Source organism: Pongo pygmaeus, chromosome X (assembly GCF_028885625.2).
Source record: "Pongo pygmaeus isolate AG05252 chromosome X, NHGRI_mPonPyg2-v2.0_pri, whole genome shotgun sequence".
Taxonomy (NCBI): Eukaryota; Metazoa; Chordata; class Mammalia; order Primates; family Hominidae; genus Pongo; species Pongo pygmaeus.
Genome location: NC_072396.2, coordinates 15,252,057 through 15,396,235, shown reverse-complemented (window position 1 = coordinate 15,396,235; position 144,179 = coordinate 15,252,057). Strand labels below are relative to the sequence as shown.

The window sequence follows — 144,179 nt, the reverse complement described above, 5'->3', positions numbered from 1 at the left end:
GATTGAACAATGAAGAGGGAGCAAGGAGAACGAGGCCAGAAAGCAGGCAACCGCCAATCATTCAGGACTTTGTAGGACAAGTTAGGAAGTTTAATCATTGTTCAAAAGCCATGAAAGCAACTGGAAGCTTTTAATCAGGGAAGAGGTATGACTGGATGTGCAGTTTCAATAGGCCCGGAATATTCCTGAATCAGTATGGAGAAAGGATTGTAGAAGATGCCCAGAGACCACTTGAGATTGTTGCAGGAGTCCAAGTGACAGAGCTGTTGATTGAAGTGAGGGTGGCAATGAAGAGGGAGAATTGGAAAGGGGTGGGCTCTGTGGTGTCAAGGATAGAGTTCAGTTTCTAGCTGGTTTAAATGGATGGAGGTCCCCTCATTAGATTCTCCCATGACACCACCATGTTTTCTTCATAAAACTCATTACAGCTTGTATTTAAAAATTCGTACAATTTTTATTAATGCCTCACTCCCCATTAGACTATACACTCCATGAAGTATTCACCATCTAGTCCCCAGCACGTAGCATAATACAGTACTTGTCACATGGGTGGAGCCTAGCCTAGCCTACCATCCATTGAGATGAGGATGGAAGACAAGGCTATAGGTTGGTTTTGACATTTTCTGATGGATACCTGGAAATGCTGAGTTGATACTGGGTATGTGTGTCTAGACTTAAAATGGGAAGTCTGGGTTAGAAATATACAAGGGTTAATGGCTTATTGATGGTAATTGCAGCCATGGTCTGGAGGAGTTAACCTAAAGGGGAGCTAGGAAAGAGAGTTCAGTTCTGACTTCAACATCTTAAAGACTTGGCGAAGGAAGATGAGCCAGTAAAGGAAACTGAAGAATATCACTGGGAGAAAAAAGCAGGAGTTTGTTGTCTCACAAAACTTGTGGCTGATATAGTCAAATGCTGCTGCAAGAACTCACTTCAGACTCAAGTCGAAGCGGGTCCATTGGAAGAAGCAACAAGGAGGTCGTTGCTGCGCCATAGCAAGTACACTGTACTGTTTTGCCAGAGTGATGGATGTAAACAATAGACTGGAGTGTGACCACAAGGAGAGGGATGCCAGTGGAAATGACCTGAGGGCCCTTTTTAGAGGTTTGTCTAAGAGGAAGATCAGATTTCAGTTTGGATTTTGGCCCTGACTATGTGAGCGACCTCACTTATATCTTAATTCTTAGAATGAAGAGGGTCTGTTCCACTCCACACATGTAGAATGGTAAATAAAAATGTTTTTCTTTCATTCATTCTCAATTCTCTTGTGCTTCTTAAAGCAAGAGAATCTTGCTGATGTGATTCTAGTTTTAAAGACATAGTACATATATTTATTAGACTACATGACCCCCTCCTCCTGGCAAAATAATAAAAAGTAAACCAAATACTTTACCTGGTGTTAAAAATGAATGTTTAATTCACCAAGATATGAGTTATTATGGCCATTTCTGTTGTGGCACCTTCCTAATGATTTTTTTTTTTTTTTTTTTTTTTTTGAGACGGAGTTTTGCTCTTGTTGCCCAGGCTGGAGTACAAAGGCGCGATCTTGGCTCACGGCAACCTCTGCCTCTTGGGTTCAAGCATTCTCCTCCTCAGCCTCCCGAGTAGCTGGAAATACAGGCATGCGCCACCATGCCCGGCTAATTTTGTATTTTTAGTAGAGACGGGGTTTCTCCATGTTGGTCAGGCTGGTCTCTAACTCCCTACCTCAGGTGATCCACCCACCTCGGCCTCCCAAAGTGCTGGGATTACAGGCATGAGCCACCGAACCCAGCTGACACCTTCCTAATGATTTTTAAAGAACAGTTCTAACTATACTCAATTCCATCCTAAGCACTGACTTTAGAATATAGCTCCTTCGTAAGATGCACTTCCACCTTTAATGACTAAGTTCTTAAGCAGTTTAAGAAATCCCAGAGCAGTAAATACTGGATTTGCAAGGAAGATTTGCTTTTTATGTCAATTTCCTTTCACTTATCCTTTTTAGTAACTTACCAGTTCAGTCACATTTTAAAAAATTAAATTCTGCTGGACTGTGTTATACTATTGTTATTGCTTCTAATAATAGCTTCCTTCCTCTGCACCCCCACTAAAAGGAAGTAGCTGGAGTCACAGAATCTAGAATATTGGAAAAGTACCCAAAACACATTTTTGACATTAGTTTATGACTGAAAACAGTTATTTGGTATTTGATTCAAGTTGTTCAACCATATTGCATGGTAGTGGGTGAAGGCAGTTCAGGGCAAATTTCATAAGTTCTACTGAACGAATCTCTATGATAGTATTAGAGTGAAAACTTGATGCAGAAAAAGATAAATAGGTACTGGATTGAGAAACAGAAATGATTGGCTTCTTGGTTTGTTGTAGTCTCAGATTCAGCAATGAAAGGGTCAGGCATAATATTAGGAGTTTTGGAAATTTCTTGCATTCAGAAACTCATTAAGAATACACACATATGTACATGATTTCCAAAATGAACCAAGAAATCAGTGGGATTTTTAAACACATATACATGTATACATAGCTCCAGAACAACCTGAAAATGTGCAGAGAACTTTCTGGTATAATAGAATTCAAGGCACTAGAATTTAATCCAAAGTAAATTGGACAGTATAAATGTTGGATATCACGATGCAGGTTTCTGTAAGAATTGTTTCCTTTCTTTTTTTTAAATAGCTTTAACCTTCTTATTTACTTACATCCACGGAGAATATTTATGTCTAAGAAAACTAACTCAACTGAAGCAAATGGATTATTCTGAAAGAAAAGGGAAAGTTAAAAAAGCTAATTGCTTTCACTAGAGCTTCATTTATAAAAGAACACAATTACTGGAAGTACCCTTTGTCCTAGCAAATTAACTCATTGTGAGAATCTTTCTTAAGTACTTTTTATGATTGAATAAATGTTTAAAATAGTGGTGACATACTTTCCTCTAACAATTTACTTATAAAAGTTTGAATACTTGTGTGAACTGAAGCTGCGAGACTAGAGAAAGCCAACTAAGATAGAGATATGTTGTCTCAACACCTGCCATTTGGTGCCTGATAAAGAAGTTCTAGTTTATTTCCTTTCAGGTGTGTTGTGGAACATCTGTGAATTCAAAGCTGTCAATCACACTGCTTAAGGTTGAGTTCAGCTTTTCAACCCTCTGTTTCCTGGGGGACTGAATTGGATGAGTTTGCAGGTCCCACCCAACATACACCAAGCATCTCTCCTTGAGTACGGGGGTGGGGTGTTGCTTGTGAATGTGATGGGGTATCACTCCCATGATTAAGAAGGATTTTGCAGGTATAATTAAGGTTCTGAATAAACTACCTTAGAGTTGATCCCAAGGGTTATTGTCCTGGGTGGGCTTGACTTAATCAGGTGAGCCCTTAAAAGGAACTCGGCCCTTTCTGAAGGAAGATTGGAGGTAGCAACAGTCATGCTGTAAACTGCCTATAGGAGTGGGGAGCTGCAAAGACCTGGGAGGGGCCTCTAGGAGCTGAGAGTAGTCCCTTTTGCTAGCAAACTGACAACCTCAGTCCTATAGTCACAAGGAAATGAATTGTGCCAACAACTTGAAGGCACTTGAAAGTGCATCTTTACCTAGTGGAGCCTCCAGGGAGGATGCAGTCAGCTGACATCTTGATTTCAGACTACTGAGCCCCTGAGCAGAGAACCCAGCCATGCTGTACCACTGCAACCCACAGAAACTGTGAGATGGTAATAAATTTGTGCTGTTTTAAGCTGCTAAGCTTGTGGAAATTTTTTATATGGCAATAGAAAACTAACATATGTGCTCTGATTTTATTAAATACAAGACCTGTTCAGGCTACTAGATTATGGCTCCTGAGACAACTGGTGGCAACACACCCTACTATATGCCCTTCTACAGAGAGATGAATAAACCTCCCTGAAGGTTGATGCTGCACATCAAACCACTCCACAAAGCAAACATATGTTAACCTGTATGTTTAAAACCTTTCTGAAAATAAGGTCTGTGATACGGTTTGAATTTGCATCCCCACCCAAATCTCATGCCAAATTGGGGAATGTTGGAGGAGGGGCCTGGTGGGAGGCGACTGGATTGTGGGGGTGGATTTCCCCCTTACTATTCTTGTGATAGTGAGTTCTCATGAGATTTGGTTTTTAAAAAGTGTGTAGCACCTCCCCCTTCTCTCTCTTCCTCCTGCACCAGCCACGTAAGACGTGCCTGCTTCTGCTTTGTCTTCTCCCATGATTGTAAGTTTCCTGAGGCTTCCCCAGCCATGCTTCCTGTGTAGCCTGCAGAGCCGTGAGCCAATCAAGCCTTTCTTTATAAATTACCCAGTCTTAGGTAGTTCTTTATAGCAGTGTGAGAATGGACTAATGCAGTCTGTCTGTAGGTTAGAATACCAAAAAACTTCCAGCCAAGGGTCCTGAGTGGCTATTTTACTTTGTCACCTCTGCTTCTCAAGTATTTTATCTTCATTCTTTTTTCTTCTCATACTGTTGGTGAAAGTAAAGCTCTCAGACCTACCTGTTCAGCATTTTAACCTACTACTCAAATGTGGCAGCTCTGGGCAGTTATGACAGCATTGGACTTGAAAGATTAAACTCTTTGTTCTGACACCAACTAGTCATGTTACTTTGGGAAAAAATTACTTCCTGGACCCTTGGTTTCCTTATCTATAAAAGACAAGATGTTATGATGTATTCCACTTATGACCAAAAAATTATTTGGTATCTGACTCAAGTTGCTCAACCATATTTGCATGTTATGACAAGTATGTTTTGTCTTGAGACTGCTCAAGATAAGCGTGGGAAAACTGCTGGTTTCAAGGACCACTCAAATTTTCCCTCCAGGAAGACTTGAAAATGTGCACAAATCTTGTCCCTATGGGTCAGGGAGCTATTTCTCTGTATTCTTGTCAGTTAAATCAGTCGTCTTCAAATATTTTAACACGTGGAAGAAATTGGTCTCACTCTTCATGGCAGGCAACATGGGCGGGGAATAAGGAAGGTATGAGACTCTTTGGACATTACAGGGAGATAATTTTTATTCAACATAAGGACAAATTAAGATGCAGCTGTGAAAGAACTGATTTGATAATTTTATTGAGGTGCCAAGAATGCAAGAGTAGATAAAAAACAGGAAAAAGTTTAGAGAATTGACAAGGAGGTGGAGGCAACATATTAACAAAGCAAGGCTAGACTCCATGGATGCTTTAAATGCATTATTTCCTCTCATTCTCACACCCAACCTGTGGAGTAGTACTATGATTATCACTTAGGGAAGCAGGCTGAAACTGGCTAACTTTCGCAAGTCACACAGGTAGTCTTACCTCAGAGCCCTCACTCCTAACAACCATTGTTTCAGTTGGAACAGAAGATTTCTAGTGTGTCTCTTTGGGCCAGGGAGAGAGGGGGAGCCCTGTGCTTTTGAGGGCCCATATTGTTCTGATGTCAGGAAACCTAGAGTTGATGGTAAACATTTAAGGGAGAAAGAGCTGAAGACTGTTGTAAAGTAACCAATCCTTTCCTACCTAGCTGGAGATTTTCCTGACAGGAGCTCTAGTCTCCTAGAAAATTGTGCCCTTTAGGGATGGAGACCACCCTGTCACATCCTGGGTCGGTATGGTGTTTGTTGGCAGGTTAACATTCTTTGTGGCTCTATTTTGAATTCATCAGAGGGTTGGGACTCTTTAACCACCTGATTTTGTTATCTTCACATATTTTTCAGTGTAGCAAAGGGACCTGTCCCATTCATGCTATTTTTATGGAGAGGTAGCTGCCATTTGGGAGGTTGTGTATTTCAGTGGTGACAGACCAGACATCAACAACCCTGAGAACCTCTAACATCACCATCCTGGGCTTCCCTGCTGCCCCTCTGCAACACCCCCCAGGTCCCAGGTCCTGAGCAGTCCTGAGCATGTGCCTGATTTCAGAATGATCAGTGCCACACTGCTATCTTCCCTGTGTGTCTGGCAGTCAGGCAGACTTCTTGTTAGCCTGCCTCCTGCTTGCTGCTGTCAGAGAGAACTATGTGTGGATACTAGGATTGGGGAAACTACGTGGCAATTCTGACTCATTGCAGCTCCAGCAACAGGCTCCACAATGAGCTGTAAGCATGACAGTGGGTCCAATGCTATGTCTGGGGAAAACGAAGAACTACACTGAAGAGCAGCTACACCCGACACGGGGACGAGGAGAAACAGGACACACTAAAGGACAGGCTAACCTGACACTGAATTGTATCTTTGGAGGCCTGCAGCACTGTCCTTATAAAAATGCAAAGCAGATCCAAAAGAAATTACTATGATCTTTAAAAGGTCAGAGTGAGGTTGAATATTGATTTTCTTTAAGATGCTTTATCAATTAGAGACCAGAGGTTTTTTCCTGATGATATTTATTTCATAAATGTAATTATTTTTCTAAAACATATTAAAATAGAAAACATGTTCTTTTAATCAATTTATACAAAGAAAATACCAATATAGTAATAAAAATACTGAAAACATATGAAAAGCACCAGAACATTAGAGAAATTACACTGGCAACAATTCTAGGAATATATATTTTTTGTAGTTGTACAATAAAGTGCTATTAAATCCAGTCAAAATTAGTGGCAATATATAAAAACAGTTATGGTAGTATGAAATTTGAGGCCAGGTTTACCAGCAATCGCATTTTTAGGCTACTTGCAGATCAAGGTAATGATATTTCACTAATGCTTTCATGGGAAATCTATTAATTTCCATTCCTAAGTGAAAACAAGTATCTAAATCTAAATGTTGGTTCCTTGGTAATTTGGTCATGAATAGGTAATGACATGATTAAAAATAAAATTACTGATTAGAGTACCAAAAATAATCATGCAATTATGATTAAAGGAAAACAAATGAAGACAGAATAAAATCAAGTGTAAATATAAGATTAATCAAGACAAGTACAAACGTTTGGATGCCTTTGATTTTATAGTTAATTTTCAGTAATCCTGCTTAGTCACACTTAATAGACACACAAACATTAACAAGATATGTTATTAAATTCAACTGACCAGACATTGAGCAAGGATATTTTAGTGGGTCAACATAATTTTTCATATGAAACATTAAAGGGACACCGTTAGGACAATACATTTTCAATCTTGGCTAATTATTTCCTCATTTATTTGCCAAGGAACAGAAAACATACACAACTACTTTGGGATTAGATTATATTAAGGCCAAAAATCTACCATGTAAGGGGAAGCCACTGTGCACACACACAGGGAGATACTGTGCACAGTACTTAGGGTGGACTGCAGTCCGTTTCACAGCTGGAGGTGGCAAACTGAAACAGAAAAGCCCAAATTAAGACAAAGTAGCACACCAGTGTCCTTTTAAGGTTTTATTTCCTAGGCCAATTTTGAAAGAACTGTTATATCATTCTTCATAACTCAATTTTGGAATCAACTTCTTGAAGACGAAAGCCAACAACACTATCCTTCAGAACAGTAATAAAATCTCCAAACATGGCTCAATCGAAACTCAACATTTTACAGGCAGACTGTTTTTTCTTTCATATAAAGTAGATGTACATGTGAACCAACATAGACCCAAACTGGTCATATTAATGAGAAAACAAACTCATTTCATTGCCTCTGCTACTGCAAGGTGTATCTTTTTAGGATTTTAGGAATACCGGGTGGGTACTACCATATCAAAGGCAGAATATCAAGTAAGTCAATTGGTCCTCCTAGTTTGAAGGTTTCACAGATCATCGTGAGTTACATTTTTCGTTCTTTAAATGGAGAGCTGACACCTGGGCATCTATGTTTCTTTTTGTTTTATTTTTTTCTTTTCACCCTTCTAGATACTCTAGTATTTTGTATATTTCCTTGTCATGGGCTGACTTTTACAAGGAACATTTTAAAATCTAAATTTATTATCCTGCTTAGCATCTCAAACAACTAACCTTTCAAAAAAATTTATATCTAACACCTTTCATTTAGAAATGAGGAGGGAGACAGTGCAATTCATGGTCCACAGAGACTCCTCTGCTCTGGAATGGGGGTGAAGATGGGACAATAGAGGGTCAGGCCTTTATAATAAATTAGGCAAAAGGTTCAGTGTCCAGCTATAGTGGACAACATGAAACGCCATAAAAATGACTGGATAGGGGGACTGCTTGAGACTTTTCTTTTGGGCATTACTAACAGAATTCAAAGATATTCCAACCACGCTTAGTTTTCCAAATTCTACTGAAATGAGAGTGTTCATAAAAAAGCCTGAGATTAATAAAAGGCAGGCTGTTAAGGAACACTGAGAAACAAAGGTTAAGGTGGTTTGGCATTAAATCGGTTTACATTCCAAAAGAATACTGACCATCACTGGGAGGAATTCTCAAAATTACAAAGTCATGGTTGCATAAATTCCTCTATATAAGTGTGTTTTCTTTCTCAATATACATGTTCTTCTATATACATAGTATAGAAAAGCTAGTAAGTCAGCTCAGCTATAATAATTCTGTCATAAAAAAGCAGATTACATTTTTTGGCTGCAACAAAGCATGTTACTTATACTTTTCAGTTTAGCTAATGTATTTACACGATAAAACTTAAGCTTTAAAAGTATTCAGATCAAAAGGAAAAAATAAATTATATTTAAACTATTAATTTACACAATGGATATGCCTTTACTTACTTTACTAAATAGCTATAGTCTCTTATAATCAATTTCTCCAGCATTTCTTTATTCTAGCAGTTTATTTTCAAGACATGTATGTGTTCCCCTCCACGTGCTGCATATTTCCTTTTAGGAAGCACAGATGTGCAATGTTTTTAGTAGCTTGGTAGAGTTTTAGGTCTGTTACTTTTTCCAACTAATGGACGAAGGAACCGTGGTTCCTACCCGGCACCACTTCTTTAACTGTACAATAAATAGAAGAAAGAGGTGACAAAAGCAAGCAAGAGCATTGTTAAGGAAAGCAGCAGCTGCTGGAACCAGATACAACGCTGAACTTGGTCTTCAAGCTTCCTATTGCTTTCTAGTAAACGACTGAGCTGAAGAGGGAAGAAGGGATGAAAGATTTATATCAATAAAACAGTCATTAATCATGGGCATGACAAACAGGAATACTAGAAATCCAAACACTGAAAGGATGGGGCCCACTACTCTGTAAGGCTGGTGGAAGGAGGGGGAAGTGCAACAGGGCATTAGATTTGTTTGGTGGACAGATATGTCTATACTTATTCTCATTTTGAGAGGTCTAAATTTCTAGTTGAGACAGGAGCAGAGGAGTCAGTTCCTAGAGGTACAGAAACCCTTAAGCAGCCCTCAGCTACTCAGAGAGCCCCTCTGTCTCTTTCAAATTTAAATGCACTACTTGGTACTTTTTTCTGCAAGACTGAATTATTTGATACTCCCCAAAGCACCTTGTGCTTTGCTAAAAATGGCCAGAGCTTTCAAATGGTTAGTAGATCTCCAAAAATAACTCACTGCTTACACCATTTCTTTTCTTTTTTTACTGAGAAATGGTCTTGTTCTATTACCCAGGCTGGAGTGCAGTGGCATGATCATGGCTCACTGCAGCCTTGACCTCCCAGGCTCAAGCAATCCTCCTGCCTCAGCTGGGACTACAGATGTGTGCCACCACACCTGGCTAATTTTTAATTTCTTTGTACAGACAGGGTCTCGCTATATTGCCCAGACTGGCCTCAAACTCCTGGGCTCAAGTGATCCTCCTGCCTCGGCCTCCCAAAGTGCTGGGATTACAGGCAGCACCACACCTGGCCTGCTTACCATTTCTGATTTGGCATCTCTTCACAAAGAACAGTATTTCTGTCGTGTCTATGCCAAATGTTTTTCCTTATGTCCGTGAGAAAAAAAGGAATTTCTAATGCTGATCAGCATTAACAACTTCGTTTGGGGAGGAAGAAAGTATACTTACTTGTAGACATATATCTTCACTGGTTTTATCTGACATGTTGAAAGCATTGTCTTTTAACGTAAGAGTGTTTGGTTTACTGCTTTCAACAGTATGGCATCTTAACCTATTAAAATCCAAAGAAAACATAACTTCTTAAAAAGTTAATGAATTTTCTTATAAAAGTAAAATATAAAATGAAAACAGTTAAACACAGAAGTCTATGTAACAGAGGTAAAAGTCCTCATTCGTCTTCCCCAGGCTCACCTAAGACAGCTGCTCTGTGTATATGTATCTTCCAGCTTCACTAATTAATGCACGTATAAGGAACACAACATATTGCAGACACCACTCAGTAAAATTCAAATGAAAGTTTTTATATGGTATTCAGTAGAATTCATCCAAATATCTTATGATTTGAAGGAAATCACCCTTTCTAGATAGGAGAAAGGTACTTTCCTTGAGCTTCAGTACCCTACCACCAAGCCTCCCTCCCACTTTCTGCAGGAGAACAGTGATCTCGCAGTTATAGAAAAGCAAGCCATCAGTAATTGGTGAAGCAAAAAACAAAGAAAACAAAGCAACTCGAACATAACAAAACCAAAAATAACCCTTCATTTTGAGGGACTGTTTCATAAGAACTTCAAATTAATCTACAACACCTTTTATACCAGTGTTTCTTACCCTTTCAAAATATCCCCATAACCACGTCTTTGAACAAAAGAAAAACTCTTGATAAAAACAGAAAGTAGGCCCTCCTGTAATACAATTTGAAAATTTAAATATTACATGTAAAAACAAGGCAGGCTGCTGACCTCCATCTGCGTCTCCCTCCTCTGGACTAAGGCTAATCTCCCCTGTTTTGGTCCCCCACACACTTTCAGCCTTCTCAGGAAGTTCACTGTTCATAATCTATTTTCATGATCTATCAGCTAAGCTTTTGATTTTTTGTAGAGAGGAGGTTTCCCTATGTTGCCCAGGCTGGTCTTGGACTCCTGAGCTCAAGCAGTCCTCCCACCTCAGCCTCTGAAAGTATTAGGATTACAGGTGTGAGCCACTGTGCCTGGCCCTGAAGATTTCATTCAACCATAGCCATTATCAGGTTTCCCAGCTTCTCCTCTATAAAGCAGGAAAAACGCCTTCCTCCCTCACAGGGCTGTCTTCATGACGGAATGAATCAATATGTCTAAAGCATCTAGAACAGTGCTGGCATACAGCAAATTCCACTTTAGTGTGAACTTGGTATCACTGCCCACTGTCTAGTTTCTATACAGTACCCAGAATAATCCTTTAAAAAAATAAGCCCGGATCACCTCATGGCTCTGCTTAGTGCCGACTAATAGTTTTTCCTCTCACTCGGAAGTCCTCTCCATAGGGACGATCTGATATCCTACTATCGCTGTCCCCATCTCTCACCATGCTCCTCCCTTACTGGAGTCAAGAGACAGTGACTTCCTTGTTGTTCCTCCCAAAGGCCAAGAACACTCCTTTTGCATTTGTTGTTCTGTCTGGAAAGGTCTCTGTCCAGTTATCTATGTGGCTTGCTCTCTCATTTCCTTCAGGGCCTACTCTAATGTCATTGGAGTGGCCATCCTTAACTACCCTATAAAGCAGGATTTCTTAACCTCGGCACTACGGACATTTGGGGCCAGATCATTTTTGGGGGATGGGGCTGTCCTGTGTACTGCTAGTGGTTTAGCAGCATCCCTATGCTGCCCCCATTAGATGCCCATTGTACCCCATCCCCCAGTTGTGACAACCAAAATTGTCTCCAGACATTGACAAATGTCCCCTGGGGGGAAAAATGGGAGCACTCCAATAAACCATAATTCCAATTTAAAAAAAGCAAAATAAAACTACAATACAGCCTCTTCTATTCTCCTTTTCTACATATCTTTTCAAGAAATTTGTCACAACCTGATACATCTATATATATGCACATACATGTATATATCTATATATGCAAGTTTTTCCCCCTCTTAAATAGGATAATGTCCATAACCAATTTTTCTCACTAGATTTGTTTTCTAAAATATATCACAGATGTCTTTCCACGTCAGAACAAATAGACTGACTGTACCTTTTTGAGTGGTTGCAGCACGCTTTAGTGTGGATATACTCAAATGTATCTCACTATTGCTTTACTGGTTACCATTTAGATTCTTTCTTTCCAGTTTTTCACTATTACAAACAATGCTGCAAAAAACATTCTAGTATGTAAGGTAAGCGTTCCTACAGGGAGAACTGCTGAGACAATCTGTGTTTATGATCTGGACAGATCCAGACTCTTGCACTGGCCTGCAAATGAGTTTCTGCTATCAGTGACCTCCTTGAGCAACACCAGGTCTCTTTCATCTGGGCATCCCCAGAGGCTTGCAGGGCACCCAGCAGATGCAAGAAGAAAGGGAGGCCACCTGGTCCATGGAGGCACTTTTCTCTTTCTGATTCTTCCCACCACATTTGAGAAGAATGTGAGGAAAAAGCTTACCTATGTTCCATCACTTTGTTTCTGGGAACTTCTTTCCAAAACTGAGTTAATTCTGCTGGGCCTGTGCCAGATGACTGTTCCATTTCTGCAGCCATTATCAGAAAACGGTCTTGGGCAGAGACTGTTAAACCTGCATTCCAAAAGGGTAATTCAGCATATAAACAGGAACCTTCAAAGGGGTTGGATATGCATGTGGTTTAAAGCATTATTCTGGAACTCAACATTAAGGAAAAAGAAGAAAATGGAATTATCTTTAAAAAGGAAAAAGTTCTAAAAGTGAGGAATTTCTCCTTTGAAATTCAATTTCAATTGGTGTCAGTTTAAACAATTTTACTTGTTAGAAACAATTACATTTTAATGCTGGAAAGGGCTTTAGAGACCTCTTTGACTATCCCATTTCACATGTGGGAAAACAGATGTCTACAGTGAGGTGAGGTGACTTGTGTTACTCTGCTAATTTCTAGATTCTAGCCCGACATTTCTGCTGACTCAGAGCCAAGGTCCAGGTCCCCTTCCCCCCACCATACCCAACACCTGCTGTGGCTACTAAGTGACAACTCACCCCCATGGGGAGACACAACTATATCCACTGATGCACCCGGGTCACAGCTGCTATTGCTTGGCTTGACTCTGTATTTTTCTGGAGCCGTTGTTCTCACCTATTTATAAACACAGTAGTCACATAACAACCTTTATGCTTTTCTGGGGGGAAATGGCTTAAGAATGACTTTAAAAAAATTTTTTTTATTTTTATTTTTATTATACTTTAAGTTTTAGGGTACATGCGCACAATGTGCAGGTTTGTTACATATGTATACATGTGTCATGTTGGTGTGCTGCACCCATTAACTTGTCATTTAACATTAGGTATATCTCCCTAAAAAAAAAAATTAGCAGTGAATAATTAATGAACAAAGAGTTTACAAAGTAACATTGATGGTTATGCATAGAAGGTATTTTTTCCCCACTAACAGGAAAAAAGCATCTCGACCTATCTAAAAACATATAAGTCAAACTGTCATTCAGACTCCCTCTTAAATAAAACAATCCATCTGTTAAATATTTATCCTGTTAATTACCTGAATTTAATGACATAAATTCACAAAAACAGAATGCACATTAGATTGCATGTTATTAATACAATGGTGTTCAGAAATTAAAAAACAGTAGATAATCAAAGCCCATCAGGAACATCCTGGTAGTTACATCTAAATTAAATAGAAGATTTAAGGCAGGAAAACCTATAATATGGGGTAGTGCCGGACTTAGTCTTGTTACACTTAATGCTCAGTATCAGGTTAATATCCGATATAAACTACACTCCAGAATATACCACACTTGGGGAAAATGCACTATCAATTTTATAGTTTTATGTTTCACTGTTATTATAAATTAAATTATTCACATAGTAAAGAGTAATTTTTCTTGGGTTGTTATTTACAACAAACATTAAACCCTTGTATTAACTTAGACATTAACCTATTACTGCACGTAAAAGATTCAGATACAGACCTCAGGGAAAATTTTTTGATAAAGCTATGCCACTTGGTTAGAAGCAGAAGGTAGTACAACATGCCTAAAAATTGTCATAAATAAAAACACTGTACAAGTTCAAAATTTTCAATCTTTCAATTAGAATATGTCTAAAATCACTTCCCATGTCAAATTCTCAAACCTAATTTATTGTATCTTTGAGATATTTACCTTAAATGCCACTATATTTTTAGTTACATTTGTCAACACTATTAAGGTTTTCTTCTCTCCGGATTCTGTACTTCCAAAGTACAGTTCTTCTGCTGGGCTAGGGAGTGACAAAAACATAAGACATTTGTAATAATCAGAATAAATGATAATCTAATCATTAGGTTGAAGAAAAATATTTAGTTAATATCTTATGCTCATTTGTATAAAGACATTTCACCAAAAAAGACTTACAAAACAATTACCTAATACAATTTTGTATTTTAATCTTACTGATTCAATGCACACTATTTAAAAAGTCCTACGGTTTTCCCCAAGATCAAAAGCAAACCAGGAAGAACAGAAGAGAGAATTATGAAGGCTCTGATTAATCCTATAATCAGCATTATCTTAAGGTGCACTTATTTAAACTATTTGGAAGGTTATAGATAATAAAGCAAAGAAGATATTGCTGCTTCAACTTTACCTAATTACAAATAATTAGAATGAGGCATATTTCTATACACCAACAGAAAAGAGCATAACTTAAAAAGAAAGATGATTAAGAATGTATTTAACAGAATAATTTCTCACTATGTAGCAGCTTTTCTAAGTAATAGGGAAGGAGAAAAGTACACATAAAAGTAAGTTTGGGATGGGAGCTGTAGGAAGAACTAATCAAATAGTAAAATCAGTGAGCTTCAATATTTAAATTTTACTATTACTTTCCATTGTAATGCCTATGACCTAAAAAAAAATTTAAAAGATTCAAGCAGTTTGTGTAGTTTAGTTACATTAGCCAAATTGTATCAGGTGGCTCAAAACAATGGGAAGAATAGTGTTTTTGTTTTATATAAAAAGGTGAATAATTTAACTAAAGTGAATTTTCAGCGAGCCCTTGATTTTGAGATACATCTTTAAATAGGTTAATTTTATATCAGGAATGTCTGTACCTTGGGGGTGTTTTTTAATCTAACTAACACATGTTTTTAAGAATGAGCTCTCCCAAAAGGGCTGTGCCTAGTTTTGGACAAGGTGGTAAATTTGCATGGTTGCTGGCTTTCTTCTAGAGCCCAATCATAAGTAAGTCATAGAAAACCACAAGGTTATGGATCTCATTGTTCTTAGTAACCAGCACAACAACTGTGAGCAGCTCCAGGAAGACAGAGGTTGGTTAGGTCTTTGTGTCTGTGTAGGAGCAGCTCTGGGACTTCATCGGGGGCGGAGGAAGGGAGGAGCAGAGCCCGATGTGCAGCTGAAAAGCTGTCTGGCTTTCTCCCTAGCCTGCTTTTCCTGTCATACCTCTACAATTACAGGCAAGGACCTATGATGTGACAGGTTTACAGTGAAAACAGAATGTGTAACTTCCAAATAAGTAGAGAGAAAAATGGGAACAAGTAAACAAACAAAAAAGATAAACTCCAAAGGGGGAAAATGGGAAAGAAAAACCATGAAAAACAGAAAATGCATGCGCATCTATGTCTCTCTTGCTTGCTGTCTTTCATACATATAGATGGCGGAGATAAATCCAAATATAACAGTAATCAAAATATATGTCAACAAGCTAATATTATCAATTAGAGAATGTCAGATTAGATTTTTTAAAAGTCTGGCTATATTGTTCATAAGAGATATACATAAAACATAGCTATACAGAAAGGTTTCAAGTAAAGGGACAGAAAATGCTACATAAGATCATAAAGTTGGTGTAGCAATTTAACGTAAGGCAAAATACATTTACCAACCAAAAACATCATCAGTGAGAAAAAGGTCTTTATACAATGCTGAAAGAAACAACCTGGAATCTTTTGAATCAAATAACCTAGCAGAAAAATAGAGATGTCCTGAAGTTTGGCTTTAGTCACAAACCTATTTTTCTAGTTCATCTTTGGCTTCTGGAAAGTAAAATCAACAAATCCTTACTTTAGTGTCATTTCTGGCATTCCTGAACTTGGGCAAGTCTAATAGTATCAGTAATGTGAGGAAAATACATGCCATTCAGATTTATTAATATATAAATATTTAGTTTTATTATCTGATGTGTGATGAGAGCCTTTTAAAGACACTCAACATAATAAAAGAAAGCAAGGTAGCTAAAAATATCCACTATGTCTGCAAACCAAGGTAAGTCTTCAGATAACTCTTGGTTTTATATTTCTACAGTTTCAAAAACCAAATAGAAGTTTTCTTAATTTTGTGGCTCCCTCAAGGTGATCAAGATACGTTATAAAATTATAGCTGATAAAATCTTTGATGATTACCTGATGTGTAGTAAGGGGCCTTTAAATACACTCAATGGTTTCTTGAAAGCTCTCATTTTTGAATCAACTTTTTCATTTTCTTCTGCTTTGGAAGTAGATTCGGTTGGGTTAATCTAAAGACAAAAAAAAAGGATAACTATTTAGCATATATTAACATGACCATTAACATCTATTTTAGTGCCTACTATTATACATAACATAGGTTACTCTAGAAAATACAATATGGTCATTCCCTTAAGAGTCTTTAAATTTTTCTAAATTATAACATTGTATTTATCCATCTATCAAGTTCCTGATTACTTGTAAAAAGAGTGACAACTACAAAGTGCTCTTTTAAAAATTAGAGAAAGGAACTAAATCAAAGTAAAGTTTTAAATTAATTACTTTTAGACAAATAAAAAAATTTTAGATAAAACAATTACTTCTAGATGTGTTTTGCTAGTCTTTATACAAAAGCATGGAATCAGCCTTTATTTTATTTTGAGACAAAGTCTCACTCTGTCACCCAGGTCAGAGTGCAGTGGCACAATCACAGCTCACTACAGCCTTGACCTCCTGGGCTCAAGCGATCTTCCCAACTCAGCCTCCAGAGTAGGTGGGATGACAGGTGTGTACTATCACGTCTGGCTAATTTTTTATTTTTTGTAGAGACAGGGCCTCCCTATGTTGCTCGGGCTGGTCTCAAACTCCGGTGCTCAAGCGATCCTTCCACCTCAGCCTCAGAAAGTGCTCGGATTACAGGTATAAGACACAGGCCCTGGCCTGGAATCAGACTTAAATACACTAAAGTGGTGCTTCTGGTCAGCTAATCCCATCCTTCCTCTTTCTTTTTACACACAAAAATGTGGAAGGGTAGCAGGTTAAGTGAATTACCCAAAATCACACAGCTGGCTAGTGGCAGAATTGGGGATAGACCACATCTTGTGATTCAGTTTCATTTTATTTATAAAGCTACCTTTTTAAGAAGAGGTGTTTGTTCTTCATTAGAAATTGTTTCCAATGTTTCTTTGCCATCACTTTCTATGTCTTCTTTACTTGAAGTTTCATCCTCACTGGTAATAGGCCCATTCTCACACAATGGGGTCTGGAAGTCATCATCTACTAGTGGTGGATAGCTATACTTGAAAGGATCCTACAAGAAAATAATTTCACATGAGCCTACTAAATGGTGGGTAGAGAAATAACTCTCTTAGTAGATTTACAATTCATTACTTTGGCCAAGAAAAAACGGACTTAATTAGATCATGAAATTTAAAACAAAGAAAGCATTTCAAACTAGAAAGAAAAAGAGCAATAAGTGGTGTGGGACAATTGGCTAGCCATCTATACAGAATCACCTTAGATCTTTAGCTCGCTCTCTACACCAAAAAGAATTTCAGATGGATAAAAGCTTTAAATGTGTATGTGTGTGTGTGTGTGTGTGTGTGTGTGTGTGTGTGTATTTTTAAAGAACTATATAAGTTCTGTAACAATACAGAAGAGGGATACAGAATACACTGAAAAAGAATGAAAATTGTCTTTTGAATCATAAGAAAGTTTTCAACATCACTTATAATTAAAGAAATGCAAATTAAAATGACAGTGAAATATTTTTTACCTGAGACTGGCAATGATTACAAAAAAGAGAATATGCGATGCTGGCAAGGAGGTGGTTCAAGAATTCTCACACATTGGTAAATGGGCACAATCTCTTTAGAGGAAATTTGGCAACAGCTATCTAAATTAAAAACTACTCACAGATTTTTTTCTAGGAGTTTATTCTGTATGCATTCTCGCTGCACACATATATTAAGAATTATTACAACGATATTCACTGCAGCAAAACTAGTAATGGCAAAAAATTAGAACACAACTATCAGTGCAGCCCTTTAAAAGAGGAGTGATTAAATAAATTATGTTATATCCATCCACACAGTGGAATATTTTGGTTTAAAAATGAGAGAGACCTCTGTGAATCAATATGGTGTAACCTGCAAAATAAAAGATATGAAAAAAGTACAACTGGACAACACATATGGTATGTGACCATTGTGTAAAAAACTGTAATAGATAACTCCAGAGGGATAGAAAACTTGATGGTGACTGCCTTTAGGGAGTGGCAGTGGGCACGGACCTGGGAAGGCAGATGTAGTTTTCATGGTACTGTTATACTTTTCAATCTCTGGTATTGTATTTACTTTATTAAAAAATCATGTATATGTATTACTTTTTGAAAAAAAAACTTAAAAATTAATGTTAAAAAATAGTAGTCCTACTAAAATTTTGACTGTAATTCTGAAGAAACATATCACTAAGGACAGAGAGGGGAAATAAAATAACCTTTTCTATACATAAAATTAACATTATTTAAAATGTTATGAATTATATTAATTATAATTATTTAAGATATAACAATTTTATGAGCAAATTATTAAAAATAAATAAAATCACATTTTAAATCAAGCATAGCACCTGAAATGAAGTGTATTTGGTTTTTCTAGGTGAAAATGTGAAATACAAAGCCTTAGAATAAGAAAGAAGCAGACTTCAAATTAAAAATACCTGTTCAGGTCTTTTCTAATCAAAGACAATAAACAGAAGGACATATCAAAACTATTCCTCTTGCTAGTTCTGATTGAATACAATTTTGCCAGGCAGGCAGTATAAAAAATAGCTTGCAAAAAAATCAAATAAGTGAAATATTATGAAGTTAACCCAAAGCGTACCAAGTCCATAAGTTGTACAGTTTTTCTATAAGTAGTAAAAATCAGCTCAAAAAAAGCTGGATAGTATATGCTTAATAGTATCTTTTTAACTAAAAAGACTGTTGAACAGCAAACAATTGGAAGCACACTAAAGACACATCAAGAGGAAATTCACTAACTTATGTCTAGATAGTAGAATACTATGCAGCCATAAATGAGTATGAGAGCCTGCTACATATTGATTTGGAATAAGACATGCTGTGAAGAGAAAAGCAGGATGCACACTAGCACATAAATACACTAACTTTAGAAGAGATGAGAGGGAGAAAAAATTATATACTATACTTGTTTATATGGGTAATACATATCCCTGCAAATTAATACAAGAAATTCAGCTGGGGAGGGAATATGGTGGTTGGAAATAGAAGTAGGAGGTGATATTTTTACTGAAGACTTATTTCTCATTATTCTTCTGAATACTCTTCAGTTTAGAACCACATAAATATATTACCTATTAAAAAATAAAAAATTAACAACTTTAAAACTTCAAAAATGTGTGTAACACTACTTGCTATTTTGGGGGTATCTGTGATATTTCTTTGCATATTATGATACTACTTTTCTTTTTCCCTTGAGGAAAGTATACAGCCCAATGTGCCATTATCCAGTATTGTTTTATAAACAAGTTTCAAATATTATACTTACCGTTCCACCCATGTGGGGAGGCAGGTATTCTACACTGACATAGTCCTGGACTTCATTTTTGCTTGTAAACTTCAACAAGCTCACTGCTTCTGGACCAAGCCAGGTTTTCACAATTTTGAAAGCAGCTGAAGAAAAACCAGTCACTTCATTAAAATTCTCATCATTCCTATTCTCAATTAATTTACCATAAATGCTAACCCAGGTCTTCTGAAATCAGTTTGGGCTATAATCTGTTAATATTTATCTTTATGTGATGTACTTAATTAACATTCTCTAATTTCTGTAGGCGTTTACATTGTGGCTCTCCCTTATGGGTTTCAAATGTTCCATGAAGATTCAGGAAGATTAAATTACCCTGATGTTCATTAATAAACTTATCAGGGTTTTGGCCTCTGAACAAATCCATCAATGATCCCAACTATTTACATTTCCAGACACTGAATCAAACAGCAATATGATTCAGGAAATAACTGCACAATAGTATGGAAAGAGTCATTTACCTTATGGTTCTGATAAACTCTCTATCTGAAAAACAGCCCTTCTTATTATGAGTGTGAGCTGGATCCAGCCTTCCTTTCTAACCCTACACTTCTCTGCCTCTATCTCAGGCCTTGCAGTTTATATAATTGTGGGAAACTTACAAAATCTCAAAAATAAACTGGTTTTTAAATTTTTTTTGAGACAGAGTCTCATTCTGTCACCCAGGCTGGAGTGCAGTGGCAGGAACTGCACTGTTCTGTTATCAAACACAGCTGTTTGGTAATTACAATCTTGTTCTGTCATGTCATTTCTTATTTATGCTTAATTTTTAAACCTCATTTTCACTGTGACAATCTAAGTACATTTTTAAGAAATTAAAAGAGAAATACTGCATTAAATTTGCAAAACTGTCAATTAAAAAACAGAAAATAAGAACAGTATGATAAACATTAAATGGTTCAGAGAAGTATCTTTTTATTTTAGCTAACTATAAGTTTTTTACATAACATTTAAATTTTCATTAATTTCAATTTAAAATGTGAGTTGACATGTTTGAAACTATGCTACTTTAATTTGATAAATCTGATTTTTCATGACTTTATTGAGATACAATTTACATGCCATAAAATCCCCTCTTTATACCAGTCAATGGTTTTTAGTATATTCGCAGAATTGTGCAACCACCACCACCACCACAATCTAATCCAGAACATTTTCATCACACCAAAAAGAACCTTCATATAGCAATCTCTCTTTATGCTTCCTTCTCCAAGTCCTTAGCAACTACTAATCTATTTTCTGTCTTCACGGATTTGCTTATTTTGGACATTTTATATAAATGAAACCATACAACATGGCTTTTTCTACTGGCTTTGTTCACTTGGCACGTTTTCAAGTTTCATTCATAATGTAGCATGTATCAGTACTTAATTCCCTTTTATGACTGAATAATTGTCCATTTTATAGATATGCAATATTTGTTTATCCATTCAGCAACTGATGAATATTTAGGCTGTTTCCACTTTTTGTTATTATGAATAATGCTGCCATGAACATTTGTGTACAAGTTTTTCTGTAGACATATGTTGTCACTTCTCTTGGACATATACTAAGGAGTGGAATTCTGGGTCATATGGTAATTCTATGTTTAGCTACCAAACTGTTTTCTGATGTGGCCAGACCATCTTAACATTCTCACCAGCAGTGTATGAGGCTTCCAATGTCTCCACATCCTTGCCAATACCTGTTATTATGTCTTTTTGATTCTAGCCACCCTAGTAGGTGTGAAATCACACCTCACTTGGTTTTGACTTGCATTTATCTAATGACTACTGATGCTCAGCATCTCTTTATGTGCTTATTGCCCATTTGTTTATCTTCTTTAGAAAAACATCTATTCAAATATTTCACTCGTTTAATTGGGTTACTTTTTTTTTTTTTTTTTGAGACAGAGTTTTACTCTTGTTGCCCAGGTTGGAGTGCAATGGCACTATCTTGGCTCACTGCAACCTCTGCCTCCCGGGTTCAAGCGATTCTCCTGCCTCAGCTTCCCAAGTAGCTGGGATTACAGGCATGTGCCACCACGCTTGGATAATTTTCTATTTTTAGTAGAGATGGGGTTTTACCATGTTAGCCAGGCTGGTCTCCAACTTCTGACCTCAGGTGATCTGCCCACCTCGGCCTCCCAAAGTGCTAGGATTACAGGCGTGAGTCACCATGCCCAGCCACTTGTCTTTTTAACATTGCATTGTAAGAGTTCTTTATACATTCTAGAATAAGTCCCTTATCAAATGTATGGTTTGTAAATGATTTCTTCCATTCTGAGAATTGTCTTTTCACCTACTTGGTAGTGTCCTTAAAGGCACAAGTTTTCAATTTTAATGCAGTCCAATGTTATCTGTTTATTTTGTTGCTTGTGCTTTTGTTGTCATATCTAAGAAACCATTGCCCAATCCAAGCACAAGGATTTAATCCTGTGTTTCTTCTAAGAGATTTAGCTCTTACATTTAGGTCTCTGATTCATTTTGAGTTAATTTTTATATATGATGTGAGGTGGGGTCCAACTTCATTCCTTTGAATGTGGATACCCAGTTGTCCTAGCACCTTTTATTTAAAAAGCCTTATTTCTCTACTGAATAGTCTTGGCACCATTGTAAAAAAAAAAAATCAACTGACCATAATAAACATTAGGGTTTATATCTGGACCCTCAATTCAATTTCACTGATCTATACGTTTATCCTTATGCCCATACATGCCCAATGTCTTGATTGCTGTAGCTTTGTAGTAAATTTTGAAATCAGGAAGTGTTAAGTCCTCCAACTCTGTGTTTCTATTTCAAGATTTGACTACTTTGGGTTTCTTGCATTTTCATATGAATTTTGGGACAAACATATCCATTTCTGCAAAAAAGGCAGCTGGGCTTTTGATAGGGACTGCACTGAATCAGTAGATCAATTTGGGAAGTGTTGACCTCTTAACAATACAGTCGGCCCTCCATATCCACAGGTTTCACATCCATGGATTTTTGATTGACCAACCACAATTGAAAATATTAAAAAATAAATAAAACCAATACGACAAAAATATAAATAAGAAACAATAGAGTAGAACAACTATATAGCACTCACACTGTGTTACGTATAATAAATAATCTAAAGATGATTTAAAGTATATAGGAGGGGCCAGGTATGATGGCTTATGCCTGTAATCCTAGCACTTTGGGAGGGCGGGGCAGGCAGATCACTTGAGGTTCAAGACTAGACCAGCTTGGCCAATGTGGTGAAACCCTGTGTCTACCAAAAATATAAAAATTAGCCAGGTGTGGTGGTAGGTGCCTGTAGTCCCAGCTACTTGGGAGGCTGAGGCAGGAGAATTGTTTGAACCTGGGAGGCAGGGGATGCAGTGAGCTGAGATTGTGCTAATGTACTCCAGCCTAGGTGACAGAATGAGACTCATCTCAAAAAAAAAAAAAAAGAAGGTATACAGGAAGACGTGTGTCAGTTACACGCAAATACTATACCATTTTATATGAGGGACTTGAGCATCCAAGGATTCTGGAGTCTGTGGTGGTGGTGGGGGAGGGGTTCTGGAACCAGTCTCCCATGGATACTGAAGAAAGACTGTATTAAGTCTTCCAATCCATGAACAACATGTCCTTTTATTTATGTAAGGCTTGAATGTACTAAAATGGTGTTTTGTAATTTTCAGTGTCCTTGTCTTGAACTTCTTTTATTAATAGAAGTGGTAAGAGCAGAGTGTTGTCTTGTTCCTGATCTTAGGGGGAAAGCATCCATTCTTTCCCTGCTAAGTAGATGTTAGCTGTGGGTTTTCATAGATTCAGGTTTTTCATACCTGCCCTTTATAAACAGGTGGAGGAAGTTATTTTCTGTGAAGGATTAGCCTTACCCAAAGAGAGGTCTGCACTTCGCCCTCAGCTTCTGAGAGATAATCTTCTTGCCTGATAGGATTGTCTTTGTTTGTCTGGGGGCTTTGAGTGACAATGGGACAATATGACTTAGGGTAGGAACTGGCCATAGAAGAAAGACCAACAGTGTGATTCAGGGTAGGGGTTTGGGTTGCACAGTATCAGTAGACCTTGGGGGAGACTGAAGACTAAGATCAACCACATGGGCAATCAATCATGCTTACATAATGGAGTTCCAATAAAAACTCTGAACACTGAGGCTTGGGTGAGCTTCCCAGGTTGACATACTCCATGCACATTGCCACACACTGATGCCAGTGAAGTAATATGCTCAACATTTGGTACTTCCCTGGACTCTGCCCTACACCTTACTTTCCGTGGTTGACCTTAATCTAAATTCTTTCCCGGTAATAAACCACACTTGTGAGTATAATAGTTTTCAGTGAGCTCTCAGAGTCCTTCACTAGAATTATCAAATCTAAGGGCAATTTTGAGCACCTCCTGAACTTGCAGTTTGTGTCAGAAATGGGGGTGGTCTTGTGTGGACTACTGTGGTCTAACTTGGCAGTTGTTTCAACTCTTTGCACCTTATGTTGCTAGTTTGAGTACTTTTATCATGAGAGGGTACTAGATTTTGTCAAATGCTTTTTCTGTGTCTTTTGAGATGATCACATCATTTTCCCCTTCATTATATTAATATGGTAGATTACATTAGTTGATTTTCATATGTTGAGCCCACTTGGTCATGGTGTATAATCCTTTTTATACGCTGCTGGATTCAATTTGCTAGTACTTCGTTGAGGGCTGTTGCATCTATTTTCATAAGGAATACCAGTCTGTAGTTTTCTTTTCCTGTGATGTTTGGTATTATGGTTATACTTGCCTCATAAAATAAGTTGGAAAGTATTCCCTCTTCTTCTATTTCTTGGAAGAATTTGTGAAGGATTCATGTTGATTCTTCTTTAAATATTTCACATAATTTACCAGTGAAGCCATCTGGGCCTGGGCTTTTCTTCGTGGGAAGTTTTTTTTGATTACTAATTCAACTTCCTTTTTTATATTTCTATTCTGATTCTTCTTGAATTAGTTTCAGTAGTTTGTGTCTTTCTAAGAATTTGTTCACTTCATGTAGGTTATCTAATTTCTTTGCATATAATTATTCACAGTATCTCCCTATAGTCCTTTTTATTTCTTTAAGGTCAATAGTAATGTCCCTTCTTTCATTACAGATTTTAATACTTTGAGTCTTTCCTTTTCTTCTTTATTAGCTAAAGGTTTGTCAATTGTGTTGCATTTTTCAAAGAACCAAATTTTGGATTTGTTGATTTTCTCTATTGCTTTCTATGTAACAACTGACTTTTGCAAACACAAATGAGAATGTACATTCTGAAAATAACATTCAATTTACAGTAATTTTAAAGTTGGTCAAGACAGTTTATCGATCAATGGCTTTTTCAAAAAAATTTTACCAAAAAATATATCATGACTGTCAAAAGGGTCATGTCACTACAGTGATTTGGGGTGAGTTTCAGACTGATTCCACCTTCTTTCTCAACACCTGAAGCCCATGAGAAAACCTAGACAAGGCCTGTGTTCTGTGACATACCTTATCTGTGCACGACAAATTGAGGCTTCTGACTAGAGTATTTGAGGCTGTTGTTATTTTTTTTTTTTAAGAGATGGGTATCATTATGTTGCCCAGGCTGGCCTCAAACTCATGGGCTCAAGTGATCCTCCTGCCTCAGCCTCCTGAGTAGCTAGGACTATAGCCGTGCAACACCATGCCTGGCAAGGCTGTTTTTAAAGAAGACTAATGGGTGCCCCCAGATCCTGGGTATAAAATTTTAGCCCTGTTTGCTTAGGAATAGCCTTTGAGTGTTCTAGCTCCAGTCTCTTAAGAGTGCGTGCAAAGGACAATATAAACATTATTTTAAACAATTGTAGAAATATGGCTAAATTGGCAAAGTAAAGGAAATTAGACATTTTGTTTTAGGAAAGTATAAATATACTCACCATTCATTAACCAAGGCATATCAAAGATCACTATTTTTGCTGAAAGATGAAAAAAAATTCATTGAATGTGAATCAGTAACTATAATATCACTCATACTGGCCTAGAAAAAACTGGTCATCTAAATTTAAGTAAAAACTGAGCTTGTTGTCTGAGCTCTAATTCAGTGAAGTATATAGTATCATGAATAGTATTCCATGTGGTGCTGGAACTGAACTAGCATGTCACAATGGTGAGGTGCCAGCCCAGCAGGAAGACTTGTGGGAAATCAATAGTGCACTGTCACTGTCCTCTGGTAAACAGCCTATTCTTTTGTCACTCACTGCTTTTGTTGTTTGCAGGGAGGTACAAAAGAAAACAGTTAAGTGGCTAAATGGAGTCTTTGGATGTGGCATGTCAAAGTAGTGCTGAGGCCACTGAACTTTAAAATCATTTCCAGGTCTAATTTATGGTTTCAATTATAATTTTCTAGAGATTCTATTGTTAAACCAGTCTCACAGTTGCCCCCTCCCCTTTTAATACATCACTACATTTTCAGAAACAAAAATTATTTCTACTTTATATCATGAGCTCCAGGAAGCTAATAATTCCAAAGTATACATAAGTATTATTTATACACTGAGCTGAAGATACTAAACAGCCCTATTAACAACTGAGACAATTGTGAGAAAGAACCAGAAACCGCAAAGATTTTTGAGATTCAATTCATTCCTCTATTCCAGAGGAATCAGAATGTAATTTCACTCTTCTCTGAGCAAAGAACCTCTTACAGTTGTTGCATTAATGTAGGACAAGTAAAGTACATATAAGGAAAAAGGCATCTGTAAAGAGGCACCCTGGTGCTTAATACCTCAGTCTTCGTCTGGGATATGCTTAAAATAATGTGGACTCAAGATTTTAAGATATAATAGTTATTCTTCATGACGATTTTGAAGCATAATGAATTAAGATTCCACGAAATTCAATGTCAGCAAAACTATATTATGTAGGTAGAATATATATATATGTGTGTGTGTATATATATATAAAATCTCTAGTTAAGATGAATAGTATTACAATTCACCTTTATATAGATCTATTAACTTTTTAATAGTTCTCTCAAAAGAATCTCAGATGTATTTTACAAAGTAATAATGATATTTATACTATTGATAAGTGGCTCTTCACAAACTCCTTTAGATATTTCAATGATCAAGTGGATATTTTTTCATTTTGTCCATAGAGCAACAAACTAAAACTATGGGGTAGTGATTCCCTACTGACCAATGACTGGCACTGCTCAGGAGGCCTTAAGGAATCAGGGTACATGCCAGATACAGGAAAAATCCATAAGGAACTGAAGGTAGTACAGGTTCCCCAAATTGGACACTATTGATCATTCTTTTTACCTAAAAATATTCATGAATATTCTCTCTGAAAAGATGAGAGTATAGAGCTAGGGGTGGCACTGACTCTTGATATCCATTATGCTTTTTGTCTATTCCTCACTTCACATTAACAATAAAATTAATATGCCAAATTAAGATAATTTAGGGATTTTATGCTAAAGTCACCTGAGTCACGAGTCCCAAAAGACCCAATTTGCTGTTTTCTAGGAGTACGCTCAGGCAGATCTGTAAATTCCCATTTTCTGACGTCCCTGTTGCCTCTCTTCTGTCTTTTCACTTTTAAACCATTGGGGTTAAATATACTTGACTGTTTATGTGAGTTGGCATCTCGGCTTCCCTAGGGGGAACCCATCATACAAATTCAACAAGTAAAAAATGGACTATATAAGGTTTAGGAGTTCTTCATTCAGGTAATTAATGGAATAGTCACAATGAAAAACAAACAAACTCCAAATGCCAGATTCAAATGTAGTACCTTCTAGTCAAGTATTTTCTTAATGACAATTTTTAAATAGCAATTGGTAACAACAGTATACTTTATATATCAATATTGCTTATCATACAGTGCACTTTATCAATACTGCTTATCTCTTCTTGTATGCAAGAAGTTTCATACAATAAATACTATTTGAAATGAATTTCTAAATTGAAATATTAGTAAAAATGAGACAATTCTGAAATAAATGTATGCTTTTATGTACCTATGTGTGTGAGTGGGTGTGTGTGTTATAGGATGCCATATATATGGTTTAGAACTTAAACTCTTAAAATTAACTGTGAAGGACAATGAATACTTATGAAAAACTTTCCTCTGTATGTGTTAGAATAATGTCTATGAACATATTTAAAATTCTTCATCAGAAAACAAAGTTTCAGGTATGAAAGTCTATAATAACATAAGGCTCCACAATTCTCAGACATTGTTTACAGTTTCAATATGTTATATTTTTATAAAGGAGTAAGTTACTTACAGAGGTATTTAGGGTAATAAACCTTAAAGCAGTTGATGATAAAGCGTACAAAGTCCATGTCCTAAAATAAAGATTAAATCTTTAAGACTGTCCACATTAGAGAACTTAAAATTGCACATTTCTAAAGGTGATAAATTATTAAATACAAATGAGACAATTATTAAATTCTTTAAAAAGTAAGCTCATATGTAAATATCTATATTCTCAAGGATTAAGGTTTTAGGTCATTAAGCTATTTATAATAATCAGCCCTAAAACTGACTTGAAGAAACCAGATGCTTAGTGATGTTTTAAAATTATTCACATTACCTCAAACTACTTACATACTTCAGGCTACTAAGGCAACAGGGCATAAAATGGATCTAAAAGCAATCTCCATAGAGAAATTCTAAAAATCTGTTGAATAATTAAAGAATTATTGAAACAAGTATACAGTTTATAATCAGACTACTTGGGATAATAATACACATGTATGTAAATTCTCATATATTTGCTTTTTAATCCTAATTTTTACACCTCATAATAGTGTCAATGAAATATATTTTATCAACCTTTTTTTAACACAATACTTAACCTAATCACATTGGCCTGCTGTATCTACTCCATTTCTGGCTTTTTTCATTTTATTTAGAGACCTAGAATTAGTTTTTTAGTTTACATTCCAGTGTTGTTCACTGATTCTGATTTCTAGGAGACTACAAACATAGCTATCTGGTTGGTTCTACTGCTTTGAGCACAGCAACAGGAAATTAGGTCATTAAGGTTATTATTTCCATGGGTCATTTCACTCCATGGCCACATACTGATTCACTAATTCTGATTGGCCATCTTATAAAGACTGTGGGATGAAAGATACAACCAAGCAAACTGAAATCCATCACAATTACTAGAAAGGTGGGTTTTCCTAGAGATAAGTGTCTATAAATTCATCCCTGGAATGTTAGTTGCAGCATCTTTAATTGCAATACACTAAAAGTAAGCGTCCTTAACTATCTTAAGTATTTGTTATGGGTATATATATAATAATACCTTTGTGTGTGTGTATATATACATATATATATATATATAAAATACCTTTGTGTGTATATATATATATAATATATATTATACATAATAATATATGTATAAGGTATATATATACCTTTGTGTGTATATATATATAATACAAAGGTATATATATATAATAATACCTTTGTAACTAATCATTATAGCCACTGTGCATGGAGTTTTCATAATTGGTAGTTAAGTAACAGTCAAAGAAAATAGCTGAAAAGAACCAGTTATATAAAAATTTGGTTACCTAGTTTATAATTTATGGCCCCCAGAGACTGTCTAAATAGTCTTGGTATAACATTCTTGTTTCTATCATTTATTTAATTGAATATCCTTCTTCGTAAAATCGTGAGTTACTGCTAATTCAAGTGGATATGATAAGATGTCACTGGTGTATTCTATTAATGGGGACTACAAGAAATAGCTCCATCAACCCTATTGCTCAGCATTCTATAAGGATGTTTTCGAGGCTGTTATTCATTATCTTGTAAAACGTCCTTTTGAGGACCCATGAAAGACTTTCTAGTTCAAGTATTAGGAATGGATATACTTCTAAGACACTGGTTGTGAAGGATGGCCGCTGAATAACTTTAAATGATTGCATTTCTTTCAGGCAGGCAGCTGAAAGCTTAGAGCCAAACTGGTGTCCCAACTCTAACAAATGATTTTCTTATTTTTTGCCTTGAAATTTATAAGCTCACCTAAATTCTTTGTGACATCTTTATAAGCTCACTTAAATTCTTTGTGAATCATGAAAGGGTCATTTATGAAAATAAATTATTCAGTAAGATTCAAGTATTTTAAAACAATAATGACTTAAATACTTAGTAGTGCAAATACACCTTATTTACAAATTAAAGATGGTGAGATATAAGTAGCTTGAAAAAATAAAACAGTTCAAGTCAATTCTCTGTCCTTACACTTGGCAACAAAAATATTAACATTTATTCTTCATGATTCTGGGTTAATAATTAGGAAACTATCATATCCAAAGGATAAAAGAATCATGATTTATTTTTATGGAATATTTATTTATCTAGGCAAATTGATTTTGATTTTGGATATAAAATAATTTACTCTCTCTAATTTAAAACCACTGACATGGAAACTAGGTTGGAAAACTCCAGGGCAACGGATCCTTGAAAAACAAAGAGAGAAATAGAAACATGAAAAAAAATTTGTGGTCCTACCACCGCAAGAAAGCTCTTGTTAGCAGTTCTCTCTAGCTTGTTTTGTGTTTGTTATGTCTACAGTTTCCTTTGTTGGGCTACGTATTACCATAGTATAGTATACATACATATTATAGTATGTATAATCATACAGCTTTTTTCATCTCAGAAAAAAATGTTCTCTCCAATATTACCATAAATTCCTTAAAAACACCATTTTACATAGCTATATGTATACTCCATCAACTAGATATACCATAATTTGCCATTTCATCATGTTGAACATTTATACTTTTTTCTAATTTTTCATTACTTTAAATGACACTGAGAAAATATTTTGATGTATGATACTTTTTCTGTACCCAGGATTATTTCTTTAGAATAGATTTCCAGAAGTTGGTTCCAAGGCAAAGAATATAAATACAAACACTTTAAGGTTCTTAACATAATTTGCCAAATGGAATTCCAAAAAGATTTCAACACTGCCCTAAGCACATTTGTGAATACATTACTGCTATCAGAATCAGCCACAGATTAAATATAAGAGACAGTAGTTAGAATAAATGTGCCGAGTGATCTCAATTGCTGCTGAAGGGTTTGTAGGTATCACTAAGGTCACAAGGACCCAAATTAAAGACAGGTAGGTTTTACTTATTCAAGCTTGGCAAAATCACCTGAAGAAAACTGGTTTCCAAAGCTAACCAAATCAAATCAAACAGATAGAAAACAAATCCAAACAAGCAAACAAAAACACTCAATAAAATCACAAAGTGTTATATGTGCAAAACTCGTGAACATCTTGCAACTGTAAAACAAGGTATGAATATAACAAATTCGAGATGGTATATTACCTTACTTGATATTTCCTGAATATATCACTATGTGGCACACACCAGGGCAGGTGCTATAGGATATTAGCTTTGATATCAAAGTTCACAGTTATCACATCGATTCATACCTTGCCAGCCTCGACATGCTATCTCTCCATCCCGTGTCTCAGACAAGGAACATTTCTAGGAAATTGACAGTTTCAACGCCAAATACAGAAACAAATTTAATTCCCTGCAAACCCTATTCCATGTTTGACTACACTCACACTGCAAGGCGAAAAAATAAATCCCTAATATAAGTTAGTTAGCTCAATTTTACAGCAATATGTGGTTGGCAGCAAGGACAGGAGAAAGGGAGGAAGCCATGATAAACACTGATTTGGAATGAATGAAAAATGCTTACAATGCTATTTATTCCAGTTTCTGACAGGTCAAACATCACTGTTACAGGTTTCCCATTTTCCCTCTTAGCATAACGTTCCAACCAGAATGCTATGAGCTTCTTTTTGTCCGATATGGTTTTCTGGTCTTTTACATGATACTTCACCCTGATCCAGACTTTAAGCAGAAGATAAAAATAAGAACAGGACTTATGGCATTATAATATTATTATACATATATATTGCCTTTCCCTTGACATTTTTCATTTACAATTCATTTTATTTCTTAGATCAAAAACATCTCTTTCTTATTTTCAATGAGAAACAGTTGCACTTGGGAGCCTTAAATTGAAGAGTAGCAGAGAGATAGACTGTTTCCCTTAGGAAATAAACAAATTTCACTTGTAAGAGGGAAAAGAAAATACAGGTGAACAAACACTATTTGATAATAATCTAAATGTGCTCTGCATTGTGCTTAACAAAAAAGAAAGTCATTGCTTTTGTTGAGCACTGGAAAAAGTGTTCCATCCAGAGGAAAGATATTGACACAGGGCGATGGAGGCATGAGCCAGTGCCGTGCACGTGTGTGGAGCACGGTAAACTGTTCAGGTGGTGGTAGCTAAGATGAAATGGGATGAGTGGTGAGAGGAGAAGCTAAATAAGAAAGAACTGGACTTGAAGGACTGTGAATGAAACTCTACGGCACTTTGATTTTCCTATTTTAGAACACCTTTCAGGCAATAGCACAGAAGGTAGAGTGGAGGAGGCAGAGAAGGAAACCCACCAGGTTATGACCTGGGAAGGGACTGGGGCAAAGGTGTAGTAGTTAGAAAGTGAATTGAGGAAGTAGTATGGTAAGTATGGAAAAAAAGCCAAATTGAAGCTATATTAGAGGAAGAGCCAATGAGTGGGCCTGAGGTGGGCAATACAGAAAGTGAGCAAGTGGACGGGCATGGATGTTCAGTAGTGTGTTGTGCTAAAGGCTGCTGACAGGTGGGAGCAGTCAGTGGGTAGCTAGGTATGCGCATGTGGCCTGGGGATAGTGTGGGGTCAATACTGTGCCGGGGGAGGTAGCTAAAGTGCCAAGATGCTCGTGATTGATCACCCAAGGAGACTGTATCAGCTGTAAAGTAAAAGAAGCAAGAAAGGAATAAAGCCTAGGAAACACCTTTAAGGGACAGGTGGAAGAAGAAAAATGAGAAAAAAAGGTTGAAAAGGAGGAGGTGGCAGTAAGAGGAAAATGCAAAAAGAGTATTGCTCAAACAGAGACAGACCACATGCTATGGAGGAGTGAAGATGAGTGCAGGACATCTGTTCAGTATGGGGCTTGAACGTGCCTGCCAAGTTGCATCCCTGGTATAAAACCAGGCTGGATTTGGTGCAAGTGGGAGAGAGGTATAACAGGGGAGTCACCGGAACAAAAGAGATGATTGTTACTGTTCCTTTCATTATAATACACAGTTCAGAAAAAGCTAGAGTGAGATTATGGGAGACTCGAAAAGGAAAAGGCCTATTTAGCAACCTTTAGCGACTATCAAAAAAATTCTCCATAAAAATACTAAGATGAGTTTTAATATCACAGTCAGATTAAAAAGAAGATAATGACTCTGAATTAAATAACTTTGTTTATGCTGTAGGATGCAGCATTTATTTTTTGCCTTTATTGCCTACTTTATTATAATGCAAACAATATGCACAGCTACTAAGTATCTAACACTCTGTAAAAATGGTCCTGCCAATCCCTCATTGCAGAAGACTTGAGGAGTGCTACAGATGGAGAAAGTTCTGCCAATTCTTAATTCAGTTGACATAGATATCTCAATCTCAAAATCTTGAAAAGTCAGAACATAAATTAAATTTACTTACACAATTTGTTACCTTCTTTGTCATAACCATGGAGATAAATAACACCAATTTCCAATAACCATCTGGGAATGGAGGATTCATTAAGGTCTAAAAAGTGGTAAGCTTTGATCAGTAGTTGTAATTTAGGGGTTTAAAAATAAAACTCATAATGTAAAGATATAATGTTATGTAGTAGTTCTGATCTTTAAAAATGATATAATGTACCCAAACATTCAAAAAGAAAATCTCTGGCAATATAAAGTGGTGTTTCCTACCAAGCAAACAAACTAAATAATGACACAGGTGACCAAAATGGACAAACTCCATTTCCCTTGACAGGTCATTATTTATATGGATACATTTCCACATTTTGATTGTTTCACATAATGACTTGCAAACAAATATCACTATCAGAGTTTCCAGAGAACATTCTAGTAAATATCCACATTGCAGCCTCAGAATTAGTAGAAAAAAATCACTTCGGTTTCTTTAGTAAAATGGTATTTTTCTATTAGGTTCATGCAAAAGTAACTGTGGTATCTGCAGTTAAACATAATGGCAAACGCTGCAATTACTTTTGCACCAATCTAATACGAAGTTTGTTATCTAGTAGACTTTAATGCATTTAAAAACCTTTAGGAAAGTGGAAAATACGTCAAGAAAAATGGCCAGGCATGGTGACTCATGTAATCCCAGCACTTTGGGAGGCCAACACGGGAGTATCATTTGAGGCCAGGAGTTTGAGACCAGCCTGGGCAACACAGTGAGACAACCTCTCTACAAAGATAAAAATATAAAAATTAGACCGGGTGCGGTGGCTCACGCCTGTAATCCCAGCACTTTGGGAGGCCGAGAAGGGTGGATCACGAGGTCAGGAGATTGAGACCATCCTGGCTAACATGGTGAAACCCTGTCTCTGCTAAAAATACAAAAAATTAGCCAGGCTTGGTGGTGGGCGCCTGTAGTCCCAGCTACTTGGAAGGCTGAGGCAGGAGAATGGCGTGAACTCAGGAGGCAGAGCTTGTAGTGAGCCGAGATCACGCCATGCACTCCAGCCTGAGCGACAGAGCAAGACTCAGTCTCAAAAAAAAAAAAAAAAAAAAAAAAAAAAATCAATAAATAAAAATTAGCCAGGCATGGTGTCACATGCCTGTCGTCCCAGCTACTCAGGAGGCTGAGGTGGGAGGCTCATCTGAGCCCAGACATTGAAGGCTGCAATGAGCTATGATCACAACACTGCATTCCAGCCTAGGTGACAGAGCAAGACCCTGCCTCAAAATAAAATGAAGGAAAGAAAAGAGAAGATAAGAAAAGAAAACAAAAAATGTGAGAACTTGAACTTCAGCAGGAGGAACAAACAGAGTACCTCTCCAGTTTTTGGGGAGGCTAAGGACCAACATAGCAAGGCAGCAAATGCTAATGCTTTTGTTTCATTCACCAGCAGTACCTTAAGACCTTTCAAAGATTTATCTTTCCCCATCCCCTTTTACCATATCTCTGCTATTTTTCACCAGAAAATAGCAATTCTGTGTAAGAAAACAAACATTGTTGAGTTTAAATATTTATTCGGTATTTAAATCGTTTAAAAATATCAGATTTATATTTCTTTCTTTGGTTAATAAATGCTTCACTGCTGAAATTACCTACAGTTGTTAAATTTCCAATCACATTATTTTTTTACTAATCCCCTTTTCAGGGATTCCTTCTGCAAGCATGAAGAGTGAGGAGAGTATCTGCTCTGGATTTATGGTTGACTATTTTGTGTTAAGTCTTCAGATTGAAGTCACTTCAGAGGTTATAATCCTCAAGGACAGAAAATTCTGCTTTATGCCTAACTGAAATCAGAAGTTATGCCAGTTTCTTCTTGTTCAATTTTTTGGAGGAGAGAACTAACAGGTCTTCATATACTTGAAGACCATTATAAAACTCCAAGACTTGAAACTCCCACTTTTGGAAAAAAATTCTATCTAGTAGCAGACTTACAAATTAACAACTTAAGGCTGCATGTACCCCAAAATATGTACATCTACTATGTACCCACAAAAATAAAAACAATATAAAGAGAAGACTGTGATAGGCTTCCTTGGGGATAAGCTTGCATTTTTGGGGTGACTCTCATTCATTTAACAATTCTATATGGTGTACCTATTAACCTATTAGCACAAGGAACTGTGGGGATAGAGAAAGGCATAGGCAACAACTGAGAAAAATGGACAGTATCTCCTTATTTCTAGGCCTAGTAGCAAAGATAGTCTTGCTATTGCTTAATGGTACTGAATTAAACACAGATTAGGAAACTCTGCTGTGAATGAAGAATCTGAGTGTGATTCTGCTCTCTGGTGATCTGATTTCCTTATGAATGATCCCACTTAAAAGACTTATAAGCTGTTCCTTTGAAAGTATTACTGGGTCTTTATAAATAATTATATTCTGGTGTTTATGATGACTGCTAGGAATATGTGCAAATACATGATTAGATAAATGTAAAACAATGCCATTTATACAGGATATATTACAGTCAAGGTTAAATTGAACAGCTTACCGTTGACAGAAATTTCTTTCCTCCACTGAAAACTCTCATCGAGCATCTTCAGTGTTTCATCTACAATATTATGTCTCCAAGATAAGTAACTTTCAACCCAGTTATCATCTTGTTGTAGCCTTTCAACATCACGTGCATCATATTTATCTGACTTATCTAGGGAAAAAACAGTAATAAACATCCAAGTCAGATTAATTCTGCAGTGAAAAATAACCACTAATGGCAAAGGAGAAGAAAGACTTTGAAGACAAAGTTAAGCTATTTGAGGATAGACTCAGGGACGTAGTTCAGATAAAAGTGCCATTTAAAAGACTGATGGTGCTATTGTTTGGATATGGTTTGCTTGGTTCCCCCAAGTCTCTTGTTGAAATCTGATGCCCAGTGTTGGAGGTGGGGCCTGGTGGGAGGTGTTTGGGTCATGGGGAGGACCCCTCAAGAGTGGTTTGGTGTCATTCTCATGACAACGACTGAATTCTTGCTCTTAGTTCCCGCACGAACTGATTGTTGAAAAGAGCCTGGCACCTCCTCCTTTCTTGCCTTTTCTCTCACCATGTGATGCCTGCTTTCCTTCATCTTACGTCATGAGTGGAATCTTCCTGAGGTCCTGACCAGAAGCAGATACTGACACCATACTTCTTGTATAGCCTGCAGAACCATGGGCCAAATAAACCTCTTTTCTTTATAAATCACTCAGCCTCACGTATTCCTTTATAGCAACACAAATGGACTAAGACTGATGGAATTTCCAAGTGTGAGGAGAATACAGTTATCTAAAGACTGCAGGTTTAAGTAAGCCACTACAGATGTTAAAAATTACACCAGAGTAAAATATTTGGTACAGCCCTCTCTAAAACTATATACCAACATCTGGGAAGATAAATTATGTTATCTGAACTTGAAATTCTTAAGTCAATGAAAAATGAAGGAATTTCATATGTAAAGAAATAACTAAGTTGTACTTTAAAAAGACATTTGTTTGGCAAGTGTCATTAAAAAAAAATTAAGTAGGCCAGGCGTGGTGGCTCATGCCTGTAATCCCAGCACTTTGGGAGGCTGAGGCGGGCGGATCACCTGAGGTCAGGAATTTGAACCAGCCTGGGCAACATGGAGAAACCCCGTCTCTACTAAAAATACAAAAATTAGCCCGGCATGGTGGCGCACCCTGTAGTCCCAGCTACCCGGGTGGCTGAGGCAAGAGAATCATTTGAACCCGGGAGGTGGAGGTTGCAGTGAGCTGAGATCGTGCCACTGCACTCCAGCCTGGGTGACAGAGTGAGATTCTGTCTAAAAAAATAAATAAATAAATAAAATTAAATACAAAAATAAAGACAAACAAAGAAAAAACAACAACAATAAAAAACAGTAAAAAAAAATTAACTAAGTACCTATGGAAAACTGATCATGTATGCCATATTACGGTATTTACTATTTTCAGACTCGGGCCAACACATTTTCAATAATTTCTTGGAATAATTATTTCTAATAACAATAATTTCTCATCAGTTGCTCACACACACACTATATTCCCACTAACTTGCATAGCAGACATTCCTCCTTCTTTGCCCTGCTTTATTATTCTGTAACTGAACTTTCCTTGTCTCTGCACATCCAAATGCTACCATTCTGCAAGTCTCCTTTCAAATGCTCCCTTTTCCATAAAATTTTCCCTGAGTCCAGAAGTATTAGGTTGGTGCAAAAGCAATTACTTTTATGGAACTTGAACTAAGCTTTTCTTAAGGTGCTTACCACTTTTACCTTGAAATACAGTTACTAGCACGGAAGACATATTTCCCAAATAGACAGTAGAGACAGATAGTCTATACATCTGAGCATCCTCCAAAGCAGATTACAGTAGTGCCAATGAAAAGGCCTTCCATAAACATCTGTTGATGGAATCTATTCCTTCTCATTTTTTTCTCAGTTAGTCATACCCTCCTAAGGTTCATACAAAAAACAAAACAAAACAAAACAAAGCAAAACAACTTCAGGAAATTCCCTGGCTCCTTTATTTCCTTTTCTTCTGCATCTAGTTAGTTGCAGGTTTTATGGATCCTATCTCTTCTTGATTTGCACTGCCTTATTTCAGGCCCTCAGAGATAATAGCTGAAAGGCCAGGAAAATACAGAATGCATTCAGAGAATTGTCTTCTTTGAGTCTCAATTTCCTTATCTTTAAGCTATTTTATATACTCACAATGCTGTGTGAGGATCGGATGAAAAAGTATATATTTAAAGCACTAATTTTATATATTTAAAGCACTAAATTTAGTGGAAATTTAAAGCACTATAAAATATAAGAAGAGGCCATAAATCATGCATTTGTAAGAGTGCTGCTTTGGATATGGCTTTTAATAGCTGGGTTGTATTTTTCTAATCTATAAAATGAGTGGTTCTGTGGTAGGTAATCTTAGAGATTGTTGTTTAGCTCTGCTATTTGAAAATTCATCAGTATTCAAAGCACATTTTTTACAATTTTTTTCAAGTAAAAAGTGTGGCCTATGAAACAGGTGACTAATTCAGCTGGCAACTCAAACATACTTAGCATGCAGAAGTGTTTTATGCACACTTCCCGATTTTGTCACACAGAACATTGAAAGGACATGTACTCAAGGGTCAAAACTTAATACAATTTACTGTTTTATCAGGGACTTTCTAAAATAAAATTGTCTCTTTTTTTTTAAACTAAGAGTGCTGACAATGAGGACTACAATGACTACCTGCCTTGATTTGGGCGAAGCAGCCAGTACTGATTACACACCATTGTTTCTGTGTAATCAGTGCAAATGTAAAGAAAGTGAAAAAGTCAAATGATATCTTAGCATTATTATGAAAATAGTTTTGACCTCATAGCTTTCTGAGTCTTGGGCATCCCCTAGGGTCCCCAGATATATTCTAAAAACCAATTACTTAGAACAATATATGGCAAGTGGTAAAAACTCAGTAAATAGTAGCCATATTAAGAAGAATAAAACACTATTGTTGTTGTTGTCATTTTTTACCACCACTGCTAGTACCATCACTAGGGAATACCATAAACAAATGAATGCCCATTACTAAGAAATTTAAAGCCCACGGCTCTTTGATAGCTTTCAGCAATGTTGATCTTTGAAATTAGAAATCCCCATTTATATTAAAATGATTTTTATTAATGTTCTTACATATAACATGCTAGTTGTTGACCATTTACCCCTAGACAAATAGAAATGAAATCAGAGTAGGGGAAAGAAAAGAGAAGACAAAGATTTGACAGCTAGGCACATGGGGGTTGGGGGAGAGAGGCAGGAGAAAAGTAGAGGCAGAAGAGGACAGAGGACAATGGGATAGAGGAGAGGGTTGAGGGGGAAGAGAGGGGGAAAGACGAATAGAATGAGACACAGAGAAAAGAAAGGTGAGGGAGGTAAAAATAGAAGAGGCAGAGAAAGAAACAGAATAAACTGAGCATTGAAGGTAAGAAAAACATAGCCTAGAAGCACAAGGCCAAGGGTGATAAATAATTGTGCTTATATCAACACAATTTGCTGCTTTCACACACAGCCCTCAGACAACTGAGCCCTCAAGAGATTGGAAATTTCAGAAAACCAGTCCTTGGGTAAGTTCAGATGTGCTATGGTTTGAAGCAAGCCTCTCCTAAATTCAGGTGTTGCCAATGTGACAGGATTAAGAGTAGGGCCTTTAAGAGGTGATTAGGCCATAAGGGTTCCTCCCTCATGAATGGCATTAAGGCCCTTATAAAAGAGGCTTCATGCGGCAGTGTCCTCCTCTTGCCCTTCCACTTGCTGTCACAGGAGGACACAGCAAGAAGGCCCTTACTAGACACCAAGTACTGGCACCTTGATCGGAGACTTCCCAGCCTCCAAAACTGAGAAAATAAATTTCTGTTCTTTATAAATTACCCTGTTCTGTTCTTTATAAATCACTTAGCCTCAGGTATTCCTTTATAGCAAGACAAACGGACTAAGACTGATGAAATTTCAGGTATTTTGTTACAGCATCACAAAATGGACTAAGACAAGATGTTACAGAAAGATGCTAAAGATGTATACCCAAAAGGTTATCTAAAGATACAAAAACACACATGCATGCACACAAACACACACACACCCCTAGGACATTTTTTTGAAAAACTTTACCTATCAACAATTAAAGTGTAGAGATGAGGGTGAGAAGGTGTATTATTCAGGGTTCTCTAGAGGGACAGAACTAATAGGATAGATATATATATTTACTCGGTTAGTCTGTTTTCATAATGGCTGCTGATAAAGACATACCTGAGACTGGAAAGAAAAAGAGGTTTAATGGACTTACAGTTCCACATGGCTAGGGAGGCCTCACAATCATGGCAGAAGGCAAGGAGGAGCAAGTCATGTCTTACATGGATGGTGGCAAGCAAAGAGAGAGGTTGTGCAGGGAAACTCCCATTTTTAAAACCACCAGATCTCGTGAGACTCATTCACTATCATGAGAACAGCGCAGGAAAGACCTGCCCCCATAATTCAATCACCTCCCACCAGGTTTCTCCCACAACACATGGGAATTGTGGGAGTTATAATTCAAGATGAGATTTGGGTGGGGAGAGAGCCAAACCATATCAGAAGGGTTCAGTTTTATAAAAAGGTGTGTGTGTGTGTGTGTGTGTGTGTGTGTGTGTATTCTCCCAATACTTGTCCTCATACACGGATGATACCTTGTCTCATAATACCAGTGAAAACCACATCAAAAACAACATTAATTCCAAGTGGTAGATTTTTAAGCCTCATCTCTGTATTTCTTTAAAATAGCTAATTTCAGCCAATCCTTCATGAAGAAACCTTCTTAATGAAGTATCAGCACCCTATGGTTCATTGGCCCTTTCTACTATTTATTTGTTCTAATATGAATTTTGCTCTGTAAATTGTTCTTCTATTTATACAAGTGTATTACCACCAAATAAATTGTAAAGTCCATAATTTGGCAGAGAAAGAACTAAAGGTACATGACAATGGTGATATGTCTCTAGGAACATACAGTATTAAATGTTCTAAGGCAAAGACGACCTGTCTCATCTTTTCTCGTCTCTCCATACACATGCATATGTGTGTGTTCTTTCTCACTCACTGTTTCTCTCTCACACACAATTTTTTAAATAAAAAAATAATATTTTTTAAAAATTGTGTTGTAAGATAAAGAAACTATAGTTCTTACTTGTAAAATAGCAAACTTTATTATGAACTTTTCTTTTTTTCTCTTGCATTTGTTGGCCAGTGATGTTACCAACAGGTCAGAAACTGTGTTTTAAGGCTAACAATGTGAGAAAATTTCTGGCCACATTCAGGATATAGAGTAGAATGATGGACTTGGAAGACCCATGCCACTATGTATAGTGAAGCTAAGCAAGTCACTCTAGGCTTTCTATTCTTCTCTGTAAAATGAAAATGAGGTCTGTCTACCTACAGTCTCAGAAAGATCAAGAACACTGAAAAACTTAAACACTGTACAAATGAATTTCCATCAACATACAATAGAATGCTAACTATGAAAAGAAGACTAAATTCAAATTTACCTATTAGTTAACCAGTAAGGAAAATCTTGGAAGTATATTGTTATTACAAATGTGCCTAAATTTCAGATAAAGGTTGAAAAAATATAGAAGTATTCTAATAATGAAAACTAGAGAACAGTTAATGTTCCAAAGCAGCAAACATATAACTCTAGATCATTATAGTAGTTTAAAACATCTTAGGATCTCTTATTTCTCCATGACTCTGAGCATAGATCCACTGAAAGTCCTTCTGGGGCATTAAGAGAGCATTTGTATCGGATGGACTATTTCTATTAGCTGGACCTCGTAAATGTCAGTAATGGGTGTGATCAAGACAAAAGAACAAAATATTCCTTCAAGATTATTCTCTGCTAGTTGGCCACAACCTATTCTGAATCTCCACTTTCTTGTGAAACTGGTGAGACTGAGACAGGTAATCTTTTACAGCAGGATTAAGCCATTGGTCTATAGCAGTGATTCTTCAACTTCAGCACATATCAGAATGATTAGGAAGGCTTATTAAAACCGGGATTACTGGGCCCCACCCCTAGACTGTCTAATTCTGGGTGGGATCTGACAATTGGTATTTGTAACCAGTTCCTACATACTGCTGATGCTGCTGGTCAGGGACCACACTTTGAGAACTGTTGTTCTACTGCAGGAGCTGGCAAACTTATTCTGTATAGGCCCAGATGGCAAATATCTAAGACTCTGAGGGCCATATTATATTATTATTATATTCTCTGTTGCTGATTTTTCTCTCTCTCTCTCGCGTGTGTGTGTGTGCGTGTGTGTGTGTGTGTGTGTGTAACAACCCTTTAAAAGGCTTGGCTCAAGGGTCATACAAAAACAGGACTTTGCTGATCTCTGGTCTATTGTAAAAACGGGAGGTGCTTTCTGCTTCAGTTCTTATCCTTCAAGAGCTGGATTCCTTAGTACACTTGAACAAGCAAAGCTAAACTTTCAAAACTGTTCTCCAGGTCCTCATCAGTCACCAGCCAGTTATCCAGGTTAATTAGATATAATGGACCTTGGTCTATTCCTGTATATTACAGACTCTGCCTCAAGGTCTTGGCATAAGCCCACTATCTATAATCATTCACTTGGCTCATTTTGGTCAAATGGGAGGATGTAAAGCCAATTTCATCAAAACTAATAGGATAATAGTAAGAGTCAGTCATTTTGAGAGGAGCTCCTCAAAAAGGGGATGGCATGAGAGGAGTGGGACTGATGCTGTCTCTTCTACTAAGCTCCATGAGGTCAGGGACTTTGAAAAGTCACACCCTGCTCCCTCCAACTCTGCCCAACACACAGTAAGTACATGCTAAATCTTTGTTACTGAATGATTAGCCATGTACAAGTCTATCCCCTAGTAGATCTTGAGTTCATTGAGGATCCAGAACTTCACTAATAAACTGTTTTATTTCCTTCCCTTTTGAAAAGTTAAAAATTACAGAATAGAAAATAATGTTAACAAATATTTATGTAGCTGTAACCCAAAATTAACAAATATTAAGTTATTCGCTTCAGTTTTTTTTTAATAAAAGGACTAGAATGTCATAGATAAAGCTGAAGTTACCCTTGATCTTCCCATAAAAGCCTTGCATTTCTTTGCTAGATTAGGCAGTTTAGAGGATTTTGTATTGTTATCATAAGCCTATGACAAGATTGGCAAACTTTATACCTCATATTTTCCTGCCACATTCATAACTAAGTTATCCTATATAATGTAGTTATTGAAATAATAGCATAAATCATTGTCTTTTTCCTGACTTTATAGGAATTATTCTAAAGTTCCCCAATTAAACATGACATTTGCTGTAGGTTTTTAGAAGATACACTTAACTTTAAGTACTCTAGAATTTCCATTGTGATGTCCTCTTTAACCCATGGGTTATTTAGCAGAAGAATTACACACATTGCTGAGAAGTTGGTAATCCATGGATTATTTAGAGGTATGTTATTCTAGTTTCCTATCATATGACATGTTTTTAAGTACCTATTATTGTGACTTCTGATGTAGTTGCTTAATAATGTATGGGCATGGTCTGTATGATGTAGCTTCTTTGGAATTTTCTGAGACCCCCTTTATGACTTAGTATGTGGCGAATGTTTGCAAAAACTCTGAAAGTACAAATATATATTCAAAAAGTATATATTCTCTACTAGATGGGCAGGAGAGTCTATATACTCATATACATACACACACACATATATATCTATAATCAAATTTGCTCATTGTAGTGTTAAAATCTTCTAAATCTTAAATATTTCTTGCCTGCTAGTTCTATTTCTGAAAGAGGGTTGTTAAAATCATTCAACACGTTTGTAGATTTCTTGAGTTCCCCTTATGATTCTGGGTGCTTTTTGCTTTGAGTATTTTAAGGTTATATGGTTAGGTAGTTTTTTATGTTGTTAGTTCCTAGGTGTTATACCCTTTTACGGTTCCTTTTATCACAAATAGTATCTCTTTTTATATGTATTAATGTCTTTCACCCTAAGTAACATTTTACCTAAAGTACTGCTGAAACAACATTACTTTCGGTTAATATTTGTTTTGTATATCTTTTTCCATCTATTTTCAACCTTTCTACATTAATTTATTTTAGATTAGTCTCTTTTAGACTGCATGCAGTTAAGATCTTTAAAAATTTAATCTGATATCTAATATGTAGAAATCAGTTTATATTTATAGTAACTATTGATAAAGTTGGGATTATTTCTGCTGCCTTCCTCTGTGTTTTCTGGTAACCATGCTGCTTTTTTTCTCCTTTTCTGCTTCTTCCTGGAGAGGACTTTTCCTCCATTCCCCTTTTCATTCCTCCACTGGTGTGGAAGTCAAACATTTTATTTCTGTCTTTCAATGATTACCCTTATTTTAAGTATTCACATTGAAAACAACAAAATCTGCAGTTAGTATCTCTATCCTCATTCTGAAAGTTCCTTGTAATACTTTACCTCCATTTCTTCTGCTCTTATTATTATTTCTGCTTTTTCTTACTATCCACAGTTAGATTTTTTATTTACTAATTTGCCTGCCCATTTCTTTGCTTTTCTTACTTCTTGCATCCCTCTGCTTCCTTTGGTGTACTATTTACTTACTAGTGAAGTAGATGAGTAGTTTTTTTTTTTTTTTTCAGCAATGGTCAATCTTTGCATGCCTAAAAAGTTTTACCTTCACTTTTGAATAAATGTTCTAAGTGAGCAGTTATTTCCCTCAGCACTTTCAGAAAATTATTTCACTGTTTCCTGGCAATACTGTTACTGATGAGAAATCAAGTATCAGTCTGATTTTTGTTTCTTTGTCGATAATGTGTCATTTCTCTTTGGGTTGTTAGATTTTCTCTGTCCTTGGTGTTTTTTGGTTTCACTAAAATAAGCGTTGAGATTAATTTCTTTTTCTCTATGATGCTCAGATTTTCTTATGGTTCTTTAATCTGAGGATTTGATATCTTTTATAAATTCTGGATAACTGTCAATTATTATTTCTTCTAATAGCACACTTTTTTTCCTTCCGGAAGTTTGATTAAATGTATATTGGGTTTCTCATGCCTTTTACTTTTCCTTACACATTTTTATCTGTTTTCTTCCTCCAATGATCTGGGTATAGAGTAAGTACTTGTAGAAAAACTTTAAAATAGTCTATGAATGTCCTATGTCAGTTGTAAATATATAGCAGTATAATGGGTAAAGTAAAGCTTCTGCAAATCATGGCTCAGCTAGTAAGTACTAGTATCTAATATCAAAGAAAATTCTACACACATATGCCAAATCTTTATAGTCACTACAAGTCCAGCTTAAACTAGTTTTGATTGAAATGTAGCAAATTTTTGTCCTCCTATTCCTTGCAAAATGGCTGCAGGAAGAAAAAATCCTTTAGGAATTTCTGTGAGCACTACTCAATCTCCTAGAGATCTTATCAAACCAAAATTCTTGTTAGAGGGTAAATTTTCAGTAATGAAAAACATTCATATGATAGAGTACTACTATCAAGAGCACACAGTAGATTTGGTAAACAGACCACTCCTCTCATGCAAGCTTTCCAAATGACAATGACTAAAAACAAACTGACATCTTAGAAATGACAGTATTCTAGTAACAGACTCTTTTTTTTTTTTTTTTGTGAGATGGAGTCTCACTCTGTTGCCCAGGCTGGAGTTCAGTGGCACGATCTCGGCTCACTGCAACCTCCGCCTCCCGGGTTCAAGCAATTCTCTGCCTCAGCCTCCCGGGTAGCTGGGATTACAGGCACCCGCCACCACGACTGGCTAATTTTTGTATTTTTAGTAGAGACGGGGTTTCACCATCTTGGCCAGGCTGGTCTTGAACTTCTGACCTTGTGATCCACCCGCCTTGGCCTCCCAAAGTGCTGGGATTCCAGGTGTGAGCCATCACGCCCAGCACCTAGTAACAGACTCTTTCGAGCTGCACATTTCCCTAACCATTCAGAATGAGGATATATGAAGAACAGGTATAAACAACTTAAAGAGATGAGTAAAAAAAAAAAAAGAAAAAAAAAGAATATTCACCAGGCATTGCAAAAAGTCATTACTGAAAAGAAACATTAAAAAATAAATAGGTTTACCAAATTTGGTCTCCAATGTGAAGTTACAATCTGATATTCTCCAAAGCCGTCTTGATATTTTTAGATACGTAATAAGGACAAAAATTGGTAACTTTTTAAAAAATTAATTTAATTGACAAAAATTACATTTATGGTATACAACATGATGTTTATATATTGTGGAATAGCAAAATCAAGCTAACTGACATGCATTACTTCACATACTTATTTTTGTACTGCGAACACTTAAAATTTACACTCAGCAATTTTTTTTTCTTTTATTATTATTATTATTATTATACTTTAGGTTTTATGGTACACGTGCGCAATGTGCAGGTAAGTTACATATGTATACATGTGCCATGCTGGTGTGCTGCACCCACCAACTCGTCATCTAGCATTAGGTATATCTCCCAATGCTATCCCTCCCCCCTCCCCCCACCCCACAACAGTCCCCAGAGTGTGATGTTCCCCTTCCTGTGTCCATGTGTTCTCATTGTTCAATTCCCACCTATGAGTGAGAATATGCGGTGTTTGGTTTTTTGTTCTTGCGATAGTTTACTGAGAATGATGATTTCCAATTTCATCCATGTCCCTACAAAGGACGTGAACTCATCATTTTTTATGGCTGCATAGTATTCCATGGTGTATATGTGCCACATTTTCTTAATCCAGTCTATCATTGTTGGACATTTGGGTTGGTTCCAAGTCTTTGCTATTGTGAATAATGCCGCAATAAACATACGTGTGCATGTGTCTTTATAGCAGCATGATTTATAGTCCTTTGGGTATATACCCAGTAATGGGATGGCTGGGTCGAATGGAATTTCTAGTTCTAGATCCCTGAGGAATCGCCACACTGACTTCCACAAGGGTTGAACTAGTTTACAGTCCCACCAACAGTGTAAAAGTGTTCCTATTTCTCCACATCCTCTCCAGCACCTGTTGTTTCCTGACTTTTTAATGATTGCCATTCTATGCAATACATTGTATTTACTATAGTCTCCATGTTGTACAATGTATCTCTGGAACTTATTCCTCCTGTCTGACTGAAATTTTGTTTCCTTTGATTCATATCTCTTGAATCTCCTGCCTCAACCCTCACCCCTCCAGCCCCTGGTAACTGACATTCTATTCACTACTTGTGTGAGTTCAACGTTAAAAATCTAAAACATTAACATTTATGTGAGATCATGTGGTATTTGTCTTTCTGGGCCTGGTTTATTTCACTTATTTCACTTAACATGTCCTCCAAGTTCACCCAAATTGCTACAAATGATAGGCTTTCCTTCTTTTTAAAAGGCTGAATAGTATTCCACTGTATACATATACCACATTCTTTTCTTTTTTTTTTTTTTTTATTATGCTGCACCCATTAACTCGTCATTTACATTAGGTATATCTCCTAATGCTATCCCTCCCCCCTTCCCCCACCCTGTGTCCAAGTGTTCTCATTGTTCATTTCCCACCTATGAGTGAGAACATGTGGTGTTTGGTTTTCTGTCCTTGCGATAGTTTGCTCAGAATGATGGTTTCCAGCTTCATCCATGTCCCTACAAAGGACATGAACTCATCCTTTTTTATGGTTGCATATATACCACATTTTCTTTATCCATTCATCTGATAACCTCTTAAGATCTTTTCCTCTTATTCTGATGATGACAACTTTAAAAAGGTTGATCTTGAAAATGTTAATGATGGAGCAGAATTTAAGCAAATCCAAGCGTGTCTGTTTATTTATCAATCTTTCAAAGGCTTCCTCACTTGGAAATAATAATAACTCATTACCTATGAGCACTAATCTCTGATTACCTGCCACATGCTAGCCTAAAAGAGCCAGGTATTGCAGATGCAAAGATGAGTGGAGCCTGAGCTGGTCCCTGAGTGGTTCATAGTCTAGACACGTAGGCGAACTCTCCAGTAGTATAGTTACATTTTAAATGTCATTTTCCTTTCAAGAAAGAGTAATCAATAAGGACAATCCCTGTTATATGTTCCCTTTACTCTACAGGAGTTTCTTCCATTTACTGCTTATCTTCCTGTCCTTGAAATTCTCCTTTTTTTGTTATCTACAATAATAAAGTTTCCTGGTTCTCCTACTTCTCTAACCACTTTGTCTCCTTCAGCCTAACAAAATGAAGGCATTCCTCAAAGCTAATTGCTTAATTAAAAAAAAAAGGACAAAATAAAGGTATTTTCAAGACCAAGAAAGTTTACTACCAACAGATCCCACCAGGAGAAATCTAAAGGTTATACTTTAGATGAAACAATAATGACCCACGATACAAGATCTGAAACTCAGGAAGAAAGGGTAAATCAAAATAGTAGTAAATATATGGTAAGTAAACAAACACTGATATATAAAACAACAATAATAAATTGGGGGAGTGGTGAATTTGGGGAATCAGGTTGTGCTAAACAATGAACATATCTTATAGGGAATAGAAAAGAGGAAACACTCACTCTGAAGCTTAGATAATCTTGATGTCAATATTGCACAAGAAAAACACTAGAAAGGAAAATTATAGGCCAATTCAAGAATACAAATGTAAAATTCTTAAACTATTAGTAAACTGAATTTAGCAATTTATTTTAAAAACCTTATCAATATAATCTACCATATTAACACAGTAAAGGAGAAAAACCAAATGAAAATGTCATCAAATACAATAAATGTGTGCAACAGATGAAGAAACTGCATTTGGTAAAACTTAATCATCAATCATGATGGGAACTAAACAAAACAAACAAAAAACCCAAACTAGCAAACCAAAAGTGGAAGAAAATGTCTTCACTTTGATAAAGGGTATATACAAAGATCATACTTAATGGTGACATGTTCAGAGCCATCTTTCTATCATCAGGAATAAGATAAGTAGGCTATTATCACTGGTTCTATTCAACAGTGTTCTAAAAATTCCAGCCAATGTAGTAAAGGAAAAGCATTGAAAGATTTAAGAATTGGAAAGTTAGAAAGAAAACAATACTTCAAGGTGGTTATTATGTACATAAAAAAATCCCAGGTAAATTATCAGAATTTATAAGAGTAAATTCAATATTAATGGAAAAAAGTCATATATATTTCCCATAAACCAGCAACCATCATTCAGAAAATATATATTAAGACATACCATTTAAATAACAACAACAAAAATAAAACACATACAGTATGTGGGAAGAAACACAACAAAAGATTGTGTTAACCACTATAAGGAAAATGATAAATCTTTCAATAAGGAAGACTTTAGCAGATACAAATATATACCAGGTTCTTGGATAAAAAGACTCAACCATGATAATGTCAACTTCCATGAAATTATATTCTGATTTAACATAATACCACTGAAATCCCAACAAAAGTGGTTTTTGTTTTGTTTTGCAGAAACATGATAAGCTGATTCTAAAGTTTACATGGAAGAAATAAGGGCCAAGAAGAGTTGGAAGGAGTAATTTTCACAGAAGCAGAAACCAAAGGTCCCATAAAGGTATGAAAAAAAAAAAAGCTCAATCTCACTGGTATTCAAAGACATTAAAACCACAATGAGATCTCCCAACATACCCATCAGTTGGGCAATTTTTTTTTTTTTTAAGTTACAGTGCCTATTTTTAGGATGTAGAAAAACAAGGATGCCCAAATACTGCTGGTTAAAATGAAAACTAGTACAATCACTTTGGCAAACAGTTCAGCATTACCTACTGAAGTTGAACGTGAAACAATGTGCCTATTCTACCACCTACTCATTTTACTGGTGGAAACAAACCCTAGAGCAGCAGTTCTCAAACGTTTTGGTCTCAGGACACCTTTTACACTCTTAAAAACAATTGCGGATCCCCCAAAAGTTTCTTTGTTGATATGGGTTATATTTATTGCTAGTTACTGTATTAGGTATGAAAATTGAGAAAAAGAATTAGACATGAGAACATAAAGCACACAGTCTATCAGCCATCAGAACAATGTCATCATCACATGCCACCCAGCCTCTGGAAAATGCCACCATATGCTTGTGAGAGGATGAAGGTGAAAAAGGAAAATGGTAGTTTAGTATTATGAAAATAGTTTTAACCTCTCAAACTCCTTGCAACGTCTCAAGGAACCCCAGTTCTTGAACCAACTTTGAGAACCACTGCCCAAGAGAAATTCTTGCATGTGTGCACCAGACATGTATAAGGATGTTCACAGCTATACTGTACATGACACAAAAACCTAGAAACAACCCCAAACCCATTAATTGATATATTTATTCTATGAACTACTACATAGCCATAAAAAGGAATAAATTAGTCATATCTGACAATATAACTGAATTTTGAGCAACAGAAGCAAATCATGAAAAAATATATTCAGCTTTAATATAAAGTTCAAAAAGAGACAAAACCTAATGAAGTATTGGTGAGGAATATGTCATAGGCTGTAAATCTAATGAGAAGTAAGAGAATGAGTAACACCAAAGCAGAAAACTGTTCCCTGAATAGCAGGCATGGGGATATACAGGAGGCTTCTAAGGTACTGGGAGGCTCTAGTTCTTTGGCTGAGTAGTCAGCACATGCGTGTTTATTTTATTCACGTTTTATACATTTTGTACATAAACAGAATTCCAAAACTCAAAATTAAAAAATAGTAAACCGTTGGCACACCAACATGGTGCATGTATACATATGTAACAAACCTGCACGTTGTGCACATGTACCCTAGAACTTAAAGTATAATAAAAAAAGAAGAAAAAAAAATAGTAAACCAAAACAAAACAAAAATTAAAAGACTAGAAAGTCACTTTTAATGGCAAAAACCACAATTACTTTCGCATCAACCTATTAACTTAATAGCCATAGAAGAAACCACAAAGGAATGGGTAATTTTGAATATATTCAAAAACTGAAAAAAAGTAAAAGTGACATAAACAAGAAAAGCCCAGACCAATATTAAAAGTCATACTAATAAAAAAATGTTTAAACTACAAATGGATGTAAATGCATGAAAATAATTTACCCTTATTAGCAATCAAAAGCAAACTAAAACAACCATCAGTTAAGAAATAACAACACTAAATATGAGTAAGGGTGTGGTAAGACTAACACTCTCCTACAAGCCGGCAGGAATGAATATTGGTGCAACTTCCATGGAGGAAGTTTAGCATGTATGAGCAAAGGCCTGAAAAATATGAACACTCTTAAAACCAATAATTCAATTTCTGAACATGAATCTTAAGGAAATAATCTCAACAACTGCACAAAAAACTGTATTAAATGAAACTGGAAAGAATCTAAATGTCCACAAAGGGACTATCTAAGACAAAAGATAAGAAAACTATCTTTTATTTATAGAACCAAATATTAAATGGCAATATACAATGTTGCTTACTTCATAAATACAGAGAAATAAAATCATGTCAATAAAAATGTATTTTACAACACACAAAATTATATACAGAATTTTTTTTTTTTTTGAGATGGAGTCTTGCTCTGTTGCTCAGGCTGGAGTGCAGTGGTGCGATCTCCGCTCACTGCAAGCTCCACCTCCTGGGTTCACACCATTCTCCTGCCTCAGCCTCCCGAGTAGCTGGGACTACAGGCGCCCGCCACCATGCCCGGCTAATTTTTTTTTTATTTTTAGTGGAGACGGGGTTTCACCGTGTTCGCCAGGATGGTCTCAATCTCCTGACCTCATAATCCACCAGCCTTGGCCTCCCAAAGTGCTGGGATTAGAGGCGTGAGCCACCGTGCCTAGCCCAGAATAGTCTTCTAACTTTGTTTTCTTAAGTGTATAGAAAAAAGACTGTAGGCCGGGCGTGGTGGCTCATGCCTGTAATCCCAGCACTTTGGGAGGCCGAGGTAGGCGATCACCTGAGGTCGGGAGTTCGAGACTAGCCTGACCAACATGGAGAAACCCCATCTCTACTAAAAATACAAAATTAGCTGGGCATGGTGGCACATGCCTGTAATCCCAGCTACTCAGGAGGCTGAGGTAGGACAATCGCTTGAACCCGGGAGGCAGAGGTTGCGGTGAGCCAAGATCACGCCATTGCGCTCCAGCCTGGGCAACAAGAGCAAACCTCCGTCTCAAAAAAAAAAAAAAAAAAAGAGAAAAGACTGTAAACAATGTATCCACTGTTATGACACTTATCTCTGAATGGTAAGTTTATGGGGGTTTCTTCAGATATTTTTGGTATGACCCAAATTAATTGAAATGAATTCAGATACTTGTAACGCCAGACAACAAACCTAATTACAAAACACACAAACCTCTCAATGTCTCTCCATATTAACTAAAGTACAAACACATGACTTTGGTGCCCAAGGCTCTCTACACTATATTCCCACTGTATTTAGCCATGTGTGCTTACCCTCCTTAAGGTTATCAAAGTAGACTTCCTATTGCTTCTGAACATGCCCCATACCTTTTGACCTCAGTGCCTCAGTTCAGACTATTCAATCTGCCTGGATCACCTTCTCTACCTGGCTGAGTTCTACCATCTTCCAAAGTTCATGAGAAACACCATCTTTTTAATGAATTTTTTTCTAACTGTGCTAAACTAGTCACCCCAGCCAGATGTTATTTCTCTCTTTGACTTTTACAGAAAATATTTCAGCACCATTACTCTTAATACAATTTGCCTTAATTTTAATAGCGATCTCTGTTTTAATGCCTCTACTAGGTTATAGTAGTTTGAGAAGGGGCTCTACCCTTCCTCCGCTCTTTCTCTAATACTGATACACTGCTTCCCAGAATTAGGCATATAATGAGTACTTAAGGAACTTAATAAATTATTGTCACAAGAGATTAGTCTCTTTCCTTGGGCATGAGAAAGAGGAAGAAAGAATGGGAAACATTTCTCATTTGAGACTCAGCATGGAATTTCTCAGAAACAATAAGGAAAAAAGTACCATAATTAGGGGCTAATATTTCATTCTTTTTGCCAGCTAAAAATCTATCCATAATTGTAACTTAGTTTCTATGGACACAAAAATGTGCTTGGGATTCCTAAGAACCTACCTCCAAAAGCATTTCTGGAATACAGTTTGTGCTTGAAGTGACACACTTGCAGAAAATAAATATTTTCCTTTAGGAAAAACATCAACTTTGCTTAAGTCTGCCTTAAGCCTCTTCTGAAACAAAATATTGTTAATGACAATAGAAAGGGTGAAAGAAAAAGAAGGAAAGTGAATGTTCTAAACACCTGAGTTAATTTCTAAAAGCAAATTCTAAGGGGAAAACACAGGCAAATTAAACAAACAAACAAACAAAACACCCCTTTTATTATCACTTTCCAATTCTACCTTTATCTGTTGTCATATTCCAGGAAACAACTGAAACCTTAAGGTAAGAAGGTCTTCAAAGGCTTCTATTTTCTTTTTCCATGCAAATCTTTAAAATTGGACCAATCTTCTTATGTATATATTTAAGTATTGCTATATTCATTCAGTAAGTATATATTGAGAACTGTGCTGGGCATACAGAGGTAAGTAAGACACACAAGGCCTCTGCTCTCAATGTCTATAGGCTGCTACAGAACCCATGTACATTCTACTGAAGGAAATGAAAAACACACAAACCAATGAACAAGATAATTACAGATTACGATAAGGGCTGTAAAGCAGAGAAAATAAACAAGATGGAGACATTTAATAATCAGTGAAGGCCTCTCAGATACATTTAAACACTGACGAGAAAAAAGGACCAAGCCATGCGCAATACCTGGGTAAAATCTTCCCAGGCAAAGAGAAGTGGAAAAGTCCAAAATGGAAATAGCCTCATTCTGTTTGAGGAACACAAGGCAGTGTGGCTAGTCGTGGTTTTTCAAACCGGGGGTCACATTTTAAATTGTGATGTTAAGTTTGTGGGTAATTGCATTTTTTAAAAGGAAGTCGAATAGAAAAAATATATCCAGAGTCACATGTTTTCAGAAGTATTCTTTAATGAAATTTTGCTTCAGTTATGTGAGTATGCACGTGTTTGTCCTGGGTTGCAACATATAACACGTATCTTACTTTGAACGGTGGTCAAATCTGCACTAAGCAAGCAGAGTAGTAACAGATGAGGATGGGGGGTGGGGGGCTGGCAAGAGCCAGATCACACATGGCCTTGAATTACAGGCCACCATAAAGAAGTGGGATTTTATTCTAAACGCAGTTGGAAAGGCACTGAAGGTTTCAAGCTGGAGAGTGACATGATCTAACTTGACATCATGGTATTGCCAAAAGATTACTGTAGTGAAAATCAGAAGACATGAGCACTAGTCCTGGCCTAGCCAATAACATCAGGGATTTTGAGCAAATCTCTTAATCTCTCTAGACCTCACTTTCTTCATTTTAAAAATGAGGAGGCTGCCCCAAGATGACCTTTAAGATCTTGTTTATTGCCTAATTTCTGCCTGTATTCTGCTTCCTCCCTTGGGCATAAATAAATGACTATTGGGGTGTTACTAGCTCATTAGGTCGAATTCTGAGTTACTTCTTAAAATATAAACCATGTATTAACAGCTATAATAGTTACATTTCTGTAGAAAGCAATTGAAGAAGGATCTCTTTATTGGAACCAGCTATATTATTAGAAATGGGAACTCTGGGTGAAAAGTGAATCAAGTGCTTTTGCAACTCTCTGGAACAAAGTTTGGGGTGTGAAGAAAATTGGCAAGGAGATATGAAAAGATTTACTGACAAGTATTTGGAACCGATTTCCATATTTTTTCTATGTCATCAACTGATGTATAATCTAGGATGGTTTAAAGTTGCAGGGAACCTCTGCTGAGTACTAGTCAAGATGTAGAAGCTTAACTCCTTTCACAGTAACCAAAATGACAACTGAGGCAAAATATTCACTGAGAGTCTACTATGTTAAGACATGCTAGATGGTTTGATATATGTTTTTTAAAAAAATTTAATCCTACTAACTTTATTATTTGCACTTCACAGATATGAAAACGGGCTCAGAATAGACAAGCTATTTAGTGGCAGGGTCAGGATTATAATCAATCTTAAGGTAGGCAACATATAAATCCTTATTTAATTCCATATTTACAATAAGTTATTCCATATGTTTTACAAAATTACTGTACAAGTATTAAATATTCAGTTAAGTATCTGACAACTCAAGTATCTGTGACAGCTGGACACAGAGTGTTCAACCAATAAATCAATTCTGGACTCATAGGTACTTTGCAAGATACAGTTTGGGATAAGTACTTGTTCCAGCATTGGAGGGCCTATTCTGTGGGTAGCACGCTGGGTTGTATGAAAGCCAAATCAAACAAAATATCCAAGGAATTTGTATACTCAATTAAGTACACATCAATAGTACTATGGCAGTTTCCAGGTACATTTTCTTTAGTGTTGCTGGTGAAAGGCCAGCAGTGGAACCGTGGACTGGACAATGTCACCCGTGTTGTGGGCCTAACAAGTATCCCGCAAGTTCCATAAACACGAGGGTATGCTAAAAACTTAACCGATTTCCAACTTACATTAACCCTTTAAAGGGAGCATGGGACACACCACTTGACCATTTGAAGCAGTGCACACGGCTTGTCATGGAGAGGAAAACCTTTGAGACGTGGCCAGCATCATTCCTGTGAGGGTCGAAAGGGTCCCTAACACCTCCCACAAATACACTCACAAACACTCCAGCAAAGTTGGGAATGCTCACTGCACACCTTCCTTAACACCCGGAACAGAGTACCCACCTGTCACATACTCCGCTTCGAACCTCCGCCGGGTCTCAGAGATGAGCTTGGCTTTATTCTGGGCGTGATTCTGGATGGGAGACACGACGGGACCTTAGATACTACTTGCATCAACCCGCTTACCCTCAACCCAGCCCACCTGCACACCGGCGCTCGGTCCCCGGGCCTCAGAGGCGGCTTCCGGGTCCGGGGGGCCAGCGGCAGTGCAATAGGCTCCTCACCTCGGCCATGATCACGGTCGTGGATGTGATTGCGGTTGTCGCCGTCGCCCGTTCTACCGTCGCCAACCGAGTATCTCATCACCCGGCAGTCCCGCCCAGAGGTAGACAGAGAAGGGTGGGAGGGGGAGGCGGTCGCGTGACACCGGAAGGCGGACAGAAGCGCCGCCGCACCGCCCAATCCAATGCGGACGCCTGGGTCTGGAGGCGGGACCAGGCCCTCAGCCTAGGTCCCATTCGATTTTCGTCTGGCCTCGCCCCGCGACATCCCCCGCACTGCGGTCCCGCCCCCGCCAGCCGCGAGATCGCCGGCGCTTCCCCCGCGGAGCTCCGCCCTAGAGAGCTCGCTGGCTCTCTGCTTTCACAACACTCCCCAGGGCCCCGCCTCCTCAGCCTCCCTCGGCAACAGTCTCCTGGCTGACTTCTAGGCTCCGCCTCCTCTGCGTTCGACGCACCCTCCGCCCGGCCTCCCAGGATGCAGCGCGCTGGCGGGAGGTTTGGAGCCGATGGATACTGTATCCGCGTGGGGCCTCCGGTATGTTGCAGCTGCGTTGAGGTTGGATGGGGCTGGCGAGTCTTCCCTTCCCGGTACTTAGCAGAGGGGGCGATGGGGCTGGATTTCCTCCCCTTGTCCCCGCATTGCGGGAGAGAGGGAAGGAAGCGGGCATCCCGAGACCTGGGTCTGTCATTCCTTGGAATGATAATTGGATTTTAAGTGCTACATTCGCTTGAAGCTTTTTTTCATCCCTTCAGTATCCTTCCAGCTTGGAGTGTGAGATGCTTAATGAGCAAAATATTTAATCTCAAATAATCTTTAATCTCAAATAATTATATAAAGTTAAATGATAAAAGCGTGTTTCGGCTTATTAAGGTAGTTGTGTTCAGCCGCGGGGTGGGGGTGTGTGTGTTGGGGGGGCGGTTTTACCACCCAGGGGACCTTTGGCAACCTCTGGAGACATTTTTAGTCGCCACTGCTGGGGGCCGGGGGCAAAAGAGATGCTTACTGGCTACTAGTGGATAGAGATCAGGGACGCTGCCAAACATCCTCCAGTGTACATGAAAATTCACAACACTCATCCAGCGCAAAATGTCAATAGTGTCAAGGTCGAGAAAGATTTTGATTTAAAGGGACTGGAACAAATTTTGTTCGTCAGTTAATAACAATTGAAAGAAAATAGTTGCGCGTACAATATTGCCTTTTTTAAAGTTGAAAGATACTGAAAACTACAAACAAGTTGAAAGAATAGTCCCCCATATTTCCATCAACCGTAGTCATCCATGACAGAATGGCATGTTAGCATCTTTTGTCGTAGGCTTTTAAATATATTTACATTGTTTTATGGGAAAAAATGAACACATTGTTTAAACGTTGTTTGACTACATCCTTAAAAGATATTTCAGATATAACTAAAGTCTTCTTCTACCTCTACTCACCTATCCTGGACACTTCCTTGTCCAGAATCAACAGTCATACAGAATTTGGCATGAAATGTTTACAGTTTTACATTTTTTATTTTGGATCATACTGCCTGGGTTTGAATCCTAGCTCTGTCACTTCTTATCTGCAAGCCTTTGAGAAGATCCTGAAACTCCATGCCTCAGTTTCTCCATCTATAAAATGGGATAGTAACAGTGCCTATGTCATAAAGATGTTGTGAGGAAGAAACGAGTTAATCCAAAGTGCTTAGAGCAGTACCTGGCACTGTTTCTTCAGTAAAAAAAAAAAAAAAAAGTACATGGCACTATTTCTTGAGAAAGCACTCAGGGACTGTAGTCATTGTAGGTAAATAGAACATATATAATGCTGTTTTATTTGTTTTAATTTACATAATATACTGCAGTGTACATTTGTCTGCAACTTAATTTTTAATTCATTTAATTTTTGAAATTTAACCATGATTATATATATATATATACACACATATATATAGATAGATCTAATTCATTCCTTTTAACTCTTGTTTGATAGTCCATCTATACTCATTCCCCTATTGGTGTTCATTGAGGTTTTTACTTTTTTTATATTGCAAATATCAGCACAGTGAGCATTCTAGAGCAATGTATTCATTCATATGTGGGATTATGTCTCTGGGTTTATATCTACAAATGAAACTACTGGGTATATGCATTTCAGTTGACTGCCAAATTACCTTCAGAGTCATCTCTCCCTTTTATTTAAGTACTCATAATTTTCTTCTAATTGTTAGCTCTTTTTCCAGTCTGATGTCACTCACATCTTTAACACTGTCACCAGGATCTTCATAACTCAAAAGTACAGTCCTGTGATTTCTGTTTTTGAAGTCTTTCAGTGGGTTATCATTACTTATATGAGAAATTTATAAGTCCTTAATATGGCATAAAAATCTTCTTTAGCGTAATCTTCCCAAATTCTCTAATTTAGTTGATCATGATTCTCCCACATTTACTCACATTTTGGGTATATTAGATAATGTTGAAAAAGGTGAGATCAATTCTGTATAGGACCCAATAAATAACTTATGTAGGGAGAAAAAAACTTTTAACAGTGGCCCTATTTTGTAGGAAAGTTAATTTACTTTGGTTAACAATGTCATATGTCTTGGAAAAACAACATCTATCATTATTATCTTCATAAAATTATGTTCAGTATTATTAGGTGCCATTTTGGTTGAGCGTCTTAATTCTACTTTTTTCCCAAGGATACTTTCTCTTGGTCACAGTTAATATGATTTCTTAGACTTTTTGGACGTCATCTGCTCTTCTAGGATAATCTGGAACCACACTGATAGTTTATTTAAAGAATTTCCACATTTATAGGGCCAAAATGATTTATGAGCATTTAAAGAGAATGAACATGTTTATTAAGAGGGGGGCAGTAAAGAGTAGATGAGGATGATAATTTTATTGCCAGCCTACTATTTTTATGTTAGCATATGCTTGTATATATTATCATTTCTCTAGTATACACACACATCTGTTTTAATTTTATGTATAAAATAGATACAGTCAACTTTGATGTATGGTAATATAGAACAGGAAAAGCTCAAATTAATTATGTAGTATTTTATAAATAATCTACTTTCTGGTCTTCACGCCCCGCCCGGCCACCCTGACCCTGCACCGCCACCCCTAGTTACTTCTTCTGTATCTTCTGCAGCCACTGTTATAATGTTAATAAGTAAAAAGTCAAATAGCCCATAGGCTAGAATAGTAAACCTGGGGCCCTGATAAGCAGAGTTTAAAATAGTGAGGGGTTGCTTATAATTGGACTAAGAACCTCTAAATTGAACCTTAGTTTGATTTGTTTCCAGATATGTTTCTATTTTTTTTTAAATGCCAGTTATTTCATGGCCTGCAGGTTTTATGAACATATGCCAAGAACTTTAAAAATAGATGTTGCAGCAGCAATACTTAATATCTACTGTTTTAGCAGTTACACCTCAATAAAGCTGGGAAAAAAGTTAAAATTCATTTTAGCAATGAATTAAATTTTAATGATTATTACTTAGATATAATAAATATCAAACATTAAAAACAAACAAGATTGAAAACATGTTGCATCAGTATAAAATATAGTGGATGTGCACATAATATGTAAATTCAATAAGTCTTGCAAAAACTTTTCACTCAATAGTCATAAATAGTGATTTATGTTTTTAGATCAGTTTAAGTTCATGAGAATAAGTTTGCTTTTTGCCTGGAGATCGTATTGAAAGCAGGTTGAATTAGGATTATACAACAGAGTTTTGAATGCCATGCTAAGCTTCATAGCAATGATTTGGAAGCTTTTTTTCTCTACACCATTCATATGTTCAATACACAGTGTTTAGCATCTATTTTTCCAGGTAGTAATTCAAGAATCACAGGTCTATTGAGAAAGGCAAGGGGCATGTAAGCTTTTGGATTAGGGGGTGGACAGTGACAGGATCAAGAGTGTGTTTTAGAACAATTAACTGATGTATTAAATAGCATAAATGAGTTGATATATTGGAGGGAAGAGAGATTAGATTAAGGAAGACTAATTAAGAAGCTTTTACCTCAGCCTGAGAGATCACAGCCTGAACTATAGTAGTGGCAACTGGAACAGAGAGTTGGAAGATAGATGTTTCTAACTTAGGGAACTTGATGATGACATTTAAAGAACAAAATGTAAGGAGCCTAACTTTCATAAATTCTGACCATTTTATAATCAGGTTTTCCTTACTCCTATCACACTTAAGTTATTGGTAAGTGAACCAGAGCATTGTACTGATTAAACATTAGTTGTGATATTTAACGTTAAAATAATACAATTCATACAGAGGTGATTTTTGTTTTTGATATTAAGAAATCTGAAAAACTTTGAATAGGTAGTAAAAGATGATGAATTCTTAGAGCTTTACCTCAGGATGTGTAATTTTCATGCTTTTCCTTTCTAGAAATCTAGGAAACCTGACATGGGACCTTTGGTAAATACATTATTATTCATACATTTTGATGGAATATAACTAATATGTTTATTTTCTCTAAACCATAGTTTCGTAAGTATAAGCCACACCTTTGATTTACCTACCCTATCTTCTTTACTGATGAAGCTGAAACTACTTTGTGATGCCTGTTGTCCCAGATCTTTCTGTTAATTGCCTAACAACAAACCAGTAAGCCAATGACTTCTTTTTTTCTTATTTACCTGTTTTTATTGACACATTGTAATTGTATATATCTAGAGAGTACAGTTTGATGTTTTGATACATATATTGTATAATGGTCAAGTCAGGGTATTTAGTGTATCCTTCCCTCATGAATGTATCCTTTCTTCCTGGTAAGAACATTCAAAAACATCTAGTTATTTTGTAATAAGTAATAAATCACACCTCAGTGTTAACTATCTTTACCCTACTGTGTAATAGGACACTAGAACATATTCCTCCTATCTAATTGTAGCTTTGTACCCTTTGAGCAACCCCTCCCCATCCTCCCATCCTCTCTCCTTTTCCCAGTCTCTGATAACCAGTATTCTGCTCTCTGCTTCTATGATAGCAACTCTTTTAAAAAAATTTTAGATTCCAGATATTAGTGAGATCATGTGGTATTTGTCTTTTTGTGATTGGCTTATTTCACTTAACATGATGTCTTCCAAGTCCATCCATGTTGTTACAAATGACAGGATTTCATTTAATTTTGTGGCTGTACTAATAGTATTCCATGCTATGCACCAAAAATTGGTATCTACATCAGATTTTTTAATCCACTGATTCATTGTTGGACACTTGGTTTGATTCCATATTTTGGCTATTGTAAATACTGCTGAATAAACATGGGGGTGTAGACATCTCTGACATTGATTTCATTCCTTTGGATATAGACCCAGTAGTGGGATTCTGGATCATATGGTAGTACTATTTTTAGTTTTTTGAGGAACTTCCATACTGTTTTCCATAGTGGCTATACTAATTTACATTCCTACCAGCAGTGTGTAAGTGTTCCTTTTTCTCCACGTGCTTGCCAACCTTTGTTATCCTTTGTCTTTTTAATGATAGCCATTCAAACTGGAATTAGGTGGTATCTCATTGTGGTTTTGATTTGTGTCTCCTTGATGATTAGTGATACTGAGCATTTTTTTGGTATACCTTTTGACCATTTGTGTGTCTTCTTTCGAGATATGTCTATTAAGTTATTTTGTCCATTTAAAAAATTGGGATATTGCTGTTCTTTATACATTCTGATATTAATCCCCTGTCAGATGTATAGTTTGCAAATGTTTTCTTACATTTTGTAGGTCGTCTCTTTACTTTTTTTTTTTTTTTTGGCTATGCAAAAGCTTTTCAATTTGATGTAATCTCATTTGTCTCTTTTTGCTTTTGTTGACTGTGCTTTTGAGATCTTATTTAAAAAAATCCTTGCCCAGCCCAATGTCATAAAATGTTTCCCCTATGTTTTGTTCTGGTAGTGTAATAATTTCAGGTTTACATTTAAGCCTTTAATCCATTTTGAGTTGATTTTTTATATGGTGAGAGGTAGGAGTCTGGTCTCTGCATGTGGATATCCAGTTTCCCAGCACCATCATTTATTGAACAGACTGTCCTTTCCCCAATGTGTGGTTCTTGGCACCTTTGTCAAAAATTAGTTGGTTGTTGGTGCATGAATTTATTTACGGCCTCTCCATTGTGTTCCATTTGTCCATGTGTCTGTTTTTATGTCAGTACCATGCTGTTTCAGTTACTATAGCTTTGTGGTATATTTTGAAGTCAGGTAGTATGATGCTTTTAGGTTCATTCTTTTTGCTCAGTATTGCTTTGGCTATTAGGGGTCTTTTGTGGTCCCATATGAATTTCAGGATTGTTTTTTCTATTTCTGTGAAGAATGTCATTGATATTTTGCTAGACATTGCACTAAGTCTATAGATTGCTTTGGGTAGTATGGCCATTTTAACAGTATTAATTCTACCAATCCATGAGCATGGGATCTTTCCATTACTTTATGTCATCTTAATTTTTTTCATCAGTATATTATAGTTTTCATTGTAGAGATCATTGACCTTTTTGGTTAACTTTATTTCTAATTATCTTATTTTTTTTTGTAGCTTTTGTAAATGGAATTGTTTTCTTGATTTCTTTTTCAGATAGTTTGCTTTTTAGCAAGTAGAAATGCTGCTGATTTTTGTATGTTGATTTTGTATCCTGTGACTTTACTGAATTTATTAGTTCTAACAGTTTTTTGGTGGAGTCTTTAGGGTTTTCTCTGTATAAGATTATGGCATCTGCAAACAAGGACAGTTTTGCATTCTCCTTTCCAATTTGGATGTCTTTTATTTCTTTCTCTTGCCTAATTGCTTTGGCTAGGATTTCTTGTATGCAGTATATAGAAGATTGAGTAAAGAGGTATCAACAACTTTTTTTATACATGTGTTCAATATTGAGGATATTCTTTTGTCCTTTATTTTACTAATTCTCTCAAGTTGCCTTTCTTACAATGAGTTTGTTCAGAATAAGGGAATGCATGCCAGGGCAGAGTGGTAGTTAAAAGTGTAGACTCCAGAGTCAGAAGGCCCCTTTTCCAAACTAGCACCATTGCTGATTTCTGTTAACTGTGGATTAGTGTTGTAACCTTGGAAAATTTTCTTATCTTCTTTAAAATAAGGCTTTCTTGCTTAAAAGGTAGAATAATAAGGGTACTTATTTTAAGACAATAGTTATTAGAATTAAATAATGCATGTATTGTACCTGCCATATAATAAGCTTGAATGATTGATATTATTTAATTCTTGTGTTCATTATAATAAATTATGTTAATCCTCTATTTTTTCTAATTTGAATAAGAATAGTGACTTTGTTGGGTCATACAAATGCATACAAAGGCATTGCCTTTGTAAACTAAGATTTATTTTTATTAATCCTATGGAGATTTTTTAAAGCCTTGTTACAGCAGCTCCTATTTTTATTCCTGGGGTTTCTTTTTTGTCTTAGAGCCTGTATAGGCTCCTGTCTCTAGAAAGCAGAAGCCCAATTGCCTGGGCTGTGGGAGAAGTATAATTGAAAATCAACGTATTTGGGGAGAGTGAGTTGCAAGACAAGTAAACCACTAATTGAATTGTCATTCTAAAGGGGCTAAGGCAGAGAGTGGGAAACCACATTAGAGTTGTTAGGTTTGAAACAGAGAAGTATAACCCTTAAGCAATTTTCTGAGCCAGAACAAATATCTGAAGTCACTTTTAATAGAGCATCTAAAGCTTTAAATATATGCCGTTAACACATTTAGTTATCTTTTTTGATATGGTTATTTGTATTCTTAGCAAACTTTTTTAAAGCGTCTACAGAAATAATATTTAGGATTTTTTTTATAAGTATGATATTGTCAAAATAGTATAAAAAGCTTAAAATGTTTACTTAATAAAATGTGTAGTTATCTATGTTGTAGTTCTCTAACAGAAACGTGTTTTCTTTTCAACCCTTCCTACTTCATGGCAGTTTTTCCTCATTTCTTTTTTAGGTTTAGAAACATCAACTGGAATCAATTTGCATTTGAAAATTAGATCAGCACAAAGACTTGATATTGTGGAATGACTAGCAAACAAGCAATGTCATCTAACGAACAAGAAAGGCTCTTGTGTTATAATGGGGAAGTCCTTGTTTTCCAGTTGTCTAAAGGAAATTTTGCAGATAAAGAGCCTACAAAAACACCCATATTACATGTCAGAAGAATGATATTTGACAGAGGAACAAAAGTATTTGTTCAGAAGTCCACTGGATTTTTTACCATAAAGGAAGAAAACTCTCATTTAAAAATCATGTGTTGCAACTGTGTGTCAGATTTCAGAACTGGAATTAATCTCCCTTACATTGTGATAGAAAAAAATAAAAAGAATAATGTTTTTGAATATTTTTTACTAATCCTTCACAGTACCAATAAATTTGAAATGCGTTTGAGTTTTACACTAGGCTATGAGATGAAGGATGGCCTAAGGGTCCTTAATGGCCCTTTAATTTTATGGAGGCATATCAAAGCATTCTTCTTTATCTCTTCTCAAACTGGCAAAGTTGTTAGTGTGTCAGGTAACTTTTCCTCTATTCAGTGGGCAGGGGAGATTGAAAATTTAGGTATGGTTTTATTGGGACTAAAGGAATGTTGTTTATCTGAGGAAGAATGTACTCAAGAGCCTTCAAAATCAGATTATGCAATTTGGAATACCAAATTTTGTGTATATTCTCTTGAAAGTCAAGAAGTATTAAGTGATATATACATTATTCCTCCTGCTTACAGCAGTGTGGTGACTTGTGTACATATTTGTGCAACTGAGATCATCAACAACCAGTTAAGAATATCTCTCATTGCCCTTACTCGAAAGAATCAGCTGATTTCATTTCAGAATGGAACTCCTAAAAGTGTGTGCCAGCTTCCATTTGGAGATCCTTGTGCAGTTCAGCTTATGGATTCAGGTGGAGGAAACCTCTTTTTCGTTGTATCCTTTATATCCAGTAATGCTTGTGCTGTATGGAAAGAGAACTTTCAGGTACAACACTTATTGTGATAATAATTCAGTTGGTGGTCTCAGACCTTTTAAACATTTGTATACTTCATAGAGTTCATTCTGGAGTCTTATTGTCTAAGTCAATTTTCAGTTCTGTACTTGAAATGATATATATTACATTGTTCTTTTTTCTTAAGTTTATCTGAGTACAACCTGATGGTGTTTTTTTTGTCTTGCCATTTTGAGTCATAAAGCCTTTGAGTTGTTTGGAAATGTGTAAATACATATGTAACTATAATTATGTATTTATTTTTCTATTATAACTTTCTAATTTTTATTAATATGCTAGTAGATGTGCATTTTCACTTACAATAAGATTATTAGTGATTTGACTAGATAGATAAGCCTTCCTGGAAAATTCAAATCAGTTTTTCATATTTTTATTTTTTTATATATTTTTTGAGACAGGGTCTTGCTTTGTCACCCAGGTTGGAGTGCAGTGGCGTGATCTCGGCTCACTGCAGCCTCCGCCTCCCAGGTTCAAGCAGTTCTCCTGCCTCAGCCTGCCGAGTAGCTGGGATTACAGGCATGTGCTGCCACACCTGGCTAATTTTTATATTTTTAGTAGAGATGGGGTTTCACCATGTTGGCCAGGCTGGTTTCAAACTCCTGACTTCAAGTGGTCCGCCTGCCTCGGCCTCCCAAAGTGCTGGGATTACAGGCGTGAGTCACCATGCCCGGCCAACTTTTTAAACATTTATAATTATCTATTTAAATTTACTTGTTGTCTCTGATTCATTTCTGAAAGTGAAATATAGAGAAATTCCTTGAAATCTGGAGAGACAAATAATTGTTCTCCATAGACAAGTGGTAAGCATTACTTTTTCTAAAAACTTACTCAGAGATTTTTGTTATGTTATATTTTGAAATGCAGAACTGACCTTTGAAAAAGTATTCACTTTTTTAAGTTTGGAAATTGCTGTAAAATGTTCACTGGTATTGAGTGTTAAGTAACAGGTAAAAAGGCACAGAAAACCAATAGGAAATTAGAGTTTTGTAACTGGATGTCTCCACCAATAATATTTCTCTGACTCTGTATTTTTGGGTAATGTTGCATCCTCCTGCTTTAAAATGTATTCAGTTATGTGATTTGAAGTGTTTATGAATTAAGACAAATCATCATTACTAGTTAGAAATGTCTCTTCCAAAAGTAGTACACTATACAACTTTTAGTTTTTGTGCTACTTAGGAGAAAAAAGCAGATATTGCCTTATTTTGTATGCCCTGTCCATTTAATTAGAAGCTCAATGAAGATTTTTATCATTATATTATCACCTCTATATGGAATATTGTTAAATGTTTTAGAAAGTTTGAAATTCATTTTTAAATGTGAATCATTATTGTTTGTGTGGGGGGAGGAATGTCAAGTTGGAATTGTGAATCAGGCTTTGCCTTACCAAGTACTTTTATATTAATAGGGATTATTTTGAATTTCTGTAATACATGTGTATCCTCTATAATACATAGAGAATGCAAAAGGAAAATAATTTGAAAGCTATCCTATTTTATTTTGAAAGCAATCTTTTAAAAGGACATTATACATTTATTTGAAAGTTATTTGGATTTGTCTTTTTCTATTCTCTTTTCCTTTAAAGAAATGGTAGGGGAAAAACATCTGGTATACCCTATAGCCTTTTACTGTAGTCAAGATAATATAATAGAAAGAACACACTTACCCTGGGTTTGAATCCCAACTGCGACACTTACCAGTGTTACCTTAAGGAATGTAATTCTTGTGAACTCATTTTCCTCCTATATGAAATTTGGGATCATTCTGACTTTGAGAGGGGAGAATTAAGTCAAATGACATTGTAAAGTGTCTTGCACAGAGCTTGACACACAGGAGGAACTCAGTAAGTAGTAGCTATTACTCTGTTATATTACTGTTAGACAAAAGCCAGGGCTGTCATCAGTTACTTGCACCTACTCAAGATCCCCTATTCACCTAGATAAGGAAAAAACAATTCCTTTATATGTCATTAATTGCAATCCTTACTCTCTTGAAGTGGGTCCCCTGCTTGGACCCTGTAACGCTTTGCCACTAACATGTTACCCAAGGCAGGAGACTGCATCATTCCCTGTAGGTGGACCTATAATTGCTGCTTCCCTGACCCGAAGTTGTATTCTAGTGCACTCTTTCTACAACGGACCACTGTCTTTTCCACATGTTACTTACCTAAGTCCCTACTGACTTACCCCGTAAGTTGCTTCTTCAGGAATTCTGTGCTTCTAACCTGCTCTCAAATGCCCTGTTTTAAAAGCTCTGGAATTCACCTTGATATCTACAAGTAAGTGCTTCAAAGTTGCCTCTAACCCTGCCACTTTGGGCATATTCAGGTCCTGCTTCTATCTTGGTGTTACATTTATACTCAACTTCTTAAAAAAAAAAGGGAAATATTAGTTTAGGGTAAAATATTCAGTTACTTTAAAAACAGAAATAAGGCTGGGCATGATGGCTCACGCCTGTAATCCCAGCATTTCAGGCTGCCGAGGCAGGCAGATCACTTGAAGTCAGGAGTTCAAGAGCAGCTTGGCCAACATGGCGCGTGCCTGTAGTCCCAGCTACTCAGGAGGCTGAGGCATGAGAATGGCTTGAACCTGGGAGGTGGAGGTTGCAGTGAGCTGAGATCGCCCCACTGCACTCCAGCCTGGTTGACAGAGCAAGATCTGTCTGCAAAAAAAAAAAAAAAAAAAAATTAATTAATTAAAAAAAACAGAAATAAGAGTTAAGAATCTAGAAATAAAGTGGGAGTAGAAATAATTATGCCAAAAACCCAGGTTAAGAGAAGTAATTACACTTGAACAATTACCTTTAGTTTTAACAGTTAAGGCAAAAAGGTAAATATGGTGGGTTTTACAACTGAAGGGAACATACTACAAGGGAAAAGATTTTTTTCTAACATTAAGTTCTGAAAAGAATTTACCGTTTGTGGTATTTTGTAAAAGGTTTTGAGTAATAAGGCGAATGCCTTATTAAATAATAAGGTGGGTCTTTGATAGCAGTTTTCCCCCAAAATAGAAAGCAATAGAAGCAGTTTTCCTTTGGGTTGGCTATGGATTCATCCATCCATCTATCCTTTTATTACCTCATTCCAAGAAGGAATTAAGCCAGCTTACAAAGATAGGTAAAATACAAACAAGCATAAATTAGAGTAAATAACGAAAATAAGGTTAGTGTTTTCCCAGATCAACACTTCATAAAAGCCCAAGATATGATGTTTAATGTGGTAATAGGACTTGAAACAGAGCTGAATCTAAAGGAATACATGATTAGCTTTTTTCTTCTTAGGCTTTCTCTCTTGAGTAGAAATTGTCTCTGCAAGTTTTGACAAGAATCTATGTGGCAGGCTTTTCAAAATTGAGGTCATTGGCCGAGTGTAGTGGCCCCCATTTGTAATCCCAGTGCTTTCGGAGGCCAAGGTAGGAGAATTGCTTGAGGCCTGGAGTTTGAGACCAGCCTGGGCAACATAATGAGATCCCCCATCTGTACAAAAAATTAAAAAATTAGCTGGGCGTGGTGGCATATGCCTGTAGTCCCAGCTACTTGGGAGACCAAGGTGGGAAGATTGTTAGAGCCCAGGAGTTCAAGGCTGTAGTGAGCTGTAATTGTGCCACTGCACTCCAGCCAGGGCAACAGAATGGGACCCTGTCCCCCAAAAAAAAATCAATCTGTCAATAAAATTGAGGTCATTGTCAAGTATACCCGAAGCATAGCTATTGGTGTGTTGTCGATAGAGGTTAATGTGTTCTGGTGCTGTGCTGTCTAATATGGTAGCCACTATCCAGATGTAGTTATTCAGCTTTTGAAATGTGGCTAGTCTGAATTAAAACATGTTATGAATGTCAACCATCAAATTTCAAAGATGAATAGAAATGGAAACATCTCTCAATTTTTTAATGATTACATTGAATTGAAATGACAATATTTTAGATATATTGTGTTAGATACATTAAAATTTCATCTTTTTACTGCTACCAGAAAATTTAAAATTATATGCCTTATATTTGGGGCTTACTTACCCTTCTATTGGATGGCACTATTCTAGAGCTATAGATTGCAAATATGTGTGTGCACACTTGCATGCATACATAGTTCTGTGCTGTTTGCCTGCCAAACACATTCTTATTACTAATGTCTTTTCCCATAGTCCATTATACTCCATGATACTGGTGGGAGAAAGGGAGGATATGGGTTTACAGATAAGCTGTCTCTCTGCACAAGTGAAGAATCAACTTTGGAAATTAGCCTTATAGGGGAAGATTCATATTTCGGTATGTGGGTTGAAGAGCCTTACTTTCATTCTTGCTCTAATGTGAGCTAGCTTCCTGTATCATCTAGATGATGTATCTGTGCTCCTGGAATTCTGAGAAGGGGTTTTAGATTTTTTGTCTCAGGGAGAAGGGGAATTTGATCCTCATGGTGTTAGTTTACCCTGGGACCAATCTTGAGGCTTTCAGCTATATGTACCTTTAAGAAGTTGTCCTCTATTTTAAACTTGAGGTCTCAGGTTCTGATATAAACTGACCAAATCATTCCGTGAGGCTAGGATGGTTCTGGCTGTCCCACTTTTAGGACCCCTCACCTGTGTACCCAATACTAGCTGTATTCCCCTCCACACCCACATCAGGGTTTAAGGTTTTAAGCTCATCTTGACTCTATTATAGGTTATTTTCCATTAAGAGCTCTTAAGGTGTCTACTAGTACTGTCTGGTTACCTAATGCAACTGAATTCCTTGGGTAATTTGTCTGATCATAAATACATATACACTAAGACTTATGGGAATGAGGGTCATCCTTAAATTAGCTGTGCAAGAGAAAGAATCTTCACTAGAGTTTGACTCATGATAAATGTTAGAATTTCCAAAGGTTAGTGATGAAAAGTGTTAGAACTTATAAATAGATTACAATAAAATTTTGATATAGAAATCAAGAACGTGACAGTCCTGATTGTTCAGGACAAACCTGAATAAAATGTTAAATCTAAGTACCTTGCTATTTATAAAGTTGTTATAACTCTTATATTTCCTCATACCCTAATATCTTTATTTTATTTTAGTTTTTACTATTTTCATTACTCATTTATAAGACCGAGTTTTACAAATTACAACTACATGAAACAAAAGGACTTTATTTATTTCACATTTGATTTTTTCTTGTCTGTTCCTCCTATAATGCTCCCTTTCTTTTAGGTTGCTGCTAAATGGGAAAAACTTAGCTTAGTACTGATAGATGACTTTATTGGAAGTGGAACTGAACAAGTACTCCTGCTTTTTAAGGACTCCTTGAACTCAGATTGCCTGACTTCATTTAAAATAACAGATCTTGGAAAAATAAATTATTCAGTAAGTTCTATTTACTTATTATATGGTATTTTAAGAACCATTTTAGAAAATTTAAGTGCTCAAAAGCTTTGACCTATCATTTAAATATTGGTGGTTTTATACTTAAAATTTTGAACTTTAAAAATATATAGATTGAATCTTTTAAGTATATACATTGCATCTCCTTTCAACAAATGTTGTACAAATTGACCATGCTTTTGATATAAATTTGAATTATAGTACATTTGGTGATCACTTAAGTGACGGCAGTACTATAAATTAACTTTATTCTTGCTTCTGAAAATCACATTTTATACCAATAAATATAATATTGGGTTAAATAAGGAATAAAATGAAGCAAAACTGCTTTAGTAAAGGAAGTAACAGCTCACAATATCTTGAGATATTGGACATAAGGGAAATTATGCCCCTGAAGTTTCAGATCAATACAAAATCTCTCTAAGCCTCAGTTTTTTCATTTGTAAAATTAGCATAGTTTTAATTTTCTCCAGTTATGGGATTTTAGGATTTTTTTAGAAAGCTAATGAGAGCTCAGGAATTCAAGGCTGCAGTGAGTGAGCTATGATTATTATGTTGCACTTCAAGCTGGGTGTCGGAGCAAGACACTGTCTCTTAAATAAATAAATGGAAAAATGTTTACTCTTTAAAGAGAAAGCTAACCAGCTGATACTTGGTAAAGCAGTATATAAAGGTTACGTGGTAGTAGTAGGAATCATAATAACTTTTTTCTAGTTACAAGAAGATGATGGGGAAAATACATAGTTTGCCTTTTTTTTTTGGAGACAGAGTCTCGCTCTGTCATGCCTAGGCTGGAGTGCAGTGGTGCAATGTCGGCTCACTGCAACCTCTGCCCCCGGGGTTCAAACGATCCTCCTGCCTCAGCCTCCCAGGTAGCTGGGATTACAGGTGCGCGCCACTATGCCCGGCTAATTTTTTGTATTTTTAGTAGAGACAGGGTTTCACCATGTTGGTCAGGCTGGTCTTGAACTCCTGACCTCAGGTGATCTGCCCACCTTGGCCTCCCAAAGTGCTGGGATTACAGGCATGAGCCACTGCGTCCGGCCTATAGTTTGCCTTTTATAAAATAGTGTGTAGCATGGGAAACTGTTCTGACTGGATATACTTTAATTGTATTTTGTTAGTTTTATGAATTTTGAATTGTTGCAAAATTTCAGTCTTAGTGTATTTATTTATTTATTTATTTATTTATTTATTTATTTATTTATTTATTAGAGTGAACCATCGTATTGCAATGAAGATGACTTATTTGAAGACAAACAAGAGAATCGTTACCTGGTGGTTCCACCTCTAGAAACAGGACTGAAAGTTAGTGTCTGTTTGCTTCTTTTGCTTTTTGATTAGTGTTATTCTAAATGAAGGAAAGAACATTGAAAGAAAGATTCTTAAAGTATAAGCAACTTGGTGCATGGGGAAAAATGATATTTCAAAGGATCTTTATCTTTTTGGCACCTCTGTACAAATATTGTGATATTACTTATAAATGTATCATCTAAACATGATACCTTTTTTGTAGTAAGACTATATAGATTTAATAAGCCTCATGAGAGAAAATAGAAGCAGCTCACTTTTGAAAACACATTCTTTCTGGGATCAGTATTCCACAGTATCTTTTTAGAGTAGCAGTGAATATGATAGATCATAATACATTCCAGACATGAACAGTTTACTCTCATATTTTCCATAAAAAGCTCCCTAAAAGAGTTTTTTTTCCCCCAAATGTACCAAGGTAATGAACATTCCCTGTAAAATACTAGGCTTTGCAAAGAAATGTAAAAACAAAACAAAATAAAAAAAACCTAATGATTGTCTGTGATTCCACTACTTTGCAATAACCAATTTTAACACTTTGGCATGTATATTCTTGCAGATTTTTAAATGAATATGCGCATTACATAGAAATGTGATTATAAGATGTATGTTCTTTTGTAAGCTGCCTTTTTTGTTTATAGCATTTTCAAATATACAGAAACATTCCAGGAATACAATGATTATCTCTGTATCCCCAATACATTCAACTCTTGTTACTTTAAAAAATCTTATTGGCCTCATGTGTTTGTGTTTGTGTGTGTATGTGTGTATATATTTTTGTAGAACCATTTAAAAGTTGCAAATGTTATATTTCACTCATAGGTATTTCAGCAGGAATCTCCTAAAAATAAGGATATTCTCCTCATGCAACTACAATACCATTATCAAAGTTAGAAAATTATTAATGATCCCTTAATCTTATTTGCTATCTTGTCCATATTCAGATATATTTAGTTATCAAAAAAGTTTTTATAACTGTTGTTTCCAGGATCCAATCAATCAAAGTTTTTACTCGCATTTGATTATATCTCTTATTGGTCTTTTTATCTAGAATAATTCCCCCTTCCGCCTTTTAAAAATTATGCTAAAGAGGAGGCCACACTAGTTATATCCTCTCTTTTGGATTTGTCTCTTTTCTTGCTGTGTTATTGAACTTTTTCTTCTTTGCCTAGGGTTGGAAAACTTTTTCTGGAAAGGGCCAGGTGGTAAATATTTATATTTTGCAGGTTGTTTTAAAATTATTTTGCAACTATTTCATTATTAGAGTGAGTTCACTTTAATAAATGCTTATTGAACGCATATTAGACATGAATTTGAACAACAGATAAATATCATAACAGACAGAACCATGAATGAAGGCATTGATCTATTCAAAATTTTTGTACCCTGAACAAAGTAAAAGTAATAAGACAAATTGTGAAAAAAGAAATTGTAATACATGACAAAATATTAATTTTCTTAATATAAATGTACATTCTTCTATAGTATTTTTGTGAATGTATAGTGGCCCAACCTTCTCAGAGGAAAAGTTATTATGGTTGCTAAAATATGAATTACTTATGTCTTTTTACTCTTGCAGTTTCATCACTTCTAGAAATCTCTTCTAAGGATGGAGATGATTTTACAAGAATGTTTATGTAGTATTTATAAACTACAATATTGGTCCAAATCTAAACATACATCATTAGGAGTATGATAAGTAAATTGTGATGTGCCTGAACTATGGAATACTATGTAGCTGTCAAAAAGAATAATGTATATTTTTATACTGATTTAGAAATGATGCCAAAATTTATGAAAGCATGACTTTATGAAAGGCTTAATTTATGAAGCAGGACCAACTCTCCTGATTAAAACTGAAAATGATAGATGAAGTCTCCTTTAAAAACATTCTTAGAAGCTTCAAAAAGCTGACACTGTAAGAATAAATTGTCAAATCAAACTTTCAAGGCTGGAACCCAGAGAGATAAGTAGAACACTGATGCTACTTTTGCCCTGGGAGCACGTGTATTGAACTTAAATTGGTGGTGCCCCAGGCATCTGACAGAAACAAACAGAAAATTCTGTCTGGAAACACACATTCATCCTAGCCCTCATAAATCTCACAAGTAATTTTTCAAAGAAAATGAGCTGTCCACAGAATAACTAAGCACATAAAGAAAAAAGGCATCATGAGTAATTATTCACAGAAAATAACCAAACAGCATCTCTTTCAAGCAGAAACACACTGAAATAAAAAACTCAATAGATGACTTTAACAGTTAAAGAGATGAAAGAGATACAGAGCAAATTAGTGAACCCGAATATATGAGAAAAATTGTCCAGAATGTAGCACAGAGACAGGGAAAATATGAAAGGCTTTAAACAACATTAAGGGAAGGAAGGGAGGAATGGAGGTGGTGGATAACAGATAGTTGAATATCCATTTTGTTTCAAGTATCCACATGTTACCAGTAGCTTTCAATGTAGATAATAAAGTTCTAAATGCTGGAAGGCCTTTTAGAGATGAACAAGCCTGCCTTTGCACCATTTTGCACATGACATAACAAATAGAGAGCCAGAAAGGTTAAGTGACTTGCAGAGCTAGAACTAGAGTCTATTTCACTGTTCTTTCTCCCCTGAAATTTGTTTTCCAATCAGTTACTGGAAGGGGAGATGGGGAGACCAGGACCTTAGAGAATCTTGTACACATGTACACAGATGTTCATAGCAGCATTGTTTGTAACACTGCACAACTGAGCATAACCCAAATACCCATCAATTGGAGAGTGGAGAAGTAAATTGTGGTAGTCATATGATGGAATACTGTAAAGCAATGGAAGGAATGAACTACAGCTACTAGTGACAACATGGGCAACTCTAAAGCCTGATACATGCAGAACGATTCCATTTATAAAAGGTTCAGAAGCAAAACACACAAAAAACTTAAAATACTCCTCAAGAATTCATACAAAGGTTGTAAAATTTGAAGACAGGCAAGGAAATTATCTTAAAAGGCCAGGGTAATATTGACTCCAGGGGAGAAAGGGCAATTATGATTGTGGAGGGCCCCTGGGCAGCTCCTGGAATGCTACTTTTTGATTTGGGTGGAATTACATGGGTGTCGGCTTCATTATTAGTCTGTAAAATGTTATTTTGTACTGTGCATTCTTCTGCACGTATGATAGAGATCACAATAAAGAACAAAAAAGTAAGGTTCAGTGTCGTCCAGTACGATATGCTCCTGTATTTGGTTTTGGGTGGGTTTTTGTTTGTGCAAAGGAAAAAGCATTCCTTAACATGCACATGGAAAAGTTCTGGGAAGGTACACAGTCTATTGGTTTTGCAAATGGGATTGGGCATCTAGGAAGAGAAGGTGAGGTGTACTTTCACATTGTTTAAATTTCTTACCACGTGTCTAATTTATTTTTGTAGTTTTGTAGCAAAACTTCACAGCCAAGATTATTTAACTACTCTACTCAATCACTATATTGTCCTGGAGTAAGGCCCATGTTAAGGAGGAAGGAAGAGTGAACACTGATAATTTTCGAGGGTGCATTTCAATCTGCCCACATAGTTTTTTCTTCTACTCCCCACCCCTCCAGTAGCTCAGTTGTGGCTACATACCTTTGATGGGTACATCTGCCTCCCCCTGTCACAAATTACTGAGTGATGGAGTGTGAATCATGTGCAGCCCACAGAACTAGGTCAACATAAGAAGTTTTAAAATATTAGCTAGACACTTTACATACCTTATGCAATAATGTAACACATAGGAATAATTCAGTCTTCACTCTCCAGTTTCTATTTGTTGATTAAAAGAAAAAGAATTTACTTGCTTTGAAATGTAATTTAAAAGAAAAGAATCTCAAATAGTGATGCATTTTGTTGTTTAAATCTAGAAAAATATGTTTTATTAAAAGCCAGATGAATACTTAAACAGCCTCAGATATCCACCTGAAATGAAACAACTTCTATCAGTTCAATGACATGACTCTTTAAATTTTCAGTAGCAAAATATATTCTGTGAATGTTTCATCCTTAGTGCTGAAATCTAGTTATCTGGTATCATAAAAGGAATGGATTGCTGTATGCCCAGTTCAGAGCCAAATTGTTATTTTTTTCAGTAGTTTTCAGTATTTTTCAGTGGACTCTAGCACTGAGTTTATTAGCACAAAAATAAACATAGTTTGGGGGCTATTACAATTTTAATTTTATTTAAAAATTTTGCTGTAAAGGTTACATGAACAGAAAATTTCGAGCAGTATGTGATTAAAAGTGATATTTTCTATTCATTATGATGTCTTTGCTTATGTGGATGCCTTGTTTTTGAAGCAGAAACTATTTCAAAAAGAAAAAGTTATTTTGTGTGGGGTGAGTGTATTTGTAGGCCTTGATTTTTATTTACATTGATTCGAAGTTACTTAATAACTCACTAGTGAAACATGCTAATATATTGCCAATCTCTCAATTTGATACATAAGCTCTATGTTGCAGTTATTTTCTATATTTTCCTTTGAAAGAAGATACATTTTTTAAATTTAGAGACTTAAAATCTATAAACAAAACAGTTTTGCTCTGAGAAGTATTTTATTTTCTATAGAAAAATGAATTGATAGGCACATTTGGAGAAAGTATTTCCTGAATTATTGGTATGTCTGGTTTCATTTGAAATCATGTTTCTTGCAACTATTTTTCTTTCTACTTTACAGGTTTGTTTTTCTTCTTTTCGGGAATTAAGGGAGCATCTCTTGCTTAAGGAAAAAATTATTTCAAAATCTTACAAAGCTTTAATAAACCTGGTTCAAGGAAAAGATGATAATACATCAAGTGCAGAGGAGGTAAAAGTAATCATGTGACCATTTTATCATTTTATGAATTGAAAATCTGTAAGCTATTGAAAAGTTACTTAAATTGGAATATTAGAATATATTAGAAAATGCTGCTCAGTGGATCAAGAAGAAAAGTAGCAGAGGTTATAATGGTGGACTTTTATGACATTGAAAAATATTTGATTAAGGAGCCAATATTTTATCGATTTATAGGTAATTCTGTAGCATATTAAAATTTCAGTTATCAGGAACCTTGGGGAACAAGTCCTTTTGTTTACAGATTTAACTGTTAAACTTTTTTATTTGTATTGTTTGGATAGAAATTACTCATAAGTGAATTATGTATTTACTGACTTCTTAAATAGAATATGCTGAGTATTATTTAACTTTGTATTGGTGATGACATAATTTTATTATTAGTATAATGATTGTTCTTTTAGTCTGTTGGATTGTTTGTTTCTAAGGTTATTTTTTCCTCTAGCAAATGTTCCTACACTGCTATGGGTTTTTTTAGTCCTTCTATCTGCTTTTTATAATTTTACTCTCTTTCTCCTTGTGGCTGATCATCATAAGATCCTCCTCAGGGCTGGGCGTGGTGGCTCACGCCTGTAATTCCAGCACTTTGGGAGGCTGAGACGGGTGGATCACGAGGTCAAGAGATTGAGATAATCCTGGCCAACATGGTGAGACCCCGTCTCTACTAAAAATAGAAAAATTAGCTGGGCATGGTGGCGTGTGCCTGTAATCCCAGCTACTTGGGAGGCTGAGGTAGTAGAATAACTTGAACCTGGGAGGCGGAGGTTGCAGTGAGCTGAGATTGCGCCATTGCACTCTAGCCTGAGTGACAAGAGCGAAACTCCGTCTCAAAAAAAAAAGAACCTCCTCAGGTCTCTTATGTGGTAACTTATGTCAGTACATTAATGTAAGAAGTTAGCAAAAACTGCTGAAACTTCATAAAAATAATATTTATGCACATTAATTTCATACAGAGAAAGGCACAGCATAGCAACACTAAGTAAATCAATAAGAGCTGAACTAATATTGCATTTTATTCCCTCAAGTCACTGTAGTGCCTAGCTCTGACTTCCTTCTGGATTGACCATTCTTGTCATGGGCTATGCTTTGTGTTTGTATTTCAGTCTTAGCCATGTAAGGGTTTGGGTCCAAAATATGATCTTGTTAATGTAATAAAACATAACAAAAAAACATTGTGTTGCATTTCTATATTACTGTTCTAATTTCCTGGGAAACCTCATGAAAGTCATTGTTAAAATTGTTTCACCATTTCCTTTCCTCACCTCAATGATTTTGCCAATTTTAGAAAGGGGAAGGTTTGTTTAGAAATTAATATATTGAAACCACTATGTGCAAGGCCCCATTTTTGGCTCTTTACATTGTTAGTTTTAAAAGCAAACCTGGCAGGTAGTAAAAATTTCCCCAGGTTTCAGATGAATAGCCTGTTTCAGAACTCACAGCTACTGGCAGAAGTGTCAGATTCCTGGGAACATATTTAGTCTCCTATTGAGTGAATGCCCCTATCTTTCTTCAGTAATTACCACATAGAGAGGCAGTATAGGGTAATAGTTAAGGAAGAGCATGGGCTCTGGAACCAGTTGGCTTCAGTTCAAATCCCAGCCCTGCTACTTGCTAACTGTGTGACCCTGGGCAAGTTACATAACTTCCCTGTGCCTCATTTTTCTAATCTGTAAAATGTAGATGATAATACCACAGACCTAGGGTACTAGGGTTATTGTGTGGGTTAAATGAATTGATACACAAATGGCATTTGGAACAGTGCCTGGCGTAAAGTAAACACTCAATAGATGTTGTATATTATTATTGTCATTACTATTATTCTTATTACTACTGTTTCGAATGTTATATATCCACATGTGTGTGGAAATGAGTATGGCTTGGACTTTAAGAATAAAATTTTAGCAATAAGCTGTAAGTAGTCTAAAGGTAGTTTAATCAGTTTTATTCATACAGAAGTTTACAGTTATAGGCTTAGTGCAAGTCACTGATAAAATACAGACTGGATTATTTTCAGTATAACTGGGGTATATATTATCAGACTTTTTTTTTTTGAAAATGGACTCCAGGTTTACCTCCCTTTTGGCTCTCTGTTGGATACCCCATCTTGCCATACCCTAGTCATGCCATGCTTCTTGATCTGAATAGATAGGGAATTTTATATATTCTATACATTTCATTTTAGTAAATTGTGTATAATCTATAATATGATATGTTATTTGTTTTTAAATGTTTGGGCCATAAGCCCTAGCCAAAAGCACACTTATCTTTTTTTTTTTTTAGTTTTGCTACACATGGTACATATTTTATAATCAGTTATTTAAACTTTTTTTTTTTTATAAGGAATGTCTTGTTCCTCTTTGTGGTGAAGAAGAAAATTCTGTCCATATCTTAGATGAAAAGTTATCAGACAATTTTCAAGATTCAGAACAGCTAGTAGAGAAGATATGGTACCGTGTAATGGATGATAGCTTGGTTGTTGGAGTGAAAACTACGTCTTCTTTGAAGCTGTAAGTAAATTCCAACATGATAACACTGTCTTGATGCTCCAGAACAGTACTGTCCAATAGAAATTAATGTAAGCCACATGTGCAATTTTAAATGTTCTAGAGGCCATATTTAAAAATGTAAATAGAAGTAAGGGAAATTATTATTACTGTTTTTTTGAGACAGAGTCTCACTCTGTTGCCCAGGATGGAGCGCAGTGGGATGATCTCGGCTCACTGCAACCTCCATCTCCTGGGATCAAGCAATTCTTATGCCTCAGCGTCCCCAGTAGCTGGGATTACAGGCACGCACCATCATGCCCGGCTAGTTTTTGTATTTTTAGTAGAGACGGAGTTTTGCCATGTTGGCCAGGTTGGTCTCAAACTCCTGACCTCAAGTGATCCACCCACCTTGGCCTCCCAAAATGCTGGGACTACAGGCATGAGCTACCATGCCTGGCCATTTTAATGATATGTTTTATTTAACCCAATATATCCAAAACATTATTTTAACATGTAATTAGTATAAAAATTATTAATAAGATATTTTGCATTTATTTTTTCATACAAAGTTTTAAAAATTTGGTGTGTATTTTACATGTATAACACATCACAATTCCAACTAGCCACATTTCTAGTGCTTAATAGCCACATGTATCTAGTAGCTACTCTCTTGACCAGCACAGCTCTAGAAGTATCTCTTTTACACAAATGCATTGAGTTAATAATATGAAGAGGATGAGGTTTATGAAATTAAGATGCTATAGTCTCACGGTGAAGATAATCAAACAGCATACAGAACTTTCTAATCAAAATATTTACAGGTATTAGGGATACTTAGAGACTATTGACCAAAGTGAATAGGTAAAAATTTAGTTAAATAACAAAATATCTCTCCCTCTGATAACAGACGATATTCTCTTTTGGGATGTTGAAATCATGGATAGAGAAGTATTGTGCATGCCATCTATATCTGCAGTCTAACAAAGAGCTTTTTAGCCAAAACAGGCTAAATACAGGCATTACAGTAACTACATTGAATTTGAACCACAGGTACGCAGAGAAACCAGGTAGTGCCTTGTAATAGGTGATGGCAGTATATTTGAGCAGCTTAACACAGTAAGGGAGCCAGACTACTTATCTAGTGGGTTTGAGATATGGATTTATTGTTTTGTTTCAGTGAATTTCTAAGCTGTTTTGGGCTGGTTGATCATCTGGGTTTTTCTTCTCTCTTCTTTAATGTGCTACTCTATATTAATCAATTTTGTATTATAAAATCAGTCTTGCATTCTTGTGATAAACAGTTTGTCACTGGATTTGGTTTGCTAACCTTTGGTCAAGAATATTTGCATCTAAATTCATGAGTGAAATTGGCTTGAAATTTTCTTGAATGATACTTGCCTGATTTTAGTATCAAGGCTATACTAGTTTATAAATGAATTGAGGAATATTTCCTTTTTTGCTGTTCTCTGGAGCAGTTTGTGTAAATTTGGAATTACCTATTGCGGGATCTGGCCAGCAGCCCGCAATGCAACGGGGCTCTCTCTTTGTTCCTAGGCGGATTGGCAGGTTGAGAAATAATAGACACACACAAGATAGTGAAAGCTGGGTCCGGGGGGTCACTGCCTTCTGCCAACAATGCACTGGATATACCAGCATTTATAATTAAGGTTAGTGAGGGTGGGGGTAGGTTAGTGAGGGATTTAGGGTCGTTTGATTATGAGGTGAGATGGTCATGTGGGGATGAAGTAATTCTTTAACATAACATTTGTATGTAGAAGTACAGTATATAGAGATAAGATTTTACAATATAGTGTGTGCATCAGTAATTTCTAACAGAGCCTTAAAACGGAAACACAATCTTTCCATAACCTATGATTAGCAAGATATTAATCAGCAGTAACAATTGCAACAAAAGCTGGTTACAAACAATCCATGGAAACAGGACGTGAAGCTAGACAACCGGTTAGACCAGAAATTCTCAGAAGGGAGTATGCCTTAACCCTAAAGAGGCCTAGAAGAGCCATGGCAAGATGAGGGCGTTTATAGCCCTATCTTATCCATATGGACAGGCGCCCCCTGTGCGTCCGTTTATAGGCTCTCCACAAGGGTCGCATTCCATTCCCAGAGCTATGAACATCTGCTTTTCTGGGATAGGAATCTTGGTGATGTGAAACCTCCCTGACTGCACGTCCATTCATAGGCTCTCTGCAGGGGGAAGCACATCACGTGCTGTTGGCTCGTTCTGGCAGTCCAACCTGGCATTGTCTTTACGCAATCCTGCATGCAATTTTGTATTTACTATAATCAGGAGCATTTCATCTTTTATTCCGTAGCAGTAGTTTCAGGGGGTCTCCCTACAATTACCTACTCTTTGATATTTGGTTGTAGTCACCTGGAATGCAGTAGAAATCTGGCATTTTCTTTGTGAGGTGACTTTTAACTACTGATTCAATTTCTTTAATAGTTACAGGATTATTCACATTTTTATTTATTCTTGAATACATTTTGCTTATATTTTTCTATTAATTATTACACTTATTGGCATAAGTTGTTCCTAAGATCCTCTTTAGATATTTATCACTGTGTTGTTAGTGTTTGTCAGTGTCTTTTTATTCCAAATCTTATTTGTGTCTTCTTTTTCCTTGATCTTGCCAGAGTTTCATCCATTTTATTAGATCTTTTCAAATAATTAAATTTTTTGTTGATCTTCAATTGTGTATTCCCTGTTCATTTCTGATCCCTTATTATTTCCTTTTACTTTATTTGGATGTATTCTGTTATTCTTTTTCTAAATATTTGACAATGACATGATTAAGTGCAGATTTCTTTTTTTTTTTTTTTTTCTTCCTTTAGATTGTTGAGCTTCCTCAAACTCTTTTGTTTCTTCTGGCAATTCAAAAAATTATTAGTTCTTAATTCTCAAAATACTGATGCTTCCTAACTTTCTCTAGTATCTGTCTCCTTCTGGAACTTCAGTTAGTACTCTGGTAGACCTTCTCATTCCATACTCTATGTCTCAACATCTCTTTCGTATTTTCTATTCACCTGGATAATTTCTTCTGATCTGTATTCTTTTCACTAATTTTATCTTCAGTTCTTTCTATTCAGCTATTTAATCCAGTCATTGAGTTTCTAAGTTTTGTTATTATTTGTATTATCGTAAGTTTTATTCTTTCTTTTTTAGATCTGCCTGGTAATTTTTTATTCTCTATTTTCTGTCTTGTCTTTTTTTTCATATGCTAAATAGAATTACTTAAAAATGTTTTTATATATAGAACATTTGAAACATACAAGGAGAATAGTGTGGTGAACCTTTCTGCCCATCACTCTGCTCCAGTAATTATCAACTCATTGCTAATCTTGTTTCATCTATACCTCCATGCACTCCTCACCCCCATCCCCCAGATTATTTTGAAGCACTCAAAGGCATTATATTATTTCATCTGTAACTATTCCAGTGTATGTATCTAAAAAATAAGAACTTATATAATTACCCCCCAAAAATTATCAGTAATTCCCCCAGTAAATGGTCAAATTTCCCATTTCTGAATTTAAAAATATTTTTTCAAATCGTGAGCCAGATAAGGACTATAAATTGGACTTGACTGTTATCTCTAAGTCCTTTGTAATCTGTAGGTATCCTTTTTCTGTCTTTTTTTTCATGCAAAGTGTATTTTATAGAAGCCAGGCAGTTTGCCCTGTGAAGTTCTGTAGACTGGATTTTGCTGATTACTTCCTGTAATATTGCTTAACATGTTTCTCTGTCTCCTGTATTTCCTCTAAATTGATGGTTAGATCTAGAGACTGGGTCAGAATAATGCCTGAATTTTTGTTAACAGAATACTTAATAGTATTGCTTTTTTCCATTGGGAGGTATGTAAAGTGTGATCAATCAGTTTCATTTTGTGATATTAGCAGCTATTGATGCTCATTGCTTAGTTCCATTGTTTCATTAGATTTTACAACATGGTGGTATTCTAATTCTATTACTGCTTCTTTATTTATTAGCTGGAATACTTCTGTAAAGAGAAACCTCTTCTCATCAATTATTTAGTTAGACCCTCAAGTATAGTTTGTGATTTAGAAATCAGAATTTGAGTGCAAGAGGTGCTTATTTATCCTCAGTGGGTTGTTGTGTCTGGGCCTTTTTAGTAAGCAGAGGTAGGAAATATGTGTTTTGTTAGTTTGGTCTGTTGTGGTTTTGGTTTATTTAGAGATAAAATATACTGTAAGTCCATGCTGATACTTCCAATTCAGATTAAGGACTTGAGGTTTTTACTTATCACCATGATGTAAAAACTTCAAGGTTTTTACTTATCATCATGATGTATCTTCTTCTTTCTGTATCTTCTTTCTCCCCTGTTGATAATCCCAATTCTCTGTTGCACCTACTACATAATTACTCTACAGTATATATGTAGTGTTCATAAAACAGCATTCCCAACAAAACAATAGTTCAATTAGTGCAAATTAAGATTTTTGAGTTCTTTTTAAATCTTTAGTGTAACTCATTAGACATATGGTCAAATTCCTGTATTAAAGGAATTTTCAGTACTAAATTTCTACATTAAAGTTCTTTCTTTGGTCATGTCACCATTCTTACCTGTTTTACTTGATAAACTTTGACAATGCTAGAATGTACTACAATAAGCCTGTATATATTTGTAAATTATTATAAATGTAGATATGGAAATTTTTGGGGGGTAATTATAAAAGTTCTTATTTTTTAGATACATACACTGGAATAGTTACAGATGAAATAATATAATGCCTTTGAGTGCTTCAAAATAATCTGGGGGATGGGGGTGAGGAGTGCATGGAGGTATAGATGAAACAAGATTAGCAATGAGTTGATAATTACTGGAGCAGAGTGATGGGCAGAAAGGTTCACCACACTATTCTCCTTGTATGTTTCAAATGTTCTATATATAAAAACATTTTTAAGTAATTCTATTTAGCATATGAAAAAAAAGACAAGACAGAAAATTGCCGAGGGATGAACAATATTCTGACTGAAAAAGCAGATTTTATTCAAGTCATTTAGAGGAACAAAAAATACAATTTTTAGTCTAGAGCTGTTTGCATTCTAACGTATTACCAAAATAAACTCTTAAAAAATAATGAGTAGGTTTTTTCTTGTTTAAAAAGAGGAGAAAAAAAAGACCAACCTAAGAGATAAAATCCAGGCATTATTTTGCCATTCCTTTATCTTAAAAAAATTTTTGTCTTACTTTAATTTCTCTTACTATCATTCCTAATACCATTCCTCTATCTTAAAAATTTTACTTTCCTAAAACCTAGCATAGTTACAGTGTTTTTGCTTGCCTTTTTAGAAGTGCTATCACAGGACCTTTAAAAATGTGTTTGGGTTTTACTCTTAACTTTTTGATATATTTTACATTTGAAATGATGTTTTCTAGGAAAGGAAAGAATAAACATTTTTTACTGTTGTTTGTATGACATTTAATCATCAATTTGATTTTAAAGAATGAGCTTTTAGATTAAACCAAAGTCTGGGTTTTTTACAGGTCCCTGAATGATGTGACTTTATCATTGTTAATGGATCAAGCCCATGACTCCAGATTTCGGCTTCTTAAGTGTCAAAATAGAGTGATTAAGTTGAGTACAAATCCTTTCCCAGCACCATACTTGATGCCATGTGAAATAGGATTGGAAGCAAAAAGGGTCAAGTTGACCCCTGATAGCAAGAAAGAGGAAAGCTTTGTTTGTGAACACCCATCTAAGAAAGAGTGTGTACAGATAATTACTGCTGTAACATCTCTTTCACCACTTTTAGCATTCAGTAAATTTTGTTGCACTGTACTGCTACAAATTATGGAGAGAGAAAGTGGTAACTGTCCTAAAGATCGTTATGTTGTGTGTGGCAGAGTTTTTTTAAGTCTAGAAGATCTTTCCACTGGGAAGTACCTACTGACATTTCCAAGGAAGAAACCTATAGGTAATTTTGTTGGCACTTTTAGATTATATATTTAATTGAATTAGAAAATTTTAAGAATTCTGTTTATCTGATAATGGGCAGAGTTTAATGATAGAGCTTGTGACTTTTTTTGTAGAGCACATGGAAGATCTTTTTGCACTTCTTGCAGCATTCCACAAATCTTGTTTTCAAATCACATCACCCGGCTATGCCCTGAATTCAATGAAGGTGTGGCTCTTAGAACATATGAAATGTGAAATAATCAAAGAATTTCCAGAAGTGTACTTTTGTGAAAGGCCGGGAAGTTTCTATGGGACACTCTTCACTTGGAAACAGAGAACACCATTTGAAGGGATTTTAATAATCTATTCCAGGTAATGCATATTAAATTGTAATCAGTCCAGAGAAGTTAGTGTGTATGAGTGTGATCAATGTGTGGTTCAACAGCAATCCGCATGGGTTTTGTATTATTGCCATGGCAATAATACAGAGCCATGGCCTAGTATGAATGGACGCATTGGCTTCATTTATAAACTGAAGATCTCTGTTTTAATTTTGTATTTGTTTTTGGCTTTTTTTAGTGCCTAGTAATTATTTTGAGATTTCCCGTTACTTCTCCTCCACAGTAAAATTTTAAAAGATATTATATTGACCTTATTACTCAGCAAAAAAAATTTTAATTGGAAACAATCTGATTAATATTAACTGACTCGATATGGGATTATGTATATTTGATTGCTATAGTCTGAATTTTATCAATGCTTATGTACATAATTGGTTCTGTTTATCATTATGGTGTTTATAAATGAATATTAATTGATTACTGCAGTATGTTGTACATGACTGCTTTGTGCTGTCCTAATTTTTGTAATATTTTGTTTGTTTTTTTATTTTAGGAATCAAACAGTTATGTTCCAGTGCCTTCATAATCTCATCAGAATTCTCCCTATAAACTGTTTCCTCAAAAATCTAAAATCAGGAAGTGAGAATTTCCTAATTGATAATGTGGCATTTACTTTGGAGAAGGAACTAGTCACCCTTAGTTCTCTTTCTTCTGCCATAGCTAAACATGAAAGCAATTTTATGCTGAGGTGTGAAGTGAGCAAAGGAAAGAGTAGTGTCGTCGCGGCTGCTTTATCAGACAGAAGGGAAAATATCCATCCTTACAGAAAAGAACTTCAGAGAGAAAAGAAGAAAATGTTGCAAACGAACCTAAAAGTGAGTGGTGCCCTTTACAGAGAAATAACTTTGAAAGTAGCTGAGGTTCAGTTGAAATCAGACTTTGCTGCACAGAAACTGAGTAATTTATAATTATAATTTCAATTTGATCATATTTTGAAATATGTTTTCACCACCATAAAAGATTTTGGTTCTAGTTGCTATATGCCTCCTTTGTAAAAATAAACACCGAGGCTTACTGTAGTAGAAACTTTAGTTTTGATGATGCACAAAATAAACAGCAGTGGTTCTCAACTAGGGCCATTTTATCTCCCTCTCCTCTACCCCTAAGGGGCATTTGGCTATGTCTGGAGATATTTTTTTTGGTTGTCAGAAGTTGTGGGGTCAGGAAGGGGTGAGGCAGGGGTTCTATGGGCATCTACTGGATAGAGGAGACCAGAGATGCTGCTAAACGTCCTATTATGCACAAGACAGCCCCCTACAACAAAGAATTATCCAGCCCAAAATGTCAGTAATGCAGAAGTTGAGAAATCCTGTCTTAGAGTTACTTAAGTGAAGACCGAAATGGCATAATAGTATTTTGGTCTAAATCTTTTAAAAACTTCATTTTTTTCTTGCTTTCTGCTTAGTAAAACCTAGCATGTAAAAATCAACTTCAAATAGATAAATTAAGCAAGGTTGTCGGGATCCACAAGTTTCTGTAAATATCAGTATTTCTCCTACAGAAATTTAAATGGCAGATTGTCTGGGCGAGACCATTAAAATGAAAGTTTTTGAAACCCTTGTCAATTTGAATGTTGTTACAAAGCTGCCCTGAAATTATGTAAGTCTATAACAATGTGAAAATTGTAAGGCATTTTTCAGAAAAGCATCTCTCTTTCAAAAGGCTAAATATACCTTACAGGCCACTGTTTAAAAAAAAAAAAAATGAAAACGCTTTTAAGCTATCTGAAATTCCAACTCTAGGCAAAATTAAAATATAAAATTCTAACTAAAGTAACATAAAGAATATGGCACTCCCTAGGGACTGAGAAATTTAAAAATAAATGAAAGTTCACTTCAGTTAAGAAGTGATTTATAAGGGGTCCAGTGAGATACATTTCAAAGGGATAAAAATTCAAGCTAGTCTTTTCTTTGAAAAATAAGAATGCTGGATTAACAAGAGAACGTCAGGAGAAAGAAAAAGACGCAAAAGGATATGGGCCAAAATAAATGTTCCTGATCCTTTTTGCTCTAAAATCCTTAAGTGAGATGCAAGTTTCCATCTCAGTTGAAAGAAATAAAGATGATTATAGAATGTGGCATCTCCTGCTTGTGGCTGTGAAGTGCTAATTCTCTCATGCCTTAGAAATGCTTATACCTAATGATCTTGTGATGCACATGGTTTTAGAGAATATAGGTTATTAGTTTCTTGTCTTGGTTTTTATGACGGTCCATATAATAAGGGACCTCCTTTCCTAGTAATCCATTGCAAATTGAGGTAGAACTCTACAGCTCTATCCCTGTGAAATGTCAATGGAAAATATTTCAGACTTTCTGCAAATGGAAATGGAATAAATTCAGGATTAATTGTAGAAATCTGGAAAGAATATGTGTCATGTGCTGTCTGTTGAAACTGCCCATGACATGTTCTGAAAGAACAACCAAATATAAAATATAGGAAGTAAATTGTAAAGTAGAGATGGCGAAAAAACTAAACAGTCATCTTAGTAGAGTTGCTTAGGAAAAAAAAAAAAAACTAAACAGGATTTAATTGTAATAGTTTATGTGTAGGGAAGTTAAGATACTAAAAATAGCATATTGCTTATTTTTAAATTATCAATGCAACCAAAAGATACAGATATGCCAAATAACTTAAAAGTGAATTTTGTACTCCAGTATTTTTTTTAAACTTACTACAAACTAGAAAAGCCAAAGTTGAAGAAATGACACTCTTGCCACTTTCATGATTCAGTTGTGTCTTTGCATCTACAAGCATATGTTATTGACCACTGCCCTGGTCACAACTCTGAGACTCCCCTCAAAAACACAGTCCTCCCAAATCCACTCTGCCAAATTGAAAATGAATTTTGTTTTGGAATGTAGCTAAGGAGATGCATGAAAACACCTTGATCCTGTACTCTTGTTGCAAATTATTTCAAAATCTGTAGACCCTTCAAGAATTCTAATAGTACACAAGTGACTCTCTTATTGTCCTCAGAGCATCTCTTTATACCATGTAGAATTGACTACTCAATTGTTTCTAGTGTTAGAAAGGAAAAGGTGTTATTAACATACATCTCTACCTGCTCTCACCAGTAGAAACAAAAACTTCAACTCTCTTGGCTAGAAAGCTGTGTAAAACTTTGCTTTCTTTTTCCTTTCTTTCTTTTTCCTTTTTGCCTAAAACTTGGACAATATCAGAAATTGAGAGGATTCCATTTTCTTCCTTGTCTTCTAAATTACAAAGATGTTACTTTCCATTCTAAGAATTTGAGAGTGAAAGATCTTTCATGTGTAACCCATCTGAAGAATTTTAGGCTTCTGCTAAAGACAGTGTGGTGCAATGGAAAGAATGCTGATACATAAACACTATTCTTAATTCTTCAAGGGTTTGTTGTTTTCCATTTTTGGACTTTCTATATTGGTTACTTGCATTGCTTTACTGCCTCAACAAGATAGCCCTGTCCTGTAAGATCCTACTATGATGAATATCCTTGCAATGCTAATGGTCTGGTCACTTTCTAGGGCCTTATTTCAATGATCCTGCCTTGCCTTTTTATTCAGTAGGGTGTCATACTATTCAGGTCCTGAACTTTAGTAAGGGCAGTAAATCAGACACCTACTATGCTTTGACTATTCAGATTTTTTGCTTTGCTACACCTGTGAGCAACTATGCTGGACAACAGTACCTGTGTGCATAACTCTGGCTCATAATGGCCCTAGGTTCAGCTAGAAAGTTTTTTTAGCATCCTTAACTTTAATTATTCATTTCCCCACAGCAGCAGCCACTTACCACTAAATGTACAAGCAGTGCTATGGTCAGTAAAGCATGCTATTAGTAATCGGTCAAAATATTTAACACTAGATAGCAGGTCAGTCAGGAGTGAGAGAGAAGTGCAGTCTATTGATTACCTTTTCCACATCTATTTCACTCTTTTTTTCTTACTGAAACTCTCGTTTTGTTCAGGGAACTTCCTTTCCCATAGTTCGTGTGATTGGGGAGGTGAATCTCATCCCTGGTTCCAGAGGTTAGTCCTGACTAATCTAAGCCAGTTAGTGCAAGACATTTCCCTGGCAGCTGTTATTGGTCTGGGGTGGACACAAGACCTAAATTGGGTCTAATCAGACTGAGGGGAAGGGCTTGGTTCTTTGGTGAGGAAAAGAATATGTCAGGCTGGAAGTAGGTGGCCCTTATTTAAAAAGTTGTTACCTTATAATCACAAGGCAATCAAGCCTTAGAATAAAATTGACACAGTAGAATGCAAATTTTTTTATTGTTGTACCTCAGAATCAAATCTAAATCTCACCCTTTTCCTGGACTGCCAATTACTAAAAAAAAAATTCCTTGGCTGGGAGCAGTGGCTTACGCCTGTAATCCCAGCACTTTGGGGGAGGCCGAGGTGGGCAGATCTCCTGAGGTCAGGAGTTCGAGACCAGCCTGGCCAACATGGTGAAACCTTGTCTGTACTAAAAATTAAAAATTAGCCAGGTGTGGTGGCACATGCCTGTAGTCCCAGCTACTTGGGAGGCTAAGGCAGGAGAATCGCTTGAACCCTGGAGGCGGCAGTTGCAGTGAGCCGAGATCGCGCCACTGCACTGCACTCCAGCCTGGGCGACAGAGTGAGACTCTATCTCAAAAAAAAAAAAAAAAAAAAAAATTCCCTTGTAACAGAACTCAAGGTTTCCATTGCTTGTAGTTAAAATTGTTTCTAACTGTTAAAAATGGGAAAAAGAATGCCAGAGAATAAAGCAAGGGGAATCCCAGGATAGAAACAGTTTATTACAAAACAGGATGCTTTTACCTTTAAAAGAGTAGTAAAGAACCATCCACTCACCACCCCCATATGCCCCTTTTATTTCTGGGCAGTGGCTTGCTTTTTTTCCTTTTTGAGTTTATAATTCAATTTATTATACACTTGATAGTAGTATATACCTGAAAATAGATGCTTTAATTATTTTTTGTATCTTATTTTCTTTATTCCTTAGCTTCTCTCTGGTATTACATGAGGCCAGTTGATTTATTATGCCTTCCTCATTGGGTAGAGGGATATGTCAGATTATTTAACTTGTTTCTCAGTATTTCATATTTTAGAATATAAAATTAAAATTTAAGGGCCATATCTGTCTAGTGTGTTTCTTAGATATCTGAATTCAGACTTTCAGTTCTCATTTCTTTCTTTCTTTCCGTTTTTGTTGTTGTTATTGTTTTTGTTTTTGAGACAGGGTCTTACTCTGTCGCCCAGGCTAGAGTGCAGTGGCGTGATCTCAGCTCACTGCAGCCTCTGCTTTCTGGGTTCAAGTGATTCTCCTGCCTTAGCTTCCCAAGTAGCTGGGACTACAGGTGCATGTCACCATGGCCGCCTAAGTTTTGTATTTTTAGTAGAGATGGGATTTCACCATGTTGGCCAGGCTCATCTTGAACTCCTGACCTCAGGTGATCTGCCCTCCTCGACCTCCTCCCAAAGTGCCGGGATTACAGGCATGAGCCACTGTGCCCAGCCTCAGTTCTCATTTCTCCTGACAGCCATTCTCATATTCTCAGCTGTATCCTCTCCAGTAGGAAGAGAAGGAAATCTTTATCAATTTGTATTGTTCTAGGACTCTTTCTGCTAGAAACAACTGATTTAATGTCATGGGACTGTTTAGGAAATACAATAGTATTGCTATATAAAAAGAGATGCACATTATTATTAATTAGAGCTTATAACCTTTTCAATGATAACATATGTACTAAAACATGAGTGGTTGCCTTTTAGTATATACTAGGAATCAAAAGACAACCTTTCTAACTTCATTCTAACCTCATTAAAAAACAAGGTGATGATAATTTTCATAGGTTTTTTTGTGAGCCTGATGAGATGTTTTAAGATTTAGAATAACTGAGTAATTTGGTTATGTCAAGTACAATAATCAAATCATCTTACAAATTATCCCAATAGGAAATCAATATGCTTTAATACTTGAAAGATTCTGGTAAAAGTAGTAAAAACATTGGGGGTGTGATGGGGGTCGGGGGTGATGGTGGTGGTAGAATCTGAAGGAGACCAGGACCAAATGTGTTCTTAATAGTCTGCAAAATCTTAAGAAAAACTCAGCATGCAGCGCATGCGTTATGCCCAGGAATGGTGGGTAGGGCTTGGTGTGCAGGCTAGTCAGGTGTTTCCTGAAGCCAGTGCCAGCCGGAAGGGGAATTAGCCAGTAAATATAAATAGTAGGAAAAAGAATTATCCACAAGATTTAGGAAAAGTGTTAAAGAAAATTATAGCCCACACTTGCATACCAATTTTCTATGGCATGGTGGATAATATCAATAGTGAATATTTATTGATTATTGTGTGCCAGACGCTGATCTGAATGTGTAGCCCATGTGATCCTTACAACCCTATAAAACTGTGCTTCCCAGGATAGTAGCTATGAGTCATATAGGACTATTTATGTTTAAATCAATTAAAATAGAATAAGGTTATACATTTAGTTCCTTAGTTGATCCTAGTCACATTTAAGCTGTTCGGTAGTCACATAAGGCTAGTGGCCACCATTTGATCACTGCAGAGAACATTTCCAAAATCACAGAAAGTTATATTAGGCAATGATGTTATAAGATGTATACTATTAACTAACTCTGTTTATCGATAAAGAAACTGAGACAGGTTAAATAATATATCCAAAGTCACATAGCTGGTAAGGAACAGAGCCAGGATTCTAATCATCCAGTCCAGCTACAGAACCTTTGCTCTTTCACCACTATGCTATTCTGTGTATAAAGTCAGTTTGTAATAAAACACTATAATGTCTTGACAGTTTTATATTACCAAAATGCATTTATTGTTGAAAAGGGAAAGTTGCACGTAATACACAATTCTATAAAAGTATAAATCTGTTAATGTAATTGAATTGTCAGGGAGAATGTGGGCCACATCATCCTAAATCCTGTAATGAGCAAGTTATTAGAGTTGGTTGATGGCCCCAGCTGAGTTTTATCTCTTGACTACTTCCCTCCAATTATGTCTAAATACCTGTGTGTCTGTTCCCTATTTCCTCTCAGTTGTCTTTGTTAGAACCACCAGTCTCCAGAATTATTGCATTACCATTGCTGGTTCATGTTTTGGGGACTTTTAAAATGAAAGTGTCAGTTCTCTAAATAGCCCTTTATGTAGTTTCTCTTTGAGGCATGTCTAGGCCCTGAGAATCTCTGAAGTGTTTGTCAGTGGCTGGTGATAACTGCGGTTGAGGGCTTGGGATTCCAGGGAAAGGTGCAAGGTGTCTAGCCAGGAAAACTTACATCTTTATTCTCTATGAGTACTACAGCACTTGAGAAGAAAAGGAGGTAGAATTCTGTTTTCTATTTGTACCCTTTGCCTGATCTAATCATTCCAAATGATATGCCTATAGAAAACATTTCATCTCTTGCAAATTATCAATAGTGTACAAAGTAGAAGGGAATATAGAGATCTTTTATTCAATCATGTGTCTATAGAGGTTGCATTGAACACATTCTCATGCACATCTAGGTGCCAGATAAATTTAGGACTCTTCTTTGTTTTCAGAAAGCTTGCTCTTAATGGAAGAGACAGTGGCAGAGAGTTGTAGGTGACATTGAGGTAATTAATACAAAGTTTTACTGAAGTTCCATGGGAACACCCTTATAGGGCACTATACCCAGTAGGGATACCCTCTGAGAGCAGGAGTTCTTAATTTTGGATAAGAGGACTCTTTGGGGTTCTGACAAAAGCTAAGGATTTCATGTTGGGGGCGGTTGTAAGATTAAAGTTGTATTTTAATATAATGGTGTTTTACCTCATCATTCAGAGAGAATCTCAGAGAAAAATGTCTACACAAAGAAAAAAGTTCAAACCAAAGCACTTTGAATAGCAAAAAGGGGTCTAAAATATTTAAATCATGATTTTGAAGTATTTCTTGGTTGAAAAATTGGTTTATTTTATTGGGGAACCATAAAATAATTATATTTAAAGCTTTTTAGAAATAAGATTTATTGTAAAAATTTAAATAACATATGCATGTACATTAAAGCAAATAACTTTTGAAAATTGATTACCTCAATTATTTTGCCTATTTATTTGTTGTAGTTGAAAAAACATTACATTTATCATCCTAACAATTTTTAAGCATACAGTTCAATAGTGTTAAACATATTCATGTTGTTGTAAAGCAGATCTCTAGAACTTTTTCATCTTGCAAAACTGAAACTCTATACCCATTGAGCATTAATTTCCTCTCTCTCTTCCACCAGCTCTTGGCAACCACTTTCTACTTTCTATGATTTTGACTACTTTAGATACTTGATGTGAGTGGAATCATAGAGTATTTATATTTTTGTACATGGCTTATTTTACTTAGCATAATGTCCTTGAGGTTCATTCGTGTCATAGCTTGTGACACTATTTCCTTCTGTTTAAAGCTGCATAGTATTCCATTGTATACATATATCACATTTTGTTTATCTGTCCATCTGTTAGACATCTAGATTGCTTCCACTTCTTCGCTGTTGTGAATAATACTGCAATAAACGTGGGTGTGCAAATAATTCTTTGAGATCCTATTTTCAGTTCTTTTGGATATATTCACAGAAGTGAGATTGCTAGATCATATGGTAATTTTATTTTCAATTTTTTGAGAAACCTCTGTACTATTTTTAATAATAACCACACTATTTTACATTCCCACCAACAGTGTACAAGGATTCCAATTTCTCTGCATCCTTCCTAACACTTGTTATTTTCTGTTCTTTTGATAGTGGCCATCCTAATGGGTGTGAGGTAATGAATTGTTTTGCCTTTGAGAGACCCTGGGCAGTCTTTTGAGTTTCCAGTTCAGTCACTTTTTTTGCTCTACATCAGTGGTTCTCAAAGTGTGGTCCTGGAGGAACAGCATCAGTAACCTCTGAGAATTTATTAGAAATGCTAATTCTTGGGCCCTACCTGAGACCTGCTAAATCAGAAATTGAGAGTTGTGCATGGTAATCTGTATCTTAACAAGCCCTCTAGGTTATTCTGATACACACTCAAGTTTGAGAACTGCTGCTCTACACTAATAATTCTCAGCCACAGTTGTATATAAGAATCACCCGCCCAGGTGTGATTCTGTCCTGCGCGGCTGTTCTCTTGAGCTGGGGTCGTTTATCTCTGTCCACCTTCTCTCCCACCTAAGTGCATGTAGCCACCTGATGGAAGATTCGATGGGCATGGACATGAGCCCCCTGAGGCCCCAGAACTATCTTTTCGGTTGTGAACTAAAGGCCAATAAAGATGATCACTTTAAGGTGGATAATGATGAAAATGAGCACCAGTTATCTTTAAGAACGGTCAGTTTAGGGACTGGTGCAAAGGATGAATTGCACATTGTTGAAGAAGAGGCAATGAATTACAAAGGCAGTCCAATTAAAGTAACACTGGCAACTTTGAAAATGTCTGTACAGCCAAAGCTTTCCCTTGGGGGCTTTGAAATAACACCACCAGCGCTCTTATGGTTGAAGTGTGGTTCAGGGCCGGTGCATATTAGTGGACAGCACTTAGTAGCTGTGGAGGAAGATGCAGAGTCAGAAGATGAAGAGGAGGAGGATGTGAAACTCTTAAGTATATCTGGAAAGCAGTTGGTCCCTGGAAGTGGTAGCAAGTTTCCACAGAAAAAAGTAAAACTTGCTGCTGATGAAGATGATGATGATGATGATTTTGTTGATGAGGAAACTGAAGAAAAAGCACCAGTGAAGAAATCTATACAAGATACTACAGCCAAAAATGCACAGAAGTCAAATCAGAATGGAAAAGACTCAAAACCATCATCAACACCAAGATCAAAAGGACAAGAATCCTCCAAAAAACAGGAAAAAACTCCTAAAACACCAAAGGGACCTAGTTCTGTAGAAGACGTTAAAGCAAAAATGCAAGCAAGCATAGAAAAAGGTGGTTCTCTTCCCAAAGTGGAAGCCAAGTTCATCAGTTATGTGAAGAATTGCTTCTGGGTGACTGACCAGGAGGCTATTCAAGATCTCTGGCAGTGGAGGAAGTCTCTTTAAGAAAATAGTTTAAACAATTTATTAAAAATTTTCCATCTTATTTCATTTCCATAACAGTTGATATCTGGCTGTCCTTTTTATAATGCAGAGTGAGAACTTTCTCTTCCGTGTTTGATAAATGTTGTCCAGGTTCCATTGCCAAGAATGTGTTGTCCAACATGTCTGTTTAGTTTTTAAAGATGGAACTCCACCCTTTGCTTGGTTTTAAGTATGTATGGAATGTTATGATATGACATAGTAGTAGCGGTGGTCAGACATGGAAATGGTGGGGAGACAGAAATATACATGTGAAATAAAACTCAGTATTTTAATAAAGAAAAAAAAAAGAATCACCCAAGGCCTTCTTAAAATGTTTTTCTGATCTTAAGCCCCACCTCAAAGAAAGATTTTGATCCATATGGTTTAGGGGGGTTTTGCCTTGAGCCTTGGCATCAGTTTAAAAGCTCCCCAGGTGATTTTTTTGTTGTTGTTTTTGTTTTTGTTTGAGACAGGGTCTCACTCTGTTTCCCAGGCTGGAGTGCACTGGCACAATCTCGGCTCACTGCAGCCTCTACCTCCCAGGCACAAGTGATCCTCCCACCTCAGCACCCCCGAGTAGCTGGAACCACAGGTGCGCACCACCACACCCAGCTAATTTTTGTGTGTACGTATATAAATAGTGGTTTTTATTTTTATTTTTTTTAAGAGACGGGATTTCACCATGCTGCCCAGGCTGGTCTGGAACTCCTAGGCTCAAGCGACGTGCCCACTTTGGCCTTCCAAAGTTTGGGACTTTAGCCGAGATTGCAGGTGTGAACCACCACGCCCAGCCTCCCCAGGTGATTCTAATATACAGCCAGGGTTAAGAGCCACTGCTGTACAATCAGCTTGACCATTTCAGGGCACAGGGCTTCACAGATTTTTCATTTTTGGTAGCATCATTGTCTTAACAATGTAATATGCTAGTGCGTCTCAAACTTTAACATGCATACTATCACCTGGAGATCTTGTTGAACTCTACTTTGTGATTCAGTAAGTCTAGAGTGGGGCCTGAGACTGCATTTCTAACAAGCTCACAGTCGATGCAGATTCTGCTGGTTCATGGGCCACACTTTGAGACTCAAGGTAATAAGTAACCCTCATCAAAGTCAGGGCTTTTGTTTTGGGGAAAATTCAAGTATTCAAATAGAGCTTTGTTGTCATTCCAAAAAGTCCTCACCATCCAATGTGTTCTTTCAATGGATAAATACAAGGTAATCCGTCTTTGCTGGTGTTGTGCTTTCATTGATAGAAATTTTGTACAAAAGTATTTCCCTGCATTATCTGTGTTCCAGCATCTTTGGTGATGAAAGGAAAATGAAAAGATACATGAACTTAATCTTTTTCTTTTTTTTACATTTTACCATTTAGGTTATTGTTCATGTCTTATGTAAATAATCTTTGTGGAAGGAAGGATATGTTTTCTTTAATTCCTAAATGAGAAATTACTCTGAATGCAGAAGCAATGGGAAGATGATGATTGTACAATGCCTAATATCCTTTATTCATTAAGACTTACACTAAAAGAAAACCCAACTCAAAACAAATTTACACATGAAAGACATATAATGGTTGTTGTAACCAGTGGAAAGCATTCAAGCTTGAGTCAGTTTGATTCAGCAGCTTAGCAGGATATTAAGGAGATTGTCAGCTTCCTCCTAAAGTTGGCCCCCCACATGTTATGGAAGGGCTGAAACACTTCCAGGATACACATCTGCACACCACTCCATCCAGAAGAGAGCTTTATGGAAGAGTGAGGAACCTTCTTTTCCAAAGGAAAATCTTCCCTCATGTCTTACTGCCCCACGTTCATTCACACATTCAATCCTGAATTAATATCTGTGGCCAGTTGAATACCCTGTATTAATTGGCTTAGGCTTGAAGATAGAGAGGGAGACTTCACATTTTACTGTTTGCTACTACTACAGTTTTTTGTGTAGGCATTTATTTATGGGTTGAATTATGTCCCCCCAAAAAGATATGCTGAGGTTCTAACTCCTGGTACTTAAGAATGTGGCCTTGTTTAGAAATAGGGTTGTTGCAGATGTGGTTGAGATGAGGTCATACTGGAGGAGGGTGGGCTGCATTCCAGTGACTCACGGTGTCCTTTTAAGAAGATGGCCATGTTAATACAGAGACACAGGGAAAATGCTCATGACAAGGCAGGGACTGGAGTTATGTAGCTGCAAGCCAAATATTTCTTGCAAATCTCCAGAAGGTAGGAAGAGGTAAGAAAGGTTTCAGAGGGAGCCTGGCTCTGCCAACACCTTGATTTCAGACTTTTAGCCTCCAGAACTGAGGAACAATAAATTTCTGTTGTTTTAAGCCACCCAGTTTTTGGTATTTGATTACAGTAGCCCTAGAAAACTAGTACAACATTCGTTACTTGTAGAAATTAGAAAATCAAGGGTATGTTGGAAGAAGGAGGGTAGGTCATTCTAAAGGCAACAAAAAAATGAAACACCATCATGTTTCCAGGGGACTATAAACATGATTGTTAGTGGTCAGTCGGTTCTCCTAAATATCTTTTATTTTTTTTTGAGTTTTCCTCATCTTCATTGCTACTCCCTATTTCATGCTACCATTATTTCTAACCTGTACTGTTTCAGCAGCTTCCCAACTTGTCTCCTTGTTTTTACTCTTGCTTCCTTCCAGTCTTGTTCTACAGACTGCAGCCACAGTTGTCTTGTCAAAGTACAAGTCTGATCATCCACCGCTGAAAAACTATTCATCATCTTTCCACTGTTTCAATGTTCATTCAATGACTTCCTATTACTTTTAGAATGAAGATCAAATTCCCTATGTGGCAAGCAAGGTATGGTGTCATCTAACCTACCTCATGAGTCTAGCTAAGATTCTGTTCCCCATCTCTGTGGGCTGTAGTCTCTGACATCCTTTCAGTTCAAGCACCAGCAATTTGCCTCCTACCTCAAACTCTGGACAGGCAGTTTCCATTGCTTATACTGCTTTCTCTTCAATCCTACTTTCCCATTCACCTAGTTTTATACCCATTCATTTCTCACCTCTCAGCTCTTGATTCATTTCTTTGCAGTGTTCACAGGTATAATTTAACAGCTAATAATAATTATAGAGAGGTCATATAGTTAACACCAATTTGAAATCATGGCTTGTTGACTCCAAAATGTAAAAGCCCTAGTACTCTAACTTCCTTTTAGGCAGAGCCCATTTTCTGTCTTGATCATCTTTGTATCCCATCTAACATAATGCTTTGCACATAGTGGGTGATAAACTAATATTAGTGTAATTTTTTCAAGAAAACATGAATGAATGAAATGTATTATGGTTTTAAGAAAGTAAGGGGCTAGTCTTTGTGTCAGAGATGAGAGTCCATTAGGGAGCTTGTACTTCATTCTGCAGTCAGTGGTTCCCAGAATTTTTGATCACATTGGCAAGTGTCATTTTAAACACTGGAGACTAACATAAAGTTCACAACCTTTTTGTTTTGCCAGGTCAGGACATTAAACAATGCTACCCCTGCCACCATGATTTCATAAGACAAAGAATATAGTGATACTAAATGTGTAATCATAGAATACAGATAATTTAAAGTGAATACATTTGGTTTCATGGAAAAATCACATTGTCTTTATTTTTCTCAGTCTCATTGTGCAACACACTAGTGGAAAGGTATGGATGGGCATTCGTCAGTGGATCAATATTTAGGCACCGCACATGGGGAATTTTGAAGGAATTTATGTCGGCACGTGGCATGGTCAGCTTTTTGTTTTACGTAGGTGACCATGTCAGCTGTTTGGAGGCAGGACAGTAAGAGGCAAAGTAGATTCTGGAATGAGGATATTGCTAGAGTGGTCTAGATGTGAGGTGATGAAGTATTGATTTAAATTTGCAAAGGTAAGGATGAAGTGTATTGCACAGATATTTAGGATATATTGTCAGTTGGACTTAGTTTTTCTTTTATTAATGATTCTTAAAGGGTGGGGAACCAGAATCACTGGAGCTAAATATGTGTGCATGTACATGTACACAAAGACATGCATATAACCAGCATACCTTGTTTTTTTGTGCTTCACATATATTACATTTTTTACAAATTGAAAGCTCCACAACCCTGCATCAGACAAGTCTACCAGCACCATTTTTCTGACATAAGGTGCTCATGTTGTGTCTCTGTGTCATATTTTGGTAATTCCTGCAGTATTTCAAACTTGTTCATTATTAGTACGTCTGTTATGGTGATCTGTGATCAGTGATCTTTGACACTACTATTGTAATTGTTCTGGTGTGCCACAAACCACACCCATATAAGACGGCAAACTTAATTGATCAACGTGTGTGTTCTGACTACTCTACCTACCGGCCGTTACCCTGTTTCTCTCCCTCTCATCAGACATTCCTATTCCCTGATACACAACAATATTGAAGTGAGGCCTACAGTGGCCTCTTGAGTATTCAGGTGAAAGGAAGAGTTGCATGTCTCTCACTTGAAATCAGAAGCTGGAAGTGATTAAGCTTAGTGAGGAAGGCAGTTGGAAGCCAAGATAAGATAAAAGCTAGGCTTCTTGCAACAGTTAGCCAACCCATGAATGCAAGGGAAACGTTCTTGAAATTAAAAGTGCTACTTCAGTGAACATACTAAGAAAGCAAGACGTCCTTATCTTTGGTATGGAGAATGCTTGAGTGATTTGGTTAGATCAACATTCTTCTATTACAGTATTCCCCTAAGCCAAAGCCTAATCCAGAACAGTCTCTAACTCTCTTCAATTCTGTGAGAGCTGAGAGAGGTGAGGGAGTTGGAAGAAAAGCTGGAAGATAGAAAAGGTTGGTTCATGAGGTTTGAGGAAAGAAACCGTCTCCATAACACAAAAGTGTGAGGTGAAGCAGCAAGTACTGATATAGAAGCTGCAGCAAGTTATCCGGAAGATCTAAGGTCACAAATAAAGGTAGCTATACTAAACTTCAGATTTTTAATGTAGACAAAACAGTCTTCTACAGGAAGAAGATGTTATCTAGGACTTTCATAGCTAGAGAGAAGTCAATGCCTGGCTTCAAAACTTCAAAGGACAGGCTGACTCTCTTGGTAGGGAGTAATGCAGCTGATGACTTAAAGACAATGCTTATTTACCATTCTGAAAATCCTAGGACCGTTAAGAATTATGCTAAATCTATTCTTCCTGTGCTCTATAAATGAATCCACAAGCCTGGGTGACAGCACATCTCCTTACAACATGGTTTACTGAATATTTTAAGCCCACTGTTGAGACCTACTGCTCAGAACAAAAAGATTTCTGGCAAAATATTACTGCTCATTGACAATGTTCCTGGATACCCAAATACATCTGGTAAGGCTATAGCTGCCATAGATAATGATTCCTCTAATGGATCTGGGTAAAGTAAATTGAAAATCATCTGGAAAGAATTCAACATTCTAGATGCCATTAAGAACATTTGTGATTCATGGGAGGAGGTCAAAATGTCAACATTCAGCTGGGTATGGTAGCTCACACCTGTAATCCCAACACTTTGGGAGGCCAGGGCAGGAGGAATACCTTTGGTCCAGGAGTTTGAGACCAGCCTGGACAACATAGGGAGACCCTGTATCTACAAAATATAAAAATAGGCAGGTATGATGGTGCACATCTGTGGTCCCAGCTACTCAAGAGGCTGAGGTGGGAGGATCTCTTGAGCCTGGGAGGACAGGGCTGCAGTGAGCTGTGATTGCTCACTGTGATTGCTCACTGTGATTGCACTTCCAGTCTGGGTGACAGAGACTGTCTTAACAACAACAACAACAACAAAATAAACTTTAACAGAAGTTTGGGAAAAGTTGACTCCAGCCCTCATGGATGACTTTAAGAGATTGAAGACTTGGTGGAGGAAGTAACTGTAGATGTGGTGGAAATAGCAAAAGAACTAGCACTAGAAGTGAAGCCTAAAGATGTGACTGAATTGCTGCAATCTCGTGATCAACCTTGAATGGATGAGGGGTTGTTTCTTATGGATAAGCAAAGCAAGTAGTTTCTTGAGATGGAATCTACTCTTGGTGAAGGTGCTGTAAACATTATGGAAATGACAGCAAAGGACTTAGTACATAAACTTAGTTGATAAAGCAGCAGCAGGGGTTGAGAGGATTGACTCCAATTTTGAAAGAAGTTCTACTGTGGGTAAAATGCAATGAAATGGCATTACATGCTACAGAGAAATCTTTCCTGAAAGGAAGAGCCATTCAACATGGCAAACTTCATTGTTGTCTTATTTTAAGAAATTGCCACAGCCACCTCAACATTAAGCAACCACCACCCTGATCAGTCAACAGCCATCAACATCACGGCAAGATCCTTGACTAGCAAAAAAAATTACAACTTGCTGAAGGCCCAGGTGATGGTTAGCCTTTTTTAGGAATAAAGTATTTTTAAATTAATGTATATATATATATTATGGTTTTTAGACATAATGCTGTTACACACTTAGTAGACTAAAGTATAATTTAAACATTTAAACATAACTTTCATATGTACTGGGAAACCAAAAAAATATGTGGCTCACTTTATTGAAATATTTGTTTTGTTATGGTGGTTTAGAACTGAACCCAAAATGTCTTGGAGGTGTTCCTATATATGCCTAGACTTGCTTTATATCTGAACTAGAATCATCAAGAGTAAGGCCTAGCTATATGTATTTTTTAAAGCTACAAGTGTGATTTTGGTGCTCATCATTAGTTAAAAACCATGAGATGGTCAGTGGAAGGAGCAGCAGTAGTCAAGGAGTACTCACAGGTTTTTATTTTGGATTAATTATATAGAGGATTTTGGAAGAATAGTTTGAATTCCTTCAATAAATCTATCCCACTTTGTGAAAACAATTTGTATTAAATGGGCTGACCTCAATGAGAGCAGCCTTCGTTCTTTACCCTCAGATAGTAATTCTGGTTCATCACTATGGCTTCTTTGGTACTTTTAGGTACTGAAGAGCAATCTCATTTTCAGGTATTGAAAAGTTCATTCCAACCTATTGTCTTCAAAATGAGACTATATAAGAAAGCAAATATAATTACATTAACAACTAAAATGTACTAATCACAAGAAATGTGTAAGATCTGAATGAAAAAAGCCATTTAAATAATACTAAAAGATTTCAAAAAATGGCTTTAAAATAGTAATATATATCATATTCTCGGATAGGAAAACTAAACATCACTGTCAGTTCTCTCTATGTTAGTTTATAGATTTAACCCACTCCTGATAAAAATACCAATAAGCTGTCTAAGGCACAAATCAAGCTGATTCTAAAATTCTGTGGAAAAATTTGCAAGCCAGAAAAGCTATGAAAACTCTGAAAAAGAAAAGCATGTGGGGAATAGAGATCCACTGTGCTGGATATTAAAATATATAGTATCAATAAAAGTTTGTTTCTAGTGTGCAAATAGACACCTGCTACAATAGAATAGAAAGTTCAGAAATAGGATCAAATACACATGAGAATTTAGCATATGATAATGATGACATTCCACTTTAGTGAGGAAAAGATGATCTTAGGAAATCTAAGTAGCCATCTGGGGAGAAAGGAAAGGATGTGCCTATCAGCATGATCAATTTGAAATAGAACAAGATTTCAAATGTAAAAAAGAAATATTAGATGAGAGCAAGGGATAATTTTCTTACTAACTTAGAGTAGGGAAGACTTATCAATATATGTCGCAAAAGTCAGAAGCCATGAAATTCAGTCACATACAGAAAGTCAAAACATCTTCAATTAAAAAACAACAACATAAGTCAGAAGACAAGATACACACTGGAAAAACGTTATTTGTGACTCCTGTCTCAGAGAACTAATCTTGATAATACAGAGCAAATGTCTTGAAAATGATAAAGGAAAAAAGTCAATAGAAAAAGCGGCAAGGAAACTTAAAAATAGTTAACAGAAAAAGAAATGCAAGTGAACTCTTAACATGTGCAACTTCACTCAAGTGAAATGAAGATTAAAATTACATTGAAAAAATGACTTTCACTTAAGAGTGAAATAAAATAGATTGCTACAGGCATACTCTCCCACTAGACAAAACTGGATACATTACAGAGATCATCTTAAAGGCAACGGAGAGCTGTGGAAATAAGGTCTAGATGAGCTAAAATTACAGAAAAGGGAGAATTATTCCAAAGTAACTTAATAACGGTACACTCTTTGTTTCTCTAGGGACAGGCTGTGAATCAGGCTTAGTCCAAGGAAAGGGCTTCTGCTTGGGGACAGAAGTCAGCAACCTTTTAGCAGCCATATGGTGCTGTCATGACAAATTAAAATATCGAGGAGCCTTAAATGCACAAACAATTTTCATTTTGGAATATTTTCATAGTTCTGTGGTTACACAAGAAATGGGAGAGCTAGCCCCAAAACTTCTAAAAGGCAGATTGAAATTTCTTTAAATTGTACAGTGCTGCCAGGGAGGAGCTCTACTTAAAACACGTGGCTGGTTTCCCTTTCAAGACATTTGCCAAGTTTTGAAACTGAATGAAGTAGGAGGCTAAAGAGCTAAGCTGAAAACTTTTGAAGGACAGAACTGTCTCTATTTTAAACTTCCAGGGCTAAGGCAATGTATACCCTTCAGGATTTAGGAAGATGAACATACCAGAGATAGCTTGAATCTTACTAAACTTGCAGGATATTTCTGATTAAGCACAAATTCTGATTGGATTGAGTTGATTAACCACTCACTCTTATTGCCTAATGGAGTAAAAGGGAAATCTTCTCTGGTGGAAGATAAAATTATCTGGAACATCTATGGTTCTTCTATATACAGTGCCTGGCACACAATATAATAATATCTAGATGTGTAAAGATGAAAGACAATGAAAATCAAGAGAAAAATGCAGATCCACAGATATGACAGATATTAATGTTAGCAGATAATTATAATATGTTAAATGATATGTTCAAAATAGAGGAGAGGACAAAAGATGAAAAGATGGAAAACTGAAAACAATCAGAATGTTTAAATAATAATCAGAAAGTTTGGAACTAAAAAATGCAATATCTGAAATTAAAAACAATGAATGAGTTTAGCTGGAGAGGGCACATAGCAGAATCCAGAATTAGTAAACTGAGATATAGATCAATATACTTAAACAGAAACACAGAGAGGGAAAACAAAGTGGGAAAAAGACTAGCATATAATAGACATGTGAGAAATACACACAATTGAAGCCCCAGAGGAAAAGGAGAAAGAGAATAAGGCTAAAGCATTATTTGAAAAGGTAATAACCGACAATTTGTTTAAAACTGATGAACGACATCAACCCAGAGACTCAAGTTCACAAAATCTCAAGTAGAAAAAAAAGAAGAAACCACACTTACGCACTTGATGGAAAATCAGATAAACAAAGGCAAAGTCATTGAGAAGATCTTAAAGTGGTTAGAGAAGATTGCCTTCAAAGAAGTATCAATGTAACTGACAGCTGATGTCTTGTCAGAAACAAATCCCAAATGCAGTGGAATTAATATCTTTAAAACTGCTTATAAAAAAAATAGCCTAGAATTCTATGCCTAGCAAAAATTTGCTTCAAAAATAAAGATAAAGACATTTTCAGACAAAGACCAAGGGAATTCCTTTCCAGCAGTCCTCCTCTACAAGAAATATTAGGAACAAAATGATACTGGACAGAACATGGAAATGTAGGAGGTAATGAACAACACATGAAAATATATGTAGTATGTAAATATAAATAATTTCTGTACAAGACAATAATTGCCATGTCTTTATTTGCAGAACTAAAATGCATAACAACACTCAAAAAGAATTTAGGACAGCAAATAGATTTTAAGTTACTATGTTCTAGAAGTATCAGGAAAATGAAAAAATAATTTGTATTATGATGTAATAAGCCAAATATGTGTTTTGTGATCTATAAGTCAAACACCAAAAGTTAATAGAAACTTCTGTGACTTAGCACTCCTAAGTAGTTACTTAAAATAAATGAAATTATTGTCCACAGAAACACCTGTACACTAATGTTTGTGATAGTTTTATTTGTAATAGCCTCTGGAGGAAACAACCTAAGTGTCCTTTAATAGCAGAATAAATAAGTTGTGGAATTTATATTCCTACCATGGAATACTAGTTAGAAATAAAACAGAACAAAGACATGGATTAATCTCATAAACATAATGTGTAAAAAAACCCGTAAAAGAGTAAATACTTTATGTTTCCATTGTATGGTAGACATACTTGTGTATGATGGATGCACCTGTCAGCAATAACTTAAGCATACCCCAAGAACGGCTCTGTATGGCAGATAAACCCAAATGTGTGTTTGGAGGTCCCAGTGTGGCCAACCCAAAGATTCATTTCTTATCTATGAGGAACATCTGAGCCTCCAGCCCCTGTCCTGTGGAAGTGGGTGCACAAGGGTTTGAAACCCTTTATTTTGGATTAAATGAAGGTTGTTGGGCAAGGGTTGTTAGGGGGAGGGTGTTAAGTGAAAACACTATATAAACTGCATGCTTTCTGTAGGCAGTGGCAGTTCTCCTCTCCAGTCTGCTGCCACTGGACCACCCTGTATGTAAGTTTGCCTCAAAAAACCCTATGGCTCATTTGCTAGCTCTGGGTCTCTTCTTTGGCCTCTCAAACCTGGTGCTCTCCTTATTGGAGTGTGTAGGGGTCCAGCATGACATCCATTTATATGAAGTTCTAGAACAAATATATGACTGGGGGAGGTGTTAACTAGAAGGGGTCATGGAAACTTTCTGGAATGATAGAAATGTTCTGTATCTTGATTGGGGTGGTGGTTACCCGAATGTGTACATTTGTCAAAAATTATCAAACTATATCTTAAAAATCTGTGCATTTTGTTTTAGTAAATTTACCTTAGCAAATAATTATTAACAAAACATCAATGTAAGGAAAAAGTAGAAAAAATATAATTAGTTGAAAAGAAGGCAAGTAAAGAGGAAATAAGGAACTAGATAGGCCAAATAGAAAACAAATAGTAAGATGGTCGGTGTAAGTTCAGCTATATCAGTAATTACATTAAATGAAAAGGGACTGAACATTCCAGGTAAAAGAAACAATTTGTTGGTTTTATTTGTGCATTTCTTCATGTGTCTGTGCTGCATTCAAGAGACATACTTTAAAGAGTAAGATACAGAAAGGTAAAAAGTAAAAGGGTAGCTGGGCACGGTGGCTCACGCCTGTAATCCCAGCACTTTGGGAGGCCGGGGCGGGTGGATCATGAGGTCAAGGGATCGAGACCATCCTGGCCAGCATGGTGAAACCCCATCTCTACCAAAAATACAAAAATTAGCTGGGTGTGGTTGTGCGTGCCTGTAGTCCCAGCTACTTGGGAGGCTGAGGCAGGAGAATCGCTTGAAGCTGGAAGGTAGAGGTTGCGGTGAGCCAAGATTGCACCACTGCACTCCAGCCTGGGCAACAAGAGCGAAACTCGTCTCAAAAAAAAAAAAAAAAAAAAAAAAGTAAAAGGGTAGGCAAAAAATATAGCATGCAAACATTAACCCAAAGCAAACTAGCATAGCGATATTAATCTGCAGAGTAGAATCATTTTTCAGGCTATATGTCTGAAACTACTGAATATATCAGGTATAAAGTTAACACCAAATATAATGTGATTCCCATGTTCAAAATAAGAAACTACCATGGTTCAGATTAGTGAGAGAATTCTTTTCAGGTAAAAAGCAACGAACATTTTTCAGAACCATTAGAGGGAAGCAAATCTAGAAATAAAGTTAATAGGAATTTTCTAGGGTTTGTAGAACCAGAAGAAAGTTATTTCCCTTAACCACATACGTGGCTTCAGGAGAAGTCAGATTGGAAATTAATACCAGAACTCTTTGTATTATTTGCAATGAGCAACAAGTCTTCTGCTGAAGTTGACCATTTTGTGAACTCTGCTTGAAAGGGCTCAATCTTGTGAGTTTAATTACTCTTCTCTAATAATCATGTATATTATTCTTAGAAAGTAAAGACTACTTTTTAGAAAATGGGCAGTGTTCAAATCTAGGATGCACCACTTACTAGTTAGGAATACTAGGCCAGTTCCTTAACCTCCATTGGCCTCAGTTTCTGTCAGGAGCTCAGGCAAGCTAGAGAGAGCTGAGCTGCCAGTTGTCAGGGCAGTTGATTAAGACCACAAGCCAAAATGAAATTAACATTCAAGTGTTTAATCCCTTACAGTGATAATGTGAAGGCTACCCCAGCCCTGTTCCATTTTCCCCCACGGCATCAGTGGAGGATCAGGCAATCAAGCAGAGTTGGCTACCTGCCTCCCACAGCATCTATTTGGCCTACAGAGAAACCTGTCACCCTTGTGCCCCTGAATCTCAGGAAGTACAGTTGCTTGCCCTGCTTCCTTCTCTCCCAGCTCTCAGGGTGCAGCTCTCAGACCTCTCCAAAGGACAGTCTGGCACTAGTCTTGGCGCTCCTTAAAGGTCTATGATTGCTATCAGGTCTTCTTAAGAATCCTCTTGCACTCTAGTCTGGTGGGACAGGGCAAACCTGTGAATATGTGCAGCTCAGCAAGCACCAACTGCAGAGTGAGGTGCTCTTCTTCCCTTCTGACAAGGATTTCTCCCGTCTCTTCAAAGGATTTTCTTGCTGTCCTCTTGACCTGGCTTGAAGGAGGAGAGAATGTCCCTATGAGGAAGAAAACAAAATGCCAGGATGCTCTTATTTCTTCTCGCTTTGAGAAATCACCTCTCCTCATTTTTCTGTCTCTCTGGGTCTCTCCTAAATAAGTTGAGGGTAGGTGGTGGTTACTGAACCAGTCTGGCAACCTCTCACTAAGTTAACAGCTGACTTTAGAATGAATACACACTTGATGCCCATTGGCTTCAGTTCTTGGGGCTTAACAGGACTCCCCAGATGATAAGAAAAGCCCCTTGTGAATTTGTAGCAGACTAAAAGAGAACCAGAATAATCATCTGTTTAAATAACTAGGTTACATATGTCATAAATTATATTGAATGTTTTGTCTTACTCTGTTAGGGTCTATGTCATGTCATATGTCTTAACTATTTGTCAGCTGTATGACTGAGGGTTAATTTGTTAGAGGATGGCATTTTCTGAACAAATATTTTAAAATATAATTAAAACATGAAATTAGATAGACTCTTTTCCCTGCTTAACTGGCTTTTATGACTTATACCCTCAGCATGGGGCTTCACTTTTCATATGATTTTTCTCTCTCTTAAGGGTTTTCTGTAATTGAGACACATAATCTACTACTGAACTGTGATACAATTATAGTGTGTTTCAACTAAATTGATATGGCAGTTTCTTAACTAAGAATAGTATTTTAGCCATTGTAGGCATTATGGAATTTTAAGAATCAAAGCATTTTTGAGAACCAAAGCAGTTTATGGCAAAAAAATCTTAATTTTCTATATTTACTTTTATCTTTATAGCAAAAAAAAAGTTGTATAGACCAAACTCATCATAACATGTCTAGTAATGCAATGAAGAGAATATTTTAGGCATTCAGAATATATGAGACCCATGATCAATATTTATTTTGGAAAACATTCAGATTTTCATTCTCTTCCCCTCACATTTTCATGAAATTCCTTTTTTGAAGGGTATTACATACCTAAGAAGGAGAGAATGCATCCAAAATCATTTTAAAAAGTTTTTAAATTTGGGATCATTTTAGATTTGCTTTCAATGAGTTGCAAAAATAGCATAGAGTTCCTGTATACCATTCCCCCGCTTTTCCTTATGTTAACATCTATAACTATAATAAAATGCATTTTAATAATAAAAATACAATTTTTGTATAAAGATCTGGACAGCTGAGATCATTGCTGTCTATCTTTCTCAGTTATCTTTTTTAGATTTAAACTTTAAGAAGGTAAAATTTAGGTATAATTGGATTGATGCCCTAACAAAATTATTTATTGCCACTACTCTGCATTTAGTAAGTTAGAGTTACTTTTGATATTAAATTGTATTACATTCTTTTTATTTATGTAACCCATTTTTATTCTATGTTTCCTCAGCTAAACTCTTACAAAGTCTTTGTCCTTAATGAGCTTATCTTCTAGTTGGAAAACAAAAAAGAGCAAATGACATGGACAATTATAATACCAATACAATGGATATTACAATACAATAAAGTTCAGTAGTTGTGGGAGTATATAAGACATGACTCTAACCCAGTCTTGGGGGATCACCAAAGCAATGACATGGGTTTCAACTGTAACATAAGGAAGTAGGAAGCATACCGGTAAAGAATTGATTATTTCAGGCAGAGGAACAAGAAGGGGAAAGGCTGGGAAGTGAGAGTTGGAGAGAGAAGGGGAAGGAGGAAGAAGAGAGACATAGGCAGAGACAGAGGGATGGAGATAGAGAAAGAGAAATTAGTGTTTTCCAGGAAGAGAGGACCAATCAGGAGGATAGGACTAGGGAAGAGGGATGGGTAGGTTAGTTGAATGGTGAGAAAGGCAGGGGATGGTGAAATGTAAGGCTGGAGAAGGAAGGAAAGGCTGCATCATGAAGGTCTTGCAAAATCATGTTAAAGGGTTCACTTGGGGGACAATGGGAAGCCTCTGACTTGTTTTAAACAAGGAAGTGACATGATCTGATTTGTGTTTGGAGAGAGTACTCCGGCTACAATTTGGAGAATGGGTTGGGGTGGAGCAATACTAAGCAGGCAGTGTTAGGATGCTACTGCAACAATCCAGGTAAAAGACGTGGCCTGAACAGGGTAGTTGTAAGGCAAATGAATGAAACTGAGAAATATTTTGACATCCAAAATGGCAGAACTTTGTCATTGCTGTGTAATAGATTGCCTATTCAGGCAGATATGGAATGGGGTGCTCTTTGCAGTGGTTTCCTTGAAACAGATCTTCACAGTACTTCACTCCTTTGGTTATATAATTTTTCCTATAAAATATGTGTAGAAAAGAGAATAGAGAATAAACAAACACAAAAACAAAACCCAAACAACCAATCAAACAAAAACCAGGTTCCTCTGAGGTCTTTAGCTGGGGGCTCTTTTTCTGTATCGTATCTCTTCTTCAGTCTTGTCGGTTCTTCCATCCAATTGCCTCTCAAATCCTCGGCTCCCCTGCATTTCTCCTTCTCAGCTCCAGTTTGAGTCCTCATTACTTCACATTTTATTTATGACAATAAACTGTTGATTGGTTTCCCTGGTTTTTTTTTCTCAGTTCTGCTGCGTATTAACCTCTCTAGAAATCTATTTTTATCTTGATCCTCTCCAAGTGTTGGATAGTATAGAGTGGCTCTGTTTTGTGGACTAGCTCATATACAGAGTCTACCTCTGTGCATTCTGGGTCTATGTTCCAAGGGCCTTATGTCATGGGACAACCCTGCTCCACCCCTAAAACCCACCTTCTAGACCTGAGCTGTCTAATGCATAGCCACTAGCCACCTGTATGACTCAACTCTTGAAATTTGTCCAGGGGGGCTGGGGAACGGAACTTTGAATTACTATTAGTTAATTGGCATTTAAATTTAAAAAGCTGAAGCAGTTTTGTCGGTGTGGATTTGAATATTAATGGAAGATGATTTTTTGATATTTGATGCAATTACTGGAAAACTTTTAAGTGTGTTTGGAACAACTTGAGTATGTGAATTCACTTCTTCAGTTGCAAATTTTACCATATCTAAGTTCTGATCAAGTGCTTCTGTTGAAAATTTAGTACCCAAATTGAGATATGCTTAAGTGTGACATGCACATTATATTTCAAAGACTTGGTACTAGTAAAATAATGTAAAACATCTCCATAATTTTTGTATATTGATGGCATATTGAAATAATAGCATTTTGGATATACTGAGTTAGTTAAAATATTAAAGTAAATGTCAACTGTTGCTTTTTGCTTTTTTAATGGGTTTATTAGAAAACTTTAAATTATATGTGTGGCATGCATTATATTTCTACCAGATAGTGCCATTCTAGAGTAGTTTGGGCCATTTTCCTTATTCTCTCATCCCTTCAACTTAGATTTTCCAGGGAAGCCTCGATTTTTAATATTTTCTATAACACCCCCCCCGCAATCTTCATAAGTAACTCATACTTATTAAATTGTTTGTTTGAATGAATGTTTTGGAACATATGATCCAGGCTTCCACCCAACCCCCCGCCAGTGTTTTCTAATGTTCTTCACATCTAGAGTCTCTCTCTCTTTTTTTTTAATAAGGCCTACATATGCTTCTGGGTCCAACTCAGATATGCTTCTGGGTCCAGCCCAAGAGATCTGCCCCACCCCACCCCGTACCTTCTTTGACCAGCAGCCATGGGTTGCCATTTCCTATCCCTCCATTCCCAGGGCACCACTCTCCCTACTGCTTTGCATAGCTCTTTCTTCTTACATGTAAATCTTACCCTCCCTTCTAAAAATTCACCTGAGTCAAGCATTATGCTTTCTTACCCCTTTGACACCCACCCATCAGATCTAATTTTTTTGAGCAATACAAAGGCTCAATGAGGACCAGTTTATTAATAGCTCAGTGAGGGAAATTCCAAATATTTGAAGTCTATCCCTGTTGAGTTGCCAAATATTAAATTTGGTACTCTTAATAAATTTAAAATACATATTTATGTTTGTGCAGATGTGCAGCAGTGGAAAAAGCAGTTGCCGTGGAGTTGGCAAACTAAGGCCTTTATTCCATTTCTGTCTCTCTGGTGCCTGACCTTGGGCAAGTGCACTTCATCTTTCCGGAACTGACTTTCTTCATCTAGAAAACAATTAGATTAGGTAATCCCTAAAGTGCATTGCAAATCATATATTTTACAAGTCTGTGATGGAAATCTTTTTCAAATGCCTTATACACTACCCTGAATTTTTTTTAAATGGGACATGCTGAACAGAAATTAGCATTTTTTTTTTCAAAATGTCAGCGTCATTATTAGGAATGTCAGTTATCATGCACTGACAATGTAATGCAGCTAAGGGGTTACTGTGGTGTTTATGGCTGCTTACTCTCCAGAGCATGTAGTTTTTATTTTTAAATTAATGTCTGCCCTTTAATTTACTCTTTTAATGTCAGACCTGTTACTTCTTACTACTGACATCTTGACACCAGTTCTGATTGTATTAACACCTTCCCTATCCCTATCCTACCTAATTTGGGACTTCTTTGGTGATGTGGAGAAGGCTGATGATGATAATCTTGTTTGCCTTATGTCTGAAATTGGTCATTTCGTTTCTCAGCAATCATTTATTGGGTGTCTACCTGTATGCGAGGCATAAGACGATGTAGGGGCTGAGGAGGAAATAATTTATAAACCATCTTAATAACCTTGGGGGGCTTTATGGTGAGAAATGTATCTGACCTTTAGTGGAGGGCTTCTACATGCCTTTTTCTTCACTTCTCAGTTTCCAGCCTCTTTCCAAATGGCCGAGTTCCCCAGACAAGTCACCTGTGGATAATAGAGGGCTAATAATAATAATAATGGTTAATAAAAACAGTGGGGAACTCTCACAGAAATATGCAGAGACACAAATGGAAGAGAACAGAAAGTTCAGAAATAGACTCCCTGTGTCTGTATAGGAACTGGGCATATAATAGGAATAGTTTCCTAAAACAGAGAGAAAATAGTAGGTAGTGTCTCATTTAATTCTTACAATAAGCTTGTGAGCTAGGTAACATTATTCTCATTTTATAGATAAGGTAAAGAGTGGTTCAGAAACTTGCCCAAAGTCACAGGGGAAATAAGTGGTAGATCTAGGAGAAGGTGTTTCTTTCATCTTTGGTCTACTCCACCTCTATATGGGCCACTTGATGTTTTAGATCATCTTCATCCTTTTAGATGATTTACTGGTCAAACGAAACTTAGGAAAGTGGTTCTCAACCAGGATTAATGTTCTCACTCTGCCAGGAGCATTTGATAATGTCTTAAGACACTTTTGCTTTTCACAACTGGAGTGGAATCTGGTGGGTAGAGGCCAGAAAGGCTGCTAACACATGCTGCAATGCACAGGACAGTGCCCAAGAATGATCCAGCTCAAAATGTCAATAATGTCGAGGTTGAGAAACCCTATGATAGGTTAAATAAAGCTCTCATTCCCCCATTAATGACATGGCTTGGATTAAAATAAAGTGTTTGAAGTCTATTTTTTATTTCTTTTTTCCTTGGTCACAAGAGACTGAAACAAGAAACAAGTGGGAGGGAGGTAGGAAAAAACTTCTGATACTTGAAAATACTTGGAAACATTTTAATTTTATTTTTGCTATATAACAATTTATTTTTCCCTCTTTGCCTACAAGTAAAATCTAAAAATAATCTATGTATCTGTAGTAGACATTACTAATATTTGCCAAGATTTCTGCTCCTCGTTTTAAAATTATTTTATTTTATATTTGTACATTTTATTCAATTCTGTTTTATTTACATAAATTTAGGGGATACAAATGCAGTTTTGATACATGGATGTATTGCCTACTGGTGAAGTCTGGGCTTTTAGTATAGCCATCACCCAAATAGTGTACATTGTATACATTAAGTAATTTCTCATCCCTCGCTCACCTCCCAACCTCCCACCTCTTGTAGTCTCCAATGTCTGTTATTCTACACTTTATGTCCATATGTACACATTATTTAGCTCCCACTTACAAATGAAAACCTGAAGTATTTGGCTTTCTGTTTCTGAGTTATTTCACTTAAGATAATGGCCTCCAGTTCCATCTATGTTGCCGCAAAAGACATTATTTCGTTCTTTTTTATGTCTGAGTAGTATTCCATGGTATATATATACCACATTTTCTTTATCCAGTCATCTGTTCTTAAACAGTTAGGTTGATTCCATATATTTACTATGGTGAACAGTGCTGTGATAAACATGACTGTGGGTATCTTTTTGATAAAATGATTGCTTTTCCTTTGGGTAGACACTCAATAGTGGGTTTGCTGGATCGAATGGTACTTCTATTTTTAGTTGTTTGAGAAATCTCCATACTGTTTTCCATAGAGGTTGTACTAATTTACCTTCTCACTAACAGTGTGTTAGTGTTCCCTTTTCTTCACATTCTCACCAACATCTGTTATTTTGTGACTTTTTAAATAATAGCCATTCTGGCTGGTGGTTTTAATTTGCATTTATCTGATCATTTGCAATATTGAGCTAATCAATCTGTTTAGTTTGTTGATTATTTATTTTGCTGTGTAGAAGCTTTTTTTTTTTTTTTTTTTTTTTTTTACCTTCTATGGCATCTTTTTTTATTTGGGACTCTTCCCCCCAACTTTTTTTAAAATTATACTTTAAGTTCTAGGGTGCATGTGCACAATGTGCAGGTTTGTTACATATGTATACATGTGCCATGTTGGTTTGCTGCACCCAGTAACTCGTCATTTACATTAGGTATTTCTCCTAATGCTATCCCTCCCCCTGCCCCCCACCCCAAGACAGGCCCCAGTGTGTGGTGTTCCTCGCCCTGTGTCCAACTGTTCTCATTGTTCAATTCCCACCTATGAGTGAGAACATGCGGTGTTTGGTTTTCTGTCCTTGCGATAGTTTGCTGAGAATGATGGTTTCCAGCTTCATCCATGTCCCTACAAAGGACATGAACTCATCCTCTTTTATGACTGCATAGTATTCCATAGTGTATATGTGCCACATTTTCTTAATCTAATCTATCACTGATGGACATTTGGGTTGGTTCCAAGTCTTTGCTATTACGAATAGTGCCACAATAATCATATGTGTGCATGTGTCTTTATAATAGCATGATTTATAATCCTTTGGGTATATACCCAGTAATGGGATTGCTGGGTCAAATGGAATTTCTAGTTCTAGATCCTTGAGGAATCGCCACACTGTCTTCCACAATGGTTGAACTAGTTTATGCTCCCACCAACAGTGTAAAAGCATTCCTATTTCTCCACATCCTCTGCAGCACCTTTGTTACCTGATTTTTTAATGATTGCCATTCTAACTGGTGTGAGATGGTATCTCATTGTGGTTTTGATTTGCATTTCTCTGATGACCAGGGATGATGAGCATTTTTTCATGTGTCTTTTGGCTGCATAAATGTCTTCTTTTGAAAAGTGTCTGTTCATATCCTTTGCCCACTTTTTGATGGAGTTGTTTGATTTTTTCTTGTAAATTTGTTTAAGTTCTCTGTACATTCTGGATATTAGCCCTTTGTCAGATGAGTAGATTGCAGGAATTTTCTCCCATTCTGTAGGTTGCCTGTTCACTCTGATGGTAGTTTCTTTTCTGTGCAGAAGCTCTTTAGTTTAATTAGATCCCATTTGTCAATTTTGGCTTTTGTTGTCATTGCTTTTGGTGTTTTAGTCATGAAGTCCTTGCCCATGGCTATGTCCTGAATGGTATTGCCTAGGTTTTCTTCTAGGGTTTTTATGGTTTTAGGTCTAACGTTTAAGTCTTTAATCCATCTTGAATTAATTTTTGTATAAGGTGTAAGGAAGGGATCCAGTTTCAGCTTTCTCCATATGGCTAGCCAGTTTTCCCAGCACCATTTATTAAATAGGGAATCCTTTCCCCATTTCTTGTATTTGTCAGATTTGTCAAAATCAGATGGTTGTAGATGTGTGATGTTATTTCTGAGGCTTCTGTTCTGTTCCATTGGTCCCTATCTCTGTTTTGGTACCAGTACCATGCTGTTTTGGTTACTGTAGCCTTGTAGTATAGTTTGAAGTCAGGTAGCGTGATGCCTCCAGCTTTGTTCTTTTGGCTTAGGATTGTCTTGGCAATGCGGGCTCTTTTTTGGTTCCATATGAACTTTAAAGTAGTTTTTTCCAATTCTGTGAAGAAAGTCATTGGTAGCTTGATGGGGATGGCATTGAATCTATAAATTACCTTGGGCAGTATGACCATTTTCACAATATTGATTCTTCCTATCCATGAGCATGGAATGTTCTTCCATTTTTTGTCTCCTCTTTTATTTCGTTGAGCAGTGGTTTGTAGCTCTCCTTGAAGAGGTTCTTCCCATCCCTTGTAAGTTGGATTCCTAAGTGTTTTATTCTCTTTGTAGCAATTGTGAATGGGAGTTCACTCATGATTTGGCTCTCTGTCTGTTATTGGTGTATAGGACTGCTTGTGATTTTTGCACATTGATTTTGTATCCTGAGACTTTGCTGAAGTTGCTTACCAGCTTAAGGAGATTTTGGGCTGAGACGATGGGGTTTTCTAGATATACAATCATGTCATCTGCAAACAGGGATAATTTGATTTCCTCTTTTCCTAATTGAATACCCTTTATTTCTTTCTCCTGCCTAATTGCCCTGGCCAGAACTTCCAACACTATGTTGAATAGGAGTGGTGAGAGAGGGCATCCCTGTCTTGTGCCAGTTTTCAAAGGAAATGCTTCCAGTTTTTGCCCATTCAGGATGATATTGGCTGTGGGTTTGTCATAAATAGCTCTTATTATTTTGAGATCCATCCCATCAATACCTACTTTATTGAGAGTTTTTAGCATGAAGGGCTGTTGAATTTTGTCAAAGGCCTTTTCTGCATCTATTGAGATAATCATTTGGTTTTTGTCTTTGGTTCTGTTTATATGCTGGATTACATTTATTGATTTGCATGTGTTGAACCAGCCTTGTATCCCAGGGATGAAGCCCACTTGATCATGGTGGATAAGCTTTTTGACGTGTTGCTGAATTCGGTTTGCCAGTATTTTATTGAGGATTTTTGCATCGATGTTCATCAGGGATATTGGTCTAAAATTCTCTTTTTTTGTTGTGTCTCTGCCAGGCTTTGGTATCAGGATGATGCTGGCCTCATAAAATGAGTTAGGGAGGATTCTCTCTTTTTCTATTGATTGGAATAATTTCAGAAGGAATGGTACCAGCTCCTCTTTGTACCTCTGGTAGAATTCGGCTGTGAATCCATCTGGTCCTGGACTTTTTTTGGTTGGTAGGCTATCATTGCCTTGATTTCAGAACCTGTTATTGGTCTATTCAGGGATTCAACTTCTTCCTGGTTTAGTCTTGGGAGGGTGTATGTGTCGAGGAATTTATCCATTTCTTCTAGATTTTCTAGTTTATTTGTGTAGAGGTGTTTATAGTATTCTCTGATGGCAGTTTGTATTTCTGTGGGATCAGTGGTGATATCCCCTTTATCATTTTTTATTGCATCTATTTGATTCTTCTTTCTTTTCTTCTTATTATTCTTGCTAGCAGTCTATCTATTTTGTTGATCTTTTCAAAAAACCAGCTCCTGGATTCATGGGTTTTTTGAAGGGGTATTTTGTGTCTCTATCTCCTTCAGTTCTGCTCTGATCTTAGTTATTTCTTGCTTGAATGTGTTTGCTCTTGCTTCTGTAGTTCTTTTAATTGTGATGTTAGGGTGTCGATTTTAGATCTTTCCTGCTTTCTCTCGTGGGCATTTAGTGCTATAAATTTCCCTCTACACACTGCTTTAAATGTGTCCCAGAGATTCTGGTATGTTGTGTCTTTGTTCTCATTGGTTTCAAAGAACATCTTTATTTCTGCCTTCATTTTGTTATGTACCCAGTAGTCATTCAGGAGCAGGTTGTTCGGTTTCCATGTAGTTGTGTGGTTTTGAGTGACTTTCTTAATCCTGAGTTGTAATTTGATTGCACTGTGGTCTGAGAGACAGTTTGTAATGATTTCTGTTGTTTTACATTTGCCGAGTAGTGCTTTACTTCCAACTATGTGGTCAGTTTTGGAATAAGTGTGATGTGGTGCTGAGAAGAATGTATATTCTGTTGATTTGGAGTGGAGAGTTCTGTAGATGTCTATTAGGTCTGCTTGGTATAGAGCTGAGTTCAAGTCCTTGATACCCTTGTTAACCTTCTGTTTCATTGATCTGTCCAATATTGACAGTGGGGTGTTAAAGTCTCCCATTATTATTGTGTGGGAGTCTAAGTCTCTTTGTAGGTCTCTAAGGACTTGCTTTATGAATCTGGGTACTCCTGTATTGGGTGCATAGATATTTAGGATAGTTAGCTCTTCTTGTTGAGTTGAGCCCTTTACCATTATGTAATGCCCTGCTTTGTCTCTTTTGATCTTTGTTGGTTTAAAGTCTGTTTTATCAGAGGCTAGGATTGCAACCCCTGCCTTTTTTTGTTTTCCATTTGCTTGGTAGATCTTCCTCCTTCCCTTCGTTTTGAGCCTATGTGTGTCTCTGCATGTGAGATGGGTCTCCTGAATACAGCACACTGATGGGTCTTGACTCTTTATCCAGTTTGCCAGTCTGTGTCCTTTAATTGGGGCATTTAGCCCATTTACATTTAAGGTTAATATTGTTATGTGTGAATTTGATCTTGTCATTATGTTGTTAACTGGTTATTTTCCCTGTTGGTTGATGCAGTTTCTTCCTAGCATTGATGGTCTTTACAATTTGGCATGTTTTCGCAGGGGCTGGTACCTGTTGTTCCTTTCCATGTTTAGTGCTTCCTTCAGGAGCTCTTGTAAGGCAGGCCTGGTGGTGACAGACTCTCTCAGCATTTGCTTGTCTGTAAAGGATTTTATTTCTGCTTTACTTACGAAGCTTAGTTTGGCTGGAAATGAAATTCTGGGTTGAAAATTCTTTTCTTTAAGAATGTTGAATATTGGCCCCCACTCTCTTCTGGCTTGTAGAGTTTTATGGCGAGAGATCCACTGTTCGTCTGATGGGCTTCCCTTTGTGGGTAACCTGACCTTTCTCTCTGGCTGCCCTTAAGATTTTTTCCTTCATTTCAACTTGGTGAATCTGACAATTACATATCTTGGGGTTGCTCTTCTCGAGGAGTATCTTTGTGGTGTTCTCTGTATTTCCTGAATTTAAATGTTGGCCTGCCTTGCTAGGTTGGGGAAGTTCTCCTGGATAATATCCTGAAGAGTGTTTTCCAGCTTAGTTCCATTCTCCCTGTCACTTTCCGGTACACCAGTCAAACGTAGATTTGTTCTTTTCACATCGTCCCATATTTCTTGGAGGGTTTGTTCATTTCTTTTTACTCTTTTTTCTCTAAACTTCTCTTCTTGCTTCAGTTCATTCATTTTATCTTCAATCACTTACACACTTTCTTCCACTTGATTGAATCGGCTACTGAAGCTTGTGCATACATCACATAGTTCTCGTGCCATGGTTTTCAGCTCCATCAGGTCGTTTAAGGTCTTCTCTACACTATTTATTCTAGTTTGCCATTCATCTAATCTTTTTTCATAGCTTCCTTGCAATGGGTTTGAACATCCTGCTTTACCTGGGAGAAGTTTATTACCGACTTTCTGAAGCCTACTTCTGTCAACTCATGAAAATCATTCTCTGTCCAGCTTTGTTCTGTTGCTGGCGAGGAGCTGCGATCCTTTAGAGGAGAAGGGGCACTCTGGTTTCTAGAATTTTCAGCTTTTATGCTCTGGTTTCTCCGCATCTTTGTGGTTTTATCTACCTTTGGTCTTTGACCTACGGATTGGGTTTTGGTGTGGATGTCCTTTTTGTGGATGTTGATGCTATTCCTTTCTGTTTGTTAGTTGTTCTTCTAACAGTCAGGTCCATCAGCTGCAGGTTTGTTGGAGTTTGCTGGCAGTCCACTCCAGACCCTGTTTGTCTGGGTAACATCAGCGGAGGCTGCAGAACAGCAAGTATTGCAGAACAGCAAATATTGCTGCCTGATCCTTCCTCTGGAAGCTTCGTCTCAGAGGGGCACCTGGTTGTATGAGGTTTCAGTTGGCCCCTACTGGGAGGTATCTCCAAGTTAGGCTACACGGGGGTCAGGGACCCACTTGAGGAGGCAGTCTGTCTGTTCTCAGAGCTCAAACACTGTGTTGGGAGAACCACTGCTCTCTTCAGAGCTGCCAGACAGGGACATTTACGTCTGCAGAAGTTTCTGCTGCCTTTTGTTCAGCTGTGCCCTGCCCCCAGAGGGGGAGTCTACAGAGGCAGGCAGGCCTCCTTGAGCTGAGGTGGGCTCCACCCAGTTTGAGCTTCCTGGACGCTTTGTTTACCTACTCAAGCCTCACTAATGGTGGATGCCCCTCCCCCAGCCAGGCTTGCTGCCTTGCAGTTCAATCTCAGACTGCTGTGCTAGCAGTGAGCAAGGCTCTGTGGGCGTGGGACCCGCTGAGCCAGGCACAGGATATAATCTCCTGGTGTTTTGTTTGCTAAGACTGTTGGAAAAGTGCAATATGTAGGTGGCAGTGTCCCAATTTTCCTGGTACAGTGTGTCACAACTTCCCTTGGCTGGAAAAGGGAAATCCCCTGACCCCTGGCACTTCCTGGCTGAGACCATGCCCTGCCCTGCTTCGGCTCGCCCTCCATGGGCTGTGCCCACTGTCCGACTAGTCCCAATGAGATCAACCAGGTGCCTCAGTTGGAAATGCAGAAATCACCCGTCTTCACTGTGCAGAAGGTTTTCAGGGCTTCTTAATGAAGTCCTATTTGTCTAATTTTGTTTTTGTTATATTTGCTTTTGAGGTCTTCTTGATGAATTCTTTGCCTATGCTCATGTCCAGAAGAGTTTTTCCTAGGTTTTCTTCTAGTATTTTTAGAATTTCAGGTCTTACATTAAGTCTTTAATCCATCTTGAATTAATTTTTGCATATGGTGAGAGATAAGCATCCAGGTTCATTCTTCTGCATATGGTAATTTAATTTTCCCAGCACCATTTATTGAAGAGGGAGTCTTTTCCCTATTGTATGTTTTTGTTGACTTTGTTAAAGATCAGTTGGATGAGGGTATGTGGTTTTATTTCTGTGTTTTCTCTTCTGCTCCATTAATGAGTGTGTCTGTTTTTATGCTAGTACCATGCTGTTTTGGTTACTGTATCCTTGTAGGATAATTTGAAGTCAGGTAATGTGATGCCTCCAGCTTTTTTCATTTTGCTTAAGATTGCTTTGGCTATTTGGGCTCTTTTTAGTTCCATATGAATTTTAGGATTTTTTTCTATTCTGTGAAAAATGATGGAATTTTAATAGGAATTGCATTGAATCTGTAGATTGCTTTGGGTAGTATGGTCATTTAAATGATATTGATTCTTCCAATCCATGAATATGGGATGTTTTTCCATTTGTTTGCATCATCGGCCATTTCGTTCATCAGTGTTTTGTAGTTCTCCTTGTATAGATCTTTTACCTCCTTGGTTAGATGTGTTCCTAAGTAGTTTATTTTTGTGTATCTGGCTATTATAAATGGGATTGAATTCTTGATTTGGTTCTCAGCTTGAATGTTATTGGTGTATAGAAATGCTACTGATTTTTATATGTTGATTTTGTATCCTGACACTAGTGAATGTATCAAATCTAATAGTCTTTTGGAGCAGTCTTTAGGGTTTTCTAGGTATAAGATCATATCATTAGTAAACAGAGATAATTTGACTTCCTCTTTTCCACTTTGGATACCTTTTATTTCTTCCTTTTGCCTGATTGCTTTGGCTAGGACTTCTACTACTAGTGGTGAAAGTGGGCATTCTTGTCTTATTCAAGTTCTTAGGGGGAATGCTTTCAACTTTTTCCCATTCAGTATCATGTTGGCTGTGGGTTTATTGTATATGGCTTTTATTGTTTTGATGTGTGTTCCTTCTATGCCTAGTTTTTGAGGGTTCTTATCATGAAGGGCTGCTGAATTTTGTCAAGTGCTTTTTCTGCATCCATTGGGATGATCATATGGTTTTTGTTTTTAATTCTGTTTATGTGGTGAATCACATTTAATTGATTTGCACATGTTGAGTTATCCTTGCATCCTTGGAATAAAAGCCACTTGATCATTGTATATTATCTTTTTGATGTGCTGCTGGATTTGGTTTGCTAGTATTTTGTTGAAAATTTTTGCGTCTGTTGTCATCAAATTCTTTTCTTATTATTTTATTTGTACATTTTATTCAATTAAACACTTTTTTTTCAATATTTTAGATTCAGAGGGTACATGTGCAGGTTTGTTACAAGGGTATGTTGTTTGAGCTATGAAGGATCTCATCACCCAGATACTGAGAATAGTACCCAGTAGGTAGTTTTTGGACCTTTGCCCCCTCTGCCTCCCTCTCCATTATAATAGTCCCTAGTTTCTATTGTCATTGTCTTTATGTCTGTGAGTACTCAGTGTTTAGCTCCCATTTATAAGAGAGAACATGCGGTATTTTGGTTTTCTGTTCCTGGGTTAATTTGCTTAGGATAATGGCATCCAGCTGTATCCATGTTGCTGCAAAGGATATGATTTCTTTTTTATGGCTGTGAAATTTTATTTTTTATTGACAAATAGTAACTATATATTTATGGGGTACAATGTGATACTTTGATATGTGTATTTGCAATGTGGAATGATTACATTAAGGCCAATTAAATCTCTATTCACATACTTATTTTTTATGGTGAAAACATTTAAAATCTACTCTTTTAGCAATTTTGAAATATACAATGCATAACTTTGCCAAGAACACATAATGGAGAAAGGACAATCTTCAATAAGTGATATTGGGAAAATGAGATATCCACAAGTAGAAGAATGAAATTGGACCTGTATCTCACACCATGTACAAAAATCAACTCTAAATTAATTTTTCTTAGGCTGCGCAAGGTGGCTCACACCTGTAATCCCAGCACTTTCGGAGGCCAAGGTGGGAGAATCACTTGAGCCCAGGAGTTTGAGAGGAGCCTGAGCAACATAGTAAGACCCTGTGTCAAAAAAAAAAAAAAAGATAGAAAAAAAGAAAGAAAAAATGATCTTTTCTTTGAATGTACATGCTTTTCAAAATTTTTAAAAAATTTTTAAATTTTTAATTTTTGTGGGTTCATTGTAGGTCTATATATTTATGGAGTATATGAGATGTTTTGATACAAGCATATAATACCTAATAATCACATCATGGAGAATGTTGTGTTACAATCCAATTATACTCTTTCAATTATTTAAAAATATACAATTATTATTGACTATAGTCACCCTGTTGTGCTATCAAATAGTAGGTCTTGTTCATTCTTTCTATTTTTTTGTACCCTTTAACCATCCCCACCTACCCCCAACCCCCCTAATACCCTTCCCAGCCTCCAGTAACACCTTCTACTCTCTATCTCTGTAAGTTCAATTGTTTTGATTTTTAGATCCCACAAATAAGTGAGAACATATGATGTTTGTCTTTCTGCGCCTGACTTATTTCACTTAACATAATGAGCTCCAGTTCGATTCATGTTGTTGCAAATGACAGGGTCTCATTCTTTTTTTATGGCTGAATAGTGTTCCATTGTGTGTATGTGCCACATTTTCTTTATCCTTTATCCATTCATCTGTTGATGGACACTTAGGTTGCTTCTGAATCTTGGCTATTGTGAATAGTGCTGCAACAAACATGGGAGTGCAGCTATCTCGTTGATATACTAACTTCCTTTCTTTTGGATATATATCCAGCAGTGGGATGACTGGATCATATAGTGGCTCTCTTTTTAGTTTTTTTGAGGAACCTTCAAACTATTCTCCATAGTGGTTATACTAATTTACATTCTCACCAAAAGTGTACAAGGGCTCCCTTTTCTCCACATCCTTGCCAGCATTTGTTACTGCCTGTCCTTTGGATATAAGCCATTTTAACTGGGGTAAGATGATATCTCATTGTAGTTTTTTTTTTTTTGAGATAGAGTTTCACTCTTGTTGCCCTAGGTTGGAGTGCAGTGGCACAGTCTCGGATCACTGCAACTTCTACCTCCCTGTTTCAAGCGATTCTCCTGCCTCAGCCTCCTGAGTAGCTGAGATTATAGGCGCCCACCACCACACTCAGCTAATTTTGTGTATTTTTAGTAGAGACGTGGTTTTGCCATGTTGGCCAGGCTGGTGTCAAACTCCTGACCTCAGGTGATCCACCCGCCTTGGCCTCCCATCATTGTAGTTTTGATTTGCATTTCTCTGATGATCAGTGATGTTGAGCACCTTTTCATATGGCTGTTTGTCATTTGTATGTCTTTTTTTGAGAAATGTTGATTCAGATCTTTTGTCTATTTTTTGATGGGATTATTAGATTTTTTTCCCCTATGGAGTTATTTGAGCTCTTTATGTATTCTGGTTATCAATCCCTTGTCAGATGGGTAGTTTGCAGATATTTTCTCCCAATCTGTGGGTTGTCTTTTCACTTTGTTGATTGTTTCCTTTGCTATGTAGAAGCTTTTTAATTAGATGTGGTCCCATTTGTACATTGTTGTTTTGGTTGCCTGTGCTCGCAGGGTATTGTTCAATATATTTTTGCCCAGACCAGTGTCCTCAAGACTTTCTCCAATGTTTCCTTGTAGTAGTTTCAGAGTTTGAGGTGTTAGATTTAAGTTTTTAATCCATTTTTATTTTATTTTTGTATATGATGAGAGATAAGGGTCTAGTTTCATTCTTCTGCATATGGATATCCAGTTTTCCCGGCACCATTTATTGAAGAGACTGTCTTTCCCCCATTGCATATTCATGTCATCGTTTCAAAAATGAGTTCACTGTAGGTGTGTGGATTTGTTTCTGTGTTCTCTATTCTGTTCCGTTGGTCTATGTATCAGTTTTTATGCCAGTACCATGATGTTTTGGTTACTATAGCTCTGTAGTATATAATTTGAAGGCAGGTAATGTGATTCCTCCAGCTTTGTTCTTTTTACTCAGGATAGCTTTGGCTATTCTGGGTCTTTTGTGGTGCCATATAAACTTTCATATTGTTTTTTCTATTTCTTTGAAGAATGTTGTTGGTATTGATAGGGCTTGCATTGAATCTATAGATTGCTGTGGGTAGTATGGCTACTTTAACAATATTAATTCTTCCAACCCATGAACATGGAATATTTTTCCATTTTTTGGTGTCCTCTTCAATTTATTTCTTCAGTGTTTTATAGTTTTCATTTCTTTGGTTAACTCCTAGGTATTTAATTTTATTTGTAGCCATTGTAAATGGGATTACTTTATTTCTTTTTCAGATTGTTCACTGTTGGCATATAGAAATGCTACTGATTTTTGTTGATTTTGTATCCCGCTACTTTACTGAATTTGTTTATCACTTCTAATAGTTTTCTGGTGGAGTCTTTAGGTATTTCCAAATATAAGATCATATAATCAGCAAACAAGGATAATTTGACTTCTTCCTTTCTAATGTGGATGCCCTTTGTTTCTTTATCTTGTCTGATTGCTCTAGCCAGGACTTCCTGTACTATGTTGAATAACAGTGGTGAAAGTGGGCATCCTTGTCATGTTACACATGTTAGAGGAAAGGCTTTCAGTTTTTCCCCATTCAGTATGATACTAGCTGTGGGTCTGTCAAATATGGCTTTTATTATGTTGAGGTATGTTCCTTCTATACTCAGTTTTTTGAGGAGTTTTATCACGATGGGATGTTGAATTTTATCAAATGCTTTTTTAGCATCAATTGAAATGATCCTATGGTTTTTATTCTTCATTCTGTTGATATGATGTATCACATTGATTGATTTGCATATGCTGAACCATCCTAGCATCCCAGGGATAAATCCCACTTGGTCATCATGAATGATTTTTTTTAATGTACTGTTGAATTTGGTTTGTTAGTATTTTGTTGAGGATTTTTGCATCAATATTTATTAACAATATTGGCCTGCAGTTTTCTTTCTTGATGTGTCTTTTTCTGGTTTTGGAATCAGGGTGATACTGGCCTTGTAGAATGAGTTTGGAAGTATTCCCTCCTCCTCTATTTTTTGGAAAAGTTCTAGTAGGATTGATTAGCTCTCCTTTAAATGTTTGGTAGAATTTAGCAGTGAAGCCACTGGGTCTTGGGCTTTTCTTTACTGGGAGACTTTTTATTACAGCTTTAATCTTGTTACTTTATTGCTCTGTTCAAATTTTGGATTTCTTCCTGGTTCCATCTTGGTAGGTTGTATGTGTCTAGGAATTTGTTCATTTTTTCCAGATTTTCCTCTTTTTGTTTTTGGCATATAGTTGCTCATAGTAGCCATTAATGATCCTTCGAATTTCTGTACTATCAGTTGTAAGGTATCCTTTTTCATTTCGGATTTTATTTATTTGTATGTTGTCTCTTTTTTTTCTTAGTCTGGCTAAAGATTTCTCAATTTTATTTAACTTTTCAAAAAACCAACTTTTTGATTCATTGATCTTTTATATTGTTTTCTTCATTTGTACAGGCTTTCTTAAAGTTAGTATAGTCATGTAACCACAATGTGAGTTGCAGATTAATGTGTTTAAAAAGCAACTCATGATGGGAGTGTGTGTTGATATGGAAAAGCCATAGAATCTAAGCATCATGGAGAGTAGTAGTCCTGCCTAGTTTCCCACATCTACTGAAGACATTGTATGAGTAATAAATAATCTTGTTATGCTGCACCACTGAGAACTTTGGGGTTATAACTGCAGCATATCCTAACTTATCCTAATACATCAAAATTAATTAGCAACTCTTCAGGAATCCCAAATTTCAGAGATATAGCTTCTGCTTTAGCAATCACGATGTATTATTTCTCATACATATTCCTTCACACTGCTTTCTTAAATTCTGTTTAGCATAGAAGTCCAAGAGAAATGTTAGCCTCCATAAAACTCTGGTGACTCTGCAGTAAGTACCAAATGTTCTCACATATAGTTGTTGGGGCTGTGTGTAAAAGAATTTTTTTTAGGCTTTGGAAATACACTTTATGTCTGAAATGATTTCTGTTGGCATTAAAATATGTCCTGAATTGTGACATCTCAAGCTTGATGACTTTTACCTGCCTATTATATAAATTCTATTATGTAAGATATAATGGAAATTTGATTTAGTTTCCTGAATTTCTAGCTTAGAATTTGTGAATATTCTAGGACAATGATAATAAACCTTTCCCTTTTCTTCCACACACTTCCCTCTCTCTCTTTCTCCTAGTTTGAATCAAGCCATGTTATTATTTATCTGAGCCATTGGAAACAATATACCTTTTTTGTAAATTAAGGATCTGGAAAATAAATTCCAATTTTTAAATAATCATTGGTCATCTTGTGAAGTTAATTCTTTTCTCAAGTCTTACATGATTTTACCAATACCCTTCAATAAGTATATCCATTTTAATTTATATTTTATGTATTTATCATTGTATATTCACTTTTTCAGAAGTATTTATTTACTTCATATGAATTCTGTGACTTTCTTATATGGGCTATAACTATAACTGGAAATTCCTAATTTTTTAAGCCTTACAGGAATTGAGTCTCCTTTTCTTCTTTTGTTAAATAAACTTCCCTGAGACACAATCCCTCAGGTTGTAGAAAATCTAACACACTGGCTAACATGTCTGTTTAGCTGTGTGCGTCTCACTTTCTTGTGGTCAGTCTATACTGTGGCCTGCTTCCCTGTCACCCCTTAGATGTTGGTGGCTACTGTCTTTTCCCTACACCAGCTCTGCTCTTGGTACACCTGCATCACCTCTGACTTGGACACTACTCTGCACAAACACAAAGTGCCATTGGAACAGATTTTTATAGAAGGTTTAGGAGTAATAGAGAGGCTCACAACTCAGAACAGTGAAGACGAGCCATGTAAAATGGAATCAAAGGCATTAGAATTCTCTAGAATCTTTTGGCCATCCTCATCCCTGGGAAATTCTCAATGCATGTCTCTCTTCTCAGGCCACAGCATCTCATCACAGTACTGGGCTCTCTTTCATTTTCACACTTATCTCACTTATCCTCTTCCCTCCTTTCTCAGGGTCCTCACTCCTTCTCTATCAAACTTTTCTCACTTCCCTCCTTTGAAACTCATAATTCCCCTTAGTTTTACTTGTATGTACTATAATTTGCCTAACCCAGTCTTTAACTCATTCTACTCTGGGTATATACCCTTTGGAAACATGTGTTTTCAGATTAGCATTTTCTGTAACACAATCACATTGTTAGACATGGGACTCCTACTCACCAATTTTTAGAACAAGGGGAAGCAATATAAAGTATCAAGGCATCCGAGAAGGATAAGAAGGACTAGACATCCTTGTGGGCAGGAGTAGCTTGTGAGTACAGGAATGTTGTTGAGCTGCAGTGAATGGGATTAGAGCGGTCAGAATGGGCCATGTAATGGGGGATCTTGGTAAGTATCCTGTGGGCAGAAGGAAGTTATTGAAAGATGAAAGATGCAGAACATCGTGCTCAAAACTGCATTCTAGAAAGATCACTCTAACCACAGTCAGAGGGGCAGAATGGAGTCTGGGAGAATAGTTATAAGACTTTTAGTCCAGAAGGAAATACAAAATGCCTGTGCTGAGGCAGAGCAGGGTCATCTCTAGTGGGTTTGAGAGTTCTTCAGAAGGGGGGATTGATGGGGGTTGGCAGCCAGATGGACCAATAAATCAGCGAGAGAATGAAGCTGGCTTGAGCAGTTTAGCGGGGGTGATGGTGTGTTCTCTGTGATAAGGGAGCAAGGAATCAGGAACAGTTTGTGGTGGAGGTGGAGAGGCCCATGGATTCCGTTATTCCTGTGGTTAGTTTGAGGTGCCAGTGTAACACCATCTTAAATATATTGAGTAGCAAGCTGTGGACCCTCAGACACTGGCACCACAGCTTTAACACATTTGGTTTTGAGTGTTCTTGAGGTTCATGACATCAGTAAAGCACAAACATGAATCAAGAGGTAAAATATTGGTGTTTAGGAGTGATCATGTAGCCTATGAGTGAGACTCATGCACCTACTTTTTGGAGATCAGGAGAAGTCAGGAATGGTGGGCTCAGGGAGAAGTGGTGGTGTCTAGTAGCGTGAGAAGGAGGAGATGATAAATACAATTGAGGCATGTGGAGTTTGAGGGGACGGAGTGACATACAGGGGACATATCCAAAAGCCACTGAAAAATCAGGACTGGAGCTTGGGTGGTATCAGGACTGGAGGTGTAGATTAGGGAAACATAAGTTTAGTTCATTTGCCAAACTGCAGCCTTTGATTTCTTAGTTCTGTTAAGTGGTGGAGCTGAGAATCAGGCCTTAGCTTATGGAATTTGCTGTATTTGTACAAGGCAGCCTGTGAAAATTGGCAGAGGCAGGTTAGGTCTTTAACAATCTACGAAGGGATTCAGGTAATAAATTTGGAAGAGGATGAAATATAATCCATATCAGCAGAATTATATCTTTATTATGTCTGTCTGCTGTGGGTAGAAAACAAGCATGGCATTTGAAGATAGAAAATGTACTAAGTTTTCACTTCTGTCACTTTAATTTTCCTCATTTTTTTAAAACTTTTTTTATTTTTATTTTTTTTAATTATACTTTAAGTTTTAGGGTACATGTGCACAACGTGCAGATTAGTTACATATGTATACATGTGCCATGTTGGTGTGCTGCACCCATTAACTCGTCATTTAACATTAGGTATATCTCCAAATGCTATCGCTCCCCGCTCCCCCCACCCCACAACAGGCCCCAGAGTGTGATGTTCCCCTTCCTGTGTCCATGTGTTCTCTTTGTTCAATTCCCACCTATGAGTGACAACATGCAGTGTTTGGTTTTTTGTCCTTGTGAGAGTTTGCTGAGAATGATGGTTTCCAGCTTCATCCATGTCCCTACAAAGGACATGAACTCATCCTTTTTTATGGCTGCATAGTATTCCATGTTGTGTATGTGCCACATTTTCTTAATCCAGTCTATCCTTGTTGGACATATGGGTTGGTTCCAAGTCTTTGCTATTGTGAATGGTGCCGCAATAAACATGCGTGTGCATGTGCATTTATAGCAGCATGATTTATAGTCCTTTGCGTATATACCCAGTAATGGGATGGCTGGGTCAAATGGTATTTCTAGTTCTAGATCCCTGAGGAATCGCCACACTGACTTCCACAATGGTTGAACTAGTTTACGGTTCCACCAACAGTGTAAAAGTGTTCGTATTTCTCCACATCCTCTCCAGCACCTGTTTTTTCCTGACTTTTTAATGATCGCCATTGTAACTGGTGAGAGATGGTATCTCATTGTGGTTTTGATTTGCATTTCTCTGATGGCCAGTGATGATGAGCATTTTTTCATGTGTCTTTTGGCTGCATAAATGTCTTCTTTTGAGAAGTGTCTGTTCATATCCTTTGCCCACTTTTTGATGGGGTTGTTTGTTTTTTTCTTGTAAATTTGTTGGTAATTTTCCTCATTTTGACGTTTCTGATGTCTACGTGATGCTCCTCCCCCAACCAGAAAAAAAAAAAAAGAAAAAAGTTGGCAAGAGTTTCTTCTCCTCCTTAATCTCCCTTCCCTTCCACACACAGACATACACACCCAAGGAGTTGTTATTAGGTAATTTCCCTTCAAAAGGCATTTCGAAATGTAATTTCTTCATTGGTGAAGAAACACATGGTGATCATTTAAAAATACTGAGTGACAAAGGAATTCCTGAGTTTTTTTAAGATAATAGATTAAACTGAAGCCTTATTCTGCAATAGCATTTGCTGCTGCCATGTTTATGGCTGAAATCCAAGTAGCATCTCTGCTTTGCCCCAGCACAGTACATGCCTGTGGCTAATCAACATACAGGTCTTGAAATCCCTGGTTGATGTATACACCTTGTCCCTGGGAATAAAAATCATTCCCTTTGGGAGAGCTTGAGCCTGGATTGTTCAAAACCAGTTCTTTTTGTGTATACGAACTGGTTGGTTTCTTGGAGTTAGAGACAGATTTGTGAGATCAGGACCACAGTTTGACCTGGATAATTCTTTTCCACCCATGCAAACATCTTGGCTCTCATAGTGAAACTTGATTGTCATATACTGGAATGACAAGAATTTGTTCAAGTTTCAGCACTACCTAACATCTGAAGATGCCAGCATTTGTGCTCTAATGTTTTCAGAATGTCTTGCATTCCATGCATATTGACACTTTCTCTGTCTGAAATTCATTTCAAAGGAACATGGTAGAAATCGTAGCCTGATGACTTTAAAGGAAAGAATTTATTAACTGAAGGCCTGTACATTTCTTGGATTGTTTGATTGCACTTCAGCTTACAAAACAAAAGAAAGGGAATGCCAGATCCAAGTGTCCAACATCCTAATTCACCTGGACATCCTATAGGCACATTAATTCAATCTGGGCCAAACTGAACTCATCTGTCCTCATATGTTATTTCTCTTCCCATATTCCTGTCCACCACCCATCTAACCACTCAATCAAGAAGCATCGGGGGTTATCCAAGACTTTGGCTTCTTCACCAATTTTCACTTTTTAAAATTTTCATCTCTAAAAATCTCTTATTTTCATTCCTTCCTCTGCTTTCCCAGCACTTTCCTTAGGTCCCCACCATATCTCATCTGATCTGTGGCACTAATAGTGTCCCATTGAATTTTCCTGCCTCCAGACAGCTTACCACCCCTGCTCCCAGCAATTGACTCAGCTCTCCTTAGAAAATGATCTTTCTATATTGCAAATCTGATTACTTTATTACAAGTTTAGACCCCTCAGTGGTTTCCCATAACTACAGCATAATGTCTGAACTCTTTAATATAGCTTCCAAGGCTTTCCCTCTGTAATTTGGTCTCTGCCTTCCCTCTTTACCCGTGGTCCACCATTCTGCTGTGTGACCCAACATTTCAGCTGTATCATATGATGCCATGCCATCCTATAATATACCAAGTTTTATGGAGTTGGCATTCATTTAATGTGCCCTGCATATATATTTTTTTCTCTACCTGAAGTGCCCTTCCTCCCCCTTGTCTGACTGGCAAACTCCCAGTTGTCTTTTAAGAACATCTTATCCTTGGTAGCAGCCTACCTTGTTTTCCTTAACCCCACCCTCAACACCACTTAAAACATTGCCTCGAATGATATTATCTGTAATGTTTATCTTCACGATCCATCAGGGAGCATCATAAGGAGCCATGATTCATTTATCTTTAGTATCTAAACTTGCCACAGCAAAGGGAGGAAGATAAATCATGTGACCACAGTCCCAAGGTTTCAAGGAAATCATAAGGCTCTTAAAGGAGACTAAGTCACAGAGTGCTTCTTATTGTCCATTTTGCCCATTTGTTTATGTTTTCTGGGGACTGGAGTCTTTGAAATTCATTGTTTCTAGCAGTCATCAGTCCTTATGGCCTGAGGACGTGGTGTTAATAAGAATAAGCAGAAGGGTGGCTACATGAACTGTATAAGGGGCCAGTGGTCATTTTTAAACTGAAGGGAATTTTGAGTTAATGATCATGCCCTAGAGCTGTTTTTCAAACTTTGAAAAACATGATACCCAGAAGGATATATGATTTTGTCATGACCCAGTACACACACACACACGCACACACACATGATAAAATCAATAAATGGAAAAAAGTTTATGAAATACTTTACTACATGGCACACATTCTGATATTTTCTATTCCATTTAATCTATCCTATTCTATTTTGTTTTTTAAGAAAAATCTGTTTACAACCCATCAAATGATTTCACAACTCACCAATGGGTAATGACCTGTAGTTTGAGGAATCCTGTTGTCTAAGTGGACTTCCTTTCACTCAGGTGCTTGGTTGTATGTGGCTGAAGATGGGCCACATCCCCAGAGGCCCTAACAAGAAACAACTGTTTGTGGGAGGAAGTGATTAATGGTTGGTGAGATCAGTATCAGCTGATGAATAGAATTCCTTGCATTTTAAAGACCTGAAAGAAGAGTGCAACGTAGCCAAATCCTGACTCTTCCAAGAGCTGAAAAAAGTTGCCTGATTAACAGAACATGAACTCAGAGACTGGAACCATTGATGACCGTTAGGTCCCAGCTACTTAGGTCACAGGGATTTGGAAGCCAATGCCATGGCACCACCATTTGAGAATGCTTCCAGCAGCCACACCCAGGGTCAATCTAATCAATGTGGTGCTTCTGCTTCTGCTTCTGCTTCTGCTTCGGTAATTTCTACTGCTGTGGTCGTTCACTGTGCATATCAAAATGAATGACAATTATCAGCTCAGCATGTAAACAAAGCCCAAGCAGAATTTAAATTACTTACTAATGAGCAGTGGTGTTTGTCAAAAGAACGCTGTTGTTTATTTCATTGGATTTCACATACAAAAATATTGTATTTTTGCAATCATGCCAGAGGGGAAATGAGGAAATTAGAGATCAAGGAAGATGCAAACAGACCAAAATGACAAGTACTATAACTTTCAAAATATCTTAAGCCAAGTTTTAAATGAAATCATGCAATTAAATTATTTAATGTAGTCTAATGTTTATTAAAATGTTTTTCTGCTGTTCCCCAAGCAGGTACAGAATACTTGTGGGTTCCATACAAGAGGAAACTTCAGCTAGTCAATATGTGATATGTGTTTTTGATACCTCCTGTATTAGTTTCCTAGGGTTGCTGTAACAAAGTACCACAAACTGGGTGGTTTAAAAGAATAGAAATTTAGTCTCTCGCATTTCTGGAAGCTAGAAGTCTAAAGTCATGGTACTGGTAAGGCCATTCTCTCTCTCTCTCTCTCTCTGAAAGCTCTAGAGGATTTTTCCTTGTGTCTTCCTAACTTGTGGCAGTTGCTGGCAATTTTTGGCTTTCCTTGGCTTGTAGATGCGTCACTCCAATCTCTGCCTCTGTCTTTGCATGACATTCTGTGTGTTGCTGTCTTCACATGGCATTCTCCTGTCTGTCCCTCTCAGTTTAACAGTGTTTCTACTGGTCTAAAATTTTCAGCAGTTTGTCGGCCTTCCATGAAACTCACAGGGTTGTGAGCCATTAGATATGAGTGTTCTTCATAGATCCTTCCTGGATACCCCTATTAATATTCTTGGCTGCTGCTGAGATGGTTGATTGGATCCATAATCTCTTTACCAAATGGTTGTCTAGTCACACCCTTGATGTTCTTTCCAGAGCATACTCTGTCACGTTTTGCTGTTATCTGAATAGACTGAGGATTTTCCAGATCATCAAGTGCTGGTTCCTTTTTACTTAACAATTCTCTCCTCAATTTATCTCTTTCTTCTAGAGTCTTGCTGTAAGCAGCAAGGAGAAACTAGACAACACTTCCCATACTTTGCTTGGAAATCTCCTCAGTTAGATATCCAAGTTCATTACTTACAAATTCTATTTCCCACAAAACACTAGAATACAATTCAGCCACATTCTCTGCCACTTTATACTAAAGATCACCTTTCCTCCAGTGTCCAACAACATTTTCTGTCTGAGGCCTTACCAGAAGTACCTTTAACATTTATATTTCTACTAGTATTCTGTTCATGATGATATATGTATTCTGATTTGATAGAAGCTTTCTCTACTGTGCTCCTCACTTCCCTCTGAACCCTGTCACCTTTAACATCTATATTACCATCAACCATCTCTTCAAGGCAATCTAGGCTTTTTCTATCAAGCTCTTCAAAATTCTTTCAGCTTCTACTCATTACTCAATTCCAAAGCCACTTCCACGTTTTTAGATATTTGTTACAGCAGCACCTCACTTCCCAATACCAAGATCTGTATCAGTCAGGGTTTGCCAGTGAAACAGAACTAATAGAATACATACAGATCTGTATCTATACCTGTATATCTGTGTATCTTAATGATACTGGTGGGCTAGAGGAGGTCCCCAAACACTGGTAGGACCTCAACCCTGGGCCAGTGTCTGGGCCCTTGACAACTTTGCGAGAAGGAATTTAAAGATAAGTCAGAAAATAGTGAAAGTATGGAGATTTTTTGCAAAGCAAAAGTACACACTCAAGAAAGGGGAGTGTGAGTACTCAAGAGAGTGAGTTGCACCAATAGTGTTTGGGATTTCTATCTTTATGGGTTTCTTTAACCACGGGGTGGAATAATCATGAACATTTCTGGAAAAACGTTAAGATTTCTCAGCACTGTGGTGCCACCCATTTTTGCACCAAATATGAGTGTTCCTGGAACAGTCATGGTGCTGGCAGGTATGTGGTTTAGTATGTTAATGAGCAGATAATGAAGTTCTGGGTGAAACCTAGGTCAATTCTAGTGCCGTATTCGGTCCAGTCAGTCCAGCCAGCATGGTCCACATCCTGTTTTTTAGGATCTTATTGGCCCTTAGCTTATGCAGCAATTTCACCAGTTTCCTTTTTGTCATGTGAAACTGCCGCCTGGAATTTTCTATTCTCTTAATCATATCTACAAAATACCTTCACATCAGTATCTGAATTGGTGTTTGATTAAATAACAGGTTACTATAGCCTAGCCAAGTTGACAAGAAAACCCTAACCATCACACCCCCAAAGTCAGACTTGATCACATTCTGTCATGAATTATCAAGCATCTGATCCTTTATAGGCTCAAAATATTCATTATTCATGCTTTTATTTATAAGTTTTTGTTAGCCACAAGTCTCTTGTATTTGTTTTGTTTTATATCTTTGTTTTAGACTACATATGATTTTGAAAATGCAGTGTATTAAATACTCTCCTTTTGGGTATCATACCTCTCTGTAAAACATATTGCTTATTTCTTTGTGTTAAGAAAAGCATTTTGAAGGCTGGGCATGGTGGCTCACGCCTGTAATCCCAGCACTTTGGGAGGCCGAGGCGGGTGGATCACAAGGTCAGGAGATCGAGATCATCCTGGCTAGCACGGTGAAACCCCGTCTCTACTAAAAATACAAAAAATTAGCCGGGTGTGGTGGCAAGTGCCTGTAGTCCCAGCTACGTGGGAGGCTGAGGCAGGAGAATGGTGTGAACCTGGGAGGCGAAGCTTGCAGTGAGCCAAGATCGCACCACCGCACTCCAGCCTGAGCAACAGAGAGAGACTCCGCCTCAAAAAAAAGACAAAAACAAAAACAAAAAGCAAAACAGAAAAGAAAAACATTTTGAATTTTAAAAAGTTCTTTAATGATACTGAGTTTTTTATCATAGGAAGTTTTCACACCCACTTGCATGATATGGTATAACATTAAGGCTGACAAATTGCCCATCACAGGGCTGTGTGCTTGCTTGCTCAGGTCTTAGAGTTATAAGAGACACAAGAGTGGATGCATATGATAGAGGAAACACTTGGCTACCCATTAGAATCACCTAGGGAGATTTTACTCATCATATACCAAGTCAAAAAGGCTAGGGGTGGTAGCCAGTATAAGTATTTTTTTAAAGCTTCCAAGATGTGGTTTTAAAATATATCCACTAATTCTTTGGTATTCCTTTCTTCAAGAAGCAAAACTTAACTCCCCCCTCCTTGAGAGTGGGTTAGATTTAGTGACTTGTTTCTTTCTCTCTCTCTTTTTTTTTTTTTTTTTTAATGGAATCTCACTCTGTTACCCAGGCTGGAGTACAGGGGTGCAGTCTTGGCTCACTGCAACCTCCTCCTCCCAGGTACAAGCAATTCTCCTGTCTCAGCCTCCCAAGTAGCTGGGACCACAGGTGCACACCACCACACCTGGCTAATTTTTATATTTTTAGTAGAGATGGGGTTTCATCATGTTGGCCAGGCTGGTCTCGAACTCCTGACCTCAGGTGATCCACCCACTTCAGCCTCCCAAAGTGCTGGGATTACAGGCGTGAGCCATGTGCTCAGCCTAGTGACTTGTTTCTAACATGAGAATATGATGGTAGTGAGTGTGTGTGATTTCCAAAACTTGGTCGCAAAACATATTGAGACTTCTATTTGGTTTTCTTTTTTAGATCACATGTTGTGGGGAAAGCCAGCCAACCTGCCATGAGGACACTCAAGCAGCCCTAGGAAGAGTCCTACCTTGCAAAGATCTGCTGCTAACCGCCAGCAAGGAATTGAGGTCTTTGTGATGGTTAATTTTATGTGTCAACTTGACTAGGCCATATATTTGGTCATACATTATTCTCTGTGTGTATGTGAGAGTATTTTCAGATGAGATTAACATTTGAATCAGTAGGCTGAGTAAAGCAGATTGCCCTCCTAATGTGGGTGGGGCTCATCTGATTGATTGAAGACCTAAACAGAACAAAAAGGCTGAGTAAGATGGAACTACTTCTGCCTGAATACTTGAAGTGAAACATTGGTCTTTTCCTGCCTTAGAACTCCAACTGCCAGCTTTTGGACTGGAATCAACACCACCAGCTCTCCTGGTTCTCAGATCTTCAGACTTGGACTGGAACTATATCATTGGCTCTCCTGGATCTCCAGCTTGCTGACTGCAGATCTTGGGACTACTCAGCTTCGATAATCATGTAAATGAGCCAGTTCCTTATAATAAATCTCTCTCTCTCTGTATATATGTGTGTGTGTGTGTGTGTGTGTGTATATATATATTTACGTGTGTGTGTGTATATATATATATGCACTTAGAATTGCCTTTCCAGCAATATATATAATATATATAACATAGTATATTATATAATATATGTTATATGTATAGAATCAATAGGAAAAAATATATAAAACCAACCAATAGGATATATGTATATCCTATATGTGTGTGTGTGTGTATATATATGTGTATATATACATACACATATATCCTATTGGTTCTGTTTTTCTGGAGAACTCTGACTAATACAGCTTTCTACCAACAGCCACGTTGGAAACCCCAGTCAAGCCTTCAGATGACTAAAGCCTGAACTGACATCTCGATTGCCAATGTGCAAGAGATGCTGAGCCAGAACTCCCAGCTAAGCTACTTCTAAATTCCTGACCCACAGAAAGTATGTGAGACAGTAAGTGCTCATTGTTTTAAGCTACCAAGTTTTGTGGCAATTGGTTACACAGCCATAGGTTACTACAACCATAGGTGATTCCAACATGTAGCCAAGCTTAAGGACCATGGCCTTAGTCTTCTGTCAATAAAAATCATGAAATATCTGCCTTTAGGCACTCAAAGGGTTCTTAACCACTTATTTGTATTATAAGGCACCTATCAAATATCTAACTGAAGCAACAGATCTGTAGTGCTACCTCTTTTTTGCTCCTTAATATTTTCCTGTTTCATACTCATGTCCCATCAAACCCTCTATCAGCAAGCTGTGTGGCGGGATCATATTGCATTGATGTCTTTTTCTTCTGTGCACTCAGAATTGCCTTTCCAGCTCCAGTAATTCTGTTCTGTTGTGTTTATGGTGTAGACATCTTTGTGTTTGGGACATAATATTGTTCTAAATATCTCTGCTTGTTTGAAACTTTCGCCTTGATTTTCAGAAGAAAATTTCACAGGAAAAAAAACAGAAGTCATTAAACACAAATTCCCTCAATTGTCTTGTCATCCAATTGCATTTGCACACAATCTTTCTTCTCCTCTAGCTGTTACATTTGAAGAGTCATGTCCCCTTTTCATAGGTGAATCTTTTCACCTGTGCTGTGCATCACACCCTCTCTCCTCAAGGGCTGGTCTGCATCTTCACCCTTTTCCTCTCTTCTGGCTGCTTCTCATAAAAGCTACTCATGATTTAAGACCATTAAAGACTGGCTTCTCTCTGCAGCTAAACTGTAGTCTTCTAGAAGGCAAGGGCAGTGTATTGTCAATGAAAGTGCATTAAATATATGAGTGAATGCATTAATTTTGAAAACATTGCAACATTTAATGGAATATAGAGTTTCTCTTTGCTAGTGTCTACCCCAAAATTTGTATTTCGTTTTGTTGAAATGAAAAACTAAGATGAAAATTAAAGCCTTTTCTCCAGAGATGTAGTAGAAGGATCAAACAAATGTACTAGATTTAAAAGAGAGATGTATCTGACTGGTGGTCAGCTACCAATTTGGCTACCTAATGACCACTTGACAGCCTTTAAAGCATTGTGTTGAAATTGAAAAGCTGGCAATCCAGGACACCCTTTCTCTTATTGCTGCCTAAGTGTTCTTGACTTCTCAATTATCTTTATTCTGTAGAGTCAAAAAGGCATGTTCACTCAAAGAGCCTAATGAAATGTTTTCTGGGAAGCCAAGTAACAGCTATTGTCAGGTAAAAGAATCACTATAGCAGAGTGGCTATGGTCCTTCTCAGTCGCACCTTTTATTACCTTCCCCTTTTGGAATATAAACTACAAACAAGCTACATTGGATTTTTCCATCACACCCAATATTGTGCCTGTTCTCTCCCCACTCTACAGACTTTTTCTGGATGAGCCCACCTACTACAATGACTGTGTGACTTAGAAAAGATCAGCAAGACACAGAGGGAAAAGCATAGGCTTCACATTTAGTGGGAGTTAGTTGAATCCTGGCTCTGCAGCTTACTAGCTATGTGGCTTCTGGAAAGTTACTTAATCTCCCAGAATCTCTCAGGGTCTTCATCAGTAAAAATAATGTACAGCTCAGAGCTGCCATGGACATTAAATGAAATAATTTTGAAAAACATTTATTATGTTGGCAGTTTAATTGTCTTCCATATTCATGATGACTTCCAAAATATATGTAGCTCCAATTTTCCCTTTAGATTCAAACCCATGATTCCAACTGCATATCTCAAAGGCATCTCATTTTCAACATAGTGACTCAACTCATTATTTTGCCTTTCATCCTTTCCCCTCTGGTGTTCTTTACTTTAATAGCAACATCACAGCCACCCAACATAAAAACTTTTGCATCATCTTCCATCTTTCATCATTCTTTCCTTCAGTCTTCATCCCCAGGATCTGTCAGTTAACAAACTCTGTTGATTCTGCCTCTAAGATACGTTAAAAATCAAAGCTCTCCTCCTCCCCACATCTACTGCCTTGGCTGAGGCTGTCTTTGACTCTTCAACCTGGACCATTACCTAGCTGTATGTAAAAGTATGTAAGTATCTCCTTACATACAAGACACATTTGTAACAGTGTCCTAGAGCCTGCAAAAAACAAACAAACAAAAAACCAGACAAACAAAGAAATAAGAGCAAATTTAGCAGGGCATATGAAATCTTCCATGTTCTGGCCTAAACTCACGTTGTAACCTCATTACCCATAAATAACTGCTGTCCTCTCATCTCCTGCCCTTCCATACTTCCCACTCCATCTCCTTCTTCAACCCAAATATTGTTTCTTCCATGCCCCTTCTGACTCCTGACTCCCTGAAATACAAGTTACCACCTCTTCCTCTATAATTGCAAAGCATATTTTATATAGCACTACTTTAAAAAAGAAAAATCACACTCCACTTTGCCTGGCTTCTGTGTTCAACTCAAGATGGGAGTTTGATTCTTGTCCGCTCTCTGCGCGTGTTAACTCAGTATTTGATTTCTGTTTAGTGAATGAACAGCTTAAGACATTACAGAGTTAGAGATTAATTGAATTTCTTGCTCACTGACACAGAAAATATTGCTATTGGATTTTCAAAATTTGATCTTTTTTCATTAACAGCTTTATTGAGATATAATTCACATACCATACAATTCACCCATTTAGAGTATACAATTCTATGGTTTTAAGTATATTCACAGAGTTGTGCAGCCATTACTACAATCAATTTTAGAACATTTTTATTGCCCCTAAAGAAACCCTATACCCTTTAGTTTATACTGCTAAGCAGCTGCCAATCTACTACACATTTGCTAACTCTAGACATTTCATATTAACGGAACCATACAATATCTGGTCTTTTATAATTGGCTTCTTTCACTTAGCATAATGTTTTCAATGTTCATTCATGTTACAGCATGTGTCAATACTTCATCTCTTTTTATGGCTCAATATATTATGGGTTTTTAATCTAAATTTAAAGACTTTTAAATTTTTTACGTATCAGTGAGAAATTTTACATGTTAAGAAACATACATTGATTTATTTCCTTCAAAAAATTCAATTGCTTGGCTTATTGAAATAAAGATAAATTCCAGTAGGTAAATATGGAAGATGAATTGATTAAGTCATAACCCACTAAAACACCTATGAAACTTGTAATTGAATAATTCATTTGGAAATGTAGAATTAGCTACAAATTCCTCTAATTTTATTTTATGTTATATTTGGCCTGGGATAGTAAAAAACTATAAATTGAAAACATGATAAGGAGAATATATAAAGAAATAAGTCAGGTATCATAATAAAATCTCCTCTAAAGAATGATGGTAACTTCTCTACTGTGAAATACAACTAATGCCTTTGGTTGCTTTCTACTTTGGAAATTTTGTGAAGGGGAAGAAAAAAATTGTCTTACAATGTATTTTAGAATGTATTTCTAAATACATGAGAAAGTGTGTTAGAAAAAGGCAACTCTTTACATTTCTTCTCTTACAATATAAATATGGCACATTTTCTTTTTAAATTTACAATATTATAAGTGAAAATATTATTTAAGACAAAATATCTAGGTTACTTCCAACCTACTTTTTGTGTTTTTAATTCTTGACTCCTTTTAAATAAGACAATATATTGAATTTTTGAATTGAATATATTGATTTTTTTTAATGGTGCATTGATTTTGAAACACTGCCTCTGCTTCCACTTGGCCAGCAGGGTTTAACATCTATATTCATACCAGAAAATTGCTTCACTTTGAGGAGGGACAGCTCAGCCAGGTGGGGAGGGAAAGTCAGGTTCTAACCAAAGTAGGGCATGAGAAAGGCGTCAATGGAGAGCCTTGCTCTTTTTTCAGATCAAATTTATTCAGCATCTTGAAAAAAATCCTCTGATTAATTTGTGCATATATCTCTTTTGAGATTGATGTTTTTGGAAGGAAAGTACAAAATGACAGTGTCTGAGAGGAGTGCTCTTAGCAAGATATTCCTGACCCAGTTAAGGAATCTTAAATTTCAGGCAAAAACTAATGCTCCCAATGTTCTTGGCAGTTCTATCATACATTTTTAGTGAATTCATTATAATTTTTAAAGCTTTTCCAATATAAAAGATTATGAATATAAATGTAAGATTTTTAGGTATGACACAGTTGTCATCCATCTTTTTGTTTTTGTCATTCTCACCCTAAAAGAAATGGAGGCTGTTCTGGAGATCAAGCTGTTAAAATGTCCCCCTTTCAAATGTGTTAACAAATGTAATTGCTTCATATAAAAAAGGACATGGAATCTTAATGGCTGCCTTGGGAAGAAAAGGTATATTAACAACTGAGAGAAGAATAGGAGGGTTTATCATTGCTTCAAATATAATGAACATATAGAACAAACCCTATGACAGTGTAAGTTATAGTTCTAGCCATTGCATTTGTATTCCATTTGCATTCCCTTTCTTTAGGGAGAACTGAGAAACAACAGGCTAATCTGTCACCTCAGTATGTCCACAGTCTATGAGCTCTGTAGCAGATGTCTTTAGTGCTTGTGTCAGTGTCACCTCCCTTGGCTGCCTTTAATATCAGCCATAGCTGTGTTGCTCAGTTCTTCCCATGCTCAGATTTCACACAGCAGTGTCTGTATTAGTTTGCTAGAGCTGTTGTAACAAAGTACCACAAACCGAGTGACTTACTCAACAGAAATTTATCCTCACCAGTCTGGAAGCTGGACATCCAAGATCAAGGTGTCAGCAGCCTGCACTCCCTCCAGAGGTGCTAGGGAAGGGTCTGTTCTAGTCCTCTCTCCCAATTTCTAGTTCCTTGGGTTGCGGCAGCATAACTCCAATCTTCACATGACGTTCTCCTTGTGTGCATGCGTGCATCCAAATTTTCCTCTTTTATAAGGACACCAGTCATATTGGATTAGGACCAACCATAATGACCTCATTTTAACTTGATTACTTCTGTAAAGACCCTGTTTTCAAATATGGTCACATTCTGAGATAGGATTAGGTTTCGACATATGAAGTTTGAGGAGACATACTTCAACACATAACAGTGTCATACCTTAAATTCACGCCTTTTTTTTTTCTCATGGTCTTCTCAAATCTAAAGCTGTGGGGACCAGTTGGCCTTAGAAAGTGAGGTTGTTGGCATTTTGGGGGATAAACCTCAATTAATCAGGGATGGGATCCAGTGGAGAATGTACTAGCCTCTTCTCCTTTGGTTGGGCAATTCTAGGAGGTATTCTGTCTTTTCTCAGAAGTCCTGGTGCGACTGAGTCCTAATTGCTACAACCCCCACCCTACTAACCATCCCAATTTTGGCTCTCTCCTCTATCTCACTGGTCCTTTTCTCTTAGTACAACTTCTTGGGATCCCTACTCAATCAAATGACCAACACTCTTGTGGGATTATTTCCTTGTTTCAGACTCTGCTTTTGCAACACTCCAAACAGTCTGCCTTTGTTTTTCAGCAGGAAAACTAAGTGATCCTCCCTCTATAAGGTTGCATCTCAATTCAGTAGGACAACTATGTGATCCCCCATAAGGCTGTATCTCAACATGATAGTAGTACCTGAGGTTATGATATGAAATATGAGAAAGTATATTTTTCTAGTCTCCATAAATTTAACCTGTCTTGCTAGCATGATTATAGTAGACATATAAAAAATATAACTATCACTGAAAATGCTGTTGAGATTCTACTCCCATATTAGCAGGTGAGAAAACTGAAGCTCGGAGAGTATAAATTGATATTACAAGAAGTTAAACACAGAGATGTGGCTAGAACCTAGATTCTCTGATCTCTAAATTAGCATTTTTCCCACCACACACTTAATTCCTGTTGCCAGGAATATTTCATTAGTTAACAATGAAATATTTGTTGTTCCTTTCAAAGGGTGTTTTACAAGCTTTTAAGGTAATGGAATATAAATTTCTTAAGAACAGGGAAGATTCCCGTTTATATTTGTGACAAATGGGGTTATGTCTTTCATAGAATGAGTCCTAAATAGATACAATGTTAGCTCCATAATGGCAGGGATTTTGGTCTGCTGTATTCACTGGTATATCCCAAGAACCTAGAATAGTACCTGCCACATAGCAGACGTTCAGTAAGCATTTGTTGAGTGAACAGAGGAATGCATACATTCTTATAAGAAATAATTGTTTCTGTCTCCTATTCCATCTATTAGACTGTCACTTAATATGCATTAATAATACCACAATTCTACCTGTCAAAGAATGTTGTAGATTGTTTACATATATTCTTGATCTAATCTAATCCTCATGATATCCCTACAATGTAAGGAAACTGAGGGTTAAAGGAATTTAGTAACTATTCCAGTATCACAAGACTAATGATTGACCCTACCATGTCTTCACCATGTTGCCTCTGATTAGCATGACATAAATAACTGCAGTGTCAGTGCTACAGAAAATGGCACAAGGAACGCTAATCATCACTCATATAATAAGCAATCATCTTGCCAACATCATAAACTGAAAGGTGAAGGACTCAATCCAAGCCATTTCCAAACACTGAGTGTGAGGGAGCATGACGACTCATCATAAAAGCAGAAAGACAACCCTTATTCCTCCCTGCTGGGTTGTCTGTTGGGAGTCAATTTTATTAAACTGAAATTACTTTCATTGTTATAATTCTTATGTTATTAAGTGTCATTCATTGTTGGCTTTATAAAA

The 144,179-nt window shown here is 36.8% G+C and overlaps 3 protein-coding genes across 4 annotated transcripts; 2 read left to right on the top strand and 1 right to left on the bottom strand.

Annotated features, from left to right (window-relative positions):
• Positions 1–6,509: 6,509 nt before the first annotated feature.
• MOSPD2 (motile sperm domain containing 2) lies at positions 6,510–56,239 on the bottom strand. Of its 2 annotated transcripts, none has more exons than XM_054472024.2 (15): positions 55,759–56,239; positions 55,538–55,607; positions 35,783–35,938; positions 33,262–33,348; positions 31,419–31,573; positions 27,964–28,024; positions 25,607–25,645; positions 19,689–19,813; positions 17,255–17,431; positions 16,300–16,412; positions 14,063–14,159; positions 12,921–13,017; positions 12,359–12,488; positions 9,895–9,997; positions 6,510–9,007 (listed from the first exon to the last, which is right to left on the bottom strand). In XM_054472024.2, exons 1-15 carry the CDS (start codon positions 55,765–55,767, stop codon positions 8,870–8,872), a joined length of 1,557 nt encoding a protein of 518 aa, XP_054327999.1. In that variant the 5' UTR covers positions 55,768–56,239; the 3' UTR covers positions 6,510–8,869. The 2 variants fall into 2 exon arrangements, with proteins under 2 accessions (XP_054327999.1, XP_054328000.1); XM_054472025.2 differs by having other exon boundaries at positions 6,510–7,296; positions 55,759–56,166.
• A 3,952-nt stretch (positions 56,240–60,191) lies between these two features.
• FANCB (FA complementation group B) lies at positions 60,192–137,496 on the top strand. Its single transcript, XM_063660415.1, is given in 13 exon segments — positions 60,192–60,371; positions 63,703–64,723; positions 69,932–70,084; positions 71,318–71,410; positions 76,105–76,239; positions 78,601–78,767; positions 84,275–84,705; positions 84,821–85,058; positions 85,581–85,902; positions 136,495–136,576; positions 136,579–136,604; positions 136,865–137,016; positions 137,362–137,496. Coding segments are annotated over 12 exon segments (2,784 nt in total). The 5' UTR covers positions 60,192–60,371; positions 63,703–63,772; the 3' UTR covers positions 137,396–137,496.
• LOC129024808 (nucleophosmin-like) lies at positions 85,811–95,686 on the top strand. Its single transcript, XM_054472026.2, has 2 exons — positions 85,811–85,902; positions 94,234–95,686. Exon 2 carries the CDS (start codon positions 94,250–94,252, stop codon positions 95,096–95,098), a length of 849 nt encoding a protein of 282 aa, XP_054328001.1. The 5' UTR covers positions 85,811–85,902; positions 94,234–94,249; the 3' UTR covers positions 95,099–95,686.
• Positions 137,497–144,179: the final 6,683 nt, after the last annotated feature.

Excerpts from the sequence above, each read along its gene's own strand:
- LOC129024808 (XM_054472026.2), top strand. The coding sequence starts at position 94,250 with ATGGAAGATTCGATGGGCATGGACATGAGCCCCCTGAGGCCCCAGAAC.
- MOSPD2 (XM_054472024.2), bottom strand. Across the intron at positions 25,646-27,963 it reads TTATTACCCTAAATACCTCT|CAAAAATAGTGATCTTTGAT; the intron begins GTAAGTAACTTA and ends TTCATCTTTCAG. Across the intron at positions 14,160-16,299 it reads GGCCCCTTACTACACATCAG|CCCAGCAGAAGAACTGTACT; the intron begins GTAATCATCAAA and ends GTCACTCCCTAG.